Here is a 140,598-nt window from a genome sequence, read left to right on the forward strand (position 1 = left end):
CAGCCCCTGCTTGTGGGAGGTCAGAGAATAGAACAGAAAGCTGACAGACTTGGAGGCAGTTAAATCCGGGCTGAGGTCCTGCTGCTCTGGGTCACACCGCCGTCCTCTCTGAGCTCTCTCCATAACACGGGCAGCACTACCAACCTTAAAGGGTTCGAGTGAAGATTCAACAGTACAGTTCCAGCATCTCCACTCAGAGCACAGAAACCAGCACCACGCCCATGATCCTGGGTTCCTGGGACATCCGCGGGCTGGTGCACGCCGCCCGCCTGCTCCCAGAGTACACAGGCTCGAACCACGAGGAGAAGAAGTACACGATGGGGGACGTTCCCGACTGTGACAGAAGCCAGCGGCTGAGAGAAAAATCCAAGCTGGGCCTGGACTTCCCCAATCTGCCCTACTCAATTGATGCAGCTCCTGAGCTCACCCAGAGCAACGCCGTCCTTCGCAAGCACAACCTGCGGCGAGACAGAGCAAGAGAAGATTCGCGTGGACGTATTGGAGAACCAGGTTATGGATGTCCGCTTGTACATGGCCAGGATCTGCTACAGCTCTGACTTTCAGAAACTGAAGCCTGCATACCTGAAGGAGACCCCTGAAAAGATGAGGCTCTTCTCAGGTTTTCTGGGGAAGAGGCCTTGGTTTGCAGGGAACAAGCTCACCTATGTGGATGTCCTGGCTATAACATCCTGATGTGCACTGCACGTGTGAGCCCGAGTGCCTGGATGAATTCCCAAACCTGAAAGACTTCATTTCCCCTTTTGAGGGCCTGAAGAAGACCTCTGCCTACGTGAAGTCCACTCACTTGCTTCCAGGCCCTCTGTTTCTGAAGATTGCTATGTGGGGCAACAAGTAGTGCCCTGTAACCAGGAGATGGTGCCCTGGAAAACAGCTGGATTTCCCTGCACCCAGAACCATCTGTCTTTTTCTTTCTCCTTCTATTCACTCTAGATGCCTTCTTGGCCCCCTTATCTCCCTCCCAACTCCCTTTTCATCTATCCTTTAAAGCTTCAGTCCCCACTTTTCTTCGGCAAAGTTCCTCCCCGCCCCACATTGTCCCTCCTGCACTAAAGACAGCCAGACGACCCTTCCCTTCCATGGTTGCTTCTGCTATGAGGAGCCCAGCCAGAACCCTGGCCCACAGAGCTCGCTCTGAGCTCCTAGCCCTGCCCTGAAGACCAGAACTGGCCTGGTGTGCAGGCCCTGCTTCCCGGTGTGGTTCCGGCCCAGCCCTGTCTGAACCCCAGTAAAGCTTTAATCATACCTGCAGGAAAAAAAAAAAAAAGATTCAACAATAAATGTACTAGAATCCCTGGAGCGTAGTAGGTGCTTCTAACTGCTAGTTCCCTTCCTCTCATGATCCCAGCCAGCCCAGCGTCCTCGCTTTGCCCTCCAAGCTTCTGAGAGCAGAGACCAGGTGACGTCCTCCAGGTGCCCCAGTTGTTCTGGCAGCGGGGGGTCCAGTGACTCCTGTCCAGGATCTTCTTCCTGTGGAGCTTCCTGGAGTCACCGCCAGGCACCAGAGACCTGGTCACAGACTCTCGGACACGTGTCTTAAAGACAATGATGCCAAGTGATCGCACAGCAGATCCCGGGGTTCAGGAGAAATGTAACTGTTGGTCTAAAGCCACACGTCAGGGCTTCCCTGGTGGCACAGTGGTTGAGAATCTGCCTGTCAATGCAGGGGACACGGGTTCGAGCCCTGGTCTGGGAAGATCCCACATGCCGCGGAGCAACTGGGCCCGTGAGCCACAACTACTGAGCCTGCGCGTCTGGAGCCTGTGCTCCGCAACAAGAGAGGCCACGATAGTGAGAGGCCCGCGCACCGCGATGAAGAGTGGCCCCCGCTTGCCGCAACTGGAGAGAGCCCTCGCACAGAAACGAAGACCCAACACAGCCAAAATAAAATAAATATATAAATCAATTAATTAAAAAAAAATTATAAAAGAGGACCTGTTTCTTTCTGTTAAAAAAAATAAAAAATAAAAATAAAGCCACACGTCACCAATGCACAGCGAGGGGGCACTTTGGCCGCGAGGGTCCTGAACCCCAGACCAGCCCGGAGGGGCCTGCCCTTGTCTGGAGAGCTGAACAGGTCATAGCCTGGCAGCCTTGGTCCCTCTGCCACCTGCTGGCACATCAGTAAGAGATGGATCTGCAGGCAGACGGACGTCAGTTCCAATCTCAGCTTTATTACCTTCTGGCTGCACGACGTGGGCAGGTGGCTTGACCTTCCTAAGGCCAGCTCTCTTGTCTCAAAGGGAGGACGATGGCTCACTCGGAAGGCAGCCTCCAAGAGCAAGCTGCGAGAGGCATACCATTTAATCACCACCCAGTGGGGATGACTGGACAGTGCTTCAGGTGATGGTGGTGTTAAGTGGCCTGACAACCAGACCAGTGACTGGTGGCCTGACACGGTACTTCACTAACCTCTGACCTCATCTGTCCCTTTGTCTCGCTTAAATCAGACCCAGTGCCATCAAGTCCCGATCTCCTGACGCCTCCTGTCAGCCTGACCCTCCGTGGTCCCTGCATCTTCTGAGTGGCCCTGCTGGAAGAGAGCCATCCCACCTGGTCACTGGCTCACCTGGGGCACAGCAGGTAGGTCTCCCTCCTAGGGTGACTCCTTGGGCCAGGAGCCAGCGGTCCCCGGCAGGAGGGGGCCGGGGCCCCTGGAAGAGGGATGAGCATCCTGCTTCTGGGGTTGGCCCTCCGCTTGGGAGCTGGCTCAGGCCCGTCACCGGTCGCTCAGGCTCCCAGGGAGCCTGCCGTGTGGGGTGTGTGACCAGCCCTTTGCCCTCTGTGCCCCTGGCCCGCATCTGGCAGACCCGTTCACACCGCAGTCAGCCACTTAGGGAGAAGAAAGAACAGGGGGAGCTGGAGAAATCTGTCCAGACCCCGATGAATAGCTTCCCAAGCCTGCCAGTTGCCATGGCAGCCAGCTGGGAGCACCGTTTCCAGGGCCCGAGGCGCTCAGACCTGCATAAGGGGCAGCTCTGCTGGGCTGCTGCCCACTCACCTCCCCCACCCAGCCTCCTGGCTCCTTAGCAACTGCCGTCACCAGCGCCATCGCAACCACCGCTGCAGCTTCTGCACTGGCGGCTGGGCGTGGGGGTGGGGCACTGTCCAGGGATGCTCTCGGGGGGAGCCAGGAAGTGCATGGCCGGCAGAGCTGAGGTGCTTATGAGGTTGGGAGGGGAAAGCCTGGGCCAGCTTTGCTGCCACGGCCCCGGGATCCTTCCTGACTACATGGAAAAGCAGCTCGAAATCTTGGGGTCAGATGATCACCCCTGATTTCTAAGAACACGTTTGTGTATCTCTGTGTATGTGGAGTTTTCTGAGAAAGAGTTTATAGTTTTTATCCAACTCTCAAAGAAGACTAAGATTCCCCAGTAGGTAAGAGCCGCAATTACGGAGGCTTTTGCTTTCAGAATCAGAATTATCTCAGGGCCTGGTTGATCCACAGGCTTGGGAGGTGCGCGCAAAGGAAGGGCTGAGCGCGGCAGGGTAGGGACAGACGGCGTGCTACCCGGGGACCCCCACAGGGCCTGAAACCTCCCATCTGCCCCACTGGGCACCTCTGGGAATAGGGGGTGTCTCTCCTGACCATCCTGAACGTTCCGTCCTTCCCGCCCTCCTCCGCCTCGCAGCTCTGCCCCGAGGTCAGCCGTGTAAACCACACGTGTTTGCTGCGCCCAGGCCCTGAGCGCCGCGTCTTACACACCCTCTCCACAGGGTCCCATCAACCCTCACACCGGGGGAGGACGTTCCCTCACCACTGCTGTTTAGAGAGGAGAATATTGAAGCAACAAGAAAGTAAGCCATCTGCCAAGTCGATGCAGTTAGGCGTCGGAGGAGTGAGGGGACGTGGACCAGGGCGCCCCGGCCTGACCCCAGCCTGTGAGCTCGGGGCCCGGTCTCTGCTCTCCCAGCCACACACCGAGGATCCTGACGAGTCCCATCCCAAAGGAGTTAAAAGAGGCAGCACGACATTTGAAAAGCGCTTAGAGCAGCCCCTACCACCAAACGAAGCAGAGGCAGAGCAGGGTCCAGCCACATTCCGTCCGGTTCTGGCGCTCAGGCGCCCCGAGAAGGTGTTCGGGGTGCTCCATGTCATCTCGCCAGGGCCGGACCACGACACGCGGAGTCACTGCTCCACACTTGGTACCACGTCACCGAGGTGCGACAGGTGCATGGGCTCCTGGAGCTGGGTTTCCCTGTCTCCCAGGAGCAGGGGTCACAGTGTACCCTATTTTCTTGGGGGACACTGTGTAGAGTCACTGTTGGCTATGCGCCGGTCAAAGGAAGCGACCTCAGGGAGTCCTTGTAGACTGTGCTACAGAGATGCACCCATGCCTGTGGCTCAGGGCAGAGAGCCCGGGCTGGGGTCCCTGGGCGGGTGCCCCTGGGCAAGCAGGTGGCACGGTGCCTCTGGGCGCCATGTGCCTGCATCAGCGGCCAGTACGAGGAAGCTCGGCGATTCCGAGGGAGCAGGAAGGCAGCAGGGGCCCAGCCGCCCCGGGCTTCGCTGGCAGGTGGTAGGGGGGCTGGAGAGGGAGGTGAGGGGAGCTGCGGGTGAGCCCTGGAACGCCCCCAGGCCGGGTGGGCTGTTGGCATCCTCGCAGAGGGTGATGGGGAAATGATGGCTTTATTTGTCACTGCTGGGGAGAAGCACAGGGTACCATCCGATCCGCGAGCAGAGGGGTCAGTCATCTGCGGGCTCTGGGGGAGCAATCTCACGGCCCCTCTTCTTGCCCCAGAGGCGCACGGTGTTGAGAGCAGATGGTGAGGGGGAGGCTGGTGGGTCCTGATTCCTGAGTCACTTGTCTGCCGGGCTTCCTTTCGGGGGTGCCAGCAAGCACAGCACACTCCAGCATCGTGGACAAACAAGCAGCCGGATGGCAGGGAGGCGAGGGTCAGACAAAGGAGGTGACGCCGTGAGTGACTCGCTCTCAGTCAGCAGCCGTAATCGGAGGTGATTAATCCCCGGAGGAGAACGCCTGGGCGTCATCGCCGACTCGGGGCCACTGCTTCCTCGTGGCTGCTCTGTTCCCCGCCTCGCCTGCCCCGCTCGCAGGCTGGAGGGGGAGGCTTGCTGAAAAGGTGAGTGATTCAGAGGCACTTTAAAAAGCAGCGTTTTTTAAGCTGATGAGCTTCTGATTCTGAATCAAAGGTTTTTTTTTTTTCTTTAATTTTCCAGTGGTAATGTGAGGAGGTTGGGGTCTTTTCTGAGAATTAGGGGCGGAGCCCAGGGTGGACACTGCCAGGGCCCTGGACAGGCGAAGCAGTGATATGCCCACACCAGCAAAGTGAGGGGTTTGGGGACGGCCCTGATGGGAGAGGCTGGCAGGCTGTCCAGTTAAGGGACCTGGCCATGAACCCAGTTTGGACTCCCTAGCTCTGCTCAGGTGACCCCACCTCTCTGAGGCTGTTTCCTCACCCGCAAGAAGAGAATAGAATTCCTGCTCATAGGGACTGTGGGGACCAGACTGTAGCAGCAGAGGCCGGCAGGGCAGCACTGAGCATCTGCCCTAAATGAAGAAGGTAACTTTTCATCAGTTTCTCGCCTCTGCTCCAAAGACAAGGAAGAAATCCTGACCAAGGGGACCAGGTTTACAGTACACTGTGGTCACAGTGGAACAGTAAGTTGGGTGACACAATGATGCAAATTGCCCCAAAAAACACAATAAATATTTAACGAAAGAGGCCGTTTTATTATTGGCAACCGCCTTTGGGAAGGTACCAAAGGTGCATATATCTTGAAAATGCCTGATTGGCTTCTGAGGAGACCTAGATGGTACCCCTTCTGTCTTGGGTTCGGAGTCTTAGAAACTAGAAGCTGGGAAAGTGTGAACATTCAGTGTAGAATGATCAAGATACCATTTTCATAAATAATCAAGATACTAGACCTTGGAGGGTTCGTCAAATGCTCCATCTCAGGCCAGGGTGACACCAAACATATGCCTTGAAAGAGAGTCTAATTCTTTTCCAACTTTTCTTTTCTTTTAGTAAGCTTTTTATATTTATTTATTTATTTATGGTTGTACCGGGTCTTAGTTGCGGCTTGCGGGCTCCTTAGATGTGGCACGTGAACTCTTAGTTGCAGCATGCATGTGGGATCTAGTTCCCTGACCAGGAATCGAACCCAGGCCCCCTGCATTGGGAGCGCAGAGTCTTATCCACTGTGCCGCCAGGGAAGTCCTTCCAACTTTTCTTTATCCCAAAGGAGAAGGAAGAATCCTTGACCGGTGAGAAGAACAAGGATGGGACTTCAAGTGGCTGCCAGAATGCAAACACGGGATGGTTGACATGAGGTGCAAAGGTACAAAGTTAGGGATGTCACCACGTTAACCTCTAGGAGGCATTGGCCAGAGCCTGCAGGGCGATCCCAGACCAGCGGACCACCCGGCAGCCCCAGAGCCCCTGTAAGATCACAGCTGAGGACACCCACCCGAGGGGGCCAGGGCTCTGCTGGGGCTCCCGCCAAGACGCTGCCTCCATGCTGGTGTCCGTGGGCTCCCTCCTGCCCTGACCACCCCGACTGCCTGACCGTTCTGGGCACCGTTGCCATGAGCCGGCCTGTTCAGCCAGCGTGAGCCACTCACACACAGCTTTCCTTCTGTTTCCCAGTGTTTGTTATGACCTTGGGAAGAGCAAAGGCCATTTTTCCTTGGCAGGTCTGGGCTTCGGGCCTGTCTGAATTCTGGATGCAGAATGCATCCAGAACAGCCCCACAGACACAAGAGCTCTACAATCAGGACAACTTAACCATCAGTTTGGGAGCCAAGTCACCAAGATCCTGGTTCTTACACCTGCCGGTGGGAGGGGCCTGATGCCCTTGAAGCATCGTTCTCTGCCCCCAGAAGCCCAGTGCTTCTCCCAAAGTCCAGCTCCTCACACACGCCCCGGCCTCCCCTGGCCTCAGAGCAGCAGAAAATGCTCCTGGGAAACTTCCTCCTCACTTGGCACGTGTGGGCTGCAGCCTCTTGCCATTGAAGGCCAGGCCAACAACCATCAGTGTGTAGACTGAGCTGCTAACACAGGAGGAGCAGAGTGAAAAGGGGGGGGTTACAGAGCTGGGTGGGCTCTTCTGGGGGAAGGTGGCTTCTCCGACGAGGGGTCAACCAGCCGCTCCTGCCACTGTGCCAAGAAGGGGAGGGGCCTGAATGGGGGGCTATCCCAGTGCCCGCCCCCCACAGGAGCAGCAGGAAGGGGCAGGAAGACAAGCTGGCTTGTCTCCGTCCCCTCCAGCTGTCGGTCCCAGGCCGTCACTCCGCACACGTCCCCCATGCTAGAAGGATTTCCCCTGTCCATCCTCTAGTTGGATGTTGAGTCTTGGTCCTCCTGTGAATTTCTGCCACAAGCAAAACTTTGCTGAGTCTGTGACCACAAGGCATTTAAGATGCAGAGTCTGTCCCCGCAGGGTCGGGGGAGGGGACAGGACAGAGGGTTGGGGCCCAGGATGGCGCTCCGTGGGGAGCCAGAGGGGCAGGTAGCTTCAGAGTACACACTTGGGAGTCCAGGTGAGGCAGCCGACACCTGGCGAGACGAATCGGTTTGTTTAGGAGCTCCTGCTCGTCGGCTCCTGCACGACTACGCTCAGGTCATCAGAGGCCTGGGCCTTCCTGCCACCGCAGAGGCCGTCCCGTCCAGCATGACGTGGCGGCACAGCTCTGGGGGCGGAGTGGCAACCCCGTGTAACCTCGACCCCTTTCAGGCATCCCGTGCCTGGCACTAAGTGTCACGGGAGTCCTGAGGTCCGCCTGGCCTGACCGCCTCGGCGGTGGAGCGCGGGGGGCGCTGGACCCTCTGGGGTTTCAGCCTGGATAAACCTCCTGACTCTGCAGGAACCAACGCTCGGAGCAAGTCCCCCGGTCTCTGCTGCAGCCTCTGTGCCTCCCACCTCCTTGATCCCTCCTGCCTCCAGGGGGGCTCGTGGCCTTCCCGGCGATGCCGTCACTTCCTTACACTTGGACTCGTCATCGTCTCACTCCCACAGCTGATCCCGAGCGCGCCCCCCACCTCCTCCTCCTCTCCACGTGCTGCTCCGGGCGCAGCTGCTCTGTCCCCACCAGACGCGCTCTCCAAGCCTCGCTCCTGCCCGGGGAGGGGCGCCCACCTCTCTGCAGACCAGACTCCTGCTGGCCACGTGAGCTCTTCTGCACACACTCAGCAAACGTCTTTTGCACCCTTGCTATGTGCTGGGCGCCATGCTACAACCGGGTCGCTGCCCTCGAGCAGTGCTCAGGTGAGTGAGGAGGCCGCCAGGGAAATCAACGGCTTCACTGCAGCGTGATGGCCCATGTTTGGCCATAATGGACACAGGCAAAAGGAGTTTAAAAACAAAAAAGAGGGATAGTCAAGTCAACCTGGGGAGCAGGAAGCTCCCGGAGAAGGTGGTGCTTGGCTGGACCACTGGGGGTCAACTAGGGGAAGGGCGTGAGGGAAGGGAAAACGCAAAAGGGAGAGCGCCAGGCGGGTGTCCAGCTGCCTGGAACTCACTGGAAATCTCTCCTCTCCTCACCGAGGGGAGGGTGTCATGGTGGAAATGTCCCCCCAGCAGGAAAGTCAGATACAGGTGTGGACCCGGGGCAAGTCACTGACCCTGAACTCATGGAAAATGAGAAAATTGGACACCATGGTCTCTCAAGTCCCTTCCAGCCCCAGAACCGCCCTCTCCCCCTAGACCACTCTAGAAACCCAAACAGAAACAAATACGGTTCGTGGGCACCAAGGCCTCCTCCCAAGAAGGCAGGTTAGGGGCGGGGAGAGAGCCCACCCCGGAGATGGGGCTGGAGGGGAAGAAGGGAGCTTGCCCCCCTTTGCTGGGCAGGATCCCTCTACCGCTGGGCAGGAGGACATCAGGGCAAGAAACCCACAACTGATCGAGATGCCAGTGGGAGCTCTTCTGTCACGATGTTTCACTCCAGCGCCTTCATTTCTATTATTACACCAGTGATTTATTCCAAAAACATAAACCCAGCAGCAAAAGAGTAACTGGCTCCCTAGGGAGAGGTCTCCCCCCTGCAAGCCGCCGCCCCAGCTCAGTGTGCCTGCTGTGCTTGGGCTCAGTCCCACTCTTGGGCGGCAGTGGGCGGGGGATGACAGCAGGGCTGGCCAGGCAGGCTTCATCTCAGAGTCCGCCCGGACACTGGGCCTTGCCGAGCAGTCCTGTCAGCGAGGCGCTGCTCTCATGGATTTGAAACCTGGGTGAACGGCATTCTGCACTCCGAGCTGTAGTTTCCTCACCTCTGAAATGCGGAGGAAAATTCTTGACAGTTTACGAACCCAGGGGAATGCAAAGACTTGGGTCCCGGCCGGGGGACGGATTAGATCCAAACGGTGCCGTGTCTCCTGTTGCCTGGTGCTCCCCATCTGAGAAGGATGAACACAGCTCACAGCAGTGCGCCTTCTCCAGGGGCCACCACGGGCACCTCCTGTTAGCTCTGCTCCCAAACCGCAGGGCTGGCCAGACAGATGCTGTCATGGACGGCAGGGCCTGGGACCACCCGCTGTGTCCTTGAGCCGAAAAACCTGGAGTTTAAAACATCCGCCCAATAATCCACTGTGCTTGGCTTCTCCTGGCCGAGGGGGAAACCGGTGAAGGTTGTGTAGGGGCTGGGCTGGGCAGACGTGTCACTGGGGCATTCTGGGTAACTGCTTCCTCCTCGGGACCCAGGGGGACGTTCTGCTTTCACAATGCTGTCGCTTGTCACTCAGCATATGCTAGCATGTATTTCAGTGACTTTAAAAAAAATATAGCCCGTCTGCATTTCAAGCCTTTCAAGGGAAAGAGCAGAGTGATACACACAGTAGGTGTTCAATAAATGGCTGGTTTTCTAATCGCTGATGATTATAACCCCAGCTTCAGGGTTGATGAGTTTATTAAAGAATTGGAATTGTGAACTGTCAAAACATAGGGGTCTTAAAGTCCCAGGCCAACTTCCTCACAGACCTGCACAGCATAAGCTGTAATATTTCTCTTTAAAATCCTCTAACAGGTGTGTGAGACTGGCAGGCCGACACCTCTCATCATTTGGCTCTCACTTTGCATCTTGCCCACGGTCCGTCAGCAGCGACAGAGTCGGGCTGGAACACTGACTCCAGGCTCATTTTTTTTCTACCACATCCTGAGTCCTTTTGGTGTGTGGACCAAGGCAGTGGTTTCTGGATGGTTCTGTGAACTTAGCTATGGGTCAGAAGGCTGAGGCTACAGAGGAGAAGGCAGCCTCTCCAAGTTCCAAAGCGCAGTGCTGGGCCCTCTGGGCTCTGGAGCAGGATGGCCACACCCCCCCCCCATACTGCCCCCCCCGACCCCGCTGCCATGTCTCCTTCCACCAGGGGAGGAATATGGTCACGGCCATGTCCTGCGGGCAGTAAAGGCCCACTAGACGCCACCTGGGGGGGGTGTGTTAGACGTGTAGGAGTGGAAAGTAGTGGATTAAGGCTGCTTTCTCTTCTCTCGCCAAAGGGAAGTCCCTGCACAGCTATGAAATGGCAGCGAGCTTTGAAGAAGGCTTTCTAACCACCCAGAGCCAGTCCTGGGTTTTGACGCTCTGTCACTTAGCACAGTTCCTTCCCCACCAACTGTCTGCTATGACACCACGGAGCTAAATAGCAGAGCTGCCGAAATTACAGTCAAAGGAGAGGGGAATTAAGACACCAGCAAGGGAGGAAAGATTTTTTTGAAGCAAGGAAGGGAATAAGACAGCAACCAATAAAACAGACAGAAGCAAGATGTCTGTTCCAGGTGGCGAGAGGCGGGGATGTCTTTTCTGTGGCAACTTAGTCCAAGATGACGAAGATGCTCAAAGAGCGTGTGGTGACAACAGCCTCCGTCAACAGGGGGCATCTCATCGCGAGGTACTTACCCCATCACGTGACTTCGGGGGCCAACCAGATGGCTTACGAGCTTAGCAGTTCTTCTTCCTTAACTTCAGCAAGAGAAGGCTTGACCAGAGGAAGGAGAAGGGGCCACAGGGGGGGGCACATTTGCCTGTTGGACGCCTATGATTTCACAGAGGGAAAGAGTGGGAGTCCTCGTAAGTAAGGGCAGACGCCTGTGTAGAAGCCAACCACTGTGCTCTCTGACCAGGCTGTCCGCTCAGCCAGGACCGATGGATCTGCTCCAAGAACTCAGAGGTGGGTTTTCCAGATGATGAGGGCAACGCAGAACAGGCACTTGGCACAGAGGCTTGAACAGAGAACAGCTGTCTTAAGACCCTGCCACGGTTCTAGCCCGAGTGACTGCTGCTGAGTGGGTCCGCCCTCTCTGCCACCTGCCCCGTGTCTAAATGCACGGTGAAGATCCGGGCAGGAGTATCATGATAGGGCACCTGCGATTTGTCCAGGAGCAGGAATAAATATTGCATGTTCTCCTCTGACATAATCTTTTCTCTTCCTTGGTCCCCTCCCCTCCCCTCCAAGTCCCCAAAGGGGTCAGCTTTCTCAAAAGAAGGTCTCGGTTCTCCTCCCCTAGTTTCTTGCCTCTGTCTCCCCAGCCCCCATCCTCCTCACTAACCCCCGCCAAGTGAAAAGGTCTTCATTTAATTAGAAGACTACTGGCCCCGCAGCCCCTGTCAGTGCGGGTTTTCTGAGAGCTGGATTCTGCCTGGCCACGATTCCCTCTTCTTTGTGACATCAGAGGCGTCCAAGACTCCACTACGAATGACTGAGAAACTGACTTGCCAGTTACCAGTGGTGGAAACTTATAAACCCCAGGACTCACCGTTTAGAATCAAATTCTTCTCAAGCTGGGTGAGATCTCCAGAATGACGCAGTGTTAGAGGCTGAAGAGGTCTTCGCGATTTTCACCTTGACTCCTTTACGAGAAGAGGAACCTGAAATCCAGAGGTGACCAAGGGCTTCCTCAAGGTTCTCCCCCTACCCCAACTCACCTGTAGTTCACCCTGCCCTCACCTTTAGATGTAATTGCTTTAAAGTCATCTCTCCTCTTCCTAAACTTTTTATAAGGGAAAGTGTTTTTAAGCTTGGTATGCAGAAGGTGATCCAGACGCTTCTAAATCTCTAAGACAGGATGTGCCATCCTAACATCAGTGAAGTCTTTCCATCTAACTTTCATTGGTTTTGCTGCCATCTTTCCTAAACCTTTGCAGTAAAGAGAGAAAGGGGGTCCCACCTTATACGTACCCTTATGTATTTTTCACTGGGTGTCAAATAGGCAAATCTGATCTCCCTGTGGCCTTGCTTCCCTTGTTGAAGTTGACATATGAGAACTTCCTTGCTCATAAGCCATCTGCTTAGCCCCTGAAAGTCAAATGAAGGTTGCCAGTCCATTGGAGAACTGACTCTTTGCCTAATGACAGAAAAGTAATATCTTTAAAAGCTTTCTCTTTTATTTCATGCCAAAGTTCAGGTTGATTTATAGGGTCGATCCAGCCTGGGCTTCTGGCACCCAAGCCCGTCAGAGAGGAAAACTGGCAGGAGAACAAGACAGAGACCTTCGTAGGTGGGACTGTGGAATAAAGATGCAGTGGGCGGGTCTTGGGAGAGCTCCCCAGTTTTGTACTATGTAGTTCTCGAGACGTACCCGTGAGCATCTTGAAGCATCTGAGGAACTGCTAAGAAGCCAAGCTAAAAATACCAGGGAACAGCGCAATCAAGGAGAAATGCAGAGCTGGGCGTGAGCTCCCCTGGAAGGTGTGAGACTCGGGCACGGGGGCCAGCCTGCCGTGCACACCTCGGGCTGAACCCTGAGTCAGTCTGACACAGGTGGGAGGAGTGGATGTTTCTGGCTTTAGACCCTTTTATTTGTGAATTCTCCAGTCCAGTTGTGCACAAGTGTCTCATGAGCACCGACCACGTGCCTGGAACTAACAGGGGAGGACACACCGCTCCTCGGGAACGTGACTGTGAAAACTGTTGCTGCTCCCCTCGCCCTTGGTGACAAGTGTGACTTGGCTTCCGTGGCTTCTGGCTCTCTGTCCACCCCACTTTCAGGATCGTACTTCTTCTAACACTTAATCACGTGTCCCTGACAAATATCTTCTCTAGTCTGCTTTTACGAACCGTCTGTTCCTGATTATGGGGAACATTTTACCATTGTCACATCCTCCCACCCCTAACCTCCAGGGGTTCCATCAGCAGCTTAATGGTCTCTGGGCAGCAGGACCCACTCCCCTCAACCTTTCTGCTCGAGACATTGTCAAATAGCAAAGGGCCTCCCCTCAAGGTTCTCTTAACTTGAGGAGCAGGGGGTGGGGGGGAGGAATGGTGAGTAGGGGGACAGTCTTGCTTTCTTCCTGAGGGTCCTGTTCTCCATGTTGGTGAAAACCACTCAGAATCATGTACTTTTTCATGTTTTAAAATAACAATTGTTATTTGAGACAAAGACTTGTCTTTGAGGAATCAGAAGTCTAAAGACAGACATCCTGATATGGGCAGCCATCCACAGGACAAAAAGAGCAAACTTTAAAAAAGTAACACGAGACATTAAGCATTTATATCATGCATACATTAAGGTAAGTGGGTTTGCACTCTGATATAATTTGGTTAATCTGTTCCTGGCTGTTCCCTCAGGAAACGCTCCCTCCCTTGGATCCTAAATTATTTTCAAAGACTTAGAGGACAGAGGCAGAGATACGGGTAACCTTCTGGCTGTAGCATCTTGCTGCTGTCTTGTCACCTGTGAGAGATGGATTGAGCAAGAGGTCACGGGGTGACTCAAGAGAGCTGAGTGCTAGTGATGAACTTTTGGGCAGGTTTTCAAAAATGTAAAATACCTGTTTTCATTTGTTCAGACTTGACCCCTTTGTAAAACTTTCCTTTTGAGCGCCGTATGGAAATAGCTCGTGCACACAGTACGTGTGGTCTTACTTACAAGTCAACAAGCTTACCTTGGGGGTAGGTAGGTTCTGCTTTACCTAGGAACTCTGAAGGGCTTCGCATTTTGTGAACGGAGAAATGGTAAGTTCCTTACGGGCTGGAGCCCGGAGATGCTGAAGCAGCTCTGCTTTTCCCGGAGCCAAGATCCCCGTGTGGCCTGTGGGCTGCTCAACACGCGGTGGACGCCTGGGAGGCAGTGAACAGGTGAGGAAGGACGAGCCGGTCCCTCCAGGCATCCCCGCTCCTTCCCAAAGTGTCGTTCTTTGGGAAATTCCTGTAAGTACCAGAGCGCCTCGTCTAGGAGTTGGATTGAGAGCAGAGCCCTGCAAAGTCCCCACCTGCGGACCTGACCACGGCAGCCTCTTGGAGGAAGTGGAGCCGGGGCTCCGCCGTGGGGCGGAGAAGGGAGGGGAAGGACCCAGAGGCTAAGCCCCTCCCGGGGAGTCTGCCATGACCGTGTGGGTGGGGTGCGGCGCTTTCCCAGGCGACTAAGACGGGGACGGGGAACGTCCTTGCGCTGAGCCGAGGTTCTCGGGAAGATGCTGTTTTCTCTGCCCCCGGGATCTGGGGATCTGCGTCCCAGCCCTTCCTCTGGCAGTCCCGTTTGCATAATGTGATCTTGGCCGGATTTGCTGCACCCTGGCAGGGATCCCGACACCTACTTCACCTACCTCGAGCCCTGAAGGGCGTGGGAGCTGGTGGAGAAGCTCTCCCCCAGGGGGTCTGAGGTCGGCCTCTGCCGGCTTCTCCTGTCAGATGGCGTCATTTCATGGGCGACAAGGTCCTGGCTGCCCTTCCGTCTCTCCGTCGGCCTGTCCTGCCCCTGGTCCTCCCTCGAGGGACAAAGCATCTGAGCAGATGGGCCCTGATTTTATTACTCACCAGGGTAAGTGGGGTCATCACAACCCGTGATCTCTGAGTTCAGACTCACTGCCCCCATGGAGCTGGGGGCCGGGGTCACAGCCAGTCTGTGCGGTGGCCCAGACAGAGAGTGGAGCACTGCTGGACAGTTTCCCCGCACCTTCCTCGCCTTCCTTCCATTTGGGAGGCCAGCTTAGTGGCTGTCAGCCTCTCAAAGGCGCAGCCGAGACGCTGCCATCTCTGCTCGCGGGCTTGGGTGCAGCCCCCAGGGGCATAACTCTGGGCAGAGGCCACAGGGCCACTCAGTGCCTGCAGGCCGCCTGGCTAGTCCTGTGCCCAGCCTTCCGGACCTGGCCTGCCGGTCTGGAAGCACTCCCGAGGGATGCGCCCCAGGCAAGGACACAGAGCCTCAGGAAACACACTTATCTGCTTCGTGGGAAACCGGGAGCCTCACAGGGTAAAGCTTTTAAATGTAACTCACGGTAATTTCTCAGTTACAACACCGACCACATAAATCGCTAAAGGGAAAAAAATCCCAGCCAGACCCGGTTTCAGCGTCCAAGCTGATGGGCCTCATGGAGGCTGATATCCTGGTGAAAACTCCTAGTTCGAGGTCTTTATAAATGCTTCTTTCTTGGGATTGTCCTAGGACCACATGAGGAAAGAAAACTTGTGTGGCTTGGACTGTGGAACGAGGGAAGACCGGAGCCCCAGCCGGGGGTGGGCTTCAGGCACCAGTTGGATGGTTTCCTTCGATGGGAAGAGCGTGGCAACTGAGCGTCCAGGAGGACGGCGTGTCCCTCCCCAGGCCTGCCCGCCTCCCCTCTGTGTCCCAGAGCTTTGACTGCATTGCTCACGCGCTCCCCCCACCCCAGCACCCCTTCTCTCTGCTCGCCACCCCTCCCCCAAGGCGGCATCAGCCCTCCCACCTTCTCTGACCCCTCCCCGGGCTCTGTCTTGCCTTCACTCCCTGCGGCGGGGTTAGGCTCCTGGCGGCCAGACCACCGCCCACCTTCCTAACAGGGGAGGAACACCAGTGGCTTCTGCGTGCTCTCTGACCTCTATCCCAGTGGATGCCTTTGTTCCTTCCTCTCCTTGCCTTTGGCTAGAATTGTTGTCCCCTGTCCCCCTCCGTGGCCTAAAGTCCATTCTCTTTCTCCAATCATCCATGTGGTGGCCAGTCTCCAGCATGGCCCCCGATGACCCTCACCTGCTGGGACCCACACCCTTCGAGGTCCCCGTCCACACCTGGGTGCCCAGTCGGAAGCTGTAGAGGCACAGAAGGGGGAAGCCGTGGGAAGCCGGCTGCCTCGTCAGGAGGTAGCCCAGCAGCCCCGTGGAGGGGCCTACCAGGGACGAGCTCCTGCCAAAAGCCAGGGGAACTTCCCGGCGTGTGACTGAGCCGCCGGGAGGTGGGTCCTCCAGCCCCAGTCAAGCCTGTAGGTGATGCAGCCCTGGCTGACACCTGCCCGCAGCCTCAGGAGAGACACCCTGAGCCGGGACCACCCAGCAGAGCTGCTGTCGGCTTCCTCCTGGGTTCCACAAACTGTGCGGAACGATAAATGTTTATTGTTTTCAGCCACTGTTTCTTTCTCGGAGTGGTTTGTTAAACAGCAGTAGATTATTGATACGGTGTGTTTCTCTATGATGGGGTTTCTTTCACCATGCCCTTCCCAATAATGTCTTTTACTGGAGCCGAGCCTGTTGATAAATCAGCCTTCCTTTATCCAATCAAACTGAAGAATGTTCCTCTCATTTATTTTGTGGGCTTAGCATAGTGCCTGGTAAATAGCTTGTCTCAGTATTAAAAAATATGGAGCAAATGCCAGAGGAATCAGGCGAATTAATTAAATCAATGAATTTCAGTATCTGTCAAATAAGTGTTACTGATAAAGTTAAAACACAGTGAGGGGCTTCCCTGGTGGCACAGTGGTTAAGAATCTGCCTGCCAATGCAGAGGGCAAGGGTTCAAGCCCCGGTCCGGGAAGATCCCACATGCCGTGGAGCAACTAAGCCCATGCGCCACAACTACTGAGCCTGTGCTCTAGAGCCCGCGAGCCACAACTACTGAGCCCGTGTGCCACAACTACTGAAGCCCACACGCCTAGAGCCCATGATCCGCAACAAGAGAAGACACCGCAATGAGAGGCCCGCGCACCACAATGAAGAGTAGCCCCCGCTCGCCGCAACTAGAGAAAGCCCACGCACAGCAACAAAGACCCAACGCAGCCAAAAATAAATAAATAAATTTATTAAAGAAACAAAAACAGAAAAACCGCAATGAGCTTTTGCCTCATTGCAGCTGAGAAAGCAACATGGGTCACCAGCAGCTCTACTGGAGCCATCTGGGAAAATCCAGCCAGGGTTCTCGCTCAAATCGGCACGGTGTGATCCGGAAATACGGCCTCAATATACACCACCAGTGTTTCTGCTGGTACGCGAAGGACATCGGCTTCATTGGGTTGGACTAGGTGTGAACTTCTTGAATGGGTCATCAAGCATATCTTCCTCAGAAACAATACTAACTCTTTGCATATAAAATAAAAATTTTAACGCTTCAAAAAAACCCACAATGAAACTCATTTCTGGATATCTTCATGTGATTTATGGGGGAGGGGAAGTCAGGTGGTAAAGTTTACCTCTTATTGCTAGATTGATAATAAAAATTACTGCTGTTCGCTAAATACACACCACCTGATGACGGTGGGGCACCGGAAGCGCATCTGGCATCAGAGGATGGCAAATTATATATAAAAAGTGCCGAGGCTGGTCTTTCAGTTAAGTGACTAGTCCCATGGATGACTGGATCTGAGCCCAGACCTTCACAGTTACCTCGGGTGTCTGGAACACGGCACCCATGGGGTCACCGTTGCAGGTTCCCAGCCACAAACTCTCACTTCTCTCATCTAGCTGAAATCTGTGGCTTCCGTGACAAAGGAGAAGAAATTCTAAGAAAGAGGGAATGAAACTGTTAATGACCTGGGTCCTTGGACTCATTAATCAATAGAAATTGATCAGAGGCCAGAGGAGAAATTCAGGCAAGGCTTTACTGGGGCCCCTGCAGCACAGGGAGTGTAGGCAAGTAACAGGTGCCCTTGCTGCTCCCCAAGGAGGGCGGGCTGCTCCCTTAAATGGGGTGAGGGTGGGGATGGATCCAAGGGTCCGGCCGGAGGGGGGGCTTAGGTGGTCTGCCCACCCCCTTGGTGATGTGTGTGCAGGGATCGTGCACAGGACCCTGCTCTTGCCCCCGGCACCTCAGAAGTGGCTGTTGGTTTGTGACCTTTTTGTATCGTCTTGTTGATAATTTGGCCCCCCTGCCAGGCCTGCAGTTATTTTTAGTCCCTTATAGTTTCTTTGTATCTGTTGCTCAAGGAGATGTTTGTCCAGGTGCAGGTCCTGCAGCAAAGGGCCCAGGGCCCAGCCTGTCTCAAACCCAGAATTTACTCTATGGCAAATGCATTACTTACAAAGTTACATTTCAACTTTATGGTGACCTTGTGAGATGGGAGCTGTTATCCCTGTGTATAGATGAGAACCAGGGTCCATTCTCTTCAGCAACACGCCAACTTCACATAAACGAGGAAATCATGAGACCACCAGAATCTGCCTGGTTCCAGTCTTCCTGTTGCCAGACACAAGTTCACGTGCCCAACACAGAGGGAGGCCAAACAATACCGAAACGTCGGAGTCTGGAGCAGAAAAAGGTTCATTGCAGAGTTCAGCAAGGAGACGGGTGGCTCATGCCCCCAAAAGCCCCCGAACTCCCGAAGGCTTTCAGCAGAGCAGTTTTAGAGGCCAGGTGAGGGGGGCGGGTCGCAGGGCCTGCGAGCAGCTCGTGCACGGTTCTCTGGTTGGTTGATGGTGAGGTCACAGGGTTAACATGATCAATCCTGAGGCTCCAGGAGGCCTGGAGACTATGTGCTCACGGTCATCAGGTAGTTAACAACTTCCATTTGGTGGTGGTTTTAGCATCTGCAAAACAATTCAGGAAGTGTGCATCGGATACTATGATGTGGCTACTTCAGAGAGGAGCCCAGCGGAGGATACGGGCGAGGGCCTGTCCCGGGAATGCCCCATACGGTCCTGCTCGGTTACATTCCCACTACCATTGTTCGCAGAACCCAAGATCGGGAAGGCAGCTTTGGAATCTTCTAGACGAGCTCCTCTAACACACCTGAGGAGACGGAGGCTAAAAAGTCACGAGTGATCGAATTAGCTCAGCTGTTAACGGTGTGACCAGATTGGTTTGGGACTTCCGGTTTGGTTTTCTTTTCACGCCACCGTTTGAGGGTAAGATCCACCGTGTGCATCTGCACCGCTCCTAGAAGAGCACTCAGAGTTTATGAGGACTTGGATGCGTGACAGTGTTTTAATCCACATCCTTGAAGACATCCTGCTTTTTAAAATCAACGTACATATCACGCTCTTGAAAATGGGGGAAGACAGTGGTCTCACTTGCCGGCTGCCCTTTGAGCCAGCGGGGCTGGGGGCCGGCAGAGCAGGAGGTGCACCGGCCCCACGTGTGCCGCGCCGGCCATCCCGGAGGGGCTGAGGGCCCAGTGGGTGGCTTCGCAGACGCAGGGGACCCCCTGGGCGGATCGCGGCTGATTCCGAGGTCTTCTCTGATAATAGCACCAGTTTAATTATAATCCAGAGTGTAAACTCGAGTTTGCTTACATCTCGAGTATGTTTCATTTCAAATGTGACTTTCCAGCTCCTTCTCTCTCCTTTTTTTCGCTTCGTGCCATAAAATATTTGCATATTTGAATGTCAAGATTTTCCAAGTGCTGGAAGCAACAGGCTCTGGTATGTGCTCAAGTTATTTTGTACAGGCAGCATCTGTCTTGTTTCAGCAGAGTCACCAGAGCTGAGAGGTGACCCAAGAGCAGCCTGCCAGGAAGACAGAGTGTGGGATCCAAGGGGGCTCCTCCTAAAACAGAGCCCACCAGGGCCGGGGCCCTGCCGTCCCAGGCAGCTTCAGAACACATGTTTCCCCAGCTTATTTTTATTTATGTATTTATTTTAAAAGAAAGGCAGATAACCAAAGGAAACAAATACTGAATGACAGCTACGGAATGTATCTTTGGAACTTGCTAGACTAATTACTGAGGCTCCAAAATCACTTTAAAAGCAACACATTTTGTTTTGCAATATACATTTTTGTTGCCAATTTTTTTTTTTTTTTTTTGTAATTTCAATCAGAATCCACCTCAAACTGGATTGTTGATTGCCAGAGAAGTGGCATCAGGAGGGAATACTCTCATTAGGGCAGCACATTTCAAGGAATTGCCTGACTTTTTTCTGTATATAGAATGATGTCAGGAAAACTTTTCTACAATGTTTTCTCAGAGCCGTATATACGGCTTCCTTCTGAAGTGATGCCTTCTGTTCAAGCAATTATAATAGCAATAGTAGCTGCTTACACGTACCGGGAGAAACTTAGCCTAATCCTCACAGCTCCCCTAGGTGGAAGGCATCCTTATTACCTGCATTTTAGGCACGTAAACTGAGGCTCAGGGAAGATGCTTTTCCGAAGGGCATATGATGGAAAATGGTGGAGACTGGATTTGGTTGGAGATTATTTGCATTTACTGTGTACATTGTATTATTGTTATTTGTAAAGAGACCAGGACAGCAAGATCTACTCATTTAACATCCTGATGTTTGAATGCTCAGACCCTGAATTTTCTAGGGATCGTTCTGATAATTTCCAGAAAGTATGATTTTCTGTTAATATTTGATCAAGGAAGTAGGACTCTGGCTTAAACGCAGAAATGTGACTGCTTTGAAACCACACTTGCCAGAAACATTTGTTCATTTAACAAAAATGTATTAAGTACCTACCGTGTGTCAGGGACTGTGGTCCCCACTGGGGAAATAATTGTGAGCAAGTAGAGCTATTCTGGAAATTCAGAATATGACGCTGAGCGCAAGGGGGAGGTCCAGATCGTCTGGTTGGGGCCGTTCTGTCCATCTCATCAGAGAGTCTTTTACCCTAATCGGAGATGCTCTTGGAATCCGACAGGTGAGCTAGTTAATCTGAGCATACCTTGCTGTTTCATCCACTCATTCAATTATTTATGTAATTCATATTTATTTAATACTTAGTACGTACCATGGACCTCAGTCAGGTACAGTTCCTGTTCTCATTGAGCCAAGAGGGTGATGACAAATATGAACCAATAAACACGTAAAAAATACAATCATGACTTAGCAAGTACTAGGGTCCGGGGGCCTCTGTGAGGAATATTTGAGCTTGGGGGCTGCTCTGTTCGGCTCTGGGGATTGTTGTGGGAGGGATGGCAGCCGAGTCCAGCCTGTTCTCCGGGCTGAGGGCCTGCACGGCCGGCGCCGCCCAGGGTGGACGCCTCCTCCTCATTCCCACAGTCACCTTTGGGGGGGCGGCCCCGAGGAGGTGCCAGCCAGGTGCAGCAGGGTGACAGGAGGGCGGCGTGGGTGGGCTTGGGGCGGGGCCTCGCCAGCCACACGCGGCCTCGGGACTCGGTCTCAGTGCGTGAGAAGCTGTAGAAGCTTCAAGCAGGGTTTGTATTTTTGAAAGCAACCTCCATCTTCAGCCTTTTCGCAGGGCCTACACCCCCAATCTCCCCACACCCTCTCTAAGCCACTACCCCGTCATCTGTAAAACAGGTGTTCATACCTGTTAAAACATCTGTTAAAACAGGTGTTAATACCTGTGTGTTTCCAGGCTTTTTTTTTTTTTTTTTTTTTTTAATTTATTTATTTATTTATGGCTGCGTTGGGTCTTCGTTTCTGTGCGAGGGCTCTCTCTAGTTGCTGCAAGCGGGGGCCACTCTTCATCGCGGTGCGCGGGCCTCTCACTATCGCGGCCTCTCTTGTTGCGGAGCACAGGCTCCAGACGCGCAGGCTCAGTAGTTGTGGCTCACGGGCCCAGTTGCTCCGCGGCATGTGGGATCCTCCCAGACCAGGGCCCGAACCCGTGTGCCCTGCATTGGCAGGCAGATTCTCAACCACTGCGCCACCAGGGAAGCCCTGTTTCCAGGCTTTTTAAAAACGTAAGTGACAAAGTGACACATGTCAGGTTCCCGTGAGCACGCTTCTCAGTGGCCTCCGTGCAGAGGAGTCGTAACGGACGTTGCTCGGGATTGCGGCTCGAGTCCCACAGACCAGGTCCTCCGGTTTGCCATCAAGAGTTACGCTTCCTGTTTGGAATAAGAATTGTTCTGTCACGATGATTCAAAGACGGTCACAGCTATTGATTGGGGGGGGTCCTTGTCCTTTGCACTTGCCTCTCCGACATCTGTCTCTCCGTCAGTGCTGATAACTCAGAAGGACTGTGGGAAGAACCTCCGCCCACCCATCCTCAGCACTGGTGTGTGTGCGCACGTGTGTGTGTGCACGTGTGGTCTTTGCAGGCAGTCACCCAGAGGACGTGATGTTGCTGTAAGCTCCTTTAACTTGAGAAAACTATAGAAGATGCAGTTTTTAAAAGCTGACACCTCTGTTATATTTTGGTATCTGTCTGAACAAGCGCAGCATTTAGAGACCCACAGAGTTCTCGCCGACAGCTCTGCAGGTACAGTCTGTCCTGAAAGGTATTTCCTCTGGCTTCAGGCCCGGCTGAGATGGATAAAGTGGGGCCCCTGGGGGCGGGGACATCTGGGCCGCGTCTCAGGCCACTGGAGCCTGTGGCTTTACCCGTCAGGATGTGGCCGTGACTCTCTCCTCCCCTGCCTGGGCCGCGCAGGGCCTGGCGGGCTTGTTGGATACTGCTGTTGAGCGGCAAACAGACAGGCTGGACCTGGTGCAGCTCACAAGGGGGCTGGAGCTCCGGAGGCTGCGCGGGGTCAAGGGGTGACATGTTCGAGGTGTACGAAGTGATGAGTTGACTTACACGATGTTCTGTGTCAATCACATCTCAGTAAAGCTGGAAAAATAAATAAATAAAACTCTTCTGGAAAAAAAATGAGGTGAGGTAAGGACTATCACAGTTAGAAAGGCGTAAATGCTCTGAAAGTAGGAAACATCTTAGATCCTGAGACCCAAGGTTCTGACCCAGGCCGCTAAGCCCTGGTCCTGGCCCTCAGCTCCTTTGGTGAAGGGGCAGAGGAGACCCCCGGGACGCAGGCCCAGGGAGACCACCGCCTTGCTGCTGTGTCTAAATTACACATGTTTTCGTCAGATCTGTTAGCAGCATGTCACCGCCTTCTCAAGTACAGCCAGGAAGTAGGAATCCGCAGTCCCGAGGGGGAGACTTTGAGGGGCTGGGCCCAGCTTTGTAAACAAAGTGGGTGGTTTTTCATTAATAAAATGGCTCAGGCCTCTGGTTTCTCACCCACCTCTGGAGTCCACCTTCAGTCCTTAACCCAGCTCAGCTTCTAGAAGGACTAGTCCTGCCCTGAAAGTGCCCAAGACACAGACGGGCACAGCCCTGCCCACCTGTCTCTCTCCTGCAAGCAGGGACGGAGGGAGGTACGGGCTGGAGGGCTTTGAGCAGGAAGGCTGGTTTGGAATGACTGGGAGGGGCTCGCTGGCACGGGGAGGATGGGGACCGCCCACCGCGGTGCTCAGGGCTGTCTTGGTTGTCACACTCACCCAGGTCCCACGTCCTGGGAACACTTCCGTCCCCAGATGGCTGGTCATCCCGGGAAGGTACTAATGATGCCACCACAGGCCTCCAGCCAGCAGACCGGCCTTGTCGCAAAGCCTTTCCTGGTAGAGGTGTCACATCCGACCAGGATTTTCTGGGCTCTGGGACAAGAGGAGATGTTAAGTGCAAGCGTGGTGTCGTGGGACATTACCACCAGTGTCCCCGTGCCCCCTTAGCCCCTGCTTCGACCGCTCACCAAGCAAGCAAACAAACTGCAGACCTGGAGAGAATCTGGAGACCCCCGGCCTCCTCCCCCAGTGCGTGCCCGCCCCGCCCCGTCCTGCTCCCTCCAGAGGACAGGCACTTCGTCTGCCCACAGCGGACGCAGCTTCCTGGGCTCCTCCTGCCCAAGGCCTCTTGTTTTCATCAGGTAACGGGTTAAGGGTGAGATTCACGGCCAGAGACTCAGGGACAGAGCTGGGGGTGGACATCCAGGGGCCAGTCTCCTCCACCAGGTCACAGAGGCAAGTCGCTCAGTGAGGCAGGGCCTTCTGGGCAGGGCCAGAGGGGGCCGTGGACTGGCCCGGCCCTGTGCTCAGCCTTCTCATGTAGCACCTCGTGAAATCCTCCCAAGCCTCAGGACGTGTTGCCGCCCCCTTCCAGAAGACAGATGAAAACCCGGGCTCAGGGCACACGCCGAGGTCGAGGCAGAGCTGAAACCAGAAGCAGGTCTTCTGACTCTGGCCCAGGCCCTCGATCCCCAGGGGCCTCCGTGGAGTCCTCTGTTTCCGCGGCGAGTGTGCACCGTGCAGGGGTCTAGAGGTGGCCACGGTCCGCCTCGGTCCTGCCCAGAGGGGCGGGATGACTGGCCTGCCCCCCACGGCTGTCCCGTGGCCTTGCCTCGGCCGGCACCGCGGCGGGCTCCCCACTTTGGAAGAGAGTCCTCCCAGCCAGTGCCCAGAGATCACGCTGTCGGTGGCAAATGGTCTGGAAAAGCTGTAATTACGCCTTCTCAGCCCCAGGGGCGCTGCACCTGTTTCCTGTTTAAGGTCCCCGTGTACAGACAGCATCTCTGTCCTCACAGGTGGGCGGGAAGGAGCACGCTGAGGGAGGCGACGCGATGCCACGTTGACAGCCGGCCGTGGCTCTCGGCTGTGGTCCGGCGTGGTCACCAAGCTCCCCACCCCACCTGGAGGCTGGCAGAGTTTCCTTATTCTTTCCTTTAAAACACGTATAATAAGTTCCTCCTACGTGCCTGGCACTTTTTATCTGGAAATATTACTCATGAAGTAAGTTTTTTTTTCTTTGAAATCACTCCTGTGGGCAGCTACTTCCCTGCGGATGGGAGAAAGGAGGGAGGTGGAGGCCCCCCTAGCCCGTCTCACAGGCCCCTTCCTTCCACGGGGTCGTGGGGATGGGGCTGCTGGGGGAAGGAGGGCGATGACTGTCCCTGAAGGGCGTTCCGGGGGAGCCGGGCACCAGGGGGCGTCCCTGCCACTCCTTCTGGGTCAGGACCCGCCGTCTGGAGGCCAAGACGTGAGAGCAGCTCCCGCTTCGCTCCTGGAGGCGAAGCTCCTAATGGCCACGTCTGCTCTGCCAGGAGGCCCCGCGGTGCTGGGCAGCCCGGGCTCGCCCAGGGCCTCGGGGCCTCGAGTGACACTGGGAGGGTCCACCGCAGCCTGGGCGGGGGAGGGGGGGGAAGATGGGCCGGAGCATTGGCTCTGGCCTCTCCTGTCCTCCTCACAGTTTCATCTGTTCACTAACTTGTTCACCCAGCAAGTTATCTGTGTCTCTGATACATGCCGGATGCGGCTCTGGGCATCAGAGACACGGTGGAGACGAGGGACGTGATCTCCCCTCTCGGAGCCGTCCTGCTAGTGGGCAAGCCAGACAGGGAGCAGGTACACAAACTGCCTGGAAGTGACGAGGGAAACCAGGGGGCGGGCAAGGCTGGGGGGGTGGTTAGAGATGGGGTGTGTGTGGTGGTTGTGCGTGTGATCATAGTGTGTGATTGCGTGTGGTGGTGTGATTATGTGTGTGGTTGTGTATGGTTGTTGCATGTGTGATTGTTCTGTGTGTGGGTGGTTGTTGCATGTGTGGTTGTTGTGTGGGCGGTTGTTGTGTGTGATTATTGTGTGTGTGATTATTGCGTGTGTGGTTGTTGTGCGTGTGGTTGTTGCGCGTGTGGTTGTTGCGCGTGTGGTTGCTGCACGTGTGGTTGCCGCGCGTGTGGTTGTTGTGTGTGTGGTTGTTGCCTGCTGGTCTCGGCCTATCCGTAACCAGCGCTGTGGCAGGACAGGCCCTGTTGTTCTTGTTGATTGCAAAATGCCCTCAGCAACAACCATCGCATCCTGGAAATTACACGGCACACCTGGGGCCACGCAGTGAGTTGTGAGGGGCTGCGGGGTGGGGGGTGAGCGAGCAGGACCTGGGGCTCTGCTTTCACTGGGGTCGAGGGTGGGGGCCTGGGGTGTCACAGGCTCAGGCTTTATTGGTGACTTTAAAACAGAAGAGCAGGAATTTAAAGCGCAGAGAGAGAAAACAAGTGGCCCAGCCGTCAGTCACTGAAATCAACCAGGGTCTCTAAAGCAAAGGGGCCTGGCTGGGGGTCCGGCCGCGTGGTTATGCGAGACGCCCCTACCCCTGCTGCCCAGAAGTGGATGCCTTGCAGTCAGAACCCGTCAGGCACTTGCTTGACAAAGAAAAAACCGAGGTCGGGCCTCAGGCACGGAGATTACATGCAGAGTGATCAGGGAAGGTTTCCCCAGACGCTTATTCATGTTTAGCAGATGCCTGAGCAGAGTGAGGCAGGGGCTGCATGGAAGCTGAGGGAGGAGGTTCCAGTGAACACACAGCACGTGCAGAGGCAGCCACAGTGACCTGCTTAGGCGAGGAGGCCGGCCTGGGGTGGGCTTCCTGCCCCTGTGAGTAAACGGAAGTCCTTGCTTTAGTGTCCGCGGCCCCCGGGACCCAGCCACAAGACCACCTCTGGGCTCTGTCTTCTGCGTCCTCTCGTGTCCTAAGGAGCCACCCACGCTCACGTCTCCCCCGCTCCACACGCATCCAGGGCCCCGAGATCCCAGCTGTCTCTGCACTGACCTGCCTTCTGCCAGCAAGGACCCCATTCACCCTCTCACTCAGTTCCGCATGCGGCCTCCAGACCATGGACACTCTTTCCCCCATGACGACGTTCTTCCAGCGTTGACAAAACACTGCCAAATACATGAGTGACTGTGACCCTCGCTACAGGGCAGTGATGGGCAACTTTGTGTGTCCACCTGGCTGGGCCAAGGTGAGCAGATGCAAGTCAGACGTGGTTCTGCAGTGTGTCTGATAGTTCCACGAGGGTATTTTTGGACGAGATTAACATTTAAATCGGTGGACTTAGGATAAAGCAGAGTGTCCTGCATGATGTGGGTGGGCCTCGTCCAATCAGTTGAAGGCCCGAATGCAACAAAAGCCTGACGTCCCCTGAGCACAGGAATTCTGCAGCAGACAGACTTTGGACTTGAGCTGCAACATTGCTCCCCTGGGCCTCCACCCTGCAGGTGTTGGAACTTCCAGCCTACATGATCATGTGAGCCAATTCCTTAAAATAAACTTCTCTCTATACACATCCTGTTGGTTCTGTTTCTCTGGAAAGCCCTGACAAATACCGGTGAGAATTATCCCCTTTTTACAGACATAGAAATTGAGGCTCAGAAAGGTTAAGTCGCTTATTCATAGCTGGTTAAAGGACTCGAATTCAGCTCTGCTAGGCTTTACATCTACCAGGTTTTCCTTAAATGCCTGCCCCCTTTGTCCCTTTCGGCTCTGAAATTGTCAACAATTTTTCACGTCTTAGGGCATTGTGTCTAAACTCCTTGATGTTGAGGGTCTTCATGACATAACTTTATTTTCTCCCTTCCTGTCAGGCAGTTTGTCTCAGCTTCTCAGGCACCCATGGGGGAGCAGCTCCTGGGGAAGCGGCGGAATTTATACCCTAAACTGAAGAGACACAGGTCATCCAGCAGGTTAAAGGTATAATGAAAAGCTAAAGATATAAATCTGCTTTGCAAATATGATGAAAGTAAGGCATCTCTTCTTGGACTAAATAGGGGTTGAAACATAAGTTCCAATGTCAGTGATCTCGTAACCGACAGGGAAGGATGGGCTGGCCATTGATCGGAGCCAGACAGCCCCAGGGTGACAGTGGTGTCTGGGGGCCATGTGGTCACCAACTGAAACGGGCCCACAAGCCACATCTGGCTCTTCAAATTTAAACTAACTATGATGGGGGAGAGGGATAAATTGGGTGATTGGGATTGACATATACACACTACTGTATATAAAATATTGGGCTGGCCAAAAAGTGCCTTCGGTTTTTAAGTAAAAATAAAAGACACATTTTACATTTTCACCAAGAACTTTCTTGAACAACATATTCACTGTTTTGTTCCACTACCTTCTGCCATTTTTCAGGCAACTTCATAATTCCATCTTCCCAAAACTTTTTATCTTTTTGAGCAAAGAACTGTTCCAGGTGTCTTTTACAGTCTTCCAGGAAATTGAAATTTTTTCCATTAAGAGAATTTTGTAAAGACTGAAATAAATGGAAATCCGAAGGTGCAATGTCTGGTGAATATTCATCCTGGCAGATGAATCAGAACTTCCTAGCCAAGCTGTAGCACTTTTTGCCTGGTCATCAAAGAAACATGTGGTCTTGCGTTATCCTGATGGAAGATTATGTGTATTCTGTTAACTAATTCCAGACGCTTTTCGTTGAGTGCTGCTTTCAGTTGGTCTAACTGTTCCAACAAGTTAGTGCTTGTTGGAATTAATTGTTTGGTTTTCCGTAAGGAGCTTACAATAGAGGACTCCCTTCCAATCCCACCATATACACAACATCACTTTCTTTGGATGAAGACCGGCCTTTGGTGTGGTTGGTGGTGGTTCATTTCACTTGCCCCACGATCTCTTCCATTCCACGTTATTGTACAGTATCCACTTTTCATCGCCCGTCACAATTTGTTTTGAAAACGGAACGTTTTTGTTATGTTTAAGTAGAGAATCGCATGCGGAAATATGGTCAAGAAGGTTTTTTTCGCTTAACTTACGTGGAAGCCAAACATCAGAACGATTCACATAACCAAGCTGGTGCAAATGATTTTCAGAGCTCGATTTGGATATTTTGAGTGTGTTGGCTATCTCCTGCATGGTATAACATTGATTGTTCTCAATTACTGTCTCGATTTGATCGCTATAAACTTCAACTGGTCTACCCGACCGCGGAGCGTTGTCCAGCAAGAAATCTCCAGCATGAAACTTTGCAAACCACTTTTGACGTCTTTGATCAGTCTCAGCACCTTCTGCATACGCTGCACAAATCTTTTTTGTGTGTTTCAGTTGCGTTTTTACCTTTCTTGAAATAATAAAGCATAATATGCCAAAAATGTTGCTTTTCTTCCATCTTCAATATTAAAATGGCTACACAAAAATTCACTAATTTTGATAAGTCTTTTTAAAATGCACGCTGATATGACAGCTGTCACAATACAATCTAGCAAAATTGTTTTGAACGAAGTTAAAGACAGCAAAGCGCTACTAGAGCCATCTCACGGAAAAAAACAAACTAACCTTTTGGCCAACCCAATAGATAACTACTAAGAACTTACTGTATTGCACAGGGAGCTCTACTCAATACTCTGTAATGACCAATATGGGAAAAGAATCTTAAAAAGGAGTGGATATATGTATTTGTATGACGGATTCACGTTGTTGTACAGCAGAAACTAATGCAACGTTGTAAATCAACTATACTCCAGTAAAAATTATTTTAATAATGAACTATGATTAAATAGAATTAAAGCCTCAGTTCCCCAGTTGTGTTACCCTGAGGAAAGGCCACCTGTGGCTGGCAAGAGGTCACCATGTTGACCGTGTCCACCACGGCACCAAGTCCTATCAGACAGCACTGACGTGGGGAGACTGGCCCAAGATACAAACGTCCCCGACACAGCTGGCTAGTGACCGAGAGAAGGCCGAAGAATCTTCACGGTTAAATTGGGGACTCAAATGCCTGTGGGAAGAATCCCTCCCTCAGTTCCGGGGTGAAGAGCAAGGCGTGGGGATGGCAGCTGGGCTGCGGGCAGAGGGCCAGCCCTGCCTAGACCAGGTGCCCAGGGCTGTCCCGCAGGACTCAGCCAGGAGCTCCTTGCGGTTGGAGGCCCAGGTGAGGCCTCAGTTCCCAGCTGCCAGGTGGTTTCAACAACTATGTTAGATATGCTTGATACAAATCTATAGATCCAATGAAAAGACATAACATTAGAAAGTTTGACTACAATCTATATTGCAAATTATGTTATTTATTAGAGTGCGCTGCTTTTATATCGTAACTTATTCAGTTTGAAGGAAAATGGGGCATTTATAGATTTGATATTATTTTGAATGAACAGAAATCTCAAATCCTGAGGACACTTGGAAACTCTGTCTCTAAGAAGGTCATTCCCACCTGCACAAACAGGTGCCCTGGGAGAAAGCAGTGGCTGTGTTTTCTGATTTCCCCTTTTGCTTTTCTCCTCTTACATTTCCAGAATAATTTCAACCTTGTATCAACCAACCTCAGGCAAACAGGTGATTGTTCCCACTGCAGGGACAGGGCAGAGATCAGATCAGCACCCCTGGGGTGGGGATGCAGGGTTGCTGCCACTGGAGAGCAGACTGTGCCGCAGTGACACCTGGTGATCCCCACCTGCCTGGGTCCGCTCCCTTCCCGGGAGACTGGCTCCAAGGTGTGACCCGAGGCGAAATTCTGAAACAAAAGCTTCTGTCTCGGCATGTCCTCCCCCTTCCTTTCCGGGGCGCTTTGCTTTTCTGGCTCCCAGCTCGTGTCTGATCTGTTCTTACGATACAATGAGAACCTGGTAATACTGCTGTTCCACGTCTCCCGGGTTGTATATTAAGAATAACATTTACATTTTTAACAAAAAGCTTCCGGAGACAGCGCTGAACTACAGGCAGGGGGGCGGCAGGGAGGGGGGCGTCTGGCTGAGGATCCGGTCAGCGTCGCTGGCAGCACTGAGGACTCTTACAACATCTGTCCTGTTTCCGCCGCTGTTGTCTGCGCACAGCCCTGGGACGTGGCTTCTAGAGGTGCTGTCAGGTAAGAGGTTTGCCAACGCGCCATCGCGATGGGACTCCATCGACCCCGAGTGCAGGGGGCCGGCGAGGACCAGGTCAAAGGTCAGTCGGCACCCGGTCCTGGGCAGGTGGTCTGCTGGTCTGGACCTGAGCGGGTTTATGCACAAGGCAGGCCGGGGTTCTGGAAACCCGAGTTGGAGGAGGACTGAGAGAAATCAGGTCTGGACAGAGCAGGGGCTGTGGGAACCCTGTGCCGAGGCTGCTTCCTGGGCCAACAGCTGGCCCCTGGGGGCTTTTCCGAGGGGCAGCTCTGGACTGGCAGGTGTGAGGGGGCCCCTGGGGCAAGTGGGCCCTGGTGGGTGGTCGGCACCCCGCGAGTCAGCTTCTGGAGGGCCTGGGGGCAAGGCTGGTGGAGCTGGAGGAAGTAGAGGGGTATCTGCGGTCAAGCAGGTAGAGGTGAAGTGGCGCCAGCACTCCCGTGGACCGGGGCCAAAACCTGGTCGTACCAACACCTTGGTGAACACGTAGGAGCTGGGCCTTCCCCCAGGACCGCCGCGTCAGGGGAGAGGGCTTGCTCTACTTTGTACTTTCCGTGCCCAGCACAGCGTCTGGCTCACTATGAATGCGCAATCTAGGTCTAATCAACACTCACTGAGCTCCCACTGTTCTGGGAATACGGGGCTGAGTGACGGGATGATCCGGTCCTCATGCAAGTAGACGGACAGCGGTGAAGCGGGACGCGACAGCCACGGTCACCTCTGAGGGCTCTGGTGAGTAGAATGGGGGACTGGAGCGTGTCTGGGCGGAGGGACCACCTTGCATTGGGTGGTGGTACCTGACGGACGAGAAAGAAGCAGCCACGCCACCGTCTGGGGGTGGGGAGGCGGCTCCAGGCCGAGGGCAAAACCCCTGGGCAGCAGTGAGCTGGCTGTGTCTGGGATGCAGAAAGGAGGCCAGTGTGGCTTTGGCAGAGGGCACGAACTTGGAGAGGCCGGTGGGCATCGATCCAGAGTTTCTGAAAGGAGCGCTGCGGGCATTTGGGGTGAGACGGGCGTGGGTGTTAGGTGGTGTTCAGCCTGCTAATTGTTAATAGCACCTCATCTCCCAAGTCGTTCTGACAACCAAAAATCCCCCAGTGCATTTCCATTCCTACACACTGCCTAACAGGGGCCACTCTACACAGGACACGTGTATAGGAAGATATTTATCATAAGGAACTGGCTTATGCAATTATGGAGGATGACAAGTCCCAAGAGCTGCAGTCAGCAAGTTGGACCCGGGAGAGAAGACGGTGTGAGGTCCAGTCTGAGGGCCGGCAGTTTCAAGACCCAGGAAGAGCTGATATTTCAGTTTGAGTCCGAAGGCAGGAAGAGACTGCTGTCCCAGCTCAAGGCTGTCAGGCAGGAGGAGCTGCCTCTGACTCACGGGAGTGTCAGCCCTTTTGTTCTACTCGGACCGTCAGCTGATTGGGTGAGGCCCACCCACACGGGAGAGGGCAATCTGCTTTTCTCAGTCTGCAGATTCACACGTTCATCTCATCCAAAAGTCTCATGGGCTCACCCAAAATAATGTTGTCCGAATACCTGGGCATCCTGTGCCCAGGCAAGTTGACACAAAATTAAGCATCACAGTCATGTAGGGCCCTGATAGTCTTCCTGTGTGTTAAGACCCGGGTGGAGTGAGCTTGCTGGGGTAAGTCATGGGGAAAGTGGGAGGTGACAGTCCTGAGGCACTAAAACTGCCCCGGCCCCGCCTGGTGGTGATCAGGTTTGGGGTGTGTTGTCTTGTACGAATAAGAATAGTAAGAACCGTTTTTAACGGTGCTCAGCAAACCCACACACAGGATCTCATTTCACCTCCTGGTCGTCTCGTGAGGCTGGCTAAGGAAGATGCACTATCATTGCTGTTTCACAGAGAGAACAGCCTCAGAAAGGGTCAGAAGTTTGCCAAGGTTGTACACGTGGTGCATCAGGGCTGGGGTGACAATGTCTCCCGATGCTGGGGAGGTCGAGGTGGGAGAACAGGGCGGCCGCAGCGTCTGGAGGGAGCTGCAGAGGGCGGGGGGCAGCCACGCGTGCGCTGCAGGCAGGAGAAGGTCTTCAAGGACGCGGAGCGCTGCCCGAGCCACACAGGGTGATGTAGCAGAGCTGTCACTCACAGGGAGAGACGGCTGTGGGCACGGAGGCTGCCGGCAGTGGCAGCCGGGGTCAGGGTGACTCAGGGAGCAGAAACCGGGGCTGGCGGGGAGGTGGCCAGACGGTGGGGTGAGGAACGGCCAAACCTGTCACCTAAAGCCTCAGAGGGAGAGGCCGGGGAGACGGAAGACAGCGCGGGGGGAGGGGGGACGGGGGCTGCCCCTTCCTGGAGATGAGCTGGGGCTGCTGCCCGCCCTGCTTTCCTCCCCGGAGGGCTGGGGCTCGGGAAGGTCTGGAGGAGGCTGCCCGGGCCTTTCGGTGTCGACGGTGAGGGCGCAGAGAAGCGGGCAAGCCGAGGCCTCGCGCGCTCCCACCCACCCCCCGGCATCTTCTGTGAGCTGTTCCAAGTTGGAGCCCGGTGTGGACACCGTGCGCGGTACCTGCCTGCCGTAGGGAGAGGGCGGGGGTGGGGGAGAGGAGGCGGGAGCCTGTCCTGGGGGTCTCCTCACCGCGTCGGGGAGGATGGCTGGCTCACGGGCCCGAGCCACCCGGGGACCACAGTGAGCTGTCCCGTGGGCAGGGCTTCCTGTGTCTCAGGAGGAGGTTCACGGCCACAGCAGAGTCTGGGCAGGGAGGCCGGGAGCGAGGCTGCGGGGAGGCTGGGCCATGGGGGTCCTGGACCCCCAGAGAAGCACGGTCACGTGGAGAACAGAGGGGAGAAGACCTGGAAGTCTGGAAAACAACGGCCTTTCTCCGCGTGGAGTCCTCGGAGGCGGCCTGGTGGGTGGAGGCACCGGCTTTGGGTCGTGGCCTGGAGGAAGGACAGCGTGGACGTGGACCTGGTGCCCCCTGGAGCTGGGCCCACACAGGCCCTGCCGGGGGCCGGGGGCCGGGGCTGGTCCCTCCCTCTGTGCGAGGTCCAGGCTGCTGGGACCTCTGCCCCGCCCATCTTTCTGGCCCTGTCCTCACAGGCACGGAAGCCCCCTCGTTTCTGGGCCAGCGTCACCCACCCCGCTGCCGGCTGCACACCCCGAGTTCTCACTGGAGCCAGGCCCGCCTTTTCCGTCACACAGCACAGTCCTGTCAGTCCCCGAGCTTTGCCTTGCTGTGTGTATCCGCATCCATCACCTCTGTTCATGGCTGTCCTACACCCATCCATCCATCAACGCATCTCGCCATCACCTGTTTTCCTTTTTTAAAGTGATTTTATCCAGGTATGATTGACCTATAACATTATATTAGTTTCAGGTGTACAACACAGCGATTTGATATTTGTGTACACTGCAAAATGAGTCTAGTTAACAGCTGTCACCATGCATTGCTACAAAAAAACTTCTTTCTTGTGATGAGAACTTTAAAGCTTTACTCTTTGAGCAACTTTCAAATATGTAAAATAGTATTAGTAACTGTAGTTGCCATGCTGTACAACCCCATGACTTATTTATTTTATAACTGAAGTTTGTACCTTTTGACCCCTTTCACCCATTTCACACCCCCCTCCCCCTCCCCCGACTTGTGTGACCACCAATGTGTTCTCTGTAGGTATGAGCTTGTTTTGTTTGGTTTTTAGATTCCGCATATAAGTGAGATCATACAGTATTTGTCTTTCTCTGTCTGACTTATTTCACTGAGCATAATGACCTCAAGGACCACCCATGTTGCTGCAGATGGCAAGATTTACTTCTCTTTATTTATATATGTACCACATCTTCTTTATCCATTCACCCATAGATGGACATTCAGATTGCTTCTATGTCTTGGCTATTGTAAATAGTGCTGCAGTGAACATGGGAGTGCAGATAGTTTTTCAAATTAGTGTTTCTGTTTTCTCTGCCCAGAAGCGGAATTGCTGGATCGGATGGCAGTTTTATTTCCAGTTTTCTGAGGCGCCTCCATGCTGTTCTCCCCAGTGGCTGCACCAGCTTACAGCCCCACCAGCAGTGCACGAGGGCTCCCTTCCTCCACACCCTCGCCAGCAAGCTCATTTTGGTGCTAGAGGGTGGGTGAGCCGTGGCCAAAGATGACAGTGCGCCTGAATCTAGGTTCCCAGGACAGATGTAATGCGCTCCCCCAAAACCGGGAAGGGAGAGCTTCCTAGTAGCAAACTGATGGGAGAAACCTTAAACGAACATATTGTTTGCTTTTAATCTGCACAAAAAATGCTGCTCTCCAACTTGCCTTTTTTGATTAAACAGAACAAACATTTTTTTCTTGTCAATAAAAAAACCTTTCTTACCAGTTTTTACAAAAGGCGAACCACTGGTATATTATCAGAGTTCAGGCCTCTGGTCTTCCTTTTCCTGTGAACAAGTCCCCAGAGAGTGACCCCTCCCTGAGACGCTCATTGCCCTGCCTGATTTCCGTCCCTGGGTCAGGAGCACCTTGCCTGAGAGGGGGCCGGGGGCCACCTCCTCCTTAGCGGGCCTGCCCCCCTGCCTGGGGGAGAACTCCCACCCCAAGAGGGTCACCAAGGGGCCTGTGGGCTGGGCTGGCTGGGCAGGGTGGTGGATGGGGTCCCTGGCAGGATGCAGGGCAGTGAAATCGCCTCAGGAACGGCTCCGCTCCCTGCTCCCCATCACAGGGTCCGTGGGCGGCTCACTGCGTCTTAGGTGCCAGGGAAGGGGCTGCCGGCCGCTGGTGACCAAGGCTGTCCTGCAGAGGATTAATCCAGCACCGTTCACCAGGGTGTTTGTGGCCGTTTCCCCTGATTCTGATGTTCAGTTTTGATTGTCTAACTAGACATTTGTTGCTCCTCCCTCTCCGTCCTTTCCATGGTCAAGTGGGATGTGACCTCGGAGCGTGTTTGAGCTGTGCTGCCCTCATAAACGACCGGCAAGGGGCTTCCGGGACCGCGCCCTCTGGTCTGCTCCATACGCTGCCCCGTCCCCGTCCCCGCAAGTCTCAAGCAGAGCAGGTGGGCCTGCACCTTGTCCCCAGCATCGCACCGCCCAGAGGCTCCAGGGCACGCCTCCCTGTTTACGCAGTTTCCTTCCGAGTGGTGTCTCTTTCTGTCTGCAGGGCAGGGAAATTAAACCAGTAGACGGGAGTTTGCCCCAAATTCCTTCCGAGCTGTTTTCTGTGCCTCAGGCTGACACAGGCTGTGAGAAGCGTCCTCCCCGGGGCACGGAAGTGGCCGGGTCCCAGCTCTTGGGAGGGTGCCAGCATGACTCCACCCCCAAGGCCATTTTGTTCAGCCATCAGCACCAACTGTCTGCTGAGTGCAAAGCATTACACTAGGTCTGTACTCCTCCCCCCACCCTCTTCCTTCCGTGTATCTCCCTGCCTCCCCCATCTCAGGACCGCCGGAGAGGGGAGGGGGAAGACCAGCCTTCTCTGCAGCCCCGCCCTTGATGACGTGGGCAGTGCCCCCAGGTCCTCCGGTCTAACGTTCTGCTCCGGGGCCCCAAGCCAAGCTGTAAAGCCGGCTCCCTCGGCCTGGTCTGCTCACTGCCACGCTCTCTCCTGCACACTAACAGCCAGGGAGAGAGGAAAGAAACTCTGGAAGGAACCCAAAGTGCCCATTAGATGACTGTTATTATGTTGCAGCGATATAAGTGTGAGGTCTTAATAAAATCCAGCATTTTCCAATTAGCTGTTGCTTAATTAGCGTCATGAATATTCAGAGCCTCACGCCCTTTTGCGTCCTCCCCCCTCAATCTCTCCCAGCCCAGCCGGCTCCATCAAACTGTACTTGGGACACCTGGGCCGGGAGGTGGAGACCCGCAGAGCTCAGGCCTCCTCTGCCTCTGCGAGGCTGGGTGTCCGCAGGACCCCTGAGGTCCTAGTTCTCACTACCTCCCCCTTCCAGGGGCAGGAAGCCTCTGGCCATCCAAGCTCCCCACTGGGAAAATGCTAAATGTACAGATTTCCTTACTTGCCACGAAGACTGTGAGGATGGTTACTTCTGCAGAAGGCCACCCTGGACCTTTAAGCACAGGCTGTTCGAATAATTAATACACCTGGTTGCTCCTGGCTGTTGGTGGTTTCCTCCCTCCCTCTCGCCTGCCTTCCTTCCGTCCTTCCTTCCTTCCTTCCCTCCCTCCCTCCCTCCCTTCCTTCCTTCCTTCCCACCTCCCCTCCCTCCCTCATCCAGTGTGTTTCCCGGAAGGCTCACCTGGGAGACCGTACAGAAGTGCAAGCCCAGGGGCTCCTGGTCAGATGGAAGGAAGCCGGTCTCCCCGTTAGAAAGAGGACAGCAGGCCTAAAGTGGAGTCACGTGTGCTTAAGCCCCGTCACCAAACCGAGACTTCATACCTCACTTAATCACAGCTTCAGCCTCTCCGGAGTGGACTCTTGAACCAGTCCACGTGGAATGACCTGGTCCGCACTAGGGGGGTGGTCTGCCGGGCAGACCCCTGCCACCCGGCCCCTGAGGGAGGGTGGCTTTGCCACGGCCAGCCTTACCGGCGTGCTGCTGGTAACTTCCTCCCCCCGCCCTGCCTGTGGAAGTCCTTCACTTTGCTCCTTGGAGCCCCTTTCTGTCTGCTTGATGGACGCAGCCCGATTCATGAACATTTGAATGAAGCCAGTAAGAGCTTTGACGTCTTCTCGGTAGAACTTTGCGTTTTAAACACCCCGAACTGCACTAAAGGCCGTTTTCTTCCCCTCCCGGCTGTGGGAGGACAGGAGAGGAAGAGCACCCCCCCGGGCAGCCTCCCGCCCCGCGAAGGCTGCGTGTGCTGCAGTGGCTGTAATTTGGGCTGAGCTTGGAGGTAATTTCCTGGTGGCGCCTGCAGCTGCTTAATGCAGGCTGTCAAAATGATGTAAAATTGTGCTCTGCCGGCCGCCCGGCTGACTTTATTCAGCTCCATCTAACGTGACAATTTTGTCACAGCTCGTATTACAGAGCGGTTTTGACTGGAGGTTAATGCAGCCTTCCCAGTCAGCTGGTCTCCACACCAGGAGCGAGAGGTGACGATTTCTCCGTGGAGAAAGGTCTCTGTGCCCGGCGATGACCCGGGCCCTGCCCTCCCTGGAGCTTGCCCGGCCTGGGTCTGAAGGCCGAGGGGGGCAGGTGAGGAGGGGGCTGGAGTCTGTGCTAACGGGGCAGTTAGGGGCCTCGGATGCACTCGGGGACGCTGGAGCCAAGAGCACGGTCAGGACGGGCCCAGCCTCCGGGTGACTTGGTGAGTCCCCTGGTCCAGACTCTTTGCTGGACTGAGGTCTCCCCGCTCTGCATCCGGGCGGAGGGGCGGCTGCCGGGGCCCTGGGCCGACAGTGACAGACACGCTTAGAACCCCAGCCGGGTTCTAAGTCACGTGGCTCATCTGAGTTCGGTTTCCTCATCTGCAGACCTGTGAGGACTGAACACGGCGTCGTGGGCAGAAGATGCAAGACGGCAGCCTCCACCCTCCCGTCGTCCTGCCCCTGCTCCTGGCAGAACGGAGTCTGAGCCGTGCACCGATGTCTGTGTGGACGTGGAGGAGAGTCTGACTTCTGCTTCCTCCGTGTCTGTAACAGCCCAGCTTGATTTTTAAGCTCTGTGTGGGTAAGAGTTGGGAATTTAACATATATTCCAAGGACCCCGTATATTCCTGCAGAATCCTTGGCCCCTGGTTTAGATGAGATGTCTAATCAAGTGTTTTATCTTCTATAATTTAAACCAATTTCTCTACCCAGTGGATCTTGTCTTCTGAGGGAAACAGAACATGAAGGAATGGGTGAGGCTTGTTGAGACCTGCCCCGTGCAGGCCCTTGCCTCCCGGTATACCTGTGACACACCTTAACCAAGGCCCCGTGGCCTGCAAAGCGTCCAGCTCCCTCCGCTGGGATGAGCCCGAGCTCGGGCTGGAGCCACGTCATCCGGCACCAGGCCTGGCCACTGCACCGTCGTGACCGTGAAGGCCCTGGTGCGGTGGCCACCGCGGCTCCAGCCTAGAGAAGCAGCAGCTCCATTCTGGGCTGGGTCCTGAGAGGTGTGGGCAAGGGACAGCCTCCCAAGGGTCCTGGGCCAGGCCTGCTGCGGGGTCAGGGACTGCACCTCTTTGCCTGGCTTTGGGACGTCCCACTTCGCCTGCTTCTCAAAACGGCCCCTCCTCTCTGCCAGCTGTTGGTTATTGATGCTTATTTTTAACTTGCTTGCGATGAAGGTGAGTCAGAACTGCCCCCACCAGCTGCAGGTGGTCCTAACTGGGGAGTTAGGGGTTTGGGCCTCTAGGTCCCCTCTGGGGCTCTCCTCTGTCCCCGTCCAGTTGAATTGACTCTGGCCACTCTGATGTCCTGTCCTGCTCCCAGGACCAGCTGACTCGGCCACAAGAGATTCTTCGGTCCTGTCTGAATGCCCGGGTCCTGCCTCTCCCCTTCCTCGGCACCCCTGGGAACATCTGCGCCGTGGAAGGCACTTTATTTGTCTTCATCAAACAAGAGTTAAAAATAAAAGTCAATAACCACCAGATTATCAAGGGAGGATTAATTCAACTTCTATAAATGCTAATGAGATCTGGAACGCTAGCCAGCAACGAAGGCAAGGACTAGCGCCCTTCTGCTGGGCTCTCAGAGGGCTTAGCAGGCTCTCTCGCAGAGGCCTGTGGACTCCGGCCCCGTGACCTCAGCCCGGCGAGGCCTGAGCCCCCAGGACTTGGGCTGCATCTGGCCCCGGCGTCGCCCTGCTGATGTGCGGGCAGAGTGTGACCAGAATGCCGCTTTCCTGGGAGCAGAATAGACTCTTGGTCAGGACCCGAGGGTCTCTGGTTTGGGGCTGCTTGGGGGGCTGGGTGTAGCTGTGGCGGGTTAGGGAGGCCGCCCCCTCCGTGGGCACGTGCTCCGGTGGGCTTCGGTGCCCTCCCATGCTTGGCTCCCCAGGATCTTCCGGGATGTCGCGGTCCCAGGGGGAGGCTGAGCCCCAGGCCTGCAGGACCTGCCCCTCCCCCGAGCCGTCGTGCGTCGCGAGCTGTGCTCCGGCGGGACCCCCCCTCCTCGAAGGGTCTCCTCGCCAGGCTGCTCGGCTTCAGGAATCAAGGGGCTCCACTCTCTCCTTCAAGGCTTGGCCCAGATGTCTCCTCCTCCGTCCCTAAGCCCGCCCCCTGCCCACACCGCTGACTCCCCTTGCCCTCCTCTGTTCTGCTCCAAAGCACCCAGCACCTCCTGACACCCCACACTGTCCCCTCGGCAGGGTTACAGTTTGGTCTGTGTGTACCCCCAGTCACAGGGCGTGAGCACCCGTGGGGGACCCCAGCCCACACCCGCTCAGGGAGAGACGTGGAAGGGCAAGGTGTCTTCCCTTCGCTTCCTCTGCCCACGATGTGAGGAAGGGACGGAGGATTCATGAGGCGGGCCTAAAGGGTAGGGGAGCAAACTCGGGTCCATCCCCCGGGGACACGCTCAGCAGACAGCATGAGCTGCTGGTGCGGGAAACAGGTCAGCGACTTGCCCAGACGCGCCGGTGGGAAAGCTGGTGGGAAAGGCTACAGACCGCGTGCTTCCGTCTGTTAGACACACGCGGTGGTGACGGGGAGCGGATCAGCGGGGTGGGTGAGGGCTTGCGTACTAAGGGGTGGTGGAGGGAGTTTTGGGGGAGGTGATGGCGCTCTCATGTGACCTGCTCAGGATCGTGGTTATACGGACCTATATGTGGGTAGGAATTCATTAGAACTCTTCACCGAAGGAAAAAAGAGCCGCGTTTGCTGCTGTATAATAATTATATGATAAATAAAAATATCTTTAAAAGAGGAAAGGGTGGCGTTTATCCCGAGGCACAAGTCCTAGGATTGCCCGTCACTGGAGTGTGAATCCTCAGACACCACAGGCCCTGTGCTTGTGAGTGGGAGGGGTGCGTCCCCCCCGCCCCCACGTACACACGGCAGCTGCGATGCAGGGTGTCTGCGTGCACTTTTGAAAGGACAGCAGGGTTTTAACACAGAGCAAGGCCTCTTTGGCCGACCATTTACTGCGATAAGAAGGAAATACACCATGAATAGACTTTTCTTTGCAGGTCCCTTTCCTGGTCTCAGACCCGGTTATGGGTTTCCTGCTGCTAATAGATTTCAGCTCTTACTCTCCTCTTCTCGCCTGTGCTGCTGCGGCTGCACTGCCTCTGTGTCCTGACAGCTCTCGTTGCCCCAGAGTCGCTGTGTCCGTCACCGCTGGCAAGTGGCAGTCCCGTGATGAGAAGCGCGGGTGCCTCCCGCGTGCGGGGCCCTTTGGTGGGAGTCAGCCGTCCCTGGAGGGCTGGGAGCTGCTCCTGTGTCCTGTCTCTTCCCGCACTGCCCGCCCTGGCTCTTCTACTCATGAGGTCACAATGCTACCCGGTATCCTGCGTTGTCGGTCAGTGTCCTCGCGAGGGGTCAGGGACCAAGACCTCTCACGCTGCGTCCCCACGGCCTGACGTGGTCCCTCCGTCAGGAGTGAAGTTCCAGGGTAGGAGCGGTGCCTGCCGAGCAGAGGCTTAACAGATACTTGCTAAGGGGACGAGTGAGTGCCTGACGAAGCAGAGCAGAGTCAGCCGTGGACGAGGGGCCCAGGCCCGGGTAAGCACGGCTCCAGCCTCTCCTGCCTTCTTCTGGATCCCAGCAAACCGTCAGAACTTTCTTCTCTTCCGGATCTTAGTTTGCCTGCTGGCATTTTCCACCTGAGGGTATGAAAGACAGGCCAGTGGGTGGCAGGGATGTGTGGGCTCCAAGCTCTGGCTTCGGACATTGTTAGCTTGGAAGACGGACGGAAGATGACCCCCTGTCTTCACCTACAGGAAGGGGTGCTGAGCGCATGGCCGGCCCCCACGGTGGGTGGAGGCACAGATACGGGAGGGCAGGTGTGGAGCACAGGCTCTAGGCATCTTGTCCTGGACTGTGGAGAGAAGCAGGTGTGTGCCTCGTTCTCCTGTAATTAGTATATAATACTATGGTGATCACCAGGCAGAGCAATGCTAATACAACATTAGACTGGAGACAATACCTACAGGAAACACCATTTGACGTCTTCCACTGCATCAGCGATTTGGCTTCTCGCTCTGTTAGCTCAGGTGAGGGTAAGAGGACCCTGAGGGCAGGAAGTGCATCTGGCTTCCTAATGGGACCCGCTGGCTGTCGGGGAGGCTCCAGCGCTGCCCTGCTCGTTTCATGCACAAGCGGGAAGGAGGTGGCTTTCCATGCGCCAAGGGCGAGGATGGTTTGGGGCCCAGGTGCTGCAGGTGTGGTCTCTGCCCCGGACTTTCTTTCTCTCCCACTGGTGACCTGTCCTGACCTGGGGGCTCCTGGCAGGGGCCTTAGGGAGAAACGCTCTGACCTCTGCTTCCCTGTCCTCGCTGGTGAAGTGGAAGAGACCCCGGCCGCTCTGGGTGTTGCTTCCTCCACGGGGGGTTGCGGCCCAGACCTCAGGACCACGCCAGGCCGGCTTTGTCCCCCACGCAGGGGCACCGCGGAGCTGGGGAGGCATTTAGGCGTGCGGGCTCCGTGGCCCGGCTGAGCATTGTCTTCTAAGTTACCGTGGTTTGTGGAGCGTGAAAGGAGGAAGCGGGATGGGCGGCTTGACCTCTGCATGACCTCAGAATCCCCCCAGTCTTCTGCATTCCCAGCTCCGGCTGCTGCTTAAGACAAGGGCTCAAGAGAGAAGGAAGAGTTTCCGGAGCAGAGCCAGTGCAGCGTTTCCACCAGAAGTGGCATCCAGAGGTTGGAGAGGTGAGTGGGTGACGCTTGCCGGAGGGCTTGGGGGTTACAAGAGGGAGCGAGGGCAGGCTCTAGCCTGGAGACCGGCCAGGGCCGTGCTGACCCAGGCAGACCGTACGTGTGCACATGCTCTGTCCCCCAGGCCCCTCCTCGCCCCACCTGTGTCACCCACCTCCCCACCTCCCCTGGAGCCTGAGTCCCATCTTCTTGGCTACACCTGAATGCCCAGCAGTTTCTCACCACGTGGGAAAGACTCTAACTATTGTAAAGTGCGACCCCGTGTTCAATGCTCGGCGCTGCGCCGCCCCGTAGACCAGAGCCGACCTTGTTGTTGCCCGTACGACGTGGCCCCGGGAGCAGGGAGCCACCGTTCGCCTTGCATCCTTGGGAGGCAGAGCGGGCGCCTGCCAGGGACCCGCGGCCGGAGGGGCACGTGCGGGCGTCGCTGCTCGGGCATCCACAGTCTCCAGATGGATTCTCCGGGACCTGCTGCTGTCACTGTCTCTTCTCGGCCAGAGCAGGTAGCCCTTGGGGCAAATTTGCTCCGAGAGGAATCACCACCTGCTTCTTTCAGGCAGGGGGAGGTGGGAGAAGGGAAGGCAGTGGGGCTGAGGCCAGAGGGACCGGAGGCCCCCAGAGCGCTGCTCTTCCGGCTCTGGTGACTGTGGCCTCCTGGGAGTCTGTTGTAGGGCATGTGGGACTCAAGATTCCTGGCTTAGAGGTGAGAAACCAAACAAGCCAAGATCGGAGATTCCTCGAGGCAGGCAGCAAGCAGCTCTGACGTCAGTCAGAAAGGGGAAGCCCAGACATCAGGTCACTCTGGCATTGTCCCTCCTGGCCAAAGCCCAAGGGCCCAGGGCACCCTGCGGGCTCCTGGGCTGTGCCTTCTCTCTGGGAAAGGCCGGCTCTAGCCAGCTCTGCTCTTTCTCTTTCTGGGCTAAGGGAATACTAAGGACGGACTCAGGCCCCCAGCCCCTGCTTGCTGTGTCTTTGCAGGCTGCCCTTGCTTTCCCAGCACTAAGTTTTCCTGTCCCTCCCCGGCTTACAGGCTGCTCGGAAAGAGGGGGTGCCAGACATCCCCTTGCCTCCTGGGAAGATGCTAAGATGAGGTGGCCTTGGCAAGTAAGGCCTCTTCCACCTGCTGTGCCCTTTGATGGCCCACGGGTCCCACCAGACTGTTCAGAATTCACTGCAACCCAGACAACAGGCCTGCTTGTGGCGGGTGAGAAGAGTCACGCCCTGCAGCTTTATGGTGCCTAATTAATCCCCACATACCTGCAAGCACAGCCAGGTCTTTGCTGTGACCATCTTGACGTCCTGGCCGGAATCTGCTCCACCCACTCTGGCTCAGCTGGAGGGGGAGGAAGGCAGCTGGACTCGGAACCTGACCCCGTCTGTCCAGGTGTTACTCGCCAGGCATCCTGCAGTGCACTTGCTGTTCCATTCCTCTCACAGGCGGCGCTCCTCCCAGGCCCTTCATCTGGCTGCCTTATGGCCGCAGCTGCCCTGCAGGGAAACACTGGGGAGGTCGTGTCCCCGCCTGGGCGACCTGCAGGTTACAAAGGCCTCTCCTCAAGGCGGGGGCTTGGGGACTCCAGGGGAGAGCGCGACTTCACACGGAACCCCATCTTTCCTGGCTTCCTCCCTAGCTTCTTAGCTTCCTCCTGGGAGCTCCCACCCCAATAAATCCCTTCACAAGAATCCCCATCTCAGGTTCTGTGTCTAGGGAACCCGACCTAAGACAGATAGCTTCTTCCTCTGTGTGTGTGTGTGTGTGTGTGTGTGTGCGTGTGTGTGTGTGTGTGTGTGTGTGAAAGAAGAAATATTGGAATGGGAATCAGATGGATTCAATCTACTGAGCACTTTGGTTTTTAAAAAAATTTTTTAAACGTATTTATTTTTGGCTGCGTTGGGTCTTTGTTGCTGTGTGTGGGCTTTCTCTAGTTGTGGCGAGCTGGGGCTACTCTTGGTTGTGATGCGCGGGCTTCTCATTGCAGTGGCTTCGCTTGTTGCGGAGCACGGGCTCTAGGTGCACGGGCTTCAGTAGCTGAGACTTGTGGGCTCAGTAGTTGTGGCGCACGGGCTTAGTTGCTCCGCGGCATGTGGGATCTTCCCGGACCAGGGCTCGAACCCGTGTCCCCTGCATTGACAGGTGGATTCTTAACCACTGAGCCACCAGGGAAGCCCTCGGTCTACTGAGCACTTTGTATGGACCATGCAGAGAGGTCATAGGAGAGGTTAGTGTAGAACAGAGGCACTGATGGAGGAGATCCAGGGGACCTCGGGGAGAGGACACCGCCCTGCGTCTGGGCAGATGAATGATGGAGACAAAGGAGAGGAGGGGCAGCAGGGGCAAAGCAAAGGAGCCGAGCCCTAGACAGAGCGTAGGCAGCGTGCCAACGCTCAACAGCGGTGAGCCCTGGAGCCAGGCCCGAGCCCGTCTGCCCGCCTGCCAAGGCCCCCTTTCTTCCACACGCCTCTCTCCCTTGAGCTTCGCCGGCTGGGTGGGTGAGACTCTGCTCCCCCTGCCCTCGATGTGTACCTGTCTGCGTGGGCACCGGGCCAGGGTAAACAAACAGTCTGTGCTCATCAAGAACCCGCTACACTGAGTTGACTCCCAAACTGCCCTTGACCCAGCGCCACCTTGTTTGTCCAGGTGCAGAGAAGGACGACGTCTCCCCTCTAGAGATTCCAAGCAGAGAGGGGTGTGCTACAGGGTCGCAGGGGTGCACGCTTGGAGGGCGGGAGAGGCAGGTTCACTGTTGGGACGACTAGAACCTCCCAGACCAGTGCAGAATCCGGGCCGCTGACGCACCGAGGCTGCCGGGGGGCCGAGCCCGGTGAGGTTGGAGCTGCCACTGGCCCCAGACCGTAGACTCCGGGGATCAGACAGTCGGATGGAGAGGCTGCTGTTTACCAAATGCAGAAAATGAAGAATGAACACGGAAGCTCCGGCAGGCGACCCGGAGGCCCCCAGCAGCCAAGGCTGCAGGCACATCACCTCCACCTGCTCGGCGTCCAGATCCTGTGTGGGTGCGTGTCGAGGACGGGGCCTGACTCACACCTGGAATCACAGCATCAAGTGGGGTGGGCGGCGGCTTCCAACCTCTCCATAGAGATGGTGGGGCGGGGGAGTGACATGGGGTGGCAGAGCCGCCCCGGGGTCCCCCACAGGCTTCTCTCCTCCAGACGGACCCTCTGTTGTTTTGCCTGGAGTGACGGAGGGATGAGTAGCAGTTACAGCCTGGGGGGGGGGCAGGGGCGTGGCTGAGGGTCCTCAGGCCCTAGAGGGAGGGGCTGGGAAGGCTCTGCGTGAGTGAGGGGTGCTGGGTCATGCAGAGAAGGTTCAAACAAAGTGGAGAACGTGACTTCAGGGACCCTGCTTCCTGGGCTGAGGGCCAGAGTCTACAGCTGGGCCGAGGCTGGGCGTCCATGTGCAGGTGCGCCCGGCAGCCCACACGCTCGTCTCAGACCTTGGACGTGGCATCTGCTACGATCCTGTGAACCCAGAGGACCCCCACTGTCACTTAGGAAGATCAGTCTACAGAATGAGAGCTGGAACCCAAGTCAGGCTTCCTGCAAAGGCTGAAAGCATCTTGGACCTTTCCAACGTCTCCTCTTGCACGATGGAGGTCAAAGTCACCTGCGTGTCTTCCGAGGGGCAGACCGCCCGCGGCCCGGTCGTCCGCCTCTGCACAGCGCCTCCTGTTGGGAGCTGTGAGCAGGAACGCTGTGAAACGGTGACCCTTTCCAGAAGTAGCCGCAGTAGCAGAACTGGCCATTTATGATTACAATGGCTTTCCTTCTGCTTCATGCCACGTGGTGCATGCTGTCGGGAGGAAGGTTTTGACTCTATCTGGAGAGAACTTGAGAGCTGTTCATCCTGGGACTGGATGAAGGTTCCTCATTTCCCAAGTGTCCAGTGAACATGTTTACATAACGGACGGTCACTTATCCAGAAAGTCCTCAAGGAAAGGTGGGCATTGAGAGGATGGGGCGGGGTCCCCGATAATACCCGGGCCTTTTCTATTTCTGACATTCTGTGCTTCTGTGACTCGACCCAGAGGGGGACCTGGCGTGAGGCCAGCGGCCTGGGTGTGTGTGTGAGGCTGAGTGGATGAACTTGACCTCGAGGGCAGGGGTCCGCGCAGCCTGAGGCCTTGGGCTTCAGCGTGGGCCGTACCGAGCGGGGGTCCCATTCTGCCTTCTCTCTGCTCTACACTTGACGTTCTCTCTTGGTCCCCACGCCGCAGCCGACGGGAGCGCGCTGGTGGCTTTCCGTTGCTTTGGCTTCTGGATGGCTGGGCACCTCACTGCCCGCTGTTCGGGGCCCCGGTGCGGACGCGCGCCAGGCTTCTCTGCGGACGGCGGTGCAGCGGGAGCCCGGCTGAGCTGCAGTGGGCGTTGCCGGCTGAGGAAGTCTCCGGGCGTTGCTCAGCCCCCGCGGAGATTAGCGGACAGGGCACGTCCCAGAGGTGTGGGCTTCCGCCCGAGGCGTGTCAGGAGCACGTGGGTGTGAATCAAGCCTGCGGGCCCTGAGTGTGCAGCCGGGGAGCGGGCGGGAGGGGCTGCGGAGGACTAAAAGTCTGCTCTCCGCTTGGCCGGGACGCTCTTTCTGTGCCTCCGAAGGGCCTCTTCGTGCAACAGCAGGTGCGTGCCCCCACGTGTGCGCGTGTGTCTGTGGACACTTGTGTACACACGCACGAGAGTATCCAGGAATGGCATCAGACTATGTGTCTCCACGCGAACACCTACGTGTGGCCGGTGCCCTTTGTGCACATACTCACCCGTGTGCCTTCCTGGGCACGTGCACGCGCGTGTGTGCGTATGTGCCCGAGAGCACGTGCATGTTTGTGTGTGCCCGAATGCACGTGCGCGTGTGTGTGCCCACGTGCTCACGTGCACAGTGTGGGTGGGCAGGTCTGTGCTGGGCTTGACCTCGGGCCGTTGCTTTCCTCGAGGGGAGTTTGTATTCATCCCCCTGTTCCGGGTCGATGGCGTTGACCCAGGAGGAGTGAAGGATCAATTGTAATTTGGTTGCAGGGCTGGCGCCAGAGTGATTAGAGTTGAGGAGCAGATGCAGAGGCTGGGCCCTGCGCCTGACAGGCTGGTGGCCTGGGGGTAGCCGGGGCGCCGGGGAAGGGAGACTTATTCAAGGGGGTCTGAACGATTCTGTCACGAGCCCTCCTGCCAACGAGCCTTCCTTCCTCGCTGGGCTTGGGACGGGCTCAGGGTGAGGACTGGGGGCCAAGCTTCCTGGCTTTGGCCTTGCTGCCGGGGCACGAGCACGGGATCCCTTGACAGATGCTCCGTCGCCCCCTCCCATGCATCGCTTACATAATAATAAAAACACATGTAATTTAGTCAAGGCTTCTAGCTTCTCCACAAGGTTTCACTTTTCTTTTCTCGTTTGAACCTTAGAGCATAGTTCTAAGGTGAGAGAACAAGCATCGCCCCATCTTACAGATGAGGAGGCATAGGCCAGTGGCACGGGGACAGTCGAGTCACCGCGGACAGTCGGGGTGGAGCTGTGCACCGTCCCAGCCCAGCCTGGGGCTGCACCAACGATTCTCCAGTGCAGCACAGACATGCAAGTGTCTGGGGTGAAGGCTTGTGAGTAAGGATGGCTTTGGAGGCGGGTTGCTGCACGTTAGGGCAGCAGGTCCTCAAAGTGTGGGCCTGAGCCACAAGGGGCTCTGCAGGGCGAGTCCTCAGGCCTTTCCTGCTTCTCAGGAGGGCTGGGCCCAGACCTGAGATTTTCACCGATGCTCCAGGTGCTCCTAACGCAGTTGGACCAGGAGCCGCTTGTGGAGAAGCACAGAGCTACGGGCTGAGAAGAGGAGAAGGAGGACATCAGGAAAAGCTTGTTCCAGCTCAGGGCGAGGACGGTTGCGAGAGGATGTGAGTGATGGGCACCGTGTGGGCCTGCGGTAGGTGGAAAGAGAAGGGAAGGTGCTGTGGGGGGGGGGGCGGTCTTAGCCACGAATAAAGAAGGGGCGGGACGACGACCCTTTAGAGCCAGGATGTCTGGGGTTCACGGCAACCCCTTCACAGGGTTTCCAGCCTCCCCAGTTCAGTGTGTGCTCCTGAAGACCCTCATTCTTTGGAATTTAGAGAGTGAGATGCTGTGTCTTTCTTACGCAGGAGGGGGATCCAGACTGAGTTGAGGGGGACACGATAGGAGATGGAAAAGGGGCAGGAACAAGACAGCTGGGAGGCTTGTGCGCCTTGGTGGCTCTGCTAATAGCATCAGGCTCACAGCCATTCCTAGTGAACGCCTGGGTTCACGCTGCCAGCTGGAGGGGCAGAAGAAAAGGACTCTGTCCTGATGGGTCATCAGCCAGGAGAGGAAGGCAGGAAGGACCAGGCTGGGGAAGATTCTGGAAAGGAGGGTTGGGAAAAGCAGGAGTTGGGGTGGTGTGAGGGGTTTAAGGGACCCTCCGTCCCCGGCCAGTGACTAGTCTGTCTTATGTGGAGCCGAGTGAGGTCGGGGGGCAGGGAGCTTCCAAAAAGATGGGGCTTTTCCCCACGTCTGTGGAGCAATTCTTTTCTGAGAATCAGAGAATCTTCTCCAGGATGAGTCAGGTTGGGGTTCAAGGACTGTTCAGGAGTCTCCTTTCCCCGAAGCGAGTTGCAAACAGAGTTCCTGGTCTCCACATCCTGCTTTTTGAGGCGGCAGGGGGGGCCTGATGCACGCTCACCCTGGCTCTGCTCTGAGACCCTCCTAGGACGCTCTGGGCTACAGCAGCGGCTGTCCCATCACAGCAACTTCCAAATACGCCACCGCAGGTGACACGGTCTACACTAGGGCTGTGGCTGAGGGTGCTGACAGGAAGGGAGCTGGGGAGATCGCAGTTAGAATTGATAGGCACTTCCTGGGAGACTTGAGAATGATCTTAATGCTCCACAAAGTCGTTTGAGCGCCAGGCCATCATGGCCTGAGAAGAGTGTAGCCCTAGTGAAGGATGCTCACGGCTGGGGCGTGGACCCCCTCTCTTCTTGGAGTGACGTGCCAGTCCCAGGTGGCACCGAGCCCGTCCTGTTTCCGGCACTCATCCCTGTTCTCGCTCCCGTGAAGTTACTCGGAGCACGAGCCAGGCCGGGAGGCATAACAACTGGCCCTCACGTTTGTGACAGGCCTCGTGGTCTGCAAACTACAAACTGTGCCCATGACGTCACTGGTGCGCAGGACACTGAGGAGGAGATGGTGCAGCCTCACGGTTACGAGCACGCGTTCTGGAGGCAGCTGCCTGGGTCCCAGCCCTGCCTCAGCTCCTACCGCTGGTGGGATCTTAGGCAAGGGATTTCATTTCCTCTTCTGTAGAATGGGGATGTAGCAGAGCGTCCCACCTAGCGTCACGAGGATTCAGTGATCCGCTCTTTGTAAAGTGCTGGGAACAGGGCCGGTGCGTAGGAGGCTCGGTTAGTGTTAGCTGCTTCTGGTCAATAAAAGGAGAGCCCAGGACTTAGCAGGGTAAGCGAGCTGCCCGGTTTCAGAGGTAAAATTTGGCAAGGCTGGAGCTCAAACGCAGATCACCAGCTCTCAGTCCCTCTTACCAATCAAATCAATATTCTCTGCACGGACTAGTCAGCTCCCGGGCTAGAGGGTCATGGCCTGGAACCCAGAGCTGCCGTCCTTGCCACCCTGCCAGGCACGGTGCTGGGGCCCTTGTGGTCTTCAGCTCATGTGATCCTCACAATAGCCCCCGTTTATAAGACCCCAAAGTCCACGGATTGGGACCTGAACGTCTCTGACTCCAGTGCTGTTCTGGGTGCAGATCAGGGAGCCCCAGGGTCCCCCCACCCAGAACGGCCCAGGGGTCCCCTGCAGGCGGAGGCGCTGTCCGCAGTGCTGACTCTGCTCTCACACTCCTCAGACCAGGGGCTCTCGTGGCTCAGAAATTAGGATGCTGTGTGGCTGGGAGAGCCGTCTCTCCTGGGAGCGGTGACACCGAGAGCTCACGGATACGGCACGGAATGTGCAAGTGTGCACACACGTGACGCGGGTGCTGGGCACCGGCGAGCGTCTTGGAGGCATCTATCTGTATCCCCGTGGTTCTGCGCAAGGCCACATAGATGTGTGAAAGTGCGTGGGCGGGCAGGTCCGAACGTGGTGCCACAGCACCTGTCCGCGTGGGCGGTGAGAGCGTGTGTCCCTGGAGTGTGTGGTGTGGAGAGTGTGGACGGGGGTGAACGACTGCGGCGTGCGGTGCTGGCGGTGCGGCGTGGGGAGGAGCCCCGCGAGCCGGGCTTCATCTCCGCCCCCGCCCCGAGCCGCTCACGCAGGTGCACACGCGCACACACACGCACCTGCACCCTCAAGCCTGTCCACACCTGCGTCTTCCACATCCACGGGCACAAGCAGCCCGGCAGTGGTGCAGGGCACACGCACACAGACGTGAGCGCACGCGTCCACACGGCTGCCGCCCTGCGCCTCCCCATCCTGACCTTCGGCTCCTCTTCTCCGCAGCCCCTGCTCCCGCGCTCCCCTCCGGCCCCTCGGCAGCGGCGCTCCTTGGCCTGGTGCTTGGATCCACTCACGGGGCTCGGCCGACACAGAGAGGGGGTTATGCACCTGCACCGCCGCTTTTCCTCCAGACGGGGTTACAGGCGGCTCCTGCTGGCGCCACCTGCTGGTGGCCACTCCCCAGCGTCTGCACAGGTCGGGGTGGGGAGCTGAGCCCCCGGAGACAAGAATTGGGGCGAAGCCCAGAGCCGCCTGGACGCGGGGCTCAGGGCGAGTCTGAGGAAGGTGGACGTCACTGGACAAGGCTCCTTGGGGCCTGACTTAGGCAAGAGGACCGGATGCCCTGCTGGGCGTCCTGGCCGGGAAGGCAGGAGGTCCGTGCACGTGGCACGCTCGGGGCCGGGAGGCTGAGGCCCCCACCTGCCATGTGAGAGCTCGGGAGGATATGCACGCTGCAGGCGTGTACAGAGGTGGACATGACACGTGCGTGGCTGTCAGAAGAGATCCTGCCTATGGAGGTGGGCACAGGCGTGTCCCGCATCACGTGTGTGATTTTTCATGTGTGAGTCCCTGCAGAGGTGTGTGCACTGTGTGTGTTTGTGGAGAGAGGTGGGTTCCAGTGGTACAAACACGCCACATGGTAAAGCCTTGGCGTTATCATGCCAAAGGCTTCAACCTAGGCAAGGACCTGGGACGGGTCCACATATTTTCCTGGGCTGTGAACCCCTGACCCCACCCTCTAAACGTGCTGCCCGATTTCCAGCTGCTTCTTCCCTTCTCTCCCTTTCTGCCCCCCTGTAAATACCCGTCGTTCATGGGGGACAGTCACACGCTGGAATTCTGCATAGAGAGAACAACCTCTCAGGGGACTGAAGGCAGTGGAATCAGCCATTGACCCCCTTCTCGTCCCCCAGGGACGACCATTTGCCGCTGAGGCTGTAGACCATCCACCCGGCCCCGCGCCCCGCGCCTTTTTGCAGGGCTCATGCCTCAAAGAGCCTCCACAGAGGACAGCAGCCCCGGGCAGAGAAAGGCCCTTTCTCCCACCGCAAATGCTCTTTTCAAACCAGCCCCCCTCCTGTTGGAATGGAGCAGGGTCGTCTCGGTGCCCCTCAATTAACCTTGGGGGGCTGCCAGGAGAGCAGCCGTCATGGCAGCCTGCCCCCGCCCTCTCTCTGCACAGCCCTCCTTCTATGGGCTCATTGTCCTGGGTCCCCCATGGGATCTTCTCAGCGCCTCAGCTGGCCTCTCCCACAAACCCTCCTGCCCCGGGCTTCCCTGACAGCCATGACTCCCCCCCCACTCCGCAAGGCCATGGGCTTTTCCAAGTGGGTTTCCTAGAAAAGGAGGGGGGAGGGAGCTTAGCTTTGAAGCCCTCAGAAGCTGGGGCTCTGGAAGAATTCTCCTCCTTTCCAAAATGGTGCCCATCATTGTTTACGTCTTTCTCCCACCCTACCCCAGGGAACACACCCTTCTCAGAACACACGCCAGAATCTCCCTATAGCTGGTTCTTCCCAGGTTGGGTCGGCAATCCTGTCTCCTGTGCAGATAAATCTTCACCCTGTCACGTTGTTTCCTATTTTCTAACCACCTAGACACAGACACGGGGCTGCAAGCAAGGTTAGAGGTTCAGCACCGTCTTCTAATTTTAACCGGCGCCAAAGCAGCTGCGTCCCACAGGGGCTTCTGGTACACCTCCTTCTCCGGCTATGGACTGGCCACTGCACTGACCCTTTAGCTCTCTGTATTCTTCTGAACAACCCTATCGGCTGTTAGCTGTAAGTTCTGTGACAACAAGGGTGTGTCTGCCTTGCTCATCCTGCACCTCGCAGGGTGTTTGGCTCACAGTAGGTGCTCAGTACGCATTTGTGAGTGCCAGCTGCTGATTACATGGTTGGACGTTTCTGGAATTCCCAGCGAGGCTTAGGGAAGTCGCACAACTTTCTTAAGGATGCACTGTTGGTGAGACAAGGCAGGGAGGGGACTCAGGTCTCCTGACTCTGGGTCCAGCCACTGGTTCTTTACACCATATTTACCTTGTGTCCAAGCACCATGGCAACTTGTTGCTGTGGTACCCTCTGCCATGGATGCTTTTTCCAAGAATAAATCCGGTTCTGTCTCCAGGCTCCCCATACGACTCTGAAACCCAACGAGGGGAGGAACAGAGAGCAAGAGAAGGAGAGAAAATTGGGCAGTGAGGGCTCGTGATAGAGGGGGCAGTGAAAGAAGGAGGGGGGCAGGGGCAAAGGGGCGGGGGGTGAGGGTTGAGCCGCTGGGGGCAGAGGAGCCTGGGGACGGGAGGGTGGGGCTGCATCCGCACCCGACCTCTGGCTCCTGTCTGGTCCCCAGCCCCCCGTCCTGTTTCCTGCACCTGGTAGAGCGATGCTCATGCCAAGGCTCTGGGGGAGGGGGGGCACAGAATAAAGATGCCCTGGGCATGTCCTAGCGCTCCCGCACAAGGCCCTTTTGTGCGGGGGCTGAGAACCAAGTGTGGAGGGGCCCGAGAAAGAGAGGGCTGGGGGCCGAATGTGTGCCAGAAATAGACCCGCTCGAGCCCTCCAGCTGTGGCTGCACCCCCCCCCCGCCCTCCATCTGTGTCCAAAGCAGAAGCGCAGCCCCTCCCCTTTCACTGCCTGGGCCCCTCGTCCCCACCCCCCTTTGCCCCTTGGTTTTACTTGAGCCGATAGGGATACTTCTCTTCAGCCTGTTTCTCGCCTCCCCCTCCCTCCCTCTCTCCTATCTGCCGCTCCTCCTCCTCACCTTTCCTGGCCCACCTGGTTCCTCAGTCCTCCAGAGCAGTCTCTGCTGTCCCCGTGTCACCGTACCACCCCACCTGTAGGTCCATCCCCACGCACGCCCACTGAACGCCGCCGCCTGGCAGGCACCAGGGTACGGAGAGCAGAGAGTGAGGCAGGCCAGCTCTGCCCTCGGGGCTCCCAGACCAGCAGGTTCCCTGGCAGCAGCATCTGTTCCCCATCCTGCCTCCTTTGCTCCTTCACCGAAGGTTTAGCTCATTCCTCACGCCCTCCACTCAGCTCTCACCCGTCTCCACCTTCTGGAGGCTCGAGCCTGGACCACAGTCTCTCCCCAGGCCCCCGCACGCCCTCCACTCAGCTCTCACCCGTCTCCACCCAGCTCTCACCCGTCTCCACCTTCTGGAGGCTCGAGCCTGGACCACAGTCTCTCCCCAGGCCCCCGCACGCCCTCCACTCAGCTCTCACCCGTCTCCACCTTCTGGAGACTCGAGCCTGGACCACAGTCTCTCCCCAGGCCCCGCACGCCCTCCACTCCGCTCTCACCCCGTCTCCACCTCTGGAGGCTCAAGCCTGGACCACAGTCTGCCCCCAGGCCCCCGCTGACAGGTAATAAGTGGTTGCTCAAAGCGCTCAGCCTCATCCTTCCAAATGGATGCTAAGCTCCCGGGGGACAGGGACGCTGGCTTGTCACTCTTCTGTCCTCCTCCTCGGTGCCTGGCACAGTGCTGACTGCAAGCTGTTCCGAGGCTGCCTGTCAGTTGGAGAATTCCTTCTCCTCTGATGCTCCCTGAGCCCTGCTCCTTGATCTTCCATTTCCTGCGTGCTGGCATGACTTGTTTCTTTGGCAGATTCCCCATAATTCCTGATCCTCCGCTGACATCAATCTTTTGCCAATTTCAATGATGCCAGGAGCTCCAATCCATGGCTCCATGTGCCTCTGTAGAAGCTTCCACACTATACTAGAATCCCTGTCAGTCACAGTCTTGGGATGAGGCTGGGCCCAGTTTTTCTCGGATGTAATGCAGCAGGGGCACAGAACCGGAGACAGAGAAATAGCACATACGTCCTTTCAGATTCCTCTCCTGCAGACCCTCATCCCCATTACCTTCTCCTGTCCCCTCTATGGATGGAGAGAGTATGGCTCAGACAAAAGAATGACCCAGACTCCCAGCTTGCTAGGGCCAGAGCTGGATGGCCCCCTTTAGACACCTGGAAGCCAGAGCGTGTAAGTGAGGGCCACAGCTTTCCACCTGCTCCAGTGCCTTGCTGCTGGGCCTTTAGTCCCGGGCAGGCAAGGGCAGACTCAGGTGGAGTCCTGTGAATCACATTCTCTGTGACGCAGCCCTTGGCAAGGTGAGGGGTTTCTGAAGAGTCACGGCCGCGTATTCCTGTGGGTACTTCACAGGGAGGGCTGTCATTAGGGCTCCTAAGCTCTGTAGGACAGATCTGATGCAAAGCAGAGAACCTCTTTTCTGCATTCTTACATTAAGCCACAAAAACATGAAACACGTCTTCTTTGAGACTGTTCATAGCTGGCCTGGAAAGCCACGAAGGGAGAGGAGTGTGGTTGGTAAGGCTGAGAGGGTTATCGTCTAGTTTTCAGATAAAATCATCCTAAATTATGGCTCTACCTTCTTCCTTGGGCAAAAACTTGATCTTCTTTCAGCCAGACAAAAAACGAATACAGTTTGGCTAAAATTCCAAGAACTGGCGCCCACCTGCTATATCCTACCATACACACGGTTCTGCAGTATCACGCTCTGTAACAGGTGGGGTCCTGGTAGACCCACTCCCATGTTTGGGGACCCATGTGGATGAGACATCATAAAATGATCCTATGTGGTGGGAACAGGTGTCTTAAGCCAGGAAGGCCTGGATCTGTCTCTGGGCCAGTCACCACCTCCATCTCACCAAGATGTGGCCTTCAGGGAAACTGTAACTGAGCAGGAGAATACTGGATATTCTGGGAAATTAGAATCATAATGAAGTTTGAGTTTTAAAAAGCAAAGTCTCCAGGAATTTATTTTTGGAGAGGACAAAGTGGACTGTTAGAACAGCTATTCGGGTCCAGAAAAACAACGTATGGCCAGAGGCTGCAGGTGCCTGCAAAGATCTGTGAGCATTCTGAGCTGAGATGGAAAATTCTTATGATAAGAAGGTTTAGAATCCTGCAAAGATTTTCCCCACTTCTCCTGCATCAGATCTTAAGATGAGATATTTATACTTCGGAAATCCAATTTCCTTTGTTTATTTTCTTCTCTCCTTCCAAGTTCTTTTAAACATGCTGACTGGTCTCTGGCATATTGAGAGAAAACAAGGTGAAAGAAGTTGCTTCATAAACGGGCTAGGCTTCTGTAATGGTCACGCTCACATCCCTGTGTGCCTGGGACTGGTGGTGGCAGCTTGAATTCAAGCGAGAAAATTCTAAGATCTAGATACTGTCTGTCTACAAATGCTTTCTTTCTAGGGATTTCCTCTAGAGTTCATTTTTGGCTGAATTTTGGAGACTGTTTTCCTGGCAAGTTGTATCATTTCCCCAGTGGCTGCAGCACGACCTCCCATCCCACGAGCTTTGGGATGTGGACACCACTCCTATCAAGAGGTAGGGATCTACATTCCCTGCTTTGGAATCGGGGCTGGGTTTTGACTCTGTTGGAAGTGGTGCTATGTGTCTTCCAGGGCTAGGACATAAAGGGAAGTCTATCTTCTGCCTGGTTCTACTGGGATGCCAGCTCTTGGAACCCAGCCACCATGCTGTAAGGAAGCCCAAGCATCCCGCGGAGAAGCCCACCTGGAGAATAACTGCAGTTCTTTGCCTGCAGCCCTGGCTGCCAGCCAGCATCACTTGCTGACCACGTGAGTAAGCCGCCTCCAGCGCACAGCTTCCCTCCACCGGTTGGTCAGATGTTGTGTGAAGCAGAGAAGAGCTGTCCCCACCATGCCCTGCCCAAATTGCAGATTTGTGAGCAAATAAGTGACTCTTGTTGCTTTAAGTCGCTACATTTTGGGATGGTTTTTTTTTTTATATGGCAAGATAACCGATACAGTTCCTGACTATAGAAACACTGAACACCTTCTCTGGTGCTCACTGGGGTAAGTTACTTGGACTTGGAGATGCCTCTCTTCCTCACAAGCAGCTGTTCTGACGGCCGTCCTCACCTAGATTCTACAAAGAGGTCTGGGACCACTGAGGAAGGGGGGATGACAGTGAGTGAACAACTGGTTTTGAGTCCTATGTGCTCAGTAGATGTGAGGAGGGAGTGAGTACCCCCTCCTCTTCTAGATTTGAAGCTTCCGCAGACACCTGTCCTTCAGGGCTCCAGGGGGATGTGTGGGTAGGTAGCTAGATGGTTTTACATGGAGGAACTGATAAGACTAGCATTTTGCATTTCCAAAATGTAGGAGGGATGACATCTACTCCCTTACCTGATGTACACACCTGCATTATTAGAGACACTGATGACTCACCAGGTACACCCAGGAGCTGCTCCCAGGAGTGGCATACATCCTTCCCTCATGTCCATCTTGGATGCTGGGGTCCATGCTCACCTTGAGTCCATTACTGGACGTGTCCCATCCTTCTTGGGTCCCGAGATTAGCCACGTGCCAAGAGGGAAAGACTTAATTGTCTCATTCCTCACTGTGACCTGATATTGTACATCTCTTTTGAGTTGATATGAAACCAAACTGAGACATGTCTGAGGATGACGCTAACTTTTACCTTTGAATCTCAACTTTCCTCCCTTTTCTCTCTGCCTTCACTCCCCTGTTCGGCTGCATTTCCGGTAGATTTAGCCAGAAGAAATTTAGTTCCCTTTTCAGATAGATCTTTTGAAACCCTTCCCAACCGAACTCACGCTCTTAAGCTCTTTATGTTATTTTTTCCTTTCAATCTGACAGAGAGTTTTAGTTCCCTAGCAGAAACCACTATGCTGAGTAGGACAAAGTCAATGGCCAAGCAAATACAGTCAAGATGATGGTGAGAGTGGCTCCACCCCTTTCCTTACCCTCCAGGCCCCTAGAAGAATATTTCCCACTCCTCTGCCGTGTTTATGCCTACAAAGGGCTAGGGACTGGGGCGGCCCTGGGGGAACCCAGCATTTCTCTTTAGGCCAGCTAGCTGCTTAGGGGCTTTACAAAGAGAATCCTGTTATCGTTAGTTCTGCAAAGGGATCCCTTAAGGCTCATAGCCCTAGGACCCTGGTTACATGTATATGTTGAGGGCAGAGCTCTAGTTCCTGGACACGCTGGCTGGGAATCAGCCCTTCAGTGGGGGACCAGAGCTTCCAACTCATTTCACATCCCCAAGAAAGGCATCTTGGCAGAGAAAGAGACCCTAAAGTGATGGCTCAGGGAGAACTGTCCCTATATCACCAGAGTTATGTCTCATGACTGGAGCAGTTGGGCAGGGCAGGATTCTGGTTCTCCAGGTTACATCCAGATGCTAAACTTTACCAGTGTATTTGCTGCTCTGCTGGGGAAGGGGTCCCAGCTTTCCATCTCCTGGCTGGCGGTGAGCTAAGAGGGTTCACCTTCCAGGGAAGGCTGTTTCTCCAGTGTTCAGGCCACTTTTGATGCATGGTGTGTGTGTGTGTGTGTGTGTGTGTGTGTGTGTGTGTGTGTGTGTGTGTTTTCTTAGAAGCAAGTTTCTCTCTTTTTTTTTTCTTTGAGCTCCATGTCCTAGAACCAGTGAGCTCCCCTTTGCCGCCCCTCTGTCTCCCCTCTGTGGCAGCAGCCCATCCTGGGGAGCTGTGCCCCTCTCACCACTGCTCTCACTCCTTGAAAGAACAGGCATCTTCACTGCAGCCTCAGAACGCCCGTGTGAGGGGATTGTTTGTAGTAGATGTTTCCATGACACTTGTTTATTTCTTCTGCAAATACAACTGCGCCGGGGGAGGGGATGAGATTGGGAAACATGAACACCTTCCAGTTTCCTCCCTGTCCTCTACTGTAGGAATAAGAAGCCCACTTTCCCTGGGTCCCTCCATCCCAGACCCCTACACTGCTCCCCAAATCCATTTGGCTTCATGCTGCTGAGATGGGGCCAGGCTCCCAGGCGGGTGGGGAGGGGGGAGGAACCTTGTGCTTGAGGAGACAGCCTTTTTAGGAGAAGAACAAACACTTTCACTGCTCAAAGTCGAGATTTCGTGGTGATGAGCAACTATGACCCGCACTGGGGGTGGCAGTATGCACACGTGTGTTCCCGACGGGGCCCGTGACTCTCCCGCAGCTGAGCCAATGAATCACCCCAAATCTTAGCGACTTTTAGAGGTCATTTTAGTCATCCCTCTGCCTTCGGGCTGGATGGAGCTTAACGTAATCTCACGTTTGGGTGGGAGGGGGTGCGTTGGGGAGAAAAGAGTGGCCGTGTGTGGAAGGGAAGGGGGTGGGTGGCGGTAGCGCGTGACCCTTGGAAAAGATCTTCGGCGAAGGACGTTCCCAGCTTCCCCAGGCTGCCGTTCCCGGGTGTTCCCCATCACTGTAATCAGCACCGTCCTCCCGGGACGCCTGTTTGCTGTATGGAAACCGGATGCTGGGTTCACTAGGTGGGCGGGGCCGCCGACCCCTCAGACCAGCAGAGTACCCGAGACTCCAGGGTCCCGTTAGCCGGCCCGGCAGCCACATTCCCTCCCCCAGAAACTTGCCAGGCAGCGGGAGCAGGGAGCAGAACCGAGCGGAGACGCGGTAGCGCCTTCTCCCCGGCAATGCGCATGATTCTGCGGCTCTGGGCTGGCCACACGTCAACGCACCTTGAATGGGCTCTCCCCCCCTCGCCGCGACGGGCAGGCGTCCCAGCCAATCGAGCCCCGGGATCGCGAGCCGCGCCCAATGGGCGGACGGCGGGGGCGGGCTGGGGCGGTGCCGCCGGGCTTCTCCTCGGCGCTGGCTGCGCTCCGCTTGGGTTCTAGTGCAGGGTGCCGCTGCGGCCGGGCGGGAGGGCTACGCGCCGAGCCGAGCGGAGCCGCGGAGGGATGGGGAGCGGGCCGCCCGGGCTGCAAGAGCCGCAGGAGCCGCAGGAGCACCGGCACGGGGCGTAGGCGGCGCGGGGCACTTTGCGATAGGATGAGGCTCCTGGCTGGCGCGCGGTAGTACTATGATTTGGTATGTGGCCACTTTGATAGCAAGTGTGATCAGCGCCCGAGGTCTTGCGGCTCAAGGTGAGTTGAAGTGCAGCGTCCCTCCCCTGCGCCTCCCGGCGCTCTCGGCCCCGTCCTCCCGCCGAGCCCGCGCCCTCCCGGCGGGCGCGCTCCGAGCACCGCGGGGAAGGCGGGGGGCCGAGGCCGCGGCCGGCGTGAAGGGCCTGAGCCCGGGCTGCCGGCGCTCGGGAGAGGACGCCTCGGACTTGGGTCCACTTCGCCACCCTTGGCCCCAGGGCTTCACAGCGGTGCCGCGCCCGGTGCCCTTCGCGGGGCGCAGCCGCCGCCGCGAGCGCTGGGGAGGCGGGCGGCTTTCTGAACTCTGCCGCCGGGGAGTTTGCGGGTCTTTCTCGGCGGCTGCCGGCACACTGGACCCCGCGCAGCGCCACCTCTCCGTAGGAGAGCCTCTGTGGGGCTTGGCTCCGGCTCGCGTCTCTCCAGACCACACGTCCTTGGCAGCTGGAGGTCGGGTCCCCTCGCAGGCGGGGCGCACGGAGCCCCGCGAGAGGAGAAGAGCTGGTTCCGCGCGGGGTCCCTCGCCGGCTGCGAGGAGCGGCCGCCTTCGGCTGGCCCTGCCGTGCCCCCGTTCCGGCCGCACCTGAGACCGGCCGGGCAAAAGTTCCCCGGGAGCGCGCCGCAGCCGGGCACAGCTGGCCGGGGGCGAGGGCAGCGGAAGGGGGTCCCCACTGCCGCGTCTCCGGGCAGAGGGAGGTTTTCCTCTTTCCGTTTTTCCGGTCTGAGCTGGGAAGAGGCCAGAGGGAAGCCCGCGCGTTGGGTGATGCGCGCGTGAGCGCGCGGGGCTTGTGCTCTGGAGACGGCAGAGCCACCTGCCCGCCTCTGTGTGACACCCCCGGCTCTCGGCCCTTGTATGGAAAGTAAGGGAGCGGAGCTTGGAGGTGCCGGGAGCTCACGGTGCTCAGCGCGCAGACACGACCGGCTGCGGACAGGTTCGTAGGGCCGGGAGGGATGGCTTTCCGGGAGAAACCGGCCGGGGGGTGGGCGGCAGCAGGAGGACCCGCGGCGGGATACCCGCGTCCGGCCGCGCTCGCGCAGGAGGGTCCCTCTCCTCGCCGTGTCTGGGGCTGTGTAGGGGGAGGGGAAGTGATTTGGGGAAGTTTCTGGAATGGAATAGGTCTCCGTGCTGTTTGGGGGGTGTGATACAAACAGAGGAGGGCCAAAGGAAGGGTGATTTTGTTTAAATGGTGTGTGACCTGGATGGTTTTAAACTCTCCCTTTGTCAGGTGGGGAAACTGAGGCCAGAGTGACCGCAGAAGCTCGTGGAGTGGGGGTGTGAGGTGGTTCGAGCTGCGCTTGAGAACCTGTCTCTAGCCTCAGGCCCCCTCCCCCCCATTCCCTTGTAGTCTTCGATGCCCGCAGCTTCCTCCCTCCCAGTTTTTGGTATGTTCCTGCTATGGGACTGTGGCTGAAAGCACAAAAGGATGTGCTGGGATCTTTGAATAAAAAAGAGACTCCGAAGGGAGGCTCTGAAATAGCCTCCAAGCCTGAGACTTCAGGGGAGGCGGATGGACTTTTTGCAAGTTTAAGCACAGAATAAAGGAAAATGGGCTTTATTACAGCAACACACAAAGCGGCTAGACAGAAGGAAGGACTTCCCAGCATTGAAGGCTGTTGGTTATGAAGCTTTTGCCTTCTTCTGTCTGGGGTGGCTGGACATGAACCCCTGCCCGCCACCCCTGTGGGTCTTGGGGGTCTTTTTAGCCAAAGGGGCTCTGCGTGTGGTGGTGAAGGACCTAGGTCTAGTCACAGGACCTGGACTCAAGTCCGGCTTGGCTACTTGCTGGCCTGTGACCTTGGACACGTTGCTTCGCTTCTCTGATTGTCACTTGCCTCATAGGGGGTTAGCCTGAGCTTGTAGGGTTTTTGTGAACATTAGCGTTCTGTAGTAAGTAAGTAAATGATGATGATGATGGTTTCAGTGTCTGGGGCTTCCAGGCCCCCCTCTCAATGTCTTTCCCTTGAGCCATTCAGGGCATTGGGAGCTGGGAATGCCTTGGGGTAAAGTTCAGATGCTGCCTCTGTCGGGAACCAAGTTTGGTTTCCCAGGCAGACCTTGTCCGGGGAGACGTGGAGGGCTGCTCGGAAATCCTTCGAAAGATCTGTAAAACTGGAGTTTTGTCAGTGGCCAGAGCCTTGTGGGAAGGATGCGGCGAGCCCAGGAGGCAGGCAGCTCATCACGCACAGCCTCCGGGGGCAGGAGACGGGCCTGGGAGGCTGCTGCCCGCACACTGCCAGCATTCACATGCTGCTGTGTGAGCTCAGCTGTTCTCCGACTGGCAGAGATGACTTCCGGGAGATTCCTGAGGGGAGGGACTTTGCGGTGCCAGTCTTAGGGTTTGGCTGAGCAGGGGCTGCTCCAGCAGAGGGGAAAAAGGGTTGGGACTGAGGGAGGGATGGGCTTGAGTCACGTGCGTCCGGGGGGCAGTGGAGAGGTTGGGGAGGGCGTGCAGAAGAGCCTGGAAGACGGCTATGGAGTCTGCATCCCAGACGTTTGCTGAACAAGCCTGGGGGGAGGACCCGGGCCTTTACCGCCAAGGCTGCCTCCTCTTGTTGACTACAAATCCTGCATGACTAGTGTCCCCAAATAAAGTGGGTTCTGACTCAGATCCTGCTGGTAGCTGGACCAGTGCCCTGTGCTCTTGGCCTGGCCCTGACCCTCCTCCCTCCCTTTGGCAGCGAAGGTGGGAGGGAGGAGGTCTAGGCCTGGAGGCTGCTTGCGAGACCACGGGCAGCCTCTCAGCTGAGCAGGACGTGCCAAGTGGCATGTGTGCGTCCCCAGCACACACGCTAGAGGCAGGGGTGTGTCTGGCAGGCCGCGCTCAGGAGAAGCTGAGCAGGGGGTGTGTGGGAAGAGTCAGCTTTCAGCTGCTGGCCCCAAGATCGGCGTGTGCTGGACCTGGAGCTGCCGGGTCCCAGGGCCGGTGGTTTCAGGTTTGAGGCTCTGAGACAGAAAGCTGGGATCTGGTTACCCAAGGAGCAGATGCTGCCTGGCCGGGAGATGCTGAACTCCAGCCTTGCTCTGGCTGCCCTCTGTCCTGGCCGCTGGCCCTGTGCTCTCCTCCCTCAGATCTCCCTTCCTCGGGCCTGGCTGCCACAGCCTTGCTGCGCTGAGGGAGTGAGGGCGGACCTGGGCGCGAGGGGGTGAGGCCCGAGAGGGACGAACTCTCTTCTCTCTGAAAGGCTCCCTGTCCCCCGGCACGTCCCATGCCTCCTCAGGCTGGGCCCGGGTCTCGGGTCTCGGGGAGCAGCTCTTTCCTGTCTGAGCCCGAGGATGGGTAAAGCAGCTTGTGTGAGAGTGGATCTGAATTGTGGAAAGAGCTGTCACTGGTGGAAGCTGCTGGAGGTGACTGCACACGCGCGTGTGTGCACGCTGTGTGTGCAGCTGTGTGTTTGCATGTGCACGTGAATGCAGCAGACAGGCGACACAGAGTCTCTAGGAACGAGGTGGGCATCACTCCCGTCTGAGTGTTGATGGCCGTGGGCGGCAGTAAGGCTAGACTTGGAGCAGACGCCTGGCTTCCCTGCCCCCTGCTCCACACCTGAGTCTGGGCAGCCCAGAAGCTCAGCTCAGGGGCTGGTTGAAGGATGCCTGAACTCCCCGAGAGAAAGCCTCAGTGGGGACACACACGGGCAGAGCCCCGGGGACGCAGAAGACGGGTCTGTCTTGTAAGGTGGGCTCTGGCCTCGGCTGCCCAGTAGCCCAGACTCCTGAGTGGAGAAGGGGCTGGGTCCCTGGGGAGCCGGGCGCAGAGGCAGCTTGTAGCCTGGCCCTGCCCACGGGGGTGAGCCCAGCCTGCCCGAGGCAGCTGACCTATTTTTCTTAGGAATCTTCCTGCTTTTCTGTCCTCTCTTGCGTGAATCAGCAGGAGACTGGTGAGCAGAGTCGGGGCCTCTACGAAGGTTTTGGAGAGCAGTTCCTCGTGGGCCAGACTGTGAGCAAGGTCTCAGCCAGCCTGCCTGTCCTCCTGGAAGCGGGGGAGTGGGTGCTGCTCTCAGCCCGTCCCTCCACCCCGCCCCGCCCCGAGCTCCCTCCTGGTCCAGGCCCCGGCCACAGGCTGTGGCAGGTAACTTGCACACACTGTACGAGGGGAGCCGCTGTCCTGGTTTCTGGCTTCTGAGTAGGGAGCGCTGCTGACGCTTCACTACGAGCAGACACGGGCTTCGATCCCCCCCTTACTCGTGTCCACCTGGCGCCTTACCCGAGGGCTCTCCCGGCTCGCGGGCACTTGGACCAGGCCTGCGCCCGCCCGGCAGGCGGGCAGGGTGGGTGTCGCTGGGTCTGTCCCTGGAGGAGCCACTGCAGGCGGATTGCTGACTGCTTCCTGCCAGTGGCTCCTGGGGAAAGGCTCTTGGAAATACAATCTAGCCCAGAGCAAATTAAGGCTGCTAATAGCCTCGTTGCTGCCTCTCGGGCTGCCTGGGCCAGGAGGGTTAGGGTGGAGAGGCGCCCACGGAGGAGGGGGCCTGCAGATCCTGCCCCTCCCCCAGGGCCTCGAGAGAAGATGGGAAGGTTCCCAGCCAGGGCCGGGCTGGGCTCAACTGACCCTTGACTTGGGCCCTGAGAGTTTGATGGGGCGTGGGGGCCGAAGGGCCGTGAGGACAGCACTGGGAGACTGCAGAGGGTGGGGACCTCCCCGAGGATCTGCCCGGGGCTGGGGTGGAGGTCCTGGCCGGAGGCAGGCTGTCCCGGTGCCCTCTGGCCCACCTGCCTTCTGGAAGGGACAACCAGGGTGCGGCCTGACGTGGACACAGCCGTTCCTCCATCTCCCACTTGGCTTTGGGTGGTATGTCTGTCCTCCGCCTTTCCTCGTGCAAGCCTCTGGCTCTCCACCCCCCGGGTAGGGGGTGGGTGCTGTTCCGGGGGAGCCCAATCACAAGCTCCCTGGAATCTCCTGGAACCCCCTGGCGTGTCAGGGAGGAGGGACTGGGGGACTGTTGGGGGCTGTGCCTTTTTTGGACTCAGCAGGGATTATTTTTAGGCTGGCAGATGGAGGTGGTGGCTGGCGCTGGTATTATTAGACAACAGGCCTGTGGTTTGGGAGCCCGGTGCCCGAGGGGGAGGGGGAGGGGGAGAGGAGGCTCCCGGAGGACTTGTACTCACAGAGGAGGAGGCTGGCGCCGCCGCCACACCCAGCCCGAGCTCCCGGGTCCCAGGTGGAGGGGGCTCAGCCCAGCGCCGGCAGCTGGTCCTTCTTGGGTCCGGGGCTGCAGAGCTCTGGCTGTGAGAACCTGTCCAGAGTGTGCGGTGTGGAGGGGCTGGCCTGACTCAGCGGAGGGGAGGGGACTGCTTCTTGGGTCGGCGCGGGAGGGGCCTTCGTCCTTGGTCCCTGGGCCTGTGGTCGGGTGAGCGGGGGCCAAGGGGAGACACAGCAGCTGGAACCTGCCCCGACCCGCTGCCCGGCGGGCGGCTAAGCCAGCCAGGGGGCCCCCAGCCTGCTCACCTGTGAAATGGAGATGGTAGTACGCCTGTCAGCGAGTGCTGCGACCGAGCACAGGCCGGGTATGTAGGAGCGGCCTAGAGGAAGCCGAGTTTGCCTGGTGGCCGGCTCTCCCCGCCGTCAGACCTTCCCGTCCTGGCACCTCTCCTCCCCCAGCCCCGCCTGTGGAAGAGCCCCAGCTTGGGGGGGGGCGTGCCAGGCCCTGGATCCCCCTTGGTCCTGTGCTCACCGGGGATCCAGTGGCAGCCCTGGACCCGGCTACCCGCCGGGCACCACCTGGCCCAGAGAGCAGGAGATTTGTCCCCTGTGGGCTTTCGGAAAGGTCAGCCAGACCGCAGGGGCACCGCGTCCTCCTTTGCCCTCTCTGCCCACCAGGGTGCGTCCCCAAGATGCAAATTTGCTCTGCTCCTCCGGGTGCAGCTGTGTCCCGCCTTCTCCGAAAGGGGTGTGTGGCTTCCAGAACACCTCCCACCCCAGCGGTGCTCACCCTGCGGACGCCAGCGTCCCTTTGAGGCTCGCGGCCTCGTCCCTGGTTGCTGCAGGCTTCTGTGGTGGGGAGGGGTCTGGGCCCTCCCCCTCCTGCAGCCCTCCCCCTCAGGTCACCACCCATCCCTGTCTTCCCCTCCCCCCCCTTCCTGCTCCCTTCTGTCCCCTCCTGGCTCTGGGTCCTCTGAAGGCCTGTGTCTCTGTGTCCCAGGCTGAGTCCTGTGTGCCTCTGAGCTCTCCCTGTCTGTTTGTCTCTCTCTGTCTCTGTCTGTTCGCACCCTGACCATCTGTCTCCATTCTTGCCCCTGGACTCTCTTTCACTCTTCGACGTCGGTCGTGTCCTCCTAGGGTTGAGGTCATCTCTCTCCTCCATCAAGCCCCTCTTCCGTCTCCGCTGCCAGCAATGTTTACTTTTTTTTTGCAGTGAGCTTTTCTGGAGAAAGTGTTTTATTAGACATGCTTGGCTCAGAAAGGCTCAGGCTGAGGGGGAAGTGCTCGTGGGTGATGGAGTGAGAGCACACGCTGTGTGTGTGTGTGTGTGTGTGTGTGTGTGTGTGGGTGGGTGTGTGTTGAGGAGATGAGGGAAACTGATAAATATTTTAGGACTCAGAAAGCCAGGAGGGCTGGTCTGAGCGTGGAAGCTGGGGCAGGGCCTCCCCCCGCCCCGGCCTTCTTCCTGGGAAACGGGTCTCTTTTGGCTTTGCTCCCCGTCTCTGCACTGCTGGCCTCACCGTGTCCTCTCCCAGCTGCCGGCCGCTGGTGGAAGGGTCCTCGGGAAGAATCGTGGAGGCGGGGCTGAGGCCCTGGTGGGCCTTGGGGGGGTGGGTGCGTAGCCCTGAGTCCAGGCTGGCGGGGGCCGGTGTGGAAGAGGCTGCCTCGCTGCTGTGCAGTGAGAATGAGGCAGCCCAGGTGCAGACCCTCACCCCGCCAGAGCCTCCAGAGCCTTCGCTGTGAGAGGGGGGCAAGCGACCCTGCCCCCTGCCCCAGGCGCTGGGGCCGGAGCCTGGGAAGGAGCCCCTTCTGTGGAGACCTCTGCCCCCCAGGTGATGGCCCCCGGGAGGAGCCCCCTCCTCTTACCCTGCCTCCTGTATTTCCTCTCTTCTTCTCCTCCAGAGTCTACACACTCACACGTGCATGCACACACGTACACACACGCACACACGCGTGCACACACGCTGCTTTCCCTGCTTGCTCAGGCGGCCTGCTCCTTGCCCATCCCTGCAGGGTCCAGGATCAGCCTTTGTGCCCGGGTGCTGCGAGGCGGGCTCTGTCCCCACCTGGTGCCCCTGGGGTAGCGGGGGTGCCTGCTGCGCTTTCCCTGAGGGGCTGGGATTCAAACTTAGCCTAAAGCAGGGCTGGGAGGGTTGGGAAACCGGCTGGGGCCTCAGGCAGGTGAGGGCAACACTCTGCTCTGCTCCAAAAATACTCTGTGATCTTAGCTCTTTCTCTAGAAAACAGTGATGTCACCGGTAGCCAATCAGCTTCTGGAAGGGTTGCCTCCTCCTTCTTCCGCAATTTGCAGGAGGAGAGGGAGCTGGAGCGGGAGGGAGAAAAGGAGAGACAGACAGAGACACAGACCCAGAGAGATGGAGGCAGAGCGCACCACGGAGACCGGGAAGTGGAAAAGCAAAACCCCTTCCCCGGCACAGGCGAACGGAACCCCACACGTTCCCCCAACACACACACACGCGCTGCTAGAGACGTGCAAACGGGGAGGTGGGGAGAGACTGGCAGGTAGACAGAATCACCCATGTAGCGGGGAGCTAGAGAGAGAGTGACAGGGACACAGCGAGACGGCCGTTGCAGGAGGAGCCAGAGCCAGAGGGTCAGAAAGACACAGAGACACGGAAGGATAGACGGACGAGAGGAGCGGGGCAGGAGCCCGCAGGGGAGGGAGGTGTGGTCAGAATCAGGCCCAGAGGCACGCGGAGGACAGGCGCGGCTCTCCTGGGCGTCCCCGCTGGAAGCCTCCGCGGAGGCTGCTGTCCCTGGTGCTGCCTGGAGGGGCCCAGCCGGGACTGCGGGGCGGGGCGGGGTGGGAGGGTAGTGTGGGAACTGGAGGGAAGGCAGGGGGAGGGGCCTCTCACTGGGAAGGGAGCTGGACAAGGTGCCTTTGGGCTGGAGGTGGGGGGTGCAGGCCTCGGGGCGGAGCCTGGGTTAACCGCTTCTCTCTGCGGCTGGGGGTGGGGCTGGCCTCATCGCCCCTCCCTTCCAGGCCCTTTCGGGAGGGTGGCCGAGCCCTGTCCAGCCGTGCGCCTCGTCCTCTGCCGGAGGTGGGGATGTTCCCCTTAGCTGGCTGAGGTTAGCGGCCCCAGGGTCCCCCTCCTGCGTCCCTAGCCTCCTGCGGCCCTAATGGTGATGTCTGGGGCTTCGCAGCCTGATAGGCTTGGGGCGTGGAAACTGGCGGGCTGGAGGCCCCTCCCGCTCCCCCCTCTGCGGCAGGCGCAGCGGACAGAGGGAGGAGGGGCAGAAAGGCCAGCTCTGGCCCCCAGGGTTTTCCCTCTGGTGATGCCACGAGCAGCCTCTGCTCAGCCTGTTAGGGTTCCCCGCTCCTGCGTGGAGCACTCTTGCTTTGTGCCCTGAACATCAGGCTGAGCTGGGGGCGGGGCGTGGGAGGACGGCTGGCTCTGCAGCTCCTGCCGGGCTCCAGTGGGAAGCATCCTGGTGCAGGAAGACGGCCCTTGTTCACCCGCTGCAGCGCCCGGGCCACGGTGTCCGCAGAGGGGCCGAGGCCCCTCCACCTTCTCAGTGGCCACGCTCCTCAGAGCTGGCGGGGGTGTCATGGGGGAGGGCGCGGTCGGGCTCCGCTCTGTGGGGTTGGCAGGGCAGGGGTGGCCTCTGTGGGGGCCGGACAGGATCTCCTTTCACCTCCTTTCCTGTGTCCCTGTGTGGCTGTCCCGATAGGTGCCCACGGCCTGCGAGAGGAGCCCGAGTTCGTGACCGCGAGGGCCGGCGAGAGCGTGGTCCTGCGATGCGACGTGGTCCACCCGGTGACGGGGCAGCCCCCGCCCTATGTCGTCGAGTGGTTCAAGTTCGGGGTGCCCATCCCCATCTTCATCAAGTTTGGCTACTACCCGCCCCATGTGGACCCTGAGTATGCAGGTAAGGCCTTCCCGCCTGGCTCCGGGGCCCCCGCACCGTCCCTCCTGCGTCTCCTGGCCTCTTGTCTTTTCCGACGGGCCTCGTATCTCTGTTTTCCCGTCGCTGTCTCTGTCCTCCCATCATCCTTTGCACTCTGGGAGGCTTTAGTTAAGTGGCGTGAGGAGAGGGACGCGGAGGTGGGGCAGACACAGAGCCTCCTCACAGCCCCGCTGGGCCGCAGGGGCCGAGGCCGGAGGAGGAGAAGGGAGGCCAGGAGCCGATGGGTGGGAGAGGAGGCCGGCGGGAGGGCGGCTCGGCGGGAGCAGCTGCGTCAGAGCCATGGCGGCCGCGGGGTTTGCTCTGTCTGGCTTTGCCCACTCCCTCCCTCTGGCTTTGAAGTTGGGGCCTCATCCCGTCCTGAGTCCTGAGTGCGAGGAAGTGTCGGGGCGCCTGCTCCACTCGCCGCCTCGTCCTCCGGCCGCCCTCCTCCCTCCTCCTGTGGCCCCAATGCTGTCTTGCTCTGCAATTACTCCTGCCAGCGGTGGCCTCACTGAGTCACTGTCAGGGCCTGCCCGCCAAGGAGGAGGGCGTGGGGCGGTGTGAGTGAGGGGCCTGTGTGCCTGTGCGAGGGTTGCACGTGGGCTTGTGTGTGTGTGCATGCATCTCTGAGTGTGTGTACGCATGCGCGTGTGTTGGGGTTTAAAGGAAGAGAGGAAACTGGTGGGACACAGCTTTTATCTTTACCTCTGATTTCTGAGGTCTGCATTGCATTTTTCTCAGCTTCTATTTTTCTCTCTGTCCCTCTCTCTCCTCCTGTGTCTATGTCTCTCCGGCCCTGGTTGGTTTTGACTGTCTGGTTTGTAGGCAGATTGCCATTGCCGAGGAGACAAGGAGGAAAGCACAGGAGGTCGTGACACTGGGGCGAGGGGTGGGCCCGAGTGGAGAGTGAGCGGAGGGGGGACCCCGAGGGCTGCTCTGGGGAAGGGGACGGAGTTAGGGAGGGTGGCTCGGGGCGTTGCTCGCCTGCCAGCCGCTCCTCATTCTCGGGCTACAGGCCCTGCGGCCGAGCTCGGAACCTGGGCTCTGGCTGGATGAGCGCTCTGCTCTCTGGCCTCCGCGACAGGACTAGGAGGGGACGCCGGCACCTTGTCCCCAGCGGCCTCTTCTCCGCCCCCCGTAGGGGTGCTGGGCAGACAGCGTGCTGGGCGTGGCAGCCACGGGGACCTGCTGGGGCGGGGTCCCGCTCCTCTTCTTCTGGGCTCTCTGGCCCCCTTCCCGCCAGCTCCACATGCCTCCTGCCTTTCCTTGGCCCCAAGAGAACGGGAAGTTGCAGGGAACTGAGGCTTCCTCGGTGCAGCTGGCGGGCAGCGAGGCTGGGGCTCTCGGGGCCGCCCTGCTCTGGGCCTGCCCGGCGGGCGGCGGACTGGGGTCGCAAGGGTGCTCTGCGCGGCCCTGACCCGCTCTGTCCCCTCTCCACAGGCCGCGCGAGCCTCCACGACAAGGCGTCCCTGCGGCTGGAGCAGCTGCGCGCCGAGGACCAGGGCTGGTACGAGTGCAAGGTGCTCCTGCTGGACCAGCAATACGACACCTTCCACAACGGCAGCTGGGTGCACCTCACCATCCACGGTGCGTGCGCGCGCGCGCGCGGGCCTGTGCGTGGTGCGTGCGTGCGTGCGAGTGAGCGGGCAGACGTGCGTGGTGCGTGCTTGCATGAGTGTGCGCGCAGGCGTGTGAGCGTGCGTGCGTGCCTGCGTGAGAGCTTGCACATGTGGTGCGTGCGTGTGCGCCTCCGGGCGGGGGGCCCCAGGCCCCTGGCTCGTCCTGGAGCCCCCGGGGGCCGTGGGCGCAGAGGCCTGGCAGCTCCCGGCACCAGGGCGTTTGCCGCGGGCGGGGTCGTCAGAGCCCAGCGCAGGGAGGTGGAAACCGGCATCTGAAACCGGTAGGGTTGAGGAAATGCGGGGCGGACTCGGGCGCAGCCGCAGGAAGACCCTCTCCGGGCATCTCCCCGTTACAGCCTTCTTTTAGTCCATTCTCCTCGGTAACCGTTGGGCGCCAGTCTCTACGCTGGATGATTGGCAGCAGCAGAGCAAACCCAGGGCCGGGCAGGGATCCTGCTGGTCCCCATCCAGAGGGTAATCTTCTGATGCCCGCGGGTACTTACCGCCCAGGTGAAGGGTGACGGGCCTCGTGCTGTGCCGTGCTTCCCAGGGGGCCGGGGTTTCCCTGGACCGAGGGTCCCCTGTGCCCTTGGGAGCCCTCCCTTGGGAGGGGACATTCCTGAGGAGCCAGGGAGCGCCGGAACTGGGAGAAAGTGGAAGGAGAAGTGGTCCCCACGGTGGAGGGGAGCAGGGTTTTTGCTTTGATTTGTTTTTCTGACCGTACAGTTACTCTTGATTCAGTTTATGAGCCGACGTGTTCAGCCGCCGCGTGTTGCAGACGCTGAGCTGGTAATTGAGGTGTCAACAGTGCATGTGCTTTGGACGCGCCCCCCACTGCTTGGGTCTTTCTGGGTGTGATGTCTGTGACCCTGGGTGCCGCGGTCGGGAGAGAGGAATGGGCGGTTGCCTGGGTTGCAAGTCTCTCTGAGCCTCGACGGTCCCTGCCTTGTGGGTTCGGGTCAGGCCATGCTCCTTCCGCCTTGAAAACCCATCCAGGGCCCTGGAAGAACAGATTATTTTAGCCGGAGCATTGGTCTCTGGAAAGCAAACTTAGGGACGGTGGCCCTGGGTCAGTGGTCCAGGCTGCCTGAGCCTCTGGGTGCAGGCGGCTCCTGCTGGGCAGTCCCCAGAGACCGATTGGAGGCTTATTATAAATCTTGGTTGGGCTGTCCCCACCACCCGCGAGTTTTTGAGTCATCCCTTTTCGATGCCAGCTGTTGTGTGTGCCCAGAATGAAAACTCGGCTTAATATTAGCCCAAGCAAAACATAATTAGGAAGGTAAACCTGCTGCTGACAGCGTCACTGACGAGCACCGAGCCGAGAGCCCCACGCTACTTGCTTTCTTGTGCCCTTTCCCGAGGCGGGCCGACGCCTCCTGCAGCCCCACCTCCTCCCCTCACATCACTAATGGGTCCGGTCCAGCGAGCGGAGAAGCAGGCATGCGCAGACGCTCCGAGCCGGGACGCAGAGCTTCGTCCGGAGTCGTGTGTCCTGTTAGAGCTCGGGCTCCGTCTGCCCCAGGGGGAGTTCATGGCTGGGAATTCCTCGTTGCTCGGAGGGACCGGCACGGAACGCGACCCGATGAGACTCGGCTTATTTCACGAATCCACCGCATTAGCTGTCTGATCCCTGGCACCCATATCACCTCTCTGAGCTTCCCTTTTGTGTTTCCAAGAACAGAGCCTGTTTGTAGGGCTGTTGTGAAGATGAAGGGAAACGCTGTGGATGAAGATGTCTGGCACGGCGCCTGGAAGGTTGGCTGCGCGGGGTCATTGTGTGCAGGATGCTGGTTATCTTCTTCCTTAAGGGAGAAAAAGATGAAGTCGGGTCGCACAGGAGGCGCCTCAGGCTGGGAGAGGTGGCCTGTGGTGGTCGGAGAGCCCTTGGGGATACACCCACGACCACCCATTCAACACACACTTCTGAACATCCACTTGGCAGGCTATGGGGAAACGCAGTGGGTGTGACCCAGACCCAGCTCTGAAGGACACGTCAAGAGGCAGTCAGGTCCAGAGAGAATTGCAGTGTGGGCTTTGGGAGCGTGAGGGATGGAGGGCTCCCCTGAGGCAATGAGCCCTGGGCAGAGACCCTTCGGGGAGGAGGAGTCTGCCAGGTGCGGGGGCAGGAGGCGGGAAGGGTGTTCCAGGGCAGAGGGAACAGTATGCCTGGAGGCCCAGAGGAAGGAGAGCCGGCGCATTTAGGCAACCTGGCAGGTTGTTCTTCCGGAAGGGTCAGGCTTTAGCACTGGGGCTCATCATCGGATGCCTTCCCTCACCAGGGGCCTCCCTCTCAAAGTGTGGACACCACAGGCACCTCCCAAGGTGAGCGATCTCACCCTTTCTTCCTCCTGCATTCTGAGGTTCCTTCCCGCGTAAATACTTCCGTTATCGAAGGAAAGAGTTTGGAGCACCAACATTCCGTTGCTTCCAAACTAGAATATTTAATGTCAGGCATTTCTGACTGGGATCACCTTTGGAAAATGAAAAATTAGAATCACAGATTGTCTTATTCTCCTTCTGTGTTTTCTTGAAGACCAGTTGGGAGGAAACAAACCCAATTATTTCTTTATTGCATATAAAATACCTGGAAAGCCAGAGTCAAACCTTGCTTTAGGTCGATGAATTGCTTGGAGGAGAGACCAGACTATTTCTAACGTGCACGATTAATTATAGGGCATTTGTAAAAAAGAATTAAGCCTAGAAATGCAGCTGGTAAGCTCACACCTAATCCAGTAAATAATCGGGAGTCAAACCATTATTTTCCGGAAAACTCGAAATTGTTCAAAGTGCTTTCCTGATTAGCACCTAAATAGTAAAGTAATTATGTAATTAGTAATTAATTTGTCACTTCAGGATGTAATTTACCATATTATCTTTTCTTTAAGCGTGACACAGAGGTAACAGAGGCCACGGCTGTGTGAGCTGGAGTTTAAGGGCAGGCGTGGCGGGAGGGCTCTGCTGGGGTGAGCGCACGGCCAGGCCAGGAGGGGCCTGGGGTTCGGATGCCAGGTTCCCTCTGCAAGGACTTGGAATGAGTTTTACCGTCACTTTTGGTGTGTTAGACGTTGGGTGAGGATGGACTTTCTCAAGGATGTGTCGTGCGTGAGGAAGCCTGCTTCTTGGTTGCCCAGCCCTCACTCCTGTGCCCCCTTTGGGGCCACGCTCAGCGGAGGGGTGGGGAGATGTTGAAGAAAGCCGTCTCGCCGTGGTCTTGTCTTCGGTTTTATGTTTGCGTTTGTGTTGGCCTGTTGTGTGTGTGTGTGTGTGCGTGCGTGCGTGCATGTGTGCGGATCTTTCATTGCATTCATCTGTCCGTTCAACCAGTGTTTGATGAGACTCTCCTACATGCCAGGAACTGCGCTAAAAGCTGGGCACATAGTGGGATTCTTGGAAATCTCTGCTCTCAGGAGACTTGGTCGTAAGTGCTTTAAACAGTCTGAGGAGACAGGAATGCAGCAGGTGCCTTCCTAGACCGGCTGACCAGGTGAGGCAGGGGTGGCATTTTAGCAAAGGCGAGCAGGCACTGAAAGGGTGAGACGTGGGTACAGCCCAGGAGCGGGGATGGCCGACGCAGAGCCCCCAGGGATGGAAGTCCTTGGCATGTGTAGGAAGGCGGGAAGGCTGTTGTGTCGGAGCAGAGTTGAGGGGTGTGCGACGGGAGGTGAGGCTGGTGGCAGGTGGTGGGTGGCCGCGACCCCCAGCGTGTGCTGGGCCTGGGGCAGGGCAGCCTCCGAGGAGACCCCTCTCACAGCTTCTCGTCGGGGCCTCAGGAGCCCTGGGCGGCCGACAGCAATGACAGCGATGACAGAATGGCCACCGTTTCACATGTTTACGTTTTACCAGCTCCTTTCACGGACTTCACCTCGCTAATCCCTGCCCACTGGTCTGGAGGGTGGGGTTTAGGTAGAGCCCAGAGCGGCTGAGCCCAGGGTTACAGAGCGAGTGGCAGCTGGACTTGAACTTGGAGCCTTGAGCCCGGTGCTGTGGACCCTAGGCTGGTGTCAGCAGTTGCCCCCCACTCCAGAAGACCCCGAAGGATCGTCCAGGGAGTTGGGGTTGATCAGGTGGCTTCTATAGGCAGCTCAGACAGGTGAAACAGAGTGTGTTATTCATGCCGGGTGGGATTTTAGTCAGAACTCCGAGGCAGGTGCTGGGGGACAGCCTGGCACGGTCATCGAGACTTCGGAAGGGAGCAGCCCGTAGACTGGGCTGTCGGCCTGGTCCCCAAGGCAGCTGCGGGGAAGGCGGGGGATTGTCGCTGCAGAGCCTGGGCGATTCTTTGTCACCTGGCTTGTGATCCGCGCTAGGCCTGACAGGGCTCAGATGGCAAGTGTCCCAGAATCGTGGGCCTGGCTGGGCCGGGGTTGCAGAAGGAGGGGTGTCTGGATGACTGTGGGGTGACGGGCGCCTCGTCTATTGCTGCATCCCTGGTGCTCAGCATGGGGGGCCTCCCAGTGGGTGCTGGACAAACAGTCCTTTATTGGGAATTGGGTGTATGCAATGGCGAAAGTTTAGACTTGGGATCCAGCCACACTGCCTCTGAGTTCCAGGTCCCCCCCCACAAGGCAGGGCCTGTCACCTGTGTCACCTCCCACCTCCTGGAGGGCGCCGGCCTCGTGGGGTGGCCCAGTGCAGGGCCCTTGCTGTGTGCAGGGCCGCTGGCTGACCCCACCCCGCGCCTTGGGTCTCTTGCAGCTCCTCCCACCTTTACAGAAACACCCCCCCAGTACATCGAGGCCAAGGAGGGCGGCAGTGTCACCATGACCTGCACAGCTTTTGGGAACCCTAAGCCCATTGTCACCTGGCTGAAGGAGGGGACGCTGCTAGGCGCCAGCGGCAAGTACCAGGTGAGTGCAGCTCTGCCGCGGCCGCCGCACCCTCTCCTCCTTGCCCTGCGCCTCCGGCCCCGCGACCGGTCCCGCTTGCGGAGGCGCAGGTGGGGCTGGAGGCGGCAGGCGGAGCGGCTGGCACCCGTGTGCTCGGAGGGAGAAGCCTGCTTCCGTGTCCCCAGGTGCACGGGCCCCAGGCCACTTCCACCTGGGATGGAGTTGGCGGGCCCAGGGCTGGCAGCTGAGCCCGCCTCTCCTCGGCCCCAGGTGAGTGACGGCAGCCTGACGGTGACATCGGTCAGTCGGGAGGACAGAGGTGCCTACACCTGTCGCGCGTACAGCATCCAGGGGGAGGCCATCCACACCACCCACCTGCTCGTCCAAGGTGAGAGCGACCTGGCCTCTATGCCAGGGCCTCTGGCAGGGAGTTCCGGCCCCACTGAGCTTGGGGGGTTCTTCCCAGGGCGTGGGTGGCTCAGCGGGGGGTGGTGGGAGCTCCTCCCCCTATCGTGGGGCTCCTTGGTGGCCTGTGGCGGCCCTCCCGTGAGGTGGCGGGAGGCGCCATGCCGAGTGGGTTTCTGCTTTCTCTGAATGTCCGGAGGGCGTCCTGCTGGGCCTCCTCCTTCCCCGGGGCAGGAGCCCTCTCTCAGGCCTCCACCCTCTGATGATGGCATCAGTAAACAGAGATAGGAATTCCGTCCAACCCCAGAGGGTTAAATAACACAGAGGGCATTTGGTGGGGCTGGGGTCAGCATCTGAGATGCCAGTCTGCCTTGCCTGGGGCCCCGAAGCCCCCCGAGGGGGCGGTCTCCGTCCTGCTCGAGGGGTGGGGGCTGCGCGCTGCTTCCGCAACTAGGGCCTGTCTGGAAGACCAGCACCGCCGGGGCTGCTGGAGCTCCACCCCTCTCCTCCCCTTCCTCGACCCGCCTCGCCACCACTATCTGGTCAGCCCGCAGCCTCTTACTCTCCCAGTGGCAAGGCGGTTCCTTTCTCCTTCCTGCACGTGTGCTGCCCTGGGCTCCGCTGCAGAGAAGGAGGGGCAGGGAGGGCCGTGTGCGTGTGTGTATGTGAGTGTGCGTGTGTGTGTGTGGGCTGGCTGCTCGGAAGCCGGTTTTACAGAGGGGGTGTGCGTGGGGCGGGCGTCTACAGCGGGCTGGGAGCACACGGCCACACCTCCGGACCCCTTGCATCCCTGGGACCTGCAGGGAGAGGAAGAACCTGAGCACAGGCAGCAGCTGGATGCGTCTCCATGACAACCGCTTGGCTGTGCTGCCACCTCCTGGACCAGTGCCTTCCCCGCTGTCCCTACCCGGCTTGGGGTGCCCCTTCCTGAGGGTCAGAGCCTCCTGGGAGCCCAGCGCTGTGGTTCCCCCCCCACCCCCCCACCAGGAGAGGTCACGCTTGTTCCTGTCCCCCCAGGGCCTCCCTTCATCGTCTCCCCTCCTGAGAACATCACTGTCAACATATCCCAGGATGCTCTGCTCACCTGCCGGGCAGAGGCCTATCCCGGCAACCTTACCTACACCTGGTACTGGCAGGACGAGAATGTCTACTTCCAGAAGTGAGTGCCCGCCCTTCCCTTGGGGCCCAGCCACGCCCCCCCGGGGTGAGGCTTCCGAGCAGGGGCTGCCCTTGGGCTCTGGGAGCTGGCGGGGGTTGGGGGCGTCCGGTCCGAGTGTCCGTCACGCTGAGGCCAGTGTGTGTGCGGAGGGCGCCTGTCCCCCTCCTCGGCTGTGCGGAGGACCCGCTGGCACGTTGTCCAGCGTGGAAGGGAAGACGCCTGCCCCCGCCCCCCCGCCATCGTGTCCCGCGTTCTGTGTCCCTGCAGCGACCTGAAGCTGAGGGTGCGGATCCTGATCGATGGGACCCTGATCATCTTCCGGGTGAAGCCTGAGGACGCGGGGAAGTACACCTGCGTCCCCAGCAACAGCCTGGGACGCTCGCCCTCGGCCTCGGCGTACCTGACCGTGCAGTGTGAGTGGGGCAGGCGCAGGCCACGCTGGCCACACGGGGGGCTGGAGGGCTGCGTGGAGGCAGCGTGGGCGGAGGAGGGGCCGAGGCGGGGACGGGACAGCGCGGGAGGAGGCCTGACCCGGGCTGGTCAGCGGAGGTGAATCGAGCCCCCGCCAGGCTCTTCTCCGGGCCGCACGGCCGCCCGTGTCTGCTAATCCATTCCGTCAGCCTCGCCCCGGTTGGGCTCAGGGACAGGCGGGCCTTCTGGACACCGTCCTCGTGCCGGTGCTGGCCAGCTCCTCTGTCCGCACCTTGAACGAGGTGTTTTTTCCTCAGTATCTGAGGGCATGTAGCTCACACCCAGTGGGGCAGCTCTCCTGCCGCTCTCTGCTCCCCTGCTGGGTGGGCAAGGGGGACAGATCCTCTCTGGGGTGACGAATCCGCTTCCCCAGCACCGGGCCCCTGGCGGCTTCCCTGCCGCGCCTTCCAGGGCTGCCCGAGACCCGGGGGAAAGGGCTGCTCTTGGGCCGGAGCGACCGAGGGCTTCTGTGCGGCATCACTCAGCTCGCTGGTCTCGAGTGGGGGAGAGGATGAGTGCCGGGGGCTCATCTCTTGCTCCTGATTGGAGGATGGCTCCGTCACTTTGACAACAAAGGCCCCCCTTGACGTGGTAGGTCACAGGCGCGCCATCACACAAGGGCTCGTGTGCGAGAACCACTCCCTCCCACAGCACGGAGGGGCGGGCGAGAGTGTGACCGTCTGGAGAGGCGTGGCCCAGAGGTGGCATCTGAGCTGAGGACATTAGCAGAACAGCTGGTGACCCCGGGAGGCAGGCAGAGCGTGGGCCTGGCGGTGGGCCCCCTGAGTCCCGACCTCACACCCTCACGTAGTGACGCTGCTGGTGGGGGCGGGGGCCTCCTCTCCGCTGTCCACAGCCGAGGACAACCCTCAGCTGCTGTCTTTTGAGCCCCGAGTTCTTAAGAGCTGTGAGGCCCAAGGAAAGCTGTGTGGCCCAAGGAAAGCTGTGAGGCCCAAGGAAAGCTGTGTGACCCAGAGCCCCAGGCCTGTCCCACCCAGAAGAGAAAAAGCTTTCATAAGTTACCTACTGTGTGCCCAGGCTGTGAAGGTGCCAAGGGCAGGGCAGGCTCCTTGCGGAGCAGAACCCCTCTGCCTGTGTCACCCGGGCACGGAGGGGGCAATGGCGGAGGGAGAGGGCCAGCAGGGGTGGTCTCCGAAGGACGATGATCCAGCAGGACCAAGGTTCCCATCCTCCAGGCTGGGGCCGTGTCTGCTGAGGGAAGCGTTTCCCTGTCTCCCTCTGGCACCATCACCCACTCCCACTTGTCGTTTTTTACCTCTTTCCTGCCTTCAAAGAGAACCCGGGGGGTGAGATTTTCAGGTGGGTGAGACAAGGATCTTTGTTTCTGCTAAAAAGCAGCGTTCAGAGTATTTCCCATTCATAAACCCTTTGAAAACCTTGGAGGAGAAAAAAAAAAACACCTACCATACAAAAGTAGGAAGCTATGTCTAAATATATACTTCGGCCTGGTATTTATGTAATGCTCTTCTCCGAAGGGCTCCAGACGCTACCAGAGCCGCCCATTCATCCCCGCCGCCTCCCGGGGAGTCCTGGGGGAACCCGGGGAGCCTCGGAGGGGGTGACTCACCCACGTCACAGGGCTGCTGCCCCTGCTCTCCCGAGAAGGTTCCAGCGGCTCCGTGGCTGACTCTGCAGCCCGCCTGCACAGATGGGAAACCGAGGCAGAGCAGAAACGCGGCCTTGTGGTTCCGCCCCTGGCCGCCGTCCGCAGAGGATGTGGGGCGAGGAAGGGCTTGGGGTCCCGCAGAGACTCGGGAGGGGTGCTGCTATCTTATGTGTCCCGGATGCTGAATGAGTCTTACGAGAGGCCGGATGCTGGCTTTGAGGTTGGGAGTCTAGGGGCTGGGGAGGCGGACACTGGGTCCCTGCCGGCTGCTGAGTCTCCGGGCGGAGCTGTTTGCCGGGAGCTGCAGGCGGCAGGAGCAGCGGTACCTCCGTGCATTCAGGCGGGTGTTCTTAAGGATGCAGGGCTGGACAGACAGGACGGTTGCTGTGGCCTCTGGGCGGGCCGCCCGGGGGGTGGGCTTTGCCATCTCGTGGCCCCCGCTGGGCCGACACCTGGCACTGCGCCGAGTGGGGTCCCTGGGCTGCGGGGTGGCTCGGCCCCCGCCCCGCCTTCTCACCTCTGCTTCCCTCCCCACACCCCCGGCCCTGCAGACCCAGCCCGCGTCCTCAACATGCCCCCCGTGATCTACGTGCCTGTGGGAATTCACGGCTACATCCGCTGCCCCGTGGACGCAGAGCCACCGGCCACCGTGGTCAAGTGGAACAAGGACGGCCGCCCCCTGCAGGTTGAGAAGGTGCCGGAGGGCCGTGTGCCGGTCGCGGGAGGCCCCCGGCCCTGAGGTGCCGCCTCTGGGGATGTGGTTCCCGCCGGGGCCCCTCCCCTCCCCCCAGGATTTTGGGAGAGCAAAGCTGTTTCCCGGGGGCCGAGTCCGGCAGGGCCTGGCCGCTCTCGCCCCGCGAGACGCCGCACCCGGCCTGCGCACGGAGGAGCAGCTCAGGTCCGGCTGCGGGGCCTGGGCCGAGCACCGGCCCCTGACCCCAGCTCCCCCGCGCTGTCTGTGCCCCAGCAGAACCTGGGCTGGACGCTGCTGGAGGACGGCTCCATCCGAATCGAGGAGGCCACAGAGGAGGCCGTTGGCACTTACACCTGCGTGCCTTACAACACCCTGGGGACCATGGGCCAGTCTTCCCCCGCGAGGCTCGTCCTGAAGGTGGGGCCGGGGCTGCGGGCGGCTCCATGCGGGCGGCGGGCGCCTGAAACGCCGACGTCACGGCCTCGCCTGCTCTCCTAGGACCCCCCGTACTTTACGGTGCTACCAGGCTGGGAGTACAGGCAAGAGGCCGGCCGGGAGCTGCTCATCCCCTGCGCCGCCGCCGGGGACCCCTTCCCCGTCATCACGTGGAGGAAGGTACCTCTGGGCTCCGGGGCTCCCGGGGAGCGCGGTAGGGGCGCGGCCTGGGAACGGCGCTGTTCCGACGGGGCGGGGGCCGAGTAGCGACGGTGACTCCTGGTGCGGGGGCGCCGGGAGGGCTGCGGGCTGGGGCCCGGTGCCGCCCCTGTCCTTCCTGGATCCCTGAGTGTTGGTGGCTTCTCTTCTTCCCTGCCCCTCCTCCCTCCCTCCTCCCCGGCCCCCGTGTTTGGCCAAGGTAGGGAAGCCCAGCAGAAGCAAGCACAATGCCCTGCCCAGCGGGAGCCTGCAGTTCCGCGCCCTGAGCAAGGAGGACCACGGGGAGTGGGAGTGCGTCGCCACCAATGTGGTCACCAGCATCACTGCCAGCACCCACCTGACTGTCATCGGTATGGGGTGCGGGAAGGCGGGCCGGGCTCTGGGTGCGGGGCTGTCTGCTCCCAGGTCCGGGCTGGGCCTGGCACAGGTGTCCCCTTACCTGGGGCTCCGGGCACGTGTGCCCACTTCCTCTGCCTGAGACCTCGTCCCCAGGACCTCGTGCCCCTCCGGGGATAGACAGCCACGGTCGTACAACAGCCCGTGCTTTTTGAGCATTTACCACCAGCTTTAGGCTCAGCACCTAGTGGCACCTCACCACACACGTGTGTGAGGTGGGAGCTGAGGTTCCCCCCACGCTCGCTCATTGAGACCGAGGCTGGTCTGGGTGGGACGCCCTGCCTGGCGTCACTGCACTGAGTGGTGGGCCCAGGACTCAAGCTCCTGCCGGAGCTGTTGACTGCCGTGCTGGGCTGGTGGGCGGCTCTCACGTTGGTGTTTGGGTCTCAGGCCAGAGAGCTGTGTGGGACGGGGGCCTTTGGGCTTTGCCTGTGGCCGTCGGCAGCGCTTCCATGCTCTCCAGACGAGCGCAGGCCTGGTCGGGGCAGACGACCAGGGGCTGGTTTCCCTCCGGCCCTCATTCCTATGCTCACGCATCTCCTGCTGGAAGGACAAGCCTGCCTGCGGGACGGTTTTCCTCCTGCAGCCCCATGACCCAGCAGGGCTGGGTGCAGCTCCTCAGAGCGTCCTTGTCCCCGTCTCTCCCCCCGGGCACCGCTTTTGCCAGGTGCACGAGGTCACAGCCCGGCTCTGCGGGCTCAGTTCCTCCCGCCTGAGGTGTCCCCTTGGCCTGCAGGCACCAGCCCCCATGCCCCGGGCAGTGTCCGGGTCCAGGTCTCCATGACAACTGCCAACGTGTCCTGGGAGCCAGGCTATGATGGAGGATTTGAGCAGACATTCTCTGTTTGGTACGGACCTCTGTGAGTCACCCCCGCACGCCTTGCTCTCTGCTTATCCCCGCCCCCCCCCCACCGTCAGTCCCTGGGGTCAGGGGGGCAGGTTATGAGAAGGGTGTGGCTCTCCACCTGCCCTACCTCCCTCCGGAGGGTGGGGTGTGTTGCCCGGTGACCAGGCTCCAGGGGGGGTGGGGTGTGTGGGATGACGACGGGGCTGGGGCCTGGATGGTCCATCGCCCTGTGCTGTGCGTCCCCAGCTGACCTCGCGGCCCCTCCCTGTCCTTGGCTCGCTCCTCCAGCTTCCTCTGTTCTCTGGAGCCCGGAAGAGACTCCTGATGTTCAAGGGCATCGTAAGACAGCCAGCCACAAGCACAGATCTAACTTTTATTCTGGCCCTGCGCCAGTGGTTCCAGAAACCAGTGTGAAGTGGCGCTCACCTTCCTGGCCTTTTGTGCACACGTGCATTTTCTCTCTAGGACTGTGTGTCTGTCGTCTTTGTACCTGGTTATACGTGCACTTAGCGAAGTGCAGAGATTTGAGATCTTTTCCAAACCTCGGGGTAGACAGACATCTTAATAATGCATGAATCAGGCTGAGGACAGGTGTAGAAAAGCTGGGAAGAGGCGCCTCGGCTGAGGTCCACCCGTCGCCTCAGGATTTTCTCTCCCCACATCCCTATCCTGAGCCGAGCACCGGCCACCTGCATCATGGGTGACATCCTCGAGTGGGGCGGGTGAGCCCTCACCTTCTCCCTTCCAGCCCTGTCTCTTCTGGGTGTGTAGCCCCAGCCAGGCTCACCAGGTCTGGGGGGAGGAGGAAGCATAGCCGGGGGCGCCTGGAGATTCAGGGAGAGCCCTCTGTATACTTCTCAGCAGCAGGGAGGTTAAGAGGGACCTGGCCTGCTTCCCAGACTCTGATTACCGAGGCGTTCTGAGTTATGGATGCCGACTGGACCTAGGTGGTGAGCTTGGGGGGCTCGGAGTTGAAACAGAGCCTGCTCCCATCCCCACCTGTTCCCCAGGGCAGGCGGGACGCTGCCAGGCGGCTGCGTGGCCAGGGCAGGGCGTGTGGCCGCCTTTGGGGAGGCCCGAGCTGAAGGTCTGGGCATGGACTGGTTCCCTCGCTGCCTGCGGCTCTGCTTCGCTTTGTCACTCTGCTGCCTGCTGTGGTGCTGGGCGGGGGAAGGGCGGTCGCGGGGCTGGGGAGGCCTCCTTCCCACGCTGGTTTCTCTTCGCTGGGCTTTCGGCTGCCTCCGCTCCGATCCCTGGGCAGAGGCTTGAGCTGTGAGCCGTGAGCCCTTAGCCTGCAGGGGCCTGGCCTCCGCGGGGGTCTTCGGGCTGCTGAGGGATTGCGTGGCCAATCCCACAGGACGATGTGTCCTCCCCGTGGTGGCACCGGGCACTGCGCCTGGGCGCTGGCTTCATGGCTGGCAGGGAGTCAGGTGGGCCGCAGAGCAAGGGTCGACCCTCCCCCCTGGTTCCAGTGTTCTGTAGCCACAGCGCGGCCTTCCTTGGTGACTTCTAACCCAGAAAGCCTTAGGGGTCCTGGTCCCCATCGTGGGGAAGCGCTGGTCATTTTTGTCCTGTGCCCAGCTCCTCCTCAGTGACTCAAGCCTGCTTGGACAGATTGAGCCTTCGGGGTCACGCAGGTCCCACTTTGGCTGTCCCCGGGAGGCTGGGTGGCCAAGGGCACCCGGCCTCCTCCTGGTCCTGCTTATCCCCACTTTCCCACTTTGGTACCTGCCTTGTTCCCAGTGTCCTCACTCCCAGGGCTGTGCCACTCTTAGGGCTCTGACCAGGGTGAGATTCTCCCAGAATGCAATTGGTAATTTGACCAGTATCTCGAGCATCAGTAACGCCAAGGGTCCCTTTTCAGAGAATAGGCACCAGTAGTGGCTGGGGACCTGGCTTCATGGGGACCGGCACAGCCACAGCTGGGGGGTCGTGACCTGTTCCTGACCTCTAACCTGGGGAGGCTGGGGCAGCACCCCCAACTCCAGCACCTGTGTGCCCTCTCGAGTCTCCAGTGTAACCCACGCCGCGCCCTTGTCCCCGATCCTCTCTCTCTCGGGCAGGATGAAGCGGGCACAGTTCGGGCCCCACGACTGGCTGTCCCTGCCTGTGCCTCCGGGACCCAGCTGGCTGCTGGTGGATGCCCTGGAGCCCGAGACAGCATACCAGTTCAGCGTCCTGGCCCAGAACAAGCTGGGCACCAGCGCCTTCAGTGAACTGGTCACTGTGAACACTTTAGGTGAGGCCGGGCCGGGATGTTCCTGGAGGAGCTGGGATGGAGAGCAGACGTTTCCCGCCCGCTGTATGCGGGCGCCTTGCTAAGTGCCTCATACGACCAACACTGACCTCCCAGTAAGGGTCTGTCCTACCGTCCCGCGTGCTTTGTCCGGGCTAGGGTGCCCTCGTGCCCCGTCTGAGCGCTGTGGGCTGCCCTGATGTGTCCTCAGATGGATGGAAGAGCTTCAGTTCCATCATTCCTTGTTGGCCCCATGTTTGCCTCTTTCTGTGGCCTCCCGGGGGGTTGGGGGTCCTTCCTCCTCCTCCTGTACTCCCGCTGCGCCCTTCCTCTGGCCCCCGGCCTCATCTGGTGGCAGGCGTAGGGCTGCCTCTTCCTCCCTGACCCAGCGGCTCACCCCGCCCGCCTGCTGTTGCATTTGGCCCCTGTCTGCAGCCAGAGAGGTCGGCTGCTGACCTTGTCCCGCATTCTTTCTTGCCTGGCTCACCCCGCCCCGGAGACCCGCGCCCTGGGGCCTGTTTTTCCACCTGGGCCAGAGGGGAACTGATGGAGTCAGCAGTGCTGAGGGAAGATGTTCCTCCTTCCTTGGAAGAGAATGAAAGATACGTTTTGTAGTATCTTTTCCTCTCTCTTTTTTAAGATATATTTGATGTGGACCATTTTTAAAGTCTTTGTTGAAACTGACCAGGGATCGAACCCACACCCCCCTGCATTGGAAGGTGAAGTCTTAACCACTGGACCGCCAGGGAAGTCCCTGTAGTATCTTTTCAAAGATACTGTCTTATTCAAAAAATAATTACATTTCCTTCTTCCATGAAGTTCCTGACTCTTTTCCTTTCACGGAATCTGATGCCCTTGTGTGTGTCGTTAGAAGTGCTCTGGAAATGGAGTCAGGAGGCTCGGGCCCACCTGCCCTGCCCCCTTCCCTTGGGTCAGGAGGGCTCTTCATGGGACACGTGTCCTGAATTGATGCCTGCACCCTGGGGATGTGGCCCTCATCGCCCTCGGGTCACTGTCCCCACAGGGACGTGTGGGTAGAGGGGTTGCAGCGGCCTCGGCACCCCCGCCATCACCTCTCCCTCCCCCGCAGCATTCCCTGTCACAACTCCAGAACCCCTGGTGCTGGTTACCCCACCGAGGTGCCTCACAGCCAACCGGACCCAGCAGGGTGTGCTCCTGTCCTGGCTCCCACCTGCCAACCACAGCTTCCCCATCGACCGCTACATCCTGGAGTTCCGCGTCGGAGAGCGCTGGGAGACGCTGGATGACGCCATACCCGGCACTGACGGGGACTTCTTTGCCAGGGACCTGTCCCAGGTGAGGGGCCTAGCGTTTTCCCTGCTTTTCTCAATTCCGGAACTGACGTGACTCTTCCTAGAATCGCCGGAAGCTTTGAGTGACCAGCTCGGGTGTGTGTGGGCCGGCTGCGTGCCGTCCCACGCCTGCACTCCTGTGCTCCCGGGTCTCCGGCCAGGGTTTGGGATCCTCCTCAGATCGCCGCAGCTGAGGTCCGCCCTGTGGACCGGGCCTGCCCTGTGGCCGCGGGGAGTGCTGTTCCCGCCTGAGGGGTCTCCAGGTGCCGACACGAGCCAGGGTGGGCTGGGGGCCCAGCTCCCTGCTGGAGTCTGATGTGGGCAGAGGCTTCCCAGAAGGGTTGTCTTCCACTTGCCCAGAGTAGGGTCCCTCCTTTAACAATTCCGAGCCCCTGGAGGAGAAGGCGGTACTTTTTTCCAGCTGACGCCCCTTAAACCGGGATGTCTCTCTAGTTGGAGAGGCAGCAGCTTATTTCTCAGATGCCCACTGTCTCACCCATCTTCCCGTCTCCCTTCCCTGCATACTCTGGAGCTGGGATCGGCTCCTGAGAGCCCGCGTGGCATCTCTGCCCAACTCTGCTTTGAGTGACCTCACGTTGGTAGCTTGAAATCGGCCACGGTGGGAGTTATTTATCCCATGGAAATCGGCAGATACTCCGAGTCGCAGAGCTGGGGTGGGGGGAGGATGGGCGGCTGTCGCAGGTCCAGGTCGCTTGGCTGACGATGGGGTGTCCTCCCTGGGGCTGTAGGACACGTGGTACGAGTTCCGGGTCCTGGCTGTCATGCAGGATCTGATCAGCGAGCCCAGCAACATCGCCGGCGTCTCCAGCACAGGTACTTGGGGGAGGGGCGGCGTCTGTGGAACAGCTCTTGTGGGAAGAGGCTGAGCTGGAAGTAGAGGGAGAGCGCCAGCTGAAGCCTGCCAGGTGGGTAGGATTTCTCCGTCTAAAGAGCTGCGTTCATGACCGTTTCTATAAGGTAACCACAGAAAGAAATCCAGTTAAGGTTCTTGTTAGAATGGTCAAAAGGACTTAAGCCCTTTTGCTATAACATTTCTGTTCCTCCAGTGTCATCCTCTTGTGGGGCGGGGGGCGAATTGGAGCAAAGAGACAGAAGCAGGTCAGCAGTACTTACTGGCGCCTCTCGTTAAGACGGCTTCATGATTAGGGCGTTTCATTTGGAAAATTGCTGTTTGGTGGTGTTTTCCTCCATTCCTTCCTCTCCGTAGATATTTTCAGGCTAAATAAAGCCAACTCCCCAGCATTTTCTCCATGTATCTTTCTTTCTCTTGGCCCTGGTCCCATTTCTGTTCATCTTTCTCCAGCTACACTCCCTCACGTGTAGCAGGTCCCTCCCCCAGAAGTGGTTCCCTTGGTTTGGGAAGAGATTTTTGCTTAGTGATCCAGCAGTGGCTCACGTCCTCGGGCAGCGCCTGCAGAGACCCTCGGAGCCAGTGGGCGAGACCTGGGCCAAGAAGCTCGTGTTCGGGCCTGGGAGAGATACGGGGGCAGCGGGGAGGGCGGGGGTGGGCGGGCGAGAAAGCCCGGGGGTGAGCGGCTGTGACTTCTGTCGCGTGTACTAGGCACTGTGGAGCTGTTTTTTTTCTACACGGAGGTGCCTGCTGTAGCAGCAGAGACAAACGTACTTCTGTCTTGGCTTCCCTCCAGGGAAGAGAGCTGCAGCCAAGCTAGAAGAGAGGACTTGAGGGTTTGGGGGTGCCTCTCGTGAACTGTTCTGCATTCGGTGGCTTTATGTCTGGTTCCCGGTAGTCGGGAGGTTCCCGTGGTAAACAAGGATGCAGCTACCTCAGCGTTCCCTGTCTTGAAGCCTCCCACTTCCAAAGGCTGAGCCCTCATTTTCTACTCAGCCAGTCAGCATGATCTGGATTGTTTTAATCCATCGCTCTCATCGACATGGCAATGGATTCTGGCCAAATGTATCAAGATACGTAGGCTTCGCCTTTGATGAGCCTGCAGAGCAGCACTTACTAACACAACTGTCAGGTGACAAGTGACGCAGTGGACTGGTCCAGTCTTGGCTGTCACTCTGAGCTCTGCGAACCTGGGCACCAAGTGAGGCTCACTTCTGCCTGTAGAACAGGGACGTTGTTTGATGCCCCTATCCGTGCCAGCACACGCCTGTGGGGACCAGGATGTGCTGACCCCCTGCGGAAGTTGCCTGCCTGCACCGTGGTGGTTAGGAAGGGGCACCTGCGTCCTGGGGCAACAGCCCTGCTGCTGCTGCAGAGTTTCACCCTCTGGGCCCTGGTCCTGTAGAGAGGCTGGTGGGAGTCACGATGCCCGTGTGACGCTTAGGCCCCTGCAGTGTCCAGTCAGCTAGTCACGGGTTCCGTGTAGAGCGTGCTGGTAGGTGAGGGTGGCTGGTAAGGTGCTGGGCCAGCGCAGACCATCACAGAGCTGGCGTCCCACAGGGAAGAGATAACAGATGGTGTTTCCTCTCCACAAGCCAGGTAGCGATTCCTCGGCTCTGTAAACGCCCTCTCTTCTGTCTTCCCGCCACGCCACCTCTTCATCTTTAGGGCGGAGCCTTAGTGATGTCTGTCCTACACAGTTGTGGAACCACCTGGGGCCCTGGGGAGGGAGGGTCTAACCCGTGCTCTCCCCCTATCCCCCCAGACATCTTCCCGCAGCCGGACCTGACCGAGGATGGCCTGGCTCGGCCGGTACTGGCTGGAATCGTGGCCACCATATGCTTCCTGGCTGCGGCCATCCTGTTCAGCACCCTGGCTGCCTGCTTTGTCAACAAGCAGCGCAAGCGGAAGCTCAAGCGCAAGAAAGGTAGGTGTTGCCTTGAAAACAGGGAAACTGGGACCTCGTGGGCAGAGCTGCCGACGGGACTTGCTTTGATGGTGGGAGAGTCGGCTGGGACCGAAACGAGGGTGGAGGCAGACCCGGTGGGGGCACGTGATCCTGGACCCGGACGTGCCAGATGCTAGGGTGCTGCTTCCCAGCGGGGCTTTGCTCTGGGCCCTGCTGACAGCTGGGGAGGGCTGTGTGGCGTCAGGCCTCAGCGGGCTCCCCTCTTTCTCCCTCCAGACCCTCCACTCTCCATCACGCACTGCAGGAAGAGCCTGGAGTCTCCGTAAGTGGTCCAGCCCCAGAGAGACAGGGTACGGCTGTCTGGGGTGGAGGGTGGAGGGCTTGCTCCGCCCTGTGACAGTGTTTCCAAGCTCTTTTCCCTTAACTGACCTGCATGGTAATTTTAAGTTGTCCGCGCTAAGCGGGGGAGCAGTAGTGTAGATGACCCAGAATAGTAGACGAGCTGTTTCTTTCTTTGATTTTTTTTCCGTTCTAACAGGTGTATCTTCTTAATGTGCCTTTTGCTTAAGTTACTCTTTAAAATGAGCTTGCATTCCTTGAGCAGCCTGGGAGTGAAGTTGCAGGTGTGGCCGGGGAGAGGTAGCAAACACAGGAGCAGGCAGAATAAACGTGGAAACGAGGCGTCCGTTTGGAAAGTGGACAGCACACGCCTAGACAGTTGGGAGTGGAGAGTCGGCCAGAGTCTTTCTCACCGGCACACGCAGCCCACCAGCATTCCTCCTCCTCACGAGTGTCCTCCTAGGCGCTTGTGGTGCTTTGCAGGGAGAACGGAAAGCAGTAGTGTCCTCTGAGCCGCCTCACGCCTCCTGCTCTCTCCCTGTCCCCAGCTTGTCCTCCGGCAAGGTCAGCCCCGAGAGCATCCGCACGCTCCGCGCCCCGTCCGAGTCCTCCGACGACCAGGGCCAGCCGGCGGCCAAGAGGATGCTGAGCCCCGTGCGGGAGAAGGAGCTGTCCTTGTACAAGAAGACCAAGAGGGCCATCAGCAGCAAGAAGTACAGCGTGGCCAAGGCGGAGGCCGAGGCGGAGGCCACCACGCCCATCGAGCTCATCAGCAGGGGCCCCGACGGCCGCTTCGTGATGGACCCCTCCGAGGCGGAGCCCTCTGCTAAGGCTCGGCGCATCGAGGGCTTCCCCTTTGCGGAGGAGACCGACATGTACCCTGAGTTCCGCCAGTCGGACGAGGAGAATGAAGACCCGCTGGTGCCCGCGTCTGTGGCCGCCCTCAAGTCCCAGCTGACCCCTCTGTCATCCAGCCAGGAGTCCTACCTGCCACCACCAGCATACAGCCCTCGGTTCCAGCCCCGCAGCCTGGAGGGCCCCGGCGGCCTGGAGGGCCGGCTCCAGGCCACTGGCCAAGCCAGGCCGCCCGCCCCCCGGCCCTTCCACCACGGCCAGTATTACGGGTACCTCAGCAGCAGCAGCCCTGGGGAGGTGGAGCCGCCCCCCTTCTACATGCCGGAGGTGGGCAGCCCCCTGAGCTCTGTCATGTCCTCGCCACCTCTGCACGCCGAGGGGCCTTTCGGCCACGCCACCATCCCCGAGGAGAACGGAGAGAACGCTTCCAACAGTACGCTGCCCTTGACTCAGACGCCCACCGGCGGGCGCTCCCCAGAGCCCTGGGGCCGGCCGGAGTTCCCCTTTGGGGGACTGGAGACCCCGGCCGTGATGTTCCCCCACCAGCTGCACCCGTGTGATGTGGCCGAGAGTCTGCAGCCTGCGGCCGGCCTCCCCCGAGGACTGCCGCCCGCCTCCCTGCAGGTGCCCGCAGCCTACCCGGGCATCCTGTCTTTGGAGGCGCCCACGGGCTGGGCTGGCAAGGCGCCGGGCAGAGGCCCTGCCCCAGTGCCCCCCGCCGCCAAGTGGCAGGACAGGCCTGTGCCACCTCTGGTGAGCCAAGGGCAGCTGAGACACACCAGCCAAGGCATGGGCATACCCGTGTTGCCTTACCCCGAGCCAGCCGAGCCGGGGGCGCACGGCGGCCCCAGCATGCTGGGCCTGGACACCCCGTGGTACGAGCCTCAGCCCCGGCCCCGGCCCAGCCCCCGGCAGGCCAGGCGCACCGAGCCCAGTTTACATCAAGTGGTGCTACAGCCCTCCCGGCTCTCGCCTCTGACCCAGAGCCCCCTCGGCTCGCGAACCAGCTCCCCCGAGCTCGCCGCGCGGGCCCGGCCGCGCCCCGGCCTCCTGCAGCCCGCCGAGGCGTCGGAGAGCGCCCTGCAGCCGCCGGCTGCCGTCAGCTTCTCGCGCAAGTCCACGCCGTCCACGGGCTCCCCGTCCCAGAGCAGCCGCAGCGGCAGCCCCAGCTACCGGCCCACGGTGGGCTTCACCACTCTGGCCACGGGCTACCCCTCCCCTCCGCCGGGCCCCGCGGGGCCTGTGGACCACTTGGATGTATTTGGACAGACGCCTTCCCCTCGGAGGGCGGGGGAGGAGCTGCTCAGACCGGAGCCCCCCCCCGCCGCCGTTACCTGCTGCAGGGTGAGTGTGAGCCGGCCTCTCCTGCCCACCTCCGCCTGGTCGTCTTCCTCCCCTCCCTCCCCTGCCCTCGCCCTTCCATCCACCGACTGACAGGGCTTGTCGGGACACGCTGCAGCATCCCTTCGGGAGAGGAGCGCTGGTCTTGGCAGAGGCAGGGCGCGGTCACTGGGGTGGGGGTGTGGCTTACCTGCCCAGGTACCCTGCCAGGGGCGTGAGGGATCTTCCCCACCCAGCCCAGAGCTCTCAGGAGGCCATCCGGGGGCCGGGGAGAGGACATGGCCGGGGGTGGGGGTGTGTGGTGTGTCCCCATGAGTGGTCCCCCGGGGCCTTCTGGAGTGGAGAGCCCACCACGTCCCCGTGAGCCTGGCTTTGGGTGGTTCCAGGGTTGGCCCAGAGACCTTGTATCCAGCCTCCTTTTCTTCCTCAGCCTCTCCTCCTTGAAAGCAGGACCCTGGGGCCTGACTTCCCTGGACCAGCAGGCTCCCGTCCCCAGCCTCCTGAAAGCAGGACCCTGGGGCCTGACTTCCCTGGACCAGCAGGCTCCCGTCCCCAACCTCCTGCCCTTAGGCAGCCTAGTGCGTGCCGCCTCCCCCCTCCACCTGGCCCCCCAGCCTCCCTGGAGGCTGCGTCCTGGAGGCTGGGAGCAAAATCTCAGGCCTCTGAACCGTGTGCCCGAGCCACACACCCCACCCCAACCTGTGTGCCTCGCAGGGAGCTGCAGACAGACAGACAGACAGACAAGCCCCTGCGATCAGCCGGCCTGGGGGAGCCCACTGTAAACTGTAGCAGCTGGTGTGCCAGGTACCAGTCAGCCTGGACGCCTGCCCGTGTTCTTTCTCTCTGGTCTTTCTTCTGCTCTCCTCCCTCCTCCTCCCACTACTTCCTCCTCCAAGTCCGTCCTCTGTCCGTCTCTCGTTCCTTCTCCATCTTCTTTGGGTTGGCCCGACTTGCTGGGAAGAGCCTGCACCGTCCGTAGTCCCCCATCCCTCCTGCCCCCCCCCGCCCCGGTTCCGTCCTTTGGTCTCTTCTTGATGTGGCCGCCTGTGCAGGGGAGCAGAGTCCAGAGGAGGCTGGCCTGGTGGTAGGCAGACGGGAGGAGGTCGAGAGGAGGGAGCCCAGCGCCCTTCCCTTGCCCCCTTCACTCCCCCCCACTCTGGTACCTGGAAGCACAAGCCTCACCTCCCACCCCGGCTCAGGTGGGGAGCGGGCTCGGGAGGTGGAGGAGAGCTGCGTGCTGTCTGTGCAGGAGATGCGGGGGGCTGTGCCCTGTCGTCTGTGCTTTGTGCAGCCCTCATCTGCTTCGTCCCATTGTGCCGTCTGGGTCTCTGTCTCTCTCCTTACTGCTCCTCACCCCATTCTCTGGCCTCGCTTGTCGCTTTGTCGGTTCTCTGGTCCCCGTGCTCCTCCCCTTCCCTCTGGGTGTGCGTGGGTGGTTCCCTCGCACCCGTGTTGATAACCGCTTTGTTTCTGATTGATCTCAGCTATCTGGGCAGTGTTGTCGAGACAAGCCTCTCTTCAGCTCAATAGGTAAGGGAGCTCCGGCTGGGTGGGTGGGCAGGGGGCGGACCAGCGGACGGGCTTCCGCAGGGCCAGCGCTTCCTCCACAGGGGAATCCAGACCGCAGCCCTCACCCCTCTGTGGGGCGGCAGCCTCTGCTCCGACGGCGCGCGGCTTCTGGGTCCCCACGCCCTGCTGCTGCCACAGCTGCCGGGCCTCGCTCGCACCGCCTCGCTGCAGCTTCTGAGCCCCTCCCAGAGCCTCCCTGCAGTTTTTGCGCTCAGACGCCTCGCTGTCTTGCTGCCCAGAGCTTCCCACAGAAGCCCTTGGGGCCCTGCGTGCACCCTGAGGGGCCTAGACTGCCTGCGAGCGCTGTGCACCTCCGCACCTTGGAGACCTGGCTGGGCCCGTGGTGCCTCGGAGCACCGGCCCCTTTCTGCCCGGTTTCCCCAGTAGCAGGCGTAGAGACCCCCTTCTTCCCTACGCCCCCTGGGTGCAGATCTTCCCCTGGGGTGGCCGCTCCCTCACTGTCCTCTTGGGATCCTACTGATGGTCGGTCCTCCCAGGAGCACGGGGCTGGGCTATGGCCCTGCTCCTTTCCTCACCAGCCGGGTCTTTCTCAGGACGAGGCCACCTGTCATCCTCTTGGGGCAGGGGCAGGGAGAGGTCACCACTCCTGAGCCTGCCCTGCAGCCTGTTGGCTGTCACAGGACTGAGGCGTGGACCTCGCCCGCGGGCTCACGTTGCTCTCAAGGCCCCTGCAGTAGCCACTCCTGATCTCCCTGGGCCACAGCTCCGGGAAGGGGTCTTGGAGGAGCTCCGCTGGAGGAGAGGACAGGCCCCCGGGCAGAAGGCAGCTCTGCTGTCCACGTGGGCGACTCCTCTTCCAGGTGGAGGTCTCAGGACCTTGACAGCAGAGGGGTGCCAAGTCTCTTTGAGAGGTTTTTGTGGTCACCTGAGGCCTGCTCAGTGTCACGGCAGCTGACAAGGTGCTTCCTTTTGCCGCGGACGCCCGTCCCGTGCTTGGCAACAAGCAAGTGCAGGCACCAGGCCCTCAGATGGGAGTGGGAGCCTCCTCTGGGCGCTTCTGGCTTCCCGGGTTGAAGTCTCTGCATCCCTTCCCCACCTGGAGATGGCAGGAGGGCTCACGGTCCTAACTCATGACCATCCGTCTCCTCTAGTCGTAAGGATGGCCTCCCGTAAACAGGACGGCCGTGCCATCTCCTCATGATCTGCAGCTATGAGAGTGTCCGCAGCCAGAGGTTGCGGGATTGTGTGAGGCTGGCCAGGTGCCACGCCACAGCCATGAGCTCGGGGAGACCAGGGACAGCGTAGTTATGAGCGGCCAACGGGGTGACAGTGATGGGACCGCCCTCCACCTTCCTGCTGTCCTCCCTGCCCCCAGTTGTGACCCCCCCCCTGCTGCCCCCAGAGGAGTGATGACTCCAGGCCCAGCTCTCACTCCACTCCGGGAAAGTGCCTGGGCCCGGGCCCCGTTCTCGTTTGTGACCCCCTCCCCGGTGTCCCCACCTGCCAGACCGGGGGGGTTGCTGAGTGTCCTCTCACTGCTGTGGTAAACCCAGAAACCAGGGGCGCGATGCGGGATGGTTTCCGCCCGGGCCGGCCAGCTCTCCAGCCTTGGGGAGTCAGGCCCTCACCGTGCTGCCTGCTGAGAGCTCTGGGTGGAGGCTGCTGGGCCTTTGCAGGAGCCAGGCTCCTCCTCGGACGCCCCCCCTCACTCTGCCTTTGCACGTGTCCCCGCTGGGTGTCGCTGGAGAAGGTGTGACTCGTCTCGTCTACGTGTGTCCTTGCTCTGTTCCCACTTCCTTCGCTCTCCCGTTCCTGCTCCCGCACTCCCCGCCCCTCCTCCTCTCCCCTTTCCTCCTCCTCCCAGCTCCCTTCTCGGACCTGTCCCTTTGTGGATGGGGCTCTCAGTTCCCTGTCTGACACCAGTAGCGGCCCTGTTCTTGCATCCCCTCTGATCCCCTTTCCTGTTCATACTGACCTTGGCCTCCATGAGGCAGGTGGGTTGGGAGCGTGCTGGGGCCCCTTGTACTGGGTGAACCTTGGGAAGGAGGTCCCGTTGGTAAAAGCCTCTCCCGAGTTCGGAGGCCACACACTGGGCCCACCAGAGGGGGGCTGTCTGTGGGCGCAGCTGGTGGGCACCGATCTCCGAACTCCTGGCTGGCTGTGCTGTGACAGAGGGTGGGTTCACCCATGTCCTGGCTACACCGTGGATGTGAGTGGGTTTCCTCGGTCTCCACCCCAGTCCTGTAGTCAGACATCAGAGTGTGCGCTCAGGAGAGGAAGGAAGTGCTCCTTCATCACTGCCCTGCCTGTCACCGGGCACAGCAGCTGCTGGGGGTAACGGCCAGCTCTTGGGGCAGGAGGGCAGGAAAAGTCCGGAGGATTTCGACTGTCCTGCCCTGTGGTTTGCCTTTCTGAACCTGGCTGTGTCTGTCTTCCACTGCTCTGGGTGAGCATAGAGATATAACGCAGCTAAGGCCTCTGGGGCTATATGGTTGTGATTTGGATTTTGTATGGATTTTATAACAAGTGAGAGAGAGAAAAAGAGAGTGTTAAGGTCAATTTCAGGCTGTCTTTGGTAGGTGTGAACCACAAAGAAACACCTGTGGGACAGAGAACTGGGGTTCATGGGGAACACGGTCCGGAGAAGCCCCTGGGCTTTAATTTCAGGCCTTCACCTTTCAGTAATGCTCGTACTTTCTGGGGGATGGGGTCCAAGTTTGCTGAATTCTTGTGTGTTCTGGAAGAACTGGGGCTGACTGGAAAGAGAGCTCTGGCCTCACCTCCCTGGAGGGCACCCCACTGGTCAGCCCTGGCCGACCTGCTGCCCTTGTTCCAGGGATGGGATGGAGCTGCTTCACCCAGCTTCCTACTGTCTGAATGTCATCGGCACCTGCAAGTCCCCTGGGGGGCTTGGCATTGATGGGGGACATGGTCCCCCTTCCCCCTTCCCAGAGAAGGGAGGTGGTTTGATTCCAGTCTGCTGGGACACATTTCATGTGACTTTTCTACATAATTAGCTGAATATAAAGACCAATTTTGCCCCTTCCCCTGCACCTCCCGTCCTTCCAGACCCTTGGTTTTATTTTTTGCCTCCTGTACCGGGAGAGTGTTCCAGTGCCTTGGGGAGCCTTCTCGGGTCGTGCATCTGAGCCCTGAGCACAAGCCAAATGCGAAAACAGGTGGACAGCAGGTGTCTTGGAAGAGCTGGAGCTTGGCTGCTTCACAAGGGAAAATTGGCTTCCCCCCCACCCCCCTCAGTGGATTGTTGCTGCTCGGGAATCATTGCCTGAGGGCATCACTTGAGCCAGCTTTCTCCTTCCCTGGTCTGTCTTCTCTGGCTCTGCCACCGAAGCAGAGAATGTCAGTGACTGTGGCAGTGAGTGCGTGCAGGGCAGGCTGATTGCTCAGGTGAATGCGAAAGCAGTGTTTTCCTTCCATGTAGCTTCTGTACCTGCTTCCCTGAGGAAGAAGCTGGACACGCAGTTTATCTGATGTTGAGAGTCCTGGCTCTTATCCCGTGATAACTGGATTATAAGACAAACTGCCTAACCTCTCTAACTTCAGTTTCTCCATCTGAAAAGTGGGGTCAACACAGTATTTGCCTCTTAGGGATGTTGTAAGGGTTAAAGAAAATTACTGCAGGGAACATAGATCAGTGCCTGGCATGGTAAGTGGTAAGTAAATGCTGTATGATAAAAGTGATAATAGTAATATGTTGCTTGTAATAATAATGTTGTCCCTGGAAGTTTCAGCTGGCTTGGAGAATCCCTAGGAGTTTCCGGGGGCACCCTGTACCCATTTCTCTCAAGCCCAGAGGGTCACCCTGAATTGCGTTGTTTGCTTACTGGACCCTGGGTCCATTTGCTTGTCATGCGCCGCCTCAGACTGCACACCATTCATTTGTATGGCCTTTTGGATGACGCTGGCCAGGACCGGGAGGCAGATGAACTGAGCTGTGGATTCATGTCTTTTTCCTTCTAGGCAGCACGAAGAAGCCTTAGTCCAGGATGAGCGGGGGGTGAGGACGTGGCATCAGCTCTGGGAAGTCATGCTCCCTCGTGCCCTGGCCATCTCCAACCTTTGTCTGCCTCCCAAGTTTCCTTCCAACTGCTGCTGTGCAGGGTCCATGGGTAGGCTGTGGAGTTTGTGAAAGAGGAAGGAAGGGGGAGTTGGCAGTCAGGTCTTCGGGGTGAAGACCCGACCTCCAGTGGTGAGCTGGACTCCTTCTCTCTGAGACCGTGTGTGCATGTAGCTGGGTTCTTAGTTCTGTGCTCTTAGGGGGCTGTTGAAAATTAATACGTCTCTGACCTGAACTTGGGAGGAGCTTCTCCATGCTTTATCTACTAAAGGACGATGGAACGATGGCATCCATCAAAGAAGATGTAGGTTGCTTCACTGTCAGTTAGTGCAAGAAACCCCAGGAACCAGAGGCTTATCTACAATTAGTCTGTATGTTTTTCTTCTCGTCCCTGCAGAGATATCTGATGTGGGGGGATGCGGCTGTAGTCTTCCCACCCCTCTTTTTTTTTTGTTTTTTAAAATCTTAGATTGCCTTGCTCACCACTGGGGACTTTTTTTTCCCCTCACAGTTTGGCTGTCCTACTCCCTCCTACCAGAATTTACCCACCACTGATTGTGAGGGAGATGGAAGAGGGAGGTGTGGGGATGGAGGGAGAGTGACTCGCCCCCATCCACCAGGGTCCTGGAGTGTCCCTGCTTCCCTGATGGCGTGCTAATGCCAGCACTGGAGGGAAAGAAAGAGTGACCTGTCTCTCTCTTCCCCCCCCTTACTCCTCAGGGTCCAAGTTTGGCTTACTTTGAGAAGAAATGGCATTGATCGATGTCTTCTAGATTTTCTTCTTTTATGACCCTTGAACAGTTCTCTCCAGTAAGCGCAGACTGTCACAGACAGTCCATCCTCTCAGCCTCTTTGGGCCCCTTTGTCACCTGGGCAGCACAGGCTCCAGTTAAGTTGTTGCCGTTGTCCTGACCATGCAGTTGCTCTGTTAGGCAGATGGCTACACCCACGCGACAACCGGGGCGGAAAGCGACGCTGACGTAGCTGGTCTCCTCTCCCATAACCTTGGTTTCTCTGTCGAACCTTAAAATATGGACCCACTGGATACCTGCTGCGGATGTCACGGGCTTTGCAAGCCTGCCTGATTTGGACACTCTCACTGTCACAACCCACTTCCATCCTCTTCTGTTCTCTCACGTGACTGATGAAGCTTGAGCCCAGTCTGCTGCTGAAATGTTGGTGGACGACAGCTGTTAGCTGCTGTTGGCTGCCGGGGTTCTGCCTGCATCTTGGCGATGGAGGGGATGATGTCACTGGGCATCGGGTCCCCGTCCGGCCCGGCTTTGTCTTTCCCGGAGGAGGACAGTCAGTGGGGTGGGGGGGGGGTTCTCCCCTCCTTTAATCTGCCCCTTTACTTTTCATTGCAAGGTCTTGACTGTGACGATCCACACACTTCAGATGTCAAAGCTGCTTCCTTCTCCGACTTCCTTGCCCCAGCTTGAGTGCCATGTGATGGGCTCGCCGTTAAAGCCCGTCTCTCCCTTTCCTAGGTCATCTGATGGCTCTGCAGATCGGTGTCCACCTGCAGCCGGCCTCCCACTGCTGGAGCTCCCCGTTGGGGTTCTCTCTTCCAGGAGCAGCAGGAAGGCAGGTGTCAAGGAGCCGTCGCGGGCACCTGGGACTCCGTAGAGCTGTGCTCTGTCTCCTCTGGGTCAGCTACTTGGTTTTCTTCCAGCTCCTCTTCCAAAGCTCTCTCGTCCGGGAGCTGACCTGTGCCTCTCCAATTGTCCCTTCCAGGACACATCCACCTGCGCCTGGGAATGCTGCTGTACCTGAGAGGCTGGAGGCTCTGAAATACCAACGGATAAAGAAGCCCAAAAAGTCATCCAAGGGCTCCTCGAAGTCAAAGAAACGATCCGGTAAATGTCGAGAAGCACCCTGCTCCTCTCTTCCCACCCTGACCTGCCGCTATGGACTTGTCTGGCTCAGGATCCCAGCCCTGGGTCCTCTGCACAATCGACTCCTCCAGCTTATCTCGTTCTTTGCTTCTCTTAAATACTAATGGTCAAGTAATACGCAAATAGAATTTTCATATCAAAAAATGAGGAAAGTAAGGTTAAAAGTCTGATCATCCTCCCAGTTCCGTTTCATCCAGCCTGGGAACCATCCTTCTTGGGGGTGTGTGTGTTCAGAACCCTTCTGTGCATACACCTTTAGAAAATACATGGCATTGTTTTAGTGTTTTTTTTTTTTTTTTTTTTTTGGCTGCGTTGGGTCTTTGTTGCTGTGTGCGGGCTTTCTCTAGTTGCGGTGAGCGGGGGCTACTCTTCGTTGCAATGCGCGGGCTTCTCATTGCGGTGGCTTCTCGCTGCGGAGCACGGGCTCTAGGCACGCGGGCTTCAGTAGTTGTGGCACACGGGCTCAGTAGTTGTGGCTCCCGGGCTCTAGAGCGCAGGCTCAGTAGTTGTGGCGAACAGGCTTAGTTTGCTCCGCGGCATGTGGGATCTTCCTGGACCAGGGATCGAACCCGTGTCCCCTGCATTGGCAGGCGGATTCTCAACCACTGCGCCACCAGGGAAGTCCCCTGTATTTTTTAACAACATAAATAGTACTTTTTTTTTCTCATTCTGCCATATGCCTTGGACCCCTATCTCCTTAAATATTTCCTCTTTATCATTTCAGGCCTCTGGTTGGACATGAAATTCTGGGGTCCTACTCAGTGTTAAGGGGTCACTGTGGCATGAACTCAGCCTCTGCGGGCTGGCCAGACTTTTCTCCATGAGATAGAGTGAAATTGCCTTATTTCATAAAAAGGACACCACTACTGAAATGTGTGATGTTTATCCAGCAGCGATAGGTAGCTTCTAATATAGTGCAAAAATAATTCAGCCCTTTTTCAGACTTAGAAAATTCCCTAATATTTATCACGTGCTCTCTTTTTACCAGTGGTTTTAGAAGTGCTGTGACAGGCCGTCCAAGAAGACCACTGCACAGCTTCCTTGCCAGTCTTTCTTATCTACCAGAGCGCAACTTTCTGCAGAGGCTGGGTTATGGAAGAGTGATACACAGAGGCCCTTGAATCTTTGGGAGGCAGTGAGTACTTAGTTCTCACTTAGCCTTCAGGTGGTACTATTATCCTGTTAGTTTATAGGTTGGAATACTGAGGTGGAGAGAAAGAAAATGAATTTTTTAGGTTTTGGGAGAGAAATTAGAGCCCAAAGCTGAATTTTCAACCCATTTAAGCCCATTTCAGGTTAAGACCCGTCTACATACCTACCTACCTATCATTTATCTATTATCCTTTTTTTTTTTTTTTTTTTTTGCAAAGAAGTCCCACGAGATGCCTGTATTCTTTGTTGTTCTGCTTGCAGCGGTCCTGTTCCCTGTCATATGTTCACAACTCCCAAATGCCCCCCGTCTTTAGCCCAGATCTTGTCCATGAGCTCAAGTCTCATATTTCCAGGTGCCTGCTCCATATGCAGCTGGATGTTCTGGAAGCCTTTACCGTGTCCAAAATAGAGTTACTGATTATCCAGATGTGCTTCTCCTCGGTTCTTCCCCAGTTTCATAAAAGGCACTCCTACCTGCCCAGTTGCTCAGGGTACTTCATCCTTGACCCTCTTCCTTTCACGTCTTACATCCAGTCCATCTGGTAAGGTCTGTTGACTTAACTTTTAAAACACATCCTGAATGTGACCACTTTTTTCTGTCTCCATTGCTAAAGCTGAATTACGAGTCATTCCCATCTCTCACGTTGCCCAGAGCAGCGCCTCCTCTCTGGCCCTCCTGCCTCCGTCCTGGCTCCTGCGGTGTATTCAACACACAGCGACCAGAGTGATTTTTAGAAAGTCACGGGAGTGTGCACACACATACATGCATGCACACGTACACACACACTTCTGATTAAAACCCTCCAGAAGCTTCCCCGTGCAATCAGAACAGACTTCTGCCTGCCCTTCCTGCCTCACCGACTCTGCTGACTCTGCGTTACCGTGATGGCCTTCCTTCGGTCTCCAGAACAGGTCACGTTTGCTCTTAGCCTGGGGCTTTCACACTGTGGGAACACTTCTCCCCCAGGTCTGTGGAAGGTTCATAATTCAAGACTCACCTCGGTGTTACTCCTTCAGAGTAGAAGCAGTGCCTCACTCATTTGCCGTCTAGTGATCCTATTTTATCTTTCTTGGTAGCACTTGCAGTATCTGACAGTTTTATATCTGTAGTTTATAAGTCTTTATAGTTTGTCTCTTCCTCCCCATTGCCACATTGAAGTATAATCTTCTAGAATGCAAGGGCTTTACCTCTGTGTCCCCAGAAGGACCATAAGGCAGAGGGATGGCCCTGGCAGTCCAGGGTGGGCCAGACCTGACTCTAATGCGTATGGATAAAATCTGTGTGACGTCCGTCACTGCTTGGGGGAGGCGGTGGGAAAAGTGTGCTGAGTCCCACCCCCAGTACCTAGAATGATGCCTGCTACCCAGGAGGCACTAAAAGAGACGTATGAATATTTCTTTAATATCGATAAATAGAAGAAATATTAGATAAAAGGTACTGAATATATTCAGTATTAAATACAAGATGAAAAAGAGATGTTGCTTGACTAGATCTGTGAATCTGCAGGAAGTAGAGCCACAGCCGTCCTGCTTCCTGGCTCTCACTAGGACAGCACTTGGGGCGGCCCCGGGCGCGGGCCCTGCATGGTTTCTCTGCTGCACATTCTACACTGGGGTGATTCCGGCGTGTGACTCTAGAGGCCGGGCACCGTGCCCACAGAGGACGGCTGGGGGTGGGGGGTGAGGCTGCCTTCTCCCTTTCACCGCTCTCTTCTCTTTTCCTGTGTGTGTGCACCTGCTCCTCCCCAGATGGTTCTGCCTCCCAGGCTCAGAACCTTCCAAACTCTCAGGTCCTGTGGCCCGATGAAGCTGTCTGCCTCCGGAGGAAGAAGAGACACTCCCGGCCCGACCCCTTTGCCCGCCTCTCAGACTTGTGCCACCGCCAGCTTCCGGAAGACCAGACGGCAATTCTCAGCAGCGTGGAGCACGATGACCCCAGCCACGCCACTTTGCTGTGATGCCGCAACTCCAGCGTCCCCTGGGCGAGGGTGCTGGCCGAGGGGCAAGGGTGGGCACGGGCGACGGGTGTGCGGGGCTTCGTCCTCTCCTGCCGGTGGAGGGGTGGCCTGGCCGTTAGCTTCCAGGGCTGCTCAGACCCTGGTTCTGCTTGTTCCCCCTCTGGCCTGAGCGGGTGTCTCCTCCGCATCCTGGCCTGCCGGCCTCGTGTCCAGGAGAGAGGGCTGAGGGCGGACTGGCCGCTGTGGCTGTGTGTAGAGCTCGGGAAGTGAACTGGGGACGGGGAGAGAGGTGCCTCCTCCCCCGCCTTCCCCTCTTCACTGGATGGATTTTTCCCACCTCCTCAAATCTCTCTGGAGTGCAAAAGAGGAAGCAATGGCTCTCACTGCTGTCTGCTTCTGTTCAGTTTCTCAAGTCCTGAAAGACGGCTGGACTTCCTGCCATCTTCCAGACTCTACATATATATAGATATAGATGCAAATGCGTATGTGTGTAGTTTGTGGGTTTCTTTATGTATATATATGTACGTGGAAGCAAATGCTGTTTACTTCTGTGGTCAGTGGAAGGAGGAGGGAGAGGGCAGCTGGCATGTGGGCTGTGTGAGAGGGGCTGGCGGGGGCCCTGGTGTCTATATCTCGGGAATGAGCCCTTCTGAAATGGGATTCATGCCTTCTCGGCTGAATTCCCCGTTTGTCTTGACCTTCTCCCATTCAGAGTGGAAGCAGGGGCTTGCCATGGCTCCTGCTGCCTGCTTTGGGGGGTTCCGCAGTGAGTTACCACAGAACTAAACACAGCCTGTATTTCTTGGTTCTGGGTGAAGGAAGGGGGCTGGTGAACGGCCAGACGGGCATCTCTCTTCGTTTCATGGTTTGGCTCAGAAGTAGAAGCTGCTTAGCAGCGGGGCTGGGAGGTGGGCCTGTGCTCAGACTCAAGCGCATCGTCAGCCCCTTGGTCCAGCCAGGCCGGGAGCCCTGTGGCCGAGGGCCTCCCACTCTGGAGCCATCTGTGCCGAGCACCACGCGCCGCGGCTCTATTTATATCCCAGCCTGGCTCCGCACCCTCTGGAGTGCTGTTCCAAAGCCCTGATTGGATTCCTCCTTTCCTTTTGTGGGAGCTAATTCCCCAGATTGATTAATTGCCACGTGTGGGGAGCCCGCCCGCGCTCCTCTCCATGCTCCCCACGTGCACCCCGCCGCAGGCCTGAGCTCCCACAGGATGGGATCAGATAAAGCTGGGGGCCTCAGGTTCCGGGTTCTGGAGGTGCTCAGGCCCCCCCCAGGTCTGTTAATGCAGAACGGGCTGAGGCCTGGGGGTGAAGCGGGAAGGGGTGGGAGGCAGGAGCCAGGCCCCATCCTTCCCCTGCCGGATTCTTGTCCTGACTCAGACTCTTAGCACCCAGAAGCTTCTGCGAGGTCGTCTTACGAAGACTGCCGATGTATCTCCCTCCTCCAGTAAGGTAACGGTACTGCCCTCGACCGGGCAGAAGGCCTGAGTGTGGATGGGGTGCGTCTGGCCTCTTTCTCCTCCTCTCGTGCAGGAGCCTGCTCTTCTGGCCACCCGAGAACCGAGGGGGCTCTCAGGTTCCGCCAAGTACTTCCTTCTTGGTGCTGCTGTCTTGGTGGGTTTGGGGACATCCCTTGTCCCCAGATACCTGCTTGGATGTTGGCCCAGTCAAAGCACTGGAGACTTCTGTGGCTCTCAGCCCGGTGACCCAGGCGAGGCGGCCCGAGAGTGGGCAGCTGCACATCCCTGGGAGCTTCCATCCTAGGGGTGAATCCGCTGCCACGCAGACCCGCCCCATGCTTCCTTCTCTCGCCCAGCGAGTGGGGACCAATTCCACCCTTGAGGCTCGGCCTCAGAAGTCACAAAACCACAGTTTCTTTCCAAATGTGACACATCGTGGAGAAAGAAGTGGCAGGGGCAGCATTTGTGGCCTCTCCGTGTCCACTGCCCAGCCCCCGGGTGGAACCTGCACCTTCTGGCCAATGCACTTCGCTGGACACCAAGTCCAAGTCCAAGCCACCCTCCGGGCGGCAGCTCCAGCGAAGCAGCGACTCTGCTTCTTTCCTGAGGCACCACTACCTCTGCCACCGTGCCCGACAGGGGATGCCCGGGCACCTCCTCTGGGCCCTGGGGTCAGTTGTGGCCTTTGTCTGCACTCTCATGGTGGCTGTTTCTCGAGCAGAGCAGATCCTGCTGGACTGTGCGTGGGACGTCAGGGCTGTGCGTCTTCAGGGTGAACTAGGCCACCCTTTCTGAGCCCCGTGCTGGGACTGTAGGCCCCAAGGTTACAACAGAAGAGGAGATGGGGGAAGGCTCTGCTTCTTTAGGGTGGCATACAGGGCCCCGCCCGTGAGCCATCCCCAGTGGTGACAAAGGTGCTGACTCCTTCCTTCCTTCCTTCCTTCCTTCCTTCCTCCCTCTGGCTGTGCCCTGTACCTCAGCAGATGAGACCAAATGGCTGGAGCTGTGCTTTTTGCTGGCCACTGGGTGGCAGCTGTGCTGGCTGTCCCCAAAGCTGGGGAAGGACATAAGGCCGACCTATCTCTCAACAGCTTCGGACTCATTTCTCCTCCCAAGAGGGCTTCCTTCTTGTGACAGTGTGCACGGAGACTGGCAGCCTTCCTGCGCCTTGGGGAGCTGGTTCAGTACTTCCTATAAGGATTGTGATGGAAACTGGCAGAATACAGTTCCCTCTGCCCATGAGATGGAGACAGGGATGTCACAGGCACACACTGAAGTGCTGGGTGTGTGCATGTGCGAGAGGGTGTGCTTGTGAATGTCTGCGTGGTGGGGTGCAGCCACTTCTAAGGACCAGGTGTCCTTTGCACTCTGCCCTCGAACAATTGCAGTGACGACTCTGAAGCTTCCTCTGACTTTCACGCTCCAGTCCATGGGAGATCAGGTGTCTTCCAAACTGCCCCTTGGATGATCTGGTAGCCTTGCATAGAAGTAACCTGCCCCTTCATCCTGCATCTTGCCTGGAGACTGCAGCTGTTTCAGGTTAGGTGACTCGGAGACCAGGGAAAGGGTAAAGTGATGCCGTAAGTTGTTTGGGGAAAAACAAGCAATAAGGAAAGTGGGTTTCCTGTTTCTTGATTTGCTGGCTGACCAGGTGGGGTTGAGTGTGGACCCCGCCCAGCACGCGGTGGTCAGCTTTGTCCGTGAGCTCCCCGTCTGTCTCCCTCAGCCTTCCTCAGAGACACGGGTCTGAGAGACCTGAGACTCTGCTTTCTCCGGGGGAAGGACGCTGCATCCCACAGGGCGGGCAGGGTCTGCACCCCCTTTGAGGAGGGGCCCGTGTCCCATGATCGTGTGCGGGCCGGTGTCTCAAGCAGGGGTGGATTGGAGTCATTATTAATATTTTTCAATACTCTGTATTTTTGATTTGAGATCTAAAATTTGGGGTTAAACTGATTTCAGCTGTTTTCCTTTGCCCTTTTCATGCAGAGGAAACCTGGTAGGATTCACAGGTGAAATTTCCTGACTAGGGTTTTTTGTTTGTTTGTTTGTTTTCTTAAAAGGTTGACAAGATAGCTTCAGGGAGGAAACAGACTTCACAGAGCATCAGGGCGACTTTGTCACTCGCCAGGATTAGAATTCGGGGCCAAGGTGTGCGTAGCTGGAGCTGTTTCTTCCAATTTTGTTAGAAAAAGCCTTTTGGGGGATTGGGGTGGGCTGGGGGGGGAGGAACTGTACATAAAGTACATTTTATTACTATGTAGAGAAATATAGGGAAAGAAAAGCTCATGGTTAATCCGAGGCTTGCTTTGCTTGCATGTGACAGAGCTCTCGGGGGGCATCACAGGGATTGTTGGGGAACAGCAGGAAGGTAGAGGGTAGGCAGGTGCCTGGGGGCTCCCCTGAGTTCGTCCCCCACCCGCTCTGGGAAGCGGGCATCCATGGCTCAGCTCTGCCTTTCTATCTTCAAAATAAAGGGAGGCTGGAGGCTCGGAGCCCCGTGGGGCTGCATTGTTGCTTAGAGGAGAGGGCCCAGGAGTGTTTTGGAAAGGGCGTTAGAGAGCTGGAGTGTGGAGAGGAGGTCGGCAGCCGTGTGTCTGTAAGGCCGGAAGGGGAGTAGACAGCCAGGTCGGCCCCGGAGTGGGAGGCGGGGATGGATGTGACAGGAAGACCAAAGCCAGGGACATCAAGCTTACCTTTTTCTCTGGGCACATGGTAACTTAGCTACCATTCAGGGTGCCATGTACAGGTTGGGGGTGGTCCCAGGAAGAGAAAGAGGAGAGGCTGCCCTGGGGTGGGGTGGGGTGGGCTGGGGGTGGAGGCAGTGAAGACCTTTGGAGGGGGGCGATACAGTCATTGAAAGAAGCCTGGGGGTGAGTCTTGGGTCCCAAAGGGGTCTTGCTTCTTGGCTGGACCTCCTTGCTCCCTCTAGAGTCAGCCTATGACACTGAGTGTCCAAACCAAGCACGGACGTATTCTCTGTGATGTCAGGGACATCAGGGTCTGACATCATTCTCTGTGATGTCAGGGCCTGAGGATGTGGGAACTCCTCCGGCCCAAAGCTGGGAGACTTGTCTTGAGGTCCCCATGCTACCACCAGCTCTGTGTTAGTGGAGAAGGAAGAACTGTTCTTATGGATTTGCGTCTGTTCTCATAAGGAGAAGGGCAGGTGGCCTCTTCCATGATCTGAAACTGGTCCTGAGACACTGTCGCTGGGGATGGAGAGGAGGGGCTGAGGCTGGGTTGCGCCTTTCCTCCTGACGGGGCAGGACTGCTCCAGATCACAGAGCTACACGGAGGCTGTGTTCCTACAGCTTTCGTCCTCACCTTTCTTCTTTTCTGAGATGAAAGCTACCAGTCTGGTGGACGTAGGAGGGTGAAAGGGTTCACCCTGAAATCAGACCAGCCATTCTTCTGTCCTCTTTGATGTCTCCAAATCTGCCTCCTTTCACGTCAAGAGGCAGAATTAAAAAAGTTGATAAACCAAGGATCAATGCCCAGACTGGACCTCAGCGCTTTAGCAACTGGATGTTTGGTTAGGGGTGTCCGTTACCGCCCCCTCTGACTGGCAGGGAATCCACACTGGCCCAGTGCTTTATTTCTGGGCCCCCTGTCTGCGCTTTCAAATAAGTTTTTCATGAGCAAATATAATATTTTGTTTGTTGGGTTACTGAGAGGGTAGAAGTGTTTCTATGACCCGTTTTAAGATAGAAGAATAAATCAATAGGTTGACTCTTATCCAAAGACATTCCCACACCCCAAGGGTTTCTGTGTAGGATGAGGAAAAGTGAGGCATAAGTGCAAACATCACGGCTGGCTGCCCATACCTTCTAGAAGAGCTGGTGCATCTTGACTGCTAAATACTCTGGTAGAACAGCAGCCATTCATAAACTCGCTTGGACAGTCTCCTCCGTGGTGGGTCAGCAGTGGTAGTTAGGGTTTCTGAAGAAGGCTGAAGAAACAGTAGCTTCAGATCACTGGCTGGGAGAGCTGGACTCGGGGGTCAGGGAGAAGTGGTACAAGTTCTCAGTTCCTGTCCCTGGTCCTTTGCCATCTGTCTTTCCCATCCCACTTGATGGTGACATGAATGGCTGCTGGGCCTCTTGTTCTTTCGGAGCTTGAAGAAATATGCTCTACCAATCCCTCCCCTCCCTGGCACTGGATTCCCTGGCGTTATTTTAGGACCCAGGCCACACTCTCCCTTCCGCCCCATATACACACCAGTTACTTCCTTTTCCTTCCTATCCCACTTCTTCACGGCTCCAGGGATCCTGACCTTGTGCATGGTTTACGATGGGGAAGTGGTTGGGTGGGGAAGGGAATCTGAGAGGGGAGAAGGTTTGGGCTGGGGAGGGGGGATTTGCATTTTCAGCCTTAGAAACACTGCGAGCATGCTTTTGATGATGTACGACATACATAGAAGGAAGGGGCAAATGCCGACTTTCCTCCCGTTGGTTGATGAGGGCTTAGGGGCTTTTTGGTCCCTTTTGGCTTATGGCATCTAAGGGACCTTGTTTCTGGCGTGGGGAGTAGACCTCCTGACGGCCATCTTGCAGTCTTTGGAAGGGAAATTGTCAGTCACTCTCAACGAATATTTCTATTGCCTACTGCGAACCAAGAGGGGTCTGCTGTGAGCAGACAGTGTCCAGACTGGGGCAGAGAGGTGGGATTGTCTCACCTGTCTCTCTGCAGTCACCAGGCTATCTCCCTGGTCTCTAGCCCCAGCCAGCTGTCTTGTCCATGTTCCTTTCCTGGGCTCAGGAAGTGAGAGAGAGAGTGTGTGTGTGTGTGTCCGCACGCATGCATGTGGTATGTGACGTTTGTATGGTGTGTGTGTGTGGTGTGGGGTGTGTGTGGTGTGGTGTGTATGTGTGTGTACCTATGCATGTGGTATGTGGTGTGTTGTGTGGTGTGTATGGTATGTTTGTGGTGTGTGTATGTGTGGTGTGTTTGTGGTATGTATTTGAGTGTGTATATGTGTAGAAGAGATTTGTAGGGACACACTAATTGGCCTGAGTAGCTTCAGGCCTAGGAGACCCTCTTTTTGGTTGAGTCTTTCTTTGCGAGGCAACTCCTACTTTGGTAGGAGGGTGAAATTAGTAATATACCATCTTTAGTGTATTTTTTATGGAGATTGTATATAAAATTATATAAATATATATAATTTGTTCTATTTTAAGGAGAGAGGGGAGCTTATGTAAGTGGGGGTGGGTGCAGGGATAGTATGCAGTAGTCATGATTGGGAGGCTTCAGGTAGTGGGACATCTGGGGAGTGGGAAATGGGAGGGCAAGAGACTAAAGCCGGGTGAGAGGATCGGGGATTCATGCCCTCGGCACACATATATAAATGGACAGAAAACCTATATAAAGTCTATCTATCTAGCTTGTCTATATATCTATATGCAGTCATAGTTGGCTTTATTTTTGTACTTGTGCTTAGAGTCATGTGGAGCAGGACCACCTGGGGTGACCTGGAATTCTAGCTCATGCCTTGGTGCCCCCTCCTTCGCCATCCATCCTCCATGCCTTGTCTTTTGAGACACTCTCTGTTCAGAGTTGCTTGGGTCTTTCTGATGGAAATGTGTACGTAAAAGTTTAAAAAATAACAAAACAAACAGTGCTCCTGAAGAGAGGACAAGTGAGCCGAGGGTTGTGGGAAGCTACTGGATCTGATAGCCCTGGAGAGCCAGGATCCACAGCGTCTCTTGTTACTGGGAGGAGACACTGCGGCTTGAAAGCTTTGGCACAGGTGCTTAATACAGTGAGTGTGGAGAGGGGAAGACTCTGAGTCCGTCCCCATATTCCGTATTGCTGGGGGTGGTGCCCTCATTGAGGTTACCTGGGGGCTGACGGCAGTACCTATCCTGGTTTGTGGCACTTTGACGCAAGCACCCCTGCAGGGTGTGGCATCTCAGGAGAGTTCTGTGAGGCCAATGGCATGGGCTTGGTCTTGGAGAAGAACACCCTGGTCATTCTTGCTGCAGATTCTTGGAACCAGTGTGGGTGTGGTATCTGGTATAAATACATCATAGACGCTTTTTTCCAGTTATTATTTTAATTGGAAAATAGGTGGCATTGGAAACAGAATGGTCCAATCCTGGGATACTGAGTGGAGGAGGAGAAGTGAGAGGAGAACTTGGGACGTAATGGGGAGGATGGGGCCGCTGGACCCTCCTTCTGGCACCTGGCCTGGGACTTCCAGAACTGAACAGTGTATCAGTAGAGTTTGACCCAGAACTGGAGAGTCTGGGGAGTAGGCACTCAGTGGCACTTGAGCAAGAAACTTTGTGTGCCCTGAAGATTACCTTGCTGAGAACTCAAGACCTCAAATATGCTGCAAGGACCAGGCACCCTGCAGCCTCAGCAATCGTCTCTGGGTGCTAGCTTTTTCGTTGACTTGCCAAGAGCTCAGAGTGATGTGTTTGAAGCTGGTGCAGGGCCAAATGGTGCAGACAGCCAGGAGAGACCTGTGGAGGCAGTCTCTCTGCCCACACCTGGCTGGTCAACTACAAAAATGCAACACTAACCCCTCCTCCCCAACTAGAGTGTCATGGTAGCCAAGAGCTTTTGTCTTATGGAGTCTGGTCATTAGAGGAATTCAGATGCCTCAGCCATGGGAAGGGCATTTTTTTACATTTGGGGTATTAATGGGAAGAATAGGTAGGGGTGGACCTCGAGTTTGACTCCTGACCCTTCTCCCACCATACTGTAGACTTAAGGGGCCCTGGCATTCACTCAGGCACTGTCCTTAGTCCCTTGCATTCCTGCTCAAGACATTCTCATTTCCCAAGGATACTAAAGGAAAATGGGCTCTGTCCATGCAATACCGGGGGAGCTCCAATACTGGGTCCCAGTGGCTGTGTGTCCATCCTTGGCAGGTAACTCATCTTTCCTGCAATCTTCTCAGGAGGCCAAAGGAGGATATGGCCAGATGTTTCTTGTAAGATTTTTCAGGGAGGTTGAACAAGAGGAAAAGCAGCACATTCTATGTCCCTTCCCGGCTTGCACCCTTTTCCAACCTGCCAAAACCTCCACACCAAGAGGGCTTTCCATTACTGTTCTTCTGGCTCTTAGAGCGATCCTCTCTCTTTCTCCACAGACCCTGTCCCACTTCTGGTACCATGCAACCAGCGAAACAAATCACCTCGGCATCACAGGCCCCTCAGAGGGTTAGTACCCCTCTGGGTCTGGAGTTACTCTCAAACTCTTGCTTCTTTCCATATGAGAGCCTAGATGTGGTCCTTAGCATCAAGGAGTCACTGACCTGTGCATTCCCATCCCATCCCTCTACCTCCAATTGGAGTCTTCATTTATGGGAAGAAAAGTGAAGACAAGGGACATAGCCCTACCTTGAGATTTCAGAGCTTGAAGGGGATGTGATATTTATCTCTACCTGGTCTGTGATCCTGGCCCTGAGCCTCAGAAAGATGGCAAAAGGGTAGACATTGGCGGGGAAAGGATAGATAGCCCAGCCGAGATCTCCAGTTTCTCTGAAGAACCAGCCTTTCACAAAGGCAGGTGGGGCAAAATGGATTGAGATTTGATTATATGTGGAGTAAGCAAAGTTTTCTGTCTTTGAACCTCTCAGTTGATACGACAGGCGGGTGGGATGGGTGCTCTGGTTAGGTCTTTGGGGCCTGGAGCCACGTGCCGCCCCATGTGCTTGTGCCATACTCCTCGGTCCCCCTGTGGTGGAAGGGATATTGAATGTTGGGGCTTCTCCCTGTTGGTAGGTGGTGGGGGCGTCTACAGAGTTGTTTTAGTTTTGCTACCTCTGTCCGCTCTATGGAACAGGGTTTGGAGTAGACAGATTCACTGGGCGTTGCTCACCCAAGGAGCAGCGTGGGCCGTATCCTTTCTCCTCGGTCATCGAGTAGTAGCTGGGGAAGCGGGGCTTGCCCATTTCCCTCTGGCCCTTCCGCTCCTCTTTGCTGTAGGTGTTCATGCTGACCCACTTTGCGCGTCGAGGCAGAAGGTGGGAGAACAGGAGAACCCACACGGCACGTTCCCTGTCCCTGAGGGTCTGGCCCTGGTGTTGGCATGTAGGGGTCTCTTCTGTGCTGCCGTGCCCAGGGCCTGGGAGGGGTCGCTGTGTGCAGGGGTCTTGATCGCTGGGACTTTAGACGGAATGGCTGGCTTAGGGAAGAATAGCAGTTTAAAGCCCCCCTTGCCAAGTCGTATACATCCGTCTCCAGAGGTCTTAATGCCTCGTTCAGATTTCATTTCCGAACCGCCATCTGCGGGGCCAGAGGTAGGGGCGCGGGTGGGTGTGCGCTCACCAGTTGCTCCTCCTCTTCACAGCCGCTGACCTGAAGGGACTCTATCGGCTTCATGTCAGTGATGCCCGGTTCCTCTCGTCTCCAGCTTTTTCTCTTCCACCAGGAGAGACTTTATCACCCTGGGTATGATTCTTCCATCGCGCACCTGGAAGCATGTGTGTGGATTTCTTTTCCCCATTTCACCCAGTGGCTTGTAGACACGGAGAGGGGCGGGGAGGGGTCCCGCGGCCCCCTCACCACACCCCAACAGCCCTGCGCCTCTGTCTGCCCGGGGCCTCTTGCATTAGTTCTTTTCTGAGGAATCTGGGTATGACTCTCGGTTTGGTCATGGGAGTTCCTGCTCTCATAGCAAACGCTTTTTCCTTCTTCAACTTTCTTTGGGGGTTGCCCCCATCCATGCCAGGTCTTCTCGTGAAGATCCTTCAAACCTCGTTTCCATTTCTCGAATGTTGAGTACTACAACGTAACTGCGCTAGGGTGCTTTATGGTGCTGTTCTTGAAGAGGCCAGCTGGACTGAACCTCCTTCATCCAACTGGTTCCTTAAATCTTGCTGTATTTTGTCCTCTATTTGATTTTTCCCCTAGGGGTTTGGGGTGGGAGACGTAGGGGTGGCTTTTGTGTTCTCACTCTCTCTTTTCTGTATGTATGCACTGGAAAAAGTCAGTTATCATGGGCAGCTGACTTCATGGTATTGGTTGGCTGACTTTGGTTAACCATTAAAGACAAACCAACAAATTGTACAGATGCACACAGAACACCTTTGAGTGTGAATCTGAATGGCAACTAGAGGCTTACTTTTTGAACTTCAGGTATGTAACTCAAAAGTAAATAAAAACACTATTTTTTCAGTAAGCTTTTTTTTTCTTCTAAGAGACAACTTAGAAATCAAACGATAAGAACATTTAACCGGTGCTGTACCAAAGCCTTATATGAACATATTCTACACTCTGTACAACCTGCCTCTGGTGAGTGCCCTGTCCTGTCACCCTCTTCTCAAAGCCTGGGAATGCCAGTGTGTGCCCAACCTGGGCCTGGGTCTTGGGGATCTGTGGGCCAAGGAGACCCCTTGGAGCGGAGGATGATGGTGAAGATGGGGCACCATTCTGCTTCCTGAGTAGACTCTGGAAAGACACCAGGCATTTGTGTGTGTGTGTACATGTGTGTGCATGTGGGGGGGCTGGGGTGTATGTGTGTAGGTGTGCTACAGGTGCACAATGCCAAAGTGAATGCACCAACTGGGGGCCTGAAGGGGAGACCCAGGCTGGCTCTGGGGGTGGGCTGGTTGTAATGAGAGGGGTAGGGTGTCCTCCCCCGTTTCCTGTCTCCTTCCCTTTCCTCTCTGTCGGGGAATGGAGGTTTATGGAAATAGCTACACTCTCAACCAGGTGCTTTTTCCTCAAAATCTCCGAAGTCTAAGCATTTATAAAGGGCCCATCCAAGAGGCAGGCACCTCCAACCACCAAATCACAGACTGTCAGGACGGGCAGGAACCTTTCTCCTTCCCAGCTCCGGCTTGCTTTCTTGGAGAAGGGGTTCCTCCTGCAGGGTCCCCTGACCTCCCGTCCTGGGCCTGGGCCTGTTCCAGCTGCCACCCCTTCAGGCTGCCCAACCCCTTCTTCCCAATCCACAAAGAAGACCCGGCCAGAGGTGCCCCTTGGCCACGCCTGCTCTGTGGCCTAAGCAATAACGCCTGCCCTGCCTACCACGGACAGTGACCTTTGGCCTTAGGCTCTTGCCAGTTGAAAGCTGAGTGACACCCCAGACTCAGTTAGGAGAGGACCTGTGGCTAGCCTCGGCTCAGGTCACTGTGGCGGGCTCCCCTTGCTGGCATTTCCAGGCTTGCTGGATACTAACCAATGCATCGCCAGTAACACTGCATGTTCATATAGTGAGTTAAAGAGCAAAACAAGCAAACACAGACAAGGGCAAACAAGCAAAGGGAAAAGAAAGGGCACAATGGGAGACAAGATGTGTAGCCAGTGAAGGAATGCCGGGAGTGTTGCAAGTTAAAATTAAAGAAGTTTAGGATTTAACTGCTTCTCATGTAACATTACTCTGCTTCAGAAATGTTTTGTATTTTGATATAAATAAACATTTGCTAAAAAAGTTCATTCTCTAACTTTTATTTATACCTAGGAGGTACCTTCTGATGACATCTAATCTCACCTCTGGCTTTTGGTTTCCTTAATCGACCCCAGATTTTAAACTCATGGCTCAACATGATTGTGAAAGGATTTGAGGCTGGAGGTGAAGGAAATACTCTTCATTCACTGAGCAGATGTGCATTGAGGGTAGATCATGCGTGGGTCACTGTACAATTCACTCGGGATCCATCGTGAACAAGTAGGCAAGGCTCCTACCCTTCTAGGCCTACATTCTAGTGGTAGGGAGACAGACAGCAAGCAATTATCGCAATAAGAAAATCACATGTTGTAGAATAAGGTGCTAAGAGCTTTGGGAAGAAACTAGGGCAGGATGAGGGGCAGGTGGAGTGAGGAGGAGCATGGGCTGCAGTTTGAATCCGTGCTGGCGGGGGGCCCTCACGCTCAGAAGTCAGCCCCTGAGCAAAAGCTGAACGGACCACTCATAAAGTTTTTAACTTGCAGACTTCACAATGCCTGACATCTTTAAGAACAGGGAGAAGATAGCCGACTCTTCAGTTGTGTGATGAAGACAGTCTTGGGGCCTGACTCCACCTGTCTGAGCGGGTCCCAGCTCTAACGGGCCCGCAGCAACATTCACGTACAAGTCAGCGGTGCAGCGCCTGCTCCGTGGTGAACGCGCTTCCTCCCACTCGGAGGGGCTGTCGTCCCTGGGGTGGATCTGCGGGACCGACTGCGAGATCAGCTCACCTTCCCCCACCACGCCGGCACCCCTCCTCTTCCTTAACAGCCTCTCTTCCTTATGTTCTGTCTCGGCAATACTCTGGTAATCTATCAGCTCCTACTATGCTTATTTTTAGTTTCATCTGGTCTTTAGGTGGAGGGAAAATACCAAAATATGATATTTCTATTTATGCTCATGGTTCCAAGTGAAGAAAACAGCCAACCCACCAGCCAAAAAAAAAAAAAAAAAACCAGGTCCATCTACAAATTTAAAAACACCTGCCGTGGTAAAAAGTCTCCATATAAGTGCCCTAAAAGCTGCGCGCCCCGGGGCTGCTGTGCCGGGAGAGCGCCTCCTAGTGTCTATCTGGCTTTCTCTGCCTCAGTGAACTGTCACAATTCTCCTAGTGTCTGTTTCCTGTTTCCTCAGTCCTTTTTCTTTTTGAGCCTTAATGAAAATCTTTGTGGTATTTCATATACTCTGGTCTTAATTTTTGAAAGCAGATACTTAAAAGTGTTTTGTAGTCTCCCATTTTCACACAAAAGTGCCAACCCTTCAAACTCCTCTGCACCAGGCTGTGAGCCGGGACAGACCCCTGGATGGCTGAGAAAATGGACAAAGCTAAGTTTTAAAAAAATTAAGTACTGAGGAGAAATAAATAGTTTAGGTCAGGAGGCCCTCCTCTGTGTTAAACTGTGATATTTAAGGGCCTTTAATCTATTATAAATTGTCCCTAACTTCATGCTAACCCAGTGCTCCACACTTTAGAACATTCTTTTACGTGTATTTCATTTGGTGCCCATGGTGACCTTATGGATTAAGTAAAACAGGTGGTGGTCTCTCTTTTTTTAGAGACAGGAGTGGGCAGTGAGACCCATTAGAGCCAACCAACCAATGTCCCTTCTTTCCTCTCCCCACCCCCCTCCCCCCCACTGCCTACCCCATCCCTGCGTTCTTCCCTCCCTCCTTCCCTCCCTCCCTCCTTTCCTTTCCTCCTTCCATACCCCTCTTTGTTCCACAAAGGCTTTGAGGCAGCAAGAAGTTGCCTAGAAAGCAAGAAGAGGCCTCAGTCTTGAGTCCTGGCCCAGTACTGCTTTCTTTAGGCTAACTTTCAGACAGACACAAACCAGCCCCAGGACAGCTGTGTCCCCAGTGAGGTCACGTAGGGGATGAGACTTCGGAGCGCTACTGAGCAATGTCAGTACACCTATTAATGGGAATTCAGGTAAATTACGGTGACAAAAAAAAGGTGGGAGAGACCATGTGCCAAGAAAACTTCATGGACTTCATAAACCTCAAGAATGCTGATTTCAGGGATCCAGACCCTCTGATTTAGGCTGCGGGACAGACCGGGCTGGTCCTGGGGCAGGAAGGGACCCTTCGTCACCTTGTCGATGGCATGGTACAGGGTGTGGCCGGGTCAGATCTGTAAACCAGCCAAAGCTCCTTTTGTGTCCCCAGCCTCCCCTTCTGGGGCCCTTTCCCCTATTTCCACTGAACCCTTTTCCTCTATGGTCAGGGGCCTCAGACCCTTTGTCTACAAACATGTGGTCAAGGAAGGATCTCAAGATGCTTTTGTTTCTTCACCAGCCGGGGACAGGGTCCTTTCCCCAGGACCCTGAGATCTCAGCTCCGGATCACTCTGCTCTTGAGAAACCGTGCCTTTCTCCTTATGCCTCAGCCCCAGCCCCTAAACCATCTGCATTTACAATGTCGGCTCCCCATTTAGTAACTGATGAATGCGGGCAAACCATTTATCCTTCCTGAGGAAGCTGGTCTTGCCAGGTTCTCTCCTTTAGAAACACGGTGGGGTGCAGGGTGGCATACAGGCTCAAATGTCAGGGGTCAGGGATGCTGGGCAGTCCCTCAGGACCCCCTTAGGCCCTAGGTTGAGTCACAGGCTCTGCAGCTCAGCCACTGGCTATTCCAACGAGAGAGATGATGCGCTTTCCTGCTGGGACGGGTTGTCCTGGAGCCCTTGTTTCATTTGGCTCTGAGGGGAAGCACACCCTTTCTGAACCCGCACAGCGAGGAGAGGATGTGCCAGAGCCTTTACAGTGTCTCCTTGCCAGGCAGCCACTCTGCACTGGAGCCTCCGCAGGCTGCAGAGGCCCGGTGCGTGGTGCTAGGGCCGACCAGGCTGCCCCCTGGGAGGGTGTGCTGGAGGTGACCGGCCCTCTTGAGAAGGAGAGGCACACAGCTCCTGTTCGTCCTCAGTCTGGGTTGCCAATCTGAAGGCAGCAGGATTTAAGTGCCCTTAACACTCTGATACACTTGCTCATCGTGTGTCTGCCTCACTACTGTGTAAGCTCCTTGGGGGTTAGGCCCTGTCTGTCCTGTTCACTGTTGGGGCCCGAGTGCCTATCACAAAAGAGGGACTTATTAAAAACTTACTGAAAGAATGAACGATTTAGTCAGAAAACACCTCTTCTATTTGGCATCACTGGACAAGGAGGTTATTGGTAACCTCGGTAAGAGCAGCGTCAGTGGGATGATGGAACAGACACCGGGCTGGAGTAAGGTGAGGCACGGGAAGTGAGCAGTTAGAGACACTTTTGAGAAGCCTGGTGTTTTAAAATATAGGACATTTGTGTATATACAGTAAGGCCAACAGATCAAGAGGCAACTGCCATTAAAAAAATAGTTTGTTACAGTGCCAGGACAGGGGGACATACCATGCCATAATGGGCCACATGGGGAAGCACCAGGGTGGTCAGGAGCTGGGGGTTGGGGGAGACTGTGGGTAGGAGCCTTTACTGTGGTCTCCCGGGGAAGGAATGGGCGAGGCAGGGTGGCAGGCTTAGGATGGGCTGATTTGAGTAATTTCAGCAGGGCATAGGGGCTGCCACTGGTTGGTTGGTACCTGGCCCTGGGGTGGTTAGGGTGGGGAATAACGTCCTGGAGTGTGAGAGTCTGATAAAGGAGGTGGCTGCGCTGTAGGCACTGGATTGGTTGGCCTGTATTTGAAAAGTGCACTTACGGCACATTATCTGCTCTCTCTGGAAAGTGGCTAATCTTGGGAGGGGCAGTCCCTCCAGGGTCATCAAGGCTCCAGAATAAAAAAAGCATCAGAATACAGAAAATAAAAGACAGAGCTAATACACCTTGTAGCAAAGGGGAACAGAGAAATGGGATGGTTACCAATGAGGACATGATGTCACAGGGTGAGCTTTACTCACTTTTATGTTGGGAGATATTAAAGTATGTTTTTACATTTCAACAACAACAAAATAAAGTATGTTTTTATGCTGCTGGAATGAACCAACAGAGGAAGAAACTAATGACGAGAGAGAGGTGATAACAAAAGTAACAAGGTCCTTGATACAAGGACAGTAAAGGGGATCCAGACCACACACGGATGAACCAGCCATTGAGAAAAGCTGAGCTATTTTATTGTTTGGGACAGGAAGGAGGAAGATGCCAGATGTCATGGGAATTGGTGGGGCGGATTCTCCTTTGATGACCTGTGTTTTCCTTTGAAGTGAGAGACGAGGTTATCAGATGAAAAGTCTGAGGGGTCATGGTGGTGGAAAAACTATGAAGAGTAAATGAGCTCACTTGAGAATTGCTGAGAATTGCTGGGCTGTTTTCTGTGTCAATCCGAGGTTGGTGATAATACACTGGGGTTTATCCAGACTAGTGGATTTTCTCAGAACGTATGATGGAGGTAGAGGGACAAGGTAGTTTAGGGAGATTATAAAATAATAACCATAATAAACCATGGAATCTAAAGTTGATAAGTAAATAAGAGAACAAGACTCATATGCACAAATATAAGATGATGGGTACAGTGGTTTGGAGTCTTGATTAACACCTGTTTTTTGGGGGAGGGGCAGTGCTGAGCCACTGTGCTTGAAGAATAGGAGCCTGTGGTGAGATTTTGGTAAGACATGTTCATAATTTAAAGGAAGAAGAATTTCTGGTAATGACCAGGTCCATGATGTGCCTGTGGGAGTGGATGGCTCAGACAGGGTGAGAGAAAAGTTCACTGAAGATGAGGAGCTCGAAGAGCTAAGAGGCCAGGGTGGTGGGTAGATCACCTAGGTAGGCCATCACTGAGAGGGATGGCGGAGTTGGAGGAGAGGAAGACTGAGGCAGGGGCTAAAGCCATCAATGAATGAAAGGGAGTCTTGAGGATGGGAGATGTCAGCAACGAGGAGAGGGGAAAGGCGGTAGATTTGAAAGGCTTACACCTCGAAGGAACAGGCTGAAGGGGAGGAGAATGACCTGGAACCAGCAGATAGAGTCTCTGCTTTCCCACAGCCTACTTTCTGGTGTAGGGAGCCAGCCAATCAATCAATCAATCAATCAACCCATCCATATTAAATTGTAATGGGCATTACATAGAGCAACTGGTTGGCTGCTTTAAACTGGGTGGTTAGGGAAGACTTCTCCAAAGTAACATTTAAGCCTTGTCTCATTGGTGATACCAATAGACCAGCCAGGTAAAGTTCTACAGAGAAGATCATCCACGTAGAGGGTGCAGTTAATGCAGAGACCCCAGAGCAGGACTGAGTTCGGTACGTCTGAAGACCAGAAAAAGCAGTGGGATGCTGAGTGTGTAGGGAAAGAGGAGAAGAAGATAAGGCTGGAGTGGGAAGCCAGGGCTTTGTAAACCAGCACAAGGAGTCAGACTTTATTTTAGTGTGGCGCAAAGTCATTGGAGACTTTTAGACTGGGAAAAGGCATGATCCCTCTAACTGCTGGTGGTAAGAGCAGGAGAGTAACAGCAGAAGCAGGAAGCTGGTGAGAGACCACTAATGTAGTCAACACTGAGAAGATGGCATGTTAGACCTGGGTGGTCCTAGTCCAGATGGAGAGAAGTAAGTTTGGAACATGTTTGTAAGGAGAGTTGACAGGCTTGCTGAAAGAGGCCATGTGAGTGGTGAGGGAGATAGAGGAATCAAGAATGACTCCTACATTTTTACCTGGGTGACTGAGAATGAGAAGACTGAAGGAAGAGGAGATATGAAAGGGGAGGCAAGTCAAGAGTTTGTAACATCTGAAATGATTATTAGACATCGTTTTTGAGATGCCAGGTAGGTAACTGGATATATGAGTCTGGAATTCCGGAGGGAGACTGGGGCTGGAGATATGGATTGGGGGATCATCCTCAGAGAGGTGGCATGTGAATCCTAGGAAGAGGGTCGAAAGAGAAGAGAAGGGGTGCGTAAGAGAGGTACTAAAAGCCACTGAGTGAAGAAAATTCAGGTAAGTACAGAGAAGTGACTTTAGGTTTGGAGAGCATAGAGGGAGGTGGCTGATGATGTTGACGAGGGTAGCCTCAGTGGAATGGTGGGGACAGAGTGGCTGAGAAAGTCGGACAGTGACCACTGATGAATCCTGGCCTAGGAGGCAGGAAATTTCTGACAGCATGGCAGAATTTGATGACTGCTGAGTGGAAGTCTCCCAGGACACCAATTCAAGGTTTGGGAGCACAGTAGGTGGTGCTGTAGTGTCCCACCCAGATCCCCTACACTGGACAAGTGCATCCACCCCCAGCTTCTCTGAGTGTTGGTAGCTAATGGCTCACAGGTTCCCCATTGCCGGAGAAGTGCTCTTGATTGACATGAGCCTCCTTGCCAAGAGGATGTGGTCTTTCAGGGGTCCTGGATTTACACGCATGTCAGGGCAACACTCTGCCTTATGCAGGCATACAACTCATACCTTGCCACTCAGTGTTAAAACCTCAGCTCTTTACTTACAGGTCTGGACCCTCCCCCAACCCCCTCCACAGGCACCCCCATTTAGGTCAACTATAGCATTGGCTCAAGGTTAGGACTCTGGTTTCCAATTCACTTTTTTGGTTACTGACAATAACCCATGCTTTCTTATAAACTCGGCTATCTATTCAGGAGTATGCTTGTTTTATTTTATCCAGCATTCTAGGACCTTGAGGCAGGAAGCTTTTAGGTTATCTGGTTGGCTTTCTTACCAACACTGGAAGTCTCCAACCTACCTTTATCTTTGTTTAAAATATGCTGTCTTTTTTTTTCTTCTAAATAGCATATTTATAAATATGTTTCTTTTTTAAAAAATAAATTTACTTATTTATTTATTTTTGGCTGCTTTTGGTTCTTCATTGCTGTGCGCGGCTTTCTCTAGTTGCAGTGAGCAGGGGCTACTCTTCGTTGCGGTGCGCGGGCTTCTCATTGCAGAGAGAGCACGGGCTCTAGGCGCACGGGCTCAGTAGTTGTGGCTCGCGGGCTCTAGAGTGCAGGCTCAGTAGTTGTGGCATACAGGCTTAGCTGCTCCGCAGGATGTGGGATCTTCCTGGACCAGGGCTCAAACCCCTGTCCTCTGCATTGGCAGGTGGATTCTTAACCACTGCGCCACCAGGGAAGCCCTATAAATATGTTTCTTAATTCAGTCTAACAAGGTCTGTTTTTCCAAGGAACATTCAGTTCATTCACATTGAGTAACAACTGTTACACTATATAGCATTCTAATTTATTTAATATTTTTTATTCTTTTTATTTTGTGGTTTCCTGATTTTCCTTTTCCTTATTTTTCCAGGTTTGCTATTTATTTTTCAGTTGCTATTTATTGCTATTTTACCCTTTTATTAAACTAACTATTGTTTCCCATTCCATTAATGATTATATTCCCTTTCCTAATTATTAAGTCCATATGTCCTTCCCCACCTGTTATCTGACTGCTTCCCACACCCTGCACATGATAAGGCTTTAGAACATTTTCACATCCCTACTTTCCTCTTTCCTGATCTGAAATGACATCTTTGAACATTTCTACCTCCCCACCTAATATCTAGGTTTTGCTGAGATAGCTTAGTATATTTATTCTAAGCTATTATTAGAATTTATCTTGCAATAAATAAATTTTAAGAATTTTTATTTCTTAAATTACACATTCTCAATATTCATTTTCAATGTATTTGACTACATCCGTATATAAAATGATATCTATGAATGTATCTATGTACATATATAAGACTTTGTATGTGTTTATTACCTACCACTGTTTCTTTTCCATCATCCTCTATCTTAAAGTCTTTGACTTGAAAAAATTTTTTGAGAGTAAAGTCTTTTCTCAAGTTCTTTTCTCAGATATATTCATAGGTGATACAGTCTCTGGACCATGCATATCTGCAAATATCATTTTTTGGCTCCTTGTGAAAGCAATATTGGAGCAGGGAGTTTCCAACCCTCTTTCAAGGCACCAAGATGAACCTCTCGGCTCCCTGATCATCTCTCATCCTTCTAGGCTTGGGACAAGAGAAGACTCAGCTCACGTGTTCAGCTCTCCCTCTGCTCCTTGGAGGACAGAGAGACTAGGCATAGTCCCATGGCTGTTATTTCCCACCCCCTGGGGCTCAGAATCTCTGCACACCAAGCTCTCGCTGGGATCCACCAGGTTCCTCGCCTGACCCTGGCTTTTTCCAACACGTCCCTAAGTCAATGTGTTGCAGAGGAAGAACAAATGGAGCCTCATGTCAGATCATGGAAGTGGTTGAGATTCCTTATGCAAACATGGCGAGAGGAGTGAGCAGGGGGCCAAAACCAGAATCCTGGGAAACATCAATGTTTAAGGGGCAGGCAGAGAAAAGGGGGCCTAAGAAGCAGACCTAGCAGGATAGGTCAGAAAGGGAAGGAGAACCAGGGGGTGGGGAGTCTCAATAAGGAGGAAGTGGTCAGTACGGTCAAGGATAACAGAAAGGTCATGTAAATATCACCTGCACGTCTTCACGAGCTGGGGTGAAAATCATGATAGCTTTTCACTGAAACCGTACATTTCAATGACTCCATATCTTATTTGCCAAGTAGACCGGAAGGATGCATGTTAGTGCTGAGCTCCACAGCCTGGCGAGAGCCACACACTGCATTCGTGAAGTGCCAGCTCCTTCTATTTTATGTGCTTGTTTTTGTTTCCTGTGAGGACACCTCAGTCCCTAGAATCTCAAAGGTAGGGATCAGGAACTGTCTCCATTTTCTCCCTCTCTGCCTCAGTGTAAATTACTGGGTGTGATTAGGTGAGGAGAAGGAGCACCATCCAAGCCCACATGTAAATGGACATGATGAGACGGAGAGGGGGGTGATGAATGATGCCACGCTGTGTCACAGTTCCACCAGGAAGCAGGTGATGAGAGGAAGGCTTATTTATAAAGGAACTATCTCACAGGTGTGGGAGGGGCGTAGGAAGACCATGTGGGGCAGTGCAGGCGCCGAGGGCAATTAGTGGCTGACTGCCACCATCCTAGGCCTGGAGGCAAGAGGAGAAGGAGAGGTCACCATAATTGGGAAGGAGAAGGAGTCACAGAGCAGGCCACCTTGAGAGGAGCAGTAACAAAGGACATAGCCAGCCCCAGATAACCTCAGGTATGGGACCAAGGGAACAAATACATTGATCTTATTCTCCTTTCTCCCTCCAATCTCCTGACAAGGATTCCACAGACTGAAGCCAACTAGTACAGGAGTACACTGATGTAACCCACAGTGGAAGAGAGCAGGGAGAACAGGGTGGAGAATGGTCCTGAGGGGTAGTTGGAAGAGTCTGGCACAGACATCTGCCTGCAGAATCAGGACTCAGATTAATGCTCAACTAACATGTTCTGTCCCATAAAATAGGACCAAAAATGCATGTTGGATTTGGCAATTTAGAGCCCACTGGCAACTGTGTTGAAAAGAGTTCTAGTGGAAAGGTGAAGAGATGAAGCCAAAATACAGCGGAAGGGGAGATGAGGAAATAGAGGCAGTGAGCGATAAAGACTTTCAAGAAGCCTGAGATGATAAGCAGAGATCTAGGATGAACTAGACATAGGAGACCGCAGGATGCAGTGGATGCCCTCAATTCTTTACCCCTTCCTGTATTCAAATCCTTTGCTGTGTAGCTTTTTGGCCTTCCCTCTTTGACTTTGGACCTGATCAGGTATCTTACTTTGGCCACTGGGATTTCAGCAGCTGTTACACAGGCAAAAGTTTGAGTGAGCCTGTGCTTTAAGGCTTGCTCTACTGTGCTTCTGCCATTGCTTCGAGAACACGTCCGCGGTAGCTGCTGGAAGACTACTGGGACATGGAGCAGGGCCACATTGCTCTACCTGCTCCAGTTGGAGGCAGCCGATATAGGAAGCCAGGGTGGACCAGCTGATCCCCAGATACGTGGATGAGCCTAGCCAAGGTCAGCAGAGATACCTAGCTGACACCTAACTGATTCCAGAAGGACAGGGAATAAACACGTATTGTTATATGCCACGACATTTTATAGTTGATTTTTTAATGTAGCATTATTGAGCAATCAATAACTGATGCACAGGGAAAACTGATATTCTTAATAAACTTCCCCCAAATTGGAGACATAAATGTAAAAACAAGTACTCTCACAAGCACTAGATGAAAACATGGATGAATTCCTATATAATTCACTATGACTCAAAATCCAGATGCAACTAAAAAATTAATAAATTTGACTGTGTAAAAGCTAGGAAGATTTTTACATGGCAAAAAGGCCATGCAAAGCATGGCCAAAATGAAAATGACAAACTGGGAGGAAATATTCGCAACATATAGCATAAACAGAGGACGAATATACCTAATGTATAAAGAACTTTTAAGAATAAAAGTAAAAACTAAGTGTTCAATAGATAAATGGGTAAAACATGTGAAGACTTCGCAAAGAATGTAAAGGCTCTTGAACAAATGAATACATGCTCAATTTTCCTCATAATTACAGAAAGGTAAATCAGACTACACAGAGATGCCATTTCTCATCTATCAGGTTGGCAAAACTTCAAACCCTTGGTAAAGCACTCTGTTGGTGAGGCCCTGGTGAAGTAGGTATGCTCACATCCTGCCAGTGGGAGTAAAAACGGTACAACCCCATGGAGGGAAATCTAGCAACATCTCACAAAACTACACGTACATCACACGTGGAAGCAGCAAGCCTACCTCTACAGATTTACCCCGAAGCCCCACCCCAACAACAATGACGACAACAAACGTACACAGGGTTATTAATGTGTTATCTCAGTAGGAAAATATTGGAAGTACACATTCACAAGAGGCAGATTCAATCAGGTACACAATGTAGTATTATAAACTACAAAAAAAATGAGAAAGATCTTTATGAAATCACATGGAATAATTTCTAGGCTATATTATTAAATTGAAAAAAGGTGCAAAAAATGCATATATATACATTTAGTATTATTTATCTATTGCTTCATAACAAATTACTCCTAAACTTAATGGTTTCAAGCAACAGTAAATATTTATTATCTCAATTCTTTTTTTTAATAACCTTACTGAGGTATAATTGATGTACAAAAAAGTGCACATACTTGTAATAGCAGCGGGGCGGTGCACAGCCGTTACCAGGCAACCATTACGAGAGACCACAGTGCTGGGTTTAGAGGCCCCGCTGGGCCAGTGGTTGGCGGGGTGGTGGTCCTGGCTGCGAGAGTGCGCTAAGAGGCGGGTCGTGGCCTTCTCCCTGGGGCCGGCGTGTGAGCTGGCGCCCGGGGAGAAGGCTGGGGCCTGTGCCCCGCAGAGCTCCAGAGCTCTTGCCACGGCCGCCCACTGGCTGGGCCCAGGCCTTGAGGCAGCGGCGAACCTCTCCCCCATCCCCCGCCTCCGCGACCTAGTGGCAGTGGAAGTCTGCATGGGTTGCAGTCCTCAGGACCCGCCCCCACCAATCCCTGTTTGGACGGCCTGCCGAGCCTGAGGGCCAGTTGGGTCCTGGGTGCCTGGCTCCCTCAGTGATGACGTCTGGCCAGGGTCTGGGGACCTGGCCCTGAGGGCACCGTCAGCTAGGATCTGCCTCTTCAGCCGGGCCTGGGCACTGGTGGGAGGACCCAGACTGAGTGCTGGACGGATGTTCCCGAACAGGGTAACTGGCTCGAGCAGGGACACCCATCTCTTAGCCAGGACCTGGACCTCGGAGGGTGAAAGCTGTGACTTGGGACCTTGCCCTTGCTTGTCAGAACCGAGAATAACATTTGTTTTGGTGGAGATTTACAGGAACATCATTACCTGACCATGACCTGACCTCAGGAATGAAGGATCTCACACCAAGAAGCTTGCAACAACAAACCACGCCCCTCCCTCACCTTTCATATAAAAGGGCTTTGCTGAAAGCTTTCGGGGAGTTCGGGGTTTTAAAGGCATAAGCCACCCATCTCCTTGCATGGCCCTGTAATAAACATTTTTCTGCTCCAAACTCCGACGGTTTGGTATTGTTTGGCCTCACTGTGTGTCGGGCACATGGACTTGTGTTCAGTAATATACTTAATATATACAATTTGATGAGTTCGGACATATGTATACACCTGTGACTCTGTCACCTCCAAAAGTTTCCTTGTGTCCCTTTTTTGGGTGGTAAGAACACTTAACATGAAATCTACCCTATAACACACTGTTGGGCACACAACACAGCACTGCAACTCTGCCGTCCAGTAGATCTCATCTTGCAGAACTGAAACTCCACACCAACCGAACAACAACTTCCCTTCCCCCGCCCTGGTAACCACCGTTCTGTTCTCTGCGTCTATGCGGATCAGGAATTTGGGAGCAGCTTCCCTGGGTGGTTCTGGGTTAGGGTCTCTCATGGAGTGGCTGCCAAGCTCTTAGCTGGGGCTACAGGCACGAAGACTTTCCTGGGGCTGGAAGATCTGCTTTCAACGTGACTGGTAAGTTGATTCTGGCTGCTGGGAGGCCAGTGACTCTCCACGTGCAGTCCTCCAACGTCCCCCAAATCAAGCAGTTGGAAAGACCAAAGCAGAGGCTGCAATGTCTTCTATAAACTAGCCTTGTGTACACAGAGTCCAGCCATATTCAAAGTGGGAGGCGACTGGACGAGGGCATGAATATCAGGAGACAATGATTGCGGGGGGAGCGTATTTTCAAGGTTGGTGTGTGTGCGTGCGCTTCTCTTAGTAAGAAGGAAGAGAAAATAAGAGTAGGTTTTCTTCTGGGTTGGATGACAGCAGCCCAACTTTAAAAAGCCAGATATGTTACAAAAGTGTATTTTAAAAGACTTTGGAGATCATGTAAGCAAAAATGAAGGAGAGAATTGAAATTCCAGAGAGAATGGAGCCCTTCTGAGGAAAGCTGACCATTGCCAGTGATTTTCTTCTCTGGAGGCATTTATTGATTCCAGGCCCAGACTTACATTTAGTCTTGGCCCCTTCAGAGGAACTTTACTGGGAGAACAGAAATCAGGAAGCTTTAGGGATCACACAGAGCTGGTGTGACAGATTGGAAACTCAAGGGACTCCAAATGTATGGTAAATTCTTCCCAAAGGACGTTTTCCTGAGATTGGGGCTGTGCATAGCTGGAGAGCTAGGCCAAGGACTTGGAAAAGGCAGAATAAACTATCCTGTAATTTCATGGCACTAAGGAGACCAAGTCCTGCTAGAGAGAGGAGCCTCTTCAAATACTCAACCTGCCTTTTCCTCAAGATATTTGCCTGATTTTGAAACTGCATGGGGGAGGTAGCCTAAAAAGCTAAACTTAAAATCTTCAAAGGGCACAACTAAATGTTTAGCAGAAAAATATATTTAAGAGCAGACTACACATGGCAGAAGATAGGGTTGGGGAACTGGAAGCTAGGATAATAATAAATATCCAAACCAAAGTGCAGAGACAAAAAACAAAAGAAAAGGAAAAAAAAAAAAAAAAGGAATGGAGCAAAAGAGACATGTGGGACTAGAAGGTCTAATATACATATAAGTGGAGTCCCTGACAGAGAAGAAAGAAAAAGTGGGCAGAAGCATGGAAGAGATCTTGTCTGAGAAATTTCCCAAACTGGTGAAAGCTATCCCACAGATTCAAGATGCTCAATGAATCACAAGGAAGATAAATACAAAGCAAAACACACCAGGCACATCATAGCCTGTTGAAAACCAAAGATAAAGAGAAAAATCTTAAAAGGTTCAGGAAAAAAAAATCATTAAATTCAAAGAAGCAAGAATAAGATTTATGACAACCTTTTCCACATAGACAATGGAAGACAGAAGACAGTGGAGATATCTTTAAAGTGCTGAAAGGAACAGCCAACCTCTAAGTAAAAAATGAAATAATTTAAATATGTGATCTAAAATAAAATAAGGAAAGGATAGGAAAGAACAGATTATATAAATAGAAAAACATAAGATATTAATCTTAAAACTATCTAAAATGTATTAGTAATTACATTGACTTAAAATGAACTAAATGATCCAATTAATAGATAAACACTGTCAGACTGGACAAAAACCCAGAACTGTATATCCTTTGTAGGAGCATATTATATAAGTACACAAAAAGATGGGAGATAATAAAATTTAAAAATATAAAGAGTCCTAGCAAAAAGAGAGCTGCTATAGCTACATTAAAGTCAAATTTAAGGTAAGAAATATTAGTTTTGATCAATAGGGCTATTTAATGATGATAAAGTAGCAGTTTAACAGAAAGGCACATCAATGCTAAATTTGTAGGTTCTTAATAGCATACTTTCAAAATTTATGAAATCGAAATTGACAGAATTAAAAGAAAAAATAGACAAATGCACAATCACAGTTCGACATTTTAGTATATTTTTATCAGTAACTTATAAAACAAGTAAGGAAAAAATTACTAAAGATATAGAAGGGAATAACATGATCAATTAACTTGAACTGACTGACATATGTAGACCTTCAACATCTGCAATGTACTTATTCTTTTATGTGCTACCAAAATAGACTATACATTGGGCCAGAACACCAACCTCAGTTCATTTCAAAAGCCCAAAGTCAGAGTAGTTTTCTGAATACAGTGGAATTAATTTATAAATTAATAACTAGAATATCACCAAAAGTTTTTCAGTTAAGGAACACAATTCTACATAAAGTAAAGGTCAAAGAAGAAACCCCAATGTAAGTCAGAAAATATTTTGGGTTGATTGTTATTGAAAATATCATTATTGTCAACTAAAGCAATGTTCTGAGGACAATTTTTAGTTCTAAATGCATATATTAGAAAACAAAAATAGCTGACAATCAGTGATAATACCATCTCAAAAAACTAAAACAATAACAATAAACTAAATCCAAAGAACATAGAAAGAAACAAGTAATAAGTGTAGACATTATTGAGATTGAACACACACACACACACGACAATCAACAAAGGATAGTTATTTGAAAAGATTAATAACACTGACAAACCAAAATAATCTATAAATAACCATTATTAATAAGTGAATTTCACAAGGTTACTGGATACATGGACAATATTAAAAAATCTGTTTATTATTCACTAAGCAGTTGAAATAGAATGGAACTGAAATAAGAAAATAAGTTGAAAGTAGCACTAAAATATCAACTATCTAGGGATAAATCTAGTGAGGTATGCAAACTCTGTACACTGAAAACTATAAAACATTGGTAGAATGAAAAAAAAATGGAAAGATATAGCATGTTCAAGAACGGGAATCTCTTTAAAAATATATCATTTCTCTCTAAGTTGAGCTACAGAATCAATAAAATACTAATCAGAATTCCAGAAGTTTTTTTTTTTATGGTAATTGCCAATTTGATTCTAAATATATACATGGAAATGCAAAAGACCTAGAATAGCCACGATGATCATGAAAAAGAATAAAAAAGCAGGAGGATTTATATAACTAGATACCAAGACCAAAGATAAAATAAAAATTAAGGAATTGATGCCAAAAAAAAGAGACAGATTAATAGAATAGAAAAGAGAACCCAGAAATAGCTCTACAATGCACTGCCATCTGTTTATGACAAAAGCATTACTCCAATTCAGTGGATAAGGATTATATGAATGGAAAAGATAAATGAATCTTTTTTTCAAAGTTAAGAACTTTTGTTTATTAGAATATAACAAACACCCAAAGTGTGAGAAGACATTTGTAATATATACATACAACCAACAAAAGACTCACATCCGCAATACATAAAGAATTCCTAGAAATCACTACAGGAAACAGAAAATTCAGTAGTACACTGGGCAGAAGACTTGTAAAGGCAATTGAAAAAATGTATGCAAACGGAAAATATGCACATGAAAGGCGCTCAACTTGATTAGAGGAATGCAAATGAAAAACACAATGAACCATAACACCACCAGAGTGGCTAAAATTTATAAAAAGATTAAAATGCTAAGTATTATAGAGTTCATATGAATGAACTGGAAATACTGCTGGAAAACTCTTTGCCTGCGCCTACTAAAATTGAACATACCCATACTCGTACACAGTAATCTCACTCTTAGATTACACTTAATAAATATGTACCCAAACATATATGCACCATGAGACAGACCAGCATGTTCCTAGCAGCACTAGTCCTCATATCCATAAAATGTCAACTACTCAAGTGCCCTTCAACAGAAGACTGGATAATCATGGTATAGTTAACATAACAGAATAATATTCAGAATGTGAATGAATGGTCTACAACATCACACAGCAATGAGAGAAACAACCAAACATAAAGTTTAGCAAAATAAGTCACACAAAAGAAAACGCAGAGTAAATACATAATTTACATACAGTACACAAAAAAAGAAAAAAACCCCGCAAAGCTAATCTATACTATTAGAAGTCAAGATAAAGGTTACCCTTAAAGGGTAGAAACAACTGAAGGGAAATGTGAGCAGATTTTTGAGGTTTGGGTAATGTTATTTTCCTTGAGCTGGATGCTATTTACACAGATGTGTCAAGATTGTGAAAGTTCTTTGAAAGGCATACTTCTAGGATATTTGCTCTTCTATGTATATTATACTGCAAAATAAAATGTTTTACAAATGGGATGGGATGTCTCCAATTGCAGTTAGCTTCCAAGTTCAAAATTAAAATAAAATAAAATGATGTTAAAAGACATCACAAATCATTGCAACCAAAAAAAATTAAAAAGCCAGAGTTACTACTTGAATGTCACACAAACTTTTATTTAGGGATGGAAAAAGAAAATGAGAGAGAGAGAGAAATGAATACTCTTATAATGATGAAGTTTGAAATACACAATGACTATTGAACAATTTTGCACATATTTGCAAAAACGAACACAAACTGGTCATCCATGAGGATGGGAGTATAATGACCTCTCAAAATAGCAACAAAAAAATGGCAAAAATTTTCATAATCAACACTTTGAGAGCTCTGGAAATTAATCAAAGGCTGGCTACAGTAATAAAAAAAGGAATATGTTATTGCCATAAGAATAGATACCCTAGTCCAATGAAATAGAATTGAGATTTCAAAAATAAACCCAGGGGCTTCCCTGGTGGCGCAGTCGTTGAGAGTCTGCCTGCCAGTGCAGGGGACACGGGTTCGAGCCCTGGTCTGGGAGGATCCCACATGCCGCGGAGCAACTGGGCCCGTGAGCCACAACTACTGAGCCTGCGCGTCTGGAGCCTGTGCTCCGCAACAAGAGAGGCCGCGATAGTGAGAGGCCCGCGCACCGCGATGAAGAGTGGCCCCCGCTCGCCGCAACTAGAGAAAGCCCTCGCACAGAAACGAAGACCCAACACAGCCATAAATAATAAATAAATAAATAAATAAATAAAAGTCTCTCTTTAAAAAAAATAAATAAATAAAATAAAATAAACCCAGACATCCATGGCCAATTGATTCTTGACAAGTATGGCAATACCAGTCAATGGGTATGAATAGTCTCTCTGAGAGACAGTGTTGGGATAACTGGATATCCGCATGCAAACGAATGACAGTGGGCCCCCTACATCAACCACATACAAAAATCATCTCAAAGTGAATTAATAACCTAAATATAAAAGCTAAAACTACTGAACTTTTGGAAGAAACTTAGGAGTAAATCGTCAAGACTTTAGGTTTGGCAATGAATTCCTAGGTATGACACCCAAAGCGTGAGTAACAAAAGAAAAAAATAGGAATTTTGACTTTAAAATTGAAAACCTCTGTGCTTTAAAGGACATGATCAAAAAAGTGAAAAGACAATCACAGAATGGGAGAACATTTTTTGCAAATAGCATATGTAAAAGGGGTTTGTACTCTGAATATATAAAGAACTCTTACACTTCAATAACAAAGAGAGATGACCCAATTAAAATTTGGACTGTAATAAGCACTTACCCAAAGATATACAAATGGCCAATAAATACATGAAAAAATGCTCAATATGGTTAGTCATTAGAGAAATGCAATTCAAAGCCACAATGACATACCACGTCAGTAAGACAGCTATAACAACAAAAATAAATAAAAATCTAAGGAAATAAGTATAGAATAAGGTGTCCGTGAGGATGTGGAGAAACTGGACCCTTCAGGCACTGCGTGGGGGAATATAAACCAGTGCGGCCACTGCAGAAAGCAGCCCCTCAAAACGTGTAACGCAGAATCCGAAAACGACCTAGCAGTTCACGCTCTGTGTACACCCCAAATAATTGTCAGCAGAGACGCAAACAGACGGACGAATCAGCGGGGAACGACTGATACTTCAGGAACTAGGGTGGTACATCCACCTAGAAAAACCTAAATTTGGATAATTCATATCTTTAACCAAAATAATTCTGAGTCTAGAAACAACCTATGAGGTAAATAAAATCATAAAAGAACTAGCAGAAAGTGTGCTGTAATCTCAGATTAAAAAAATCCTCCTAAATATATTTCATAATTCAGCGTAAGAGAAAAGCTAGATGACACACACAGAAAATCTTCAGCACCAAAAAAACCAAAACCGAAAAACCAGAGACACCATAAAATGGTCACGGGGCTTCCGGTGCAGCGGACCAACCCCCGGAGCTGCCCGGACCCGGCGAGGCCTCCCAGGCGCCTGGCCGAGCGGCCCGGGTCGGGTGGGAGGGCGGCGGTCTCGCCATCAACACCCCCCTCCCCGCCCCCGTCGGGAGGGACCGCACCCGAGAAGCGAGGGTTCCAACCGCAGACCCACCTGAGGGCGGTGCACACTCCCCATCAGGCGGCCGTCCTGTCACGGAGTCGCCTGACGGCCGGGCGTCCTGTCAGAGGCTCCTCAAGGTAATGGAGTCGCCTGAGGGGCCGGCGTTGGGTCTGACCCAGGGGTCGCTGGGCGCTCAGGATCTGACGGCGCGGAGAGCAGCTCCAGGGGCGGGGTGGGGGATTTGGCCGGTGTCCGGCTTCTGAGTTAAGTGGGGGTGGGGAGGTTACGCCTGGGCCCCAGGTTTACTGCTGGGCCGGATTTACGACTGGGGGCGGTTTACGTCTGGGCCCCAGGTTTACTGCTGGGCCGGGTTTACGACTGGGGGCGGTTTACGTCTGGGCCCCAGGTTTACTGCTGGGCCGGGTTTACGACTGGGGGCGGTTTACGTCTGGGCCCCAGGTCTACGGCAGGGCCCCAGGTTTACCGCTGGGCCGGGATTATGACTCAGGTGGGTGCATCTGGACCCCAGGTTTATGTCTGGGCCCGGCTTACGACTGGGGACGGTTTACGTCTGGGCCCCAAGTTTACTGCTGGGCTGGGTTTACGACTCAGGGGGGTTGCATCTGGGCCCCAGGTTTACTTCTGGGCCCGGCTTGCAACTGGGGACAGTTTACGTTTGATCCCCAGGTTTAGGGCAGGACCCCAGGTTTGCCGCTAGACCGGGTTTACGACTCAGGGGGGTTGCCTCTGGGCCCCAGGTTGACGTCTCGGCCCGGTTTACATCTGAGCCCCAGGTTTACGTGTGGGCCCGGCTTGCGACTGGGGACGGTTTACGTTTGAGCCCCAGGTTTACGGCAGGGCTCGAGGTTTGCCGCTGGGCCAGGTTTACGACTCGGGGCGGGGGCGTGCATCTGGGCCCCAGGTTTACTTCTGGGCTCGGCTTGCGACTGAGGACAGTTTACGTTTGAGCCCCAGGTTTGCTGCTGGGCCGGGTTTACGACTCGGGGCGGGGGTGTGCATCTGGACCCCAGGTGTACGTCTGGGCCCGGCTTGCGACTGGGAACGGTTTACGTCTGGGCCCCACGTTTACGGTAGGGCCCCAGGTTTACTGCTGGGCCAGGTTTACGACTCAGGGGCGTTGCCTCTGGGCCCCAGGTTTACGTCTCGGCCCGGTTTACGTCTGGGCCCCAGGTTTACCGCTGGGCCGGGTTTACGACTCAGGTGGGTTGCATCTGGGCCCCAGGTTTATGTCTGGGTCGGGCTTGCGGCTGGGTACGGTTTACGTCTGGGCCCCAGGTTTACTCCTGGGCCCGGCTTGCGACTGGGGACAGTTTACGTTTGAGCCCCAGGTTTAGGGCAGGGCCCCAGGTTTGCCGCTAGACCGGGTTTACGAGTCAGGGGGGTTGCCTCTGAGGCCCAGGTTTACGTCTGGGCCCGGCTTGCGACTGGGGATGGTTTACGTCTGGGCCCCAGGTTTACGTCTGGGCTCGGCTTACGACTGGGGCGGTTTACGTCTGGACCCGTGGTTTATCTCTGGGCGTGGTTCATGACTTGGTGGGTTCATGTCTGGGCCTGGTTTACGACTGAGTGTGTTTACGTGTGGACCCCAGGTTTACGACATCGGTGGTGTTACGACTGGGGCGTTTAGTCTGGACCCGGTTTCATGGGTGCTACCAGCGGCCACCTCTCTACCACCTGGGTCTGGTGGCCCCACTCTTACGCCCAGGAGGGTAACCAGTGAAGAAAGAGTCTTTCAGCGACCACCAGCTCTAGGGCGCAGGAGCCTGGTCTTCCTGGGCGAGAGGGCTCCCCTCGTCTGGTCACAGCTGTCCCTGAGGGCGAGGGCACCGGAGGCTGAAGGTAACCCTTCGCGGGGCCTTGGGCGGGCGGGCACCATGCTCAGCCCCCCACCCGGCTCCGTGGCACTGCTGTGTGTACGTGCAGTTGACCCTGAGCAGCTTGGGTGCAAAGTGTTCGGGTCCACTCACGTCACGGGTTTTTGGTAGACACGTTCTGTGGTAGCACTGCGTGATTCTAAGTTATCACACATCACACAAGACGAATTTCACACGGACATAGGTATCAGTATGAAAGCTTCTAGGAAAAGACATTAGGCTGTCTTCATGGCCTTGGGGTAGGGTTTATTTTCTTAAGCGTGAAACGGAAGCGTAACATAAAGGACATCGTTGGTAAATTAATAACAGGGTCTGGGCCATTAACAGTTTCTGCTTGAACTGGGCTGTTGCGGTTTTCCATGACCTTAGCCACAGGCCATGACGGTGCTCAGAGACACTCTGGTGGCTCTGCTGCGCTCCATCATACTCTTTCTCACCCCAGGCAGTAGGATAACTCCCTGCTTGGTCTCTTGATTCAGAGGCACATGAGGAGCCCAAGGTGGCCGGGCAACAGTATTAGGTACCATTTCCATGGAGTCCTTCTGTTTCCCGGTGAAAGCCGCCCTCCCTTTGGAACTAAGGTCTCTGGACCAGAAGGGCATAAGATCGTGGGGACAGGAAGAAAAAACTTTGCTGGTGGGTCACTAGGGGTAATAGTGCATGGTGCCACTGCCGTTTCCACCCCTTGATTCCTGGACCCCTGAACCCTGATTATGGGAGGAATAACGATACACTGGATATTGGTGTAGGACATGTACCGCTTCTTGGAGAACATTGTCCCAGCTCTGCAAGGTGTTGCCACCTTGATGGTGCTGTAGTTGAGTCTCCAAAAGGCCGTTCCGCTGTTCTAGGAAGTCAGCTGCTACAGGATGGAAGGGAGTGTGGTGAGATGAGTGCTAGAATAGGCCATGGCTGCACTGCAAGTGCCGTAAGGTCCCTCCCTCGATCAGAAGCAGTGCTGTGTAGAGCACCGTGAGAGTAGATAAGGCATCCAGTAAGTTCACTGATGGTACTTTGGCAGAAGCATTGTGTGGAGGGAAGGCAAATCCACAACCAGAGTGAGTGTCTATTCCAGTAAGAACGAAATATCGTCCCTTACATAATGGACGTAGGCCAGTGTAATCAACGTGCTGTCCGGTAGCTAGCTGCTCGCCCCAGGGAATGGCACTATGGCAGGGGCTCAGTGTTGGTTTCTGCTGCTGGTAGACTGGGCACTCAGCAGTGGCTGTAGCCAGGTCGGCCTTGACGAGTTAAGTCCATGTTGCTGAGCCCATGTATCGCCTCCATCCCTGCCACCAGAGCCCCTTTGTTCATGAGTCCATTGGGCAATGACAGGGGTGGCTGAGAAAAGAGGCTGCCTGGGAGCCACAGGAGGGGTCATCTTGTCCTCTTGATTAATAAAATCCTCCTCCACTGAGGTCACCCTTTGGTGAGCAGTCACATAGGACACAAATGTCTTCATGTGTTTTGCCCGTTCCGAGAGGTCTATCCGTATACCTCTTCCCCAGACCTCCTTGTCACCAGTTTTCCAATTATGTTCCTTCCAAGTCCCTGACCAGCCAAACCATTGCCCCCAGCCCATGAATTAGTATACAACTGCAGGTCTGGCCACTTGTCCTTCCAAGCAAAGTGCACGACCAGGTGCACTGCTCCAAGTTCTCCCGCTGGGAGGATCTCCCTTCACCGTGTTCTCCTGGAGAGGGCTGCAGTGCTGCAGCTGCCCACTTTCAGGTGGTGCCTGTGTATCCTGCAGAATCATGTGTGAATCAGGCCTGTCTTCTCTCCCTCTGTCGACTGATCGTAGGGAGCTCCCCAGGAGGCCATTGGTGCAGACTGGGAGAGAAGGCAATGTGGCAGGAGTGGGGACCATGGACATTTGGGCCACGTAACTCTTTTGTGCCTTCAGGGCCTGCCTGGGCCTGATCTCAGTGATACCACTTCCATTTACTGACGGGGTGCTGCTGTGCATGCCCAACTTTATGGCTTGGTGGGTCAGACAACACCCAATTCCTGAGGAGCTCAGGTCACATGGTAACTTGGTGGTCCATGGTTAAGCATTCAGTCTCTACTGGGGCCCAATAGCAAATCAAAAGCGGTATATCAAAAGGAGAGTAGCTGTCCATAGACGATGGCAGAGCTTTGCTGCCAAATCCTAATGGTTCCCGCTGTGACTTACCTGTAGGGGCTGCCAAAGGTTCCAGATAGCATCCCTATGTGCCACTGATAGTTCAAGCACCATTGAACTACTAGGTCACATGGCCTAAGTGGCAGAGCTACTTCTGGGGGTTTTCACTAACAGGCACTGGGAAAAAAGTGCTTGCCAGATAAATTTCTACATATCTGGTACAAGGGAATGTGTTAATTTGCTCAAGCAGTGAAACCACATCTGGAACAGCAACTGAGTTGGAGTCCCCACCTGGTTAACTTTACAGTAATCCACTGCCAATCTCCAAGATCCATCTGTCTTCTGCACAGACCAAATAGGCAAGTTGAATGGGGATGTGGTGGGAATCACTGCTCCTGCACCTTTCAGGTCCTTCGGGGAGGCATTGATCTCTGCAGTTCCTCCAGGAATGTGGCATTGCTTTTGGTTTACTGTTTTCCTAGGTAGAGGCAGTTCTAGTGGCTTTCACTTGACCTTTCCTACCGTAATAGCTTTCACTCTGCAGGTTAGGAAAGCAGTGTGGGGATTGTTCCAGTTGCTCATTATGTCTATTGTCATTTTGCATTCCGGAAGTAGAGAAATAACCACAGAATGGGATCAGGGACTCACTGGACCCACTGTGAAATAGACGTGAGCTAAAACTCCACTGACCACCTGACCTTCGTAAGCCCTGACTCTGACTCAGGGACCACAGTAACTTTCTGGGTCTCCTAGAATTAGTATGAGTTCAGAGTCAGGGTGCAGTAATCCCCGAAAAGTTTAACTTCTTTCCATCCAGGCACAGTCACCCTGGTAAAAGGCTGTAAGTCCCTTTGAGGGGGGCCAGGAGAAAGGTTAACAGTAGGCATGTTTCGTAGTGTAGTAGGGTCCTTCCTCAAGGGGATCTGGCCTCTCCGTAATTCAAGGAGTTCTGGGTCTGTACACTGGCTCAAATCAGAATTGGTCAAAGGGCCGTGGCTCTGTTTTTATGATTCAAGTTGACTTCTGTTCACTTGACCTAAAATTCTCCCACTTAAATAGATCAAGCAAGAATTTAGTGGACCGCCCATCTATTTCACATCTAAGGATACCATGAGCAGCTAGCCAACACCATAGGTCTCTGTAAGTCAAGACTTTTTATTACTGCTTTCACTCAGCTGTCCATTACAGTAATCATGCCCACCTTGCCTCTGATGATTAAGTGTTGCCACTTGGCCCCTGCTACTCAGGATCCAAGTACCCCATTGCATTTAGATCCCCCCAATTCAGTGGCAGCAGTTGCCACTGTAATTTCTGACCTACAGAGAAGTGTGACCTCTGAGCTCTTCGAGGATGCTGGAGCTCCCCTCAGATTTATTCCTCACAGTGATGGTGAAAGGTGTGTCCTCTGGATCCCCAAGGGTGGGTGAGCATGTCTTACACGATAAGTACACTCGAGCATTCCAACCTCCCGAAACCTTTGGATACCTTTCTCTAAAGCACACCAAAGCAATTCTGGCATTTCAAATTCATTGAGTGTAGGTCACCTGCTGGTCCCTGTTTCAACCAAACAAACTGTTAGAACGCTTTCTAACTCCTCAAGCTGTGATATTAAATGAGAATCTGCTCAGTGGACCCACATCAATAAATTGGTCCAAATCTGACTTTAGGTTCCTTCCACCATCATCTTAGACCCTTAGTATTCACCCACACACTCTCCCCAGATTTATATATGTAGAAGTTGGAAAAATCACGTTGTTCTTTGAGAGTGTAGTGCAGCTCCTCGTGGGACACACTTTGTTCCTCACCTGTTAAGGACCGCTGAGTGCAATTATAAATGTAAAAGCCAAGAGGGGTAGTGGGGACGGGTCCTGCGGAGAATCAACAGTGTCTTGCAAGGCAAGTATCTTGGGTTAGGCCATTACAGTTTCCTGAGGCAAAGCAGGATTAATCTCTTCAAACTTGGTGAAAGCACTGCTTCTGCTGGCAAAGAAGACTCAGCAGAATGTCAGGGTTCAGTATCCCCAGCTTCATCAGGATCTGCACATACGTCCCCATTCCAGTCTTCAGGATCCCATTACTTCTCAATCAATACCTTCACGGTACCAGCAGGCACCTCGTGAGGTTGGAAATTAAACTTGTGTTGTAATTTAGCCACTTGCAAGATGAGACTGTGGGTTTGGTTTAAGGTAATCTCAGCACTGTGACAGGAGATAAAGGTTTCTTTCAGGGAAGCTATTGAAACTTGCAGGTCATTTATGCAGTGCTTAAACTGGGAATCTGAATCCCTAAGCTCATCCTTTTCTTGCCCCACTTTGTCTACTGTAATTAGGCGCAGCCAGTCAAACTTACTATACTTGTTAGACAGAAATGTTCTAAAGTATCGAATTCAAAGTCACCTAGAACCTTACCTCTTGTAAGTATTTGATTAGGAGGATCCAATATTTATATTATGAATATCTCTATTACCACATCTTGTTATGGAAAATGCTTTCTGGAGAACCAATTCCAGAAACCCCAGAGCCAATTCAGAAAACATCCTTAGAATTCTGTTCTTCTAGAACAATTCTTGGTACTAAAGTCCGTATTATTCAGGCTTCTCTAGAGAAACAGTCAATAGGATAACTATGTCATCTTTGTACCTATATCATCTATTTACCTGTCTCTCTACCTGCGGGACTTATTTTAAGGAATTGACTCGTGAGTGTGGAGGCTGGCAAGTCCACGATCTGCAGGGCAGGCCCACAGATTGGAAACTCAGGCAGAATTTCTCCATTGCATTCTAGAAACAGAATTTATCCCCAAAGCAAACACAAGGGGGGAAAATGAAGATTGCATTAGACATCAGTGAAATAGAAAACCAAAAAATAACAGAGGAAAAAAAATAGGGAAAAGCAATGTAAGCAAAAGGTGGTCTTCAAGAAGATTAACAACAATAGTAAACACAAATACTTAGCTATGATGAGCAGGAAAAAAGAGAGAAGACACAAATTGCCAAAATCAGAATTGAAAGAAGGAACATCACCATTGACCCCATGGTATTAAAAAGGCTCTGTGAGAATACTATGAACAGCTTTGTGCCAACAAACTAGACAACTTAGAAAAAATTGATTTATAGCTTCAAAACAATGCCTATCGAAATTCCAACAGTATTTTACAAAAAAGTAATTGGCAAGCTAATTTTAAATTCTACATAGAAATTCAAAGGACCTAGGATAGCCAGAAAAAAAAAAGAGAACTTATACTACTTTGTCTGAAAACTTACTATAAAGCTATAATTATCTAGACAGTGTGGTACTAGTGTAAGGCTAGGCATGTAGGTCAATGGAACAAAATTGAGATACAGAAATAAACTCTTATGGTCAATTGAATTTCCAGCAAAGCTGCCAAGGCAGTTTAGTGGGAGGAAAGGATAGTCTTTTCAGCAAATGATGCTGGTATAATTATATATTTATATGCAAAACGATATATTCAGATCCTTCCTCATGCCATACACACAAAAAATAGCTCAAAGTGGATCATAGGCCTAAATATAAGAGTTAAAATTATAAAACTTCTGGAAGAAAACATAGGGAAAAAGTCCTCATGACCTTGTAGTTCTTAGATATGACACCAGAAGCATACTCCATCAAAAACGTAGAATTTGATTTTATCAAAAGTAAAAGCTTTTTCCTTTCAAAAAAAAAAAAAGAAAGAAAGAAACTATTAAGAAAATGAAAAGACTAGCTACAGATTGGGAGAAAACATTTGCAAATCATATTTGATAAAAGACTTGCATTCAGAATATATAAAGAACTTAAAACAACAAAAAAGAGACAAACCTAATTTAAAAAATTGAATAGATATTACACCAACTAAAGTATATGTAGGGACTTCCCTGATTGTCCAGTGGTTAAGACTCTGCACCCCCAGTGCAGGGGGTGCAGGTTCAATCCCTGATCAGGGAACTAAGATCCCACATGCCGTGTGGTGCGGCCAAAAGATTAAAAAAAAAAAGTATGTAGATAATAAACACATGAAAAGATTATTGACATTATAAATGATTAGGAAAATACAAATTAAAACCAAATGATATACCTCTTTACACACCAACTAGAATGGCTATGATTTAAAAAGACAGACAGGGATTTCCCTGGTGGTGCAGTGGGTTAAGAATCTGCCTGCCAACGTAGGGGACACGGGTTTGAGCCCTGGTCTGGGAAGATCCCACATGCCGCAGAGCAATGAAACCTGTGCACTACAACTACTGAACCCAAGTGCCACAACTACTGAAGCCCGCACGCCTAGAGCCCGTGCTCCGCAACAAGAGAAGCCACTGCAATGAGAAGCCCACACACTGCAACGAAGAGTAGACCCCGTTCGCTGCAACTAGAGAAAGCCCGCACGCAGCAACGAAGACCCAACGCAGCCAAAAAATAAAAAAATAAAAAAATAAATTTATAAAATAAAAAGACAATATGAGTGTTATGAAGGTACAGAGAAATGCAAACTTTCATACATTGCTGGTGGGAATGTAAAATGTCACAGCCTCTTTTGAAGAAAGCTTGATGTTTCTTAAAAAGTTAAATATATACCAAATATTTAGATGTTTAATATTATCCATCTTTTGCAATCTCTTTCCAAAAATATAAGAGAAGGGAACATATTCCAATTCATTCTATGAGGCCAGTATTACCTTGATACCAAATTAGACAAGACCATTACAAGAAAATAAAACTATAGGCCAATAGCTCTTATAAATCTAGGTCTAAAATCCTCAACAAAATACTAGCAAACTGAATCCTGCAACATATAAAAAGAATTATATACAAGTGGAATTATCCCAAGAGTACAAGATTCATTTAACATCGGAAAATCAAAAATTAATAAAATACACGATATTAATAGAGTGAAAGACAAAAACCACATGATCATCTCAAATGCAGAAAAAGCATTTGGCAAGATCCAATGCTTTTTGGTGAGAAAAACACTCAAAATCTAGGAATAGGAAGGAAAAGTCTTCAACCTGTTAAAAGGCATCTACAAAGACCCCTCATTTAATGCCATACTTAATGATAAAAGACAATGCTTTTCTCTTAAAATCAGGAGCAAGAAAAGAATATCTACTCTCTCCACATTTATTTAACAATGCATAGCTGTGCAAGAAAAAGAAAAGGCATCCAGATTGGAAAGGAAGGAAAATTATTTCTATTCACAGAAGACATGATCTTGTATGTAGAAAATTCTAAGAAAACCACTAAAAACTGTTACAAACAATGATTTAAGCAAAGTTATAATGTACAAGGTTAATACTTAAAAATCCACTATATTTCTATATAGAAGAAATGCCAAATTCAAAAATGAAATTAAGAAAATTCCATTTACAATAACATCAAAAAGAATAAAATGCTTAGGGATAAACCTAACAAATGAAGTACAAGACTTGTACGTTGAAAACTACAAAACTTCAATGAAAGTAATTAAAGAATA

At 55.0% G+C, this 140,598-nt stretch overlaps 2 protein-coding genes, 1 long non-coding RNA gene and 1 pseudogene across 3 annotated transcripts; 3 read left to right on the forward strand and 1 right to left on the reverse strand.

Moving 5' to 3' along the window:
- Window positions 1-221: 221 nt before the first annotated feature.
- On the forward strand, window positions 222-856 carry LOC118899868 (annotated as a pseudogene).
- A 16,165-nt stretch (window positions 857-17,021) lies between these two features.
- Window positions 17,022-17,177, forward strand: LOC118900066 (40S ribosomal protein S29-like). Its single transcript, XM_036862249.1, has one exon. The coding sequence runs from the start codon at window positions 17,022-17,024 to the stop codon at window positions 17,175-17,177; it is 156 nt and encodes a 51-aa protein (XP_036718144.1).
- A 42,127-nt stretch (window positions 17,178-59,304) lies between these two features.
- IGSF9B (immunoglobulin superfamily member 9B) lies at window positions 59,305-101,198 on the forward strand. The gene is given in 21 exon segments (XM_036862451.1): window positions 59,305-59,509; window positions 68,335-68,532; window positions 69,991-70,137; window positions 74,865-75,016; window positions 75,266-75,383; window positions 76,418-76,559; window positions 76,827-76,972; window positions 79,209-79,351; window positions 79,628-79,768; window positions 79,850-79,966; window positions 80,205-80,355; window positions 81,138-81,249; window positions 83,312-83,487; window positions 84,575-84,801; window positions 85,547-85,631; window positions 87,434-87,595; window positions 87,854-87,899; window positions 88,465-90,085; window positions 90,087-90,115; window positions 97,458-97,579; window positions 100,520-101,198. Coding segments are annotated over 21 exon segments (4,308 nt in total). The 5' UTR covers window positions 59,305-59,445; the 3' UTR covers window positions 100,729-101,198.
- On the reverse strand, window positions 61,069-65,195 carry LOC118900164. Its single transcript, XR_005021050.1, has 3 exons — window positions 64,948-65,195; window positions 64,608-64,735; window positions 61,069-63,471 (listed from the first exon to the last, which is right to left on the reverse strand). It is a non-coding gene; the product is annotated as an uncharacterized LOC118900164 (long non-coding RNA).
- Window positions 101,199-140,598: the final 39,400 nt, after the last annotated feature.

Source organism: Balaenoptera musculus, chromosome 8, assembly GCF_009873245.2.
Source record: "Balaenoptera musculus isolate JJ_BM4_2016_0621 chromosome 8, mBalMus1.pri.v3, whole genome shotgun sequence".
Taxonomy (NCBI): domain Eukaryota; kingdom Metazoa; phylum Chordata; class Mammalia; order Artiodactyla; family Balaenopteridae; genus Balaenoptera; species Balaenoptera musculus.

Excerpts from the sequence above, each read along its gene's own strand:
- LOC118900066 (XM_036862249.1), top strand. The coding sequence starts at position 17,022 with ATGGGTCACCAGCAGCTCTACTGGAGCCATCTGGGAAAATCCAGCCAG.